Source organism: Hylobates moloch, unplaced genomic scaffold, assembly GCF_009828535.3.
Source record: "Hylobates moloch isolate HMO894 unplaced genomic scaffold, HMol_V3 SCAFFOLD_13, whole genome shotgun sequence".
Classification (NCBI taxonomy): Eukaryota; Metazoa; Chordata; class Mammalia; order Primates; family Hylobatidae; genus Hylobates; species Hylobates moloch.
In genome coordinates, this window is record NW_026652288.1 from 21816376 (window position 1) to 21960554 (window position 144179).

The 144179-nt window shown below is 36.4% G+C and overlaps 1 long non-coding RNA gene across 1 annotated transcript; it reads left to right on the top strand.

The window, feature by feature from the left end:
- The first annotated feature begins 12974 nt into the window (after positions 1-12974).
- On the top strand, positions 12975-102138 carry LOC131381062 (uncharacterized). Its single transcript, XR_009209496.1, has 4 exons — positions 12975-13107; positions 15128-15198; positions 42579-42665; positions 101865-102138. It is a non-coding gene; the product is annotated as an uncharacterized LOC131381062 (long non-coding RNA).
- The last annotated feature ends 42041 nt before the right edge of the window (positions 102139-144179 follow it).

A 144179-nucleotide genomic window follows, 5' to 3' on the forward strand; every position in this document is an offset into this window, starting at 1 on the left:
TACAGATAAAAACTAAAATAAATGTAATGTCCCAGAGATTTTCACATAGACCTCTGTGTAGTATCTATATTACTGCACGGATCAGTAGTTACTTTCCAGTGAGGACCTACTTTTTGTCATTGGCTTTTGTTTGGTGTTGTTTGGTTTTGTTTTGTTTTTCTGAGTTAGGGTCTTGCTTTGTTATGCAGCTGAAGTGCAGTGGCATGACTATAGCTCACTGCAGTCTCAAACTCCTGGGCTTAAGTGATTTTCCCCTGTCAGTCACCAAAGTCATGCATGTTACAGTCATGCTGGGAGGCTGAGGTGGGCGGATCACGAGGTCAGGAGATTGAGACCATCCTGACTAACATGGTGAAACCCTGTTGCTACTAAAAAAACATACAAATTTAGCTGGGCATGGTGGTGGGCACCGGTAGTCCCAGCTACTCGAGAGGCTGAGGCAGGAGAATGGCACCAACCCGGGAGGCGGAGCTTGCAGTGAGCCAAGATTGCACCACTGCACTCCAACCTGGGCCCAGAGCAAGACTCTGTCTCAAAAAAAACAAACAAAAAAAGATTACAGGCATGAACCACTGTGCCCTAGGACACACTGTGCATACACATATATGTGTGTGTATATATATTACATATGTGTGTATATAATATATATATATCATATATATATATATTATACACACACACACACAGGACACTGATGGGGATGCAATAAACCACCTTGGAAATAAATTTTAATATGGCAACATTCATCAAAATTTCCCCCAAATATATACACATTTGTATTCAAGAATTATTTGTCTTAAGAATGTTTATCTATCAGGATGTTTATATTGTATTGTTTATAATACAAAAAATCAGATAAATACCAACTTAATAACTATGTACTATTTAATTATCATATACTCATATTGTTTAATACAATTTAGTCCTGCCTGAAAATCAGAATAAAAAAGAATACTAAATCATTCAATAATGGAATTTTATGTGCAAAAAGAAGCATATAAAACTGTTATGCCCATAATCAAAATGATGATATCTTAGGTATTTTGTTTTTATTTTATCCTAGCTTTTTAAAATTTTTCTTTAGTAAAAGCATTTTGCTTTTATAACCAGAAAAATTAAGTTGTTTTTAAAGGAAGGCTCATTAGTAATTAAAATCAGAAACATCTAATAGAATAGAATAGGACCAGATGTAAATGTCTATGTTTAGGTGTAAGTACGTGAGGAGATGGAAAAATTTTAATAACTATGCATGATCTTAGTAAGTCAAGGTCATATTTATCTTAACCTGAATGTCAACTTGATCTTAATAAGTCAAATTTTTAGACAACAGTAGGCAATGTCTCCTGACAAGATAAATGCAGTCTGTGAATTATTTTAATATTTCTATTAAGAGAACAGAAAGTACTAGTCCTCTGTACTCTGACTTGGTCTGGCCATATTTGGAGGATAGTGTTTCATCCTGAGACCACGTGTTAAAGAAGATCAACGATTTATAAGTGAATGTGACCAAAATTACATATGACTGCCATGTGGAAAACAGAATTACAAAGGTCTCTAGGGCAGTAGAGCTGGTGCAGGTATTTGTATTGTTTAAATACAAAGTCATGTTTCTCAATATTAGAACTATAAAAAAATGGAACCAGTTTTTCTATCATTATCTTTTTTCAGAAAGTTAGCAGAACAGTATCTGCATGGCCCCCTCGACATGAGTCCTGATCCACAAATAAAGCATATTAGCTCCACCCACCATCCCTCCAAATCTGCAGACTCCTGAGGTCTGTATGGCAAAATCATCTGGGTGTTTTCAAGATTTAGACACTTTCTGTATTATAAGGATTCTTTTCCCATTAATAAAACCTGGAAAAATATCAAAGAAAAGGGGATGAGTATGAATCAGAGAACATAATTACTTTTGTAATATGGCATGTTATAAGACTATTCAAGCAGATGTACATGGAAACAGTTTGCCAAATTATTATACAATAATATTATAAAATATTTTTCTCAATGAAAAAAGTTATGGCTATTAACCTAAGAAAATCCTTTTGGAGTGTATGTGTTCAAACCTGTCTTCAGAAGCTACTTAATATGTAGATAATTACTTATGGGTCTATTTAATGTCTGGCTTTGAATTGCTTTTTCTGTAATTCACAAAAAAGTACAAGTATGCCAGATGGCAATGCATAAGATGAGAATAATTTAATGCTTTCATCCAACAAAGTACTGTAACTTGGCTTTGAGAAAAAAAATTATTTTTTAAGAATAAGTCAGTCTTCACATCTAAATGTATATATGTATGTGTGTGTGTGTATATATATATATATAAATGTATGTACAAATCTATATAGAAATTTTTACATCTGCATTTTGTTTACTCAGTATATTTTGCATATTCATCAATGCAACTTAATGGGCAAATACTTTACAGTGAATTTTGTTTATAACATATTTGTTTATTTTCTAGATACACATTACCAAATAGTGGTGAGAAGATGAGCCTGATAAAAAAATCTGTATTAGACTCATATTTGACAAATGCAATATGGCTATTAATCAAAACAAAGATATTACTATGCGTTAGGGAAAACATATTCAAACCTTTTCATAGAAACTTTGTGGACTGCAGAGTTTTGAAGCATATTTGCTAATAAAATGAACCTGAGATTACACAACATAGACATGTTAAGTAATTATGTCTGCTCCACAAAACATAATTTTGGTCAGTAATAAACTTCATATTTTTTAACATAATAAAAGAATATCATCATTGGGCAAAAATACAAATTCTGATTATCTGTTCTTTGTTATATATGGCTATAGAGTTTAGCCAACATTTTATATTTAGCTGTAGCATAAAGATATCTATTTAACTTTTAGCTAAAAGCAGGGAAAAGTCCTCAAAGTATTTATACTTCCAATGCATTGCTATATTCTACCTTCTAGTTTCTAATTTCACAATAATCAAAATAATCTCCTAAAGCTATCTTCTCTTTAGTGTTTCTCAACAAAACCTCAATCTTTTCTATGCAAAATCAGTGATCTCAGCTAAAATTACAAAAAAACAAATTTATCTTCCTTACATTTCATGTCAAGCAAATTAACCTACTCTCTCCTATTCTCCTCTCCTTTCATTTATCATAGCTCCTTGCTGCCAGTTGGTGAGTATCTGCCATTTCAATCCATTTCATATCATTTTTGCTTTCTTCTGGATCTTCCTTATATTCAGATCCAAGTATATATATTGAATATATATTTGAATACATATTCTACATATTTTAAATTACTAAAAATGTATTGAATGTTTGTATACTGTAGCTAAATTCAAAGGCATCAGTTATTTTCAGAGATTCTCTGTCTTCCACAGGACAGGCTTTGCTACTTTGCCTGAAGCTGGGCTGCCTTTCTCTAATGTTCCCTACTTTAAGGTCTTTTCCATTGAATTTCAAACAACTCTACTTTATCTTTCTTTTTAATTCTAGCTCACAGAGCTAACCTTCCTTGGATCTTCAGTCAGCATCCAGTAGCTGATAGACAAGTAAATTGCCCAATATTTGAGTCAAAGTTGGGTAAAGAATCAAAATAATCTTTAAGATTTTTTTCAGTGTACTGAATTAGTCACCGTTAACAACTGGGTATTAAATTGGGTTTAATCTATTCAAGTGAACCAAAGACAATAAAGACGACATCCCACATACTTAGAAGGCTCAGAGATTGTGTCTCTCTTGCAAAATGTAGGCATAGCAAAATGTAGGCCTACCTAGTTACTTTTGTATTCCTAGGATTCTGGAATCACAGTAGAAAAAAAATAGGCGTAGTGATGCCTACTTGGCATTTGAAGTCACAATGCCAATCTGTCACCATTCAGTAAGCAATATGTAAATCCTGCCTGCAGCTGCAAAAGGGCTCCTGTCTTCAATACCCACTTCATTTATTTGAAAACAAAGCAAAAAACCTCGCTCAACACCTTTTACAGGTATGGTGACTGCTGTTTCTGCAATTGATTAGGCTCTATTTGTTTATATAATATTAAGGAGTATTGCAGGCACCAATCTTTCAAGTTGCCAACCCCAAAACACATTGTTTTCAGTTTCTTTAATGTAATTAATCTGTAGACTTCTGTGCTAGGTTAACTGAATCGATTTTTTTCCTGCCCCCTCCCTCTTTTGTCACTTGACAGCTTGAAACTGGATCTGGAAAAGCTCATTTGCATTCCTGCAGCAAGGCCGGAGAATAAACCGAGCAAACGTGTCTATTTGTGTACTTCAATATATGACTGTGCTTGCTTCAATCAAGACTTATTTTCAGTATCATGGCCAACAAAAGCATTAAACGAGTTTTCTCTAGCATGAATGATAAGCTGTAGAATGCATTTCTTTAATTTTTTTCTGTGACACTTATGGAATGCAATGAAAAATAGAAGCAAGAGTGCAAATCTCACTAGAAATTCACAATGCTGCCTTGCCATTTGAACCCTTTCTCCTTGTTTCCTGACATGTTAAGTGCCTTCATTTTAGTTTAGGTTGTACCTGATTATAAATTTAAAAGGTTACAGTTATATCTCAAAAGTAATTATTTTTAAAAATCAGTATTCCCATTCAACTTCAAAGACTGCATTCTCAACCCAAGATTGTCATTTTATACACTGATATGTCTTGGAAATTGATGCTGGTCTTTACTTCTTAGAATGAAAAATACCTAAAGCATGTTTTTTTCAGGCATTAGTATTGTTTCAACATAATCCCTTCTGAATACTTTTTCTAATTCTTCCCCTATGAAAATACTTGGTACATTTTCATTTAAATTATTTTTTTAACTGTCTCTCATCCTGGGGTCAAATATTTAACTGAAGCCAATTTTTTTTTTTTTTTTTTTACTATAACTTATGTGGCTTCAACTATAAAGTCAACATCTGTATGTGTCCATGTTTCTCTCTCTCTCTGTGTGTATATGTGTGTGTGTGAGAGAAAGAGAGAGAGTCTTTGCGTTTCTGGAAAAGTATGAGTGAAAGAAGAAAATTCATTTTCTCTGTGTTTCATGTAACGCTGTCTTATAACGTTAATGACAGAGATGATGTTCTCAGTTATTTCAGTCAACACATTCTTCTTTTCATAACCTAATCTCCTTCATTTGAAAGAGAAATGTATTTTTAGCCAACTCTCTGGGACCAAGTCATTGATTTATGAATATAAGGTGAAGGACTTCATGAATTTTTTCCTGACCTCCATTTGTCATTTCCTTAGTCATATCTATTTTAAGAAATATAAAACAAATTGTCCTAATAGGGCACATTATCACCTTGATATATCATACAGGAAGGACTCCCTCTGCTTCTTATCACATCCTTACAGAAAATAAGCTTTACACTCTCCTAAGCTGATTTTCTGTATATTCTTTATTATTTTATATTGATGATGACATACATTACTCAAATGCTGATTCAATCTCAGTATTCTTGCAAAAGATTGGAGTAATTCTGTTCAAGTCTTCCGTAGATAAGAACAGACAACAAGAAGCATCTGAGAATTTCTGAGAAATTAATCCCCCAAAGTTGTCCAATATCTAATTCCACTCACTGCTGTTTCTTTACTATGTATGAGTTCATATTCTCCTAAAACTATCAGTTATGTCTTTGAGAGACATCACAACTGTGAGGCCTCAAGCCTCATCCAAAATAAGCATAAAAAATAATAACTTTGCTTTTTAAGGACCTACAACCAGATAGGAAACAAAATATAAAACTTTTCATGTGTATTTTGAAGAAGCTCCATGTAGTCTCATTTTACAGGTGTTTGTAACTACATATAGAAATTATATTTGTCTCTATAGGCTAACACATTATCTCTCTTACACACACACACACACACACACACACACACACACACACACATACACTGCATGAACTACAAAGAAATTCTGGTTGGAGAAAAGTACGAGGACATTAGTTATGACAATCTACTATCTTGGTTAGATACAGAATGAAGATAAGCCAATATGATATTCTAAAAGAACAAATTAGAAGTTGACACAAGATTAGGGTCCACTTCAAGACAAGATATAATGTGATTTATGCAAACAGATGTTAACATGATACATTTTCCTTGTAAGGTATTGCAAGATTTCTTGGGTGGACTTGGAAACTCCAATAATAGAATGGGAACTATCACCTTAATTTGCATGCAGAGACTTGGAGCTCTCCAAAGGGGTTGGTAATGTCAATTCTGTAGAAATAAATGACAGTTTCTTGATGGGACTTGATTGAAGGGAGGCTTGCTAAAAATAAGTTAGCAACTAGGGCTTTGTTAATGAAGTCAAGATGTACAAATAATGACTTTTCTTTGTTTTTGTTATAGCTGAGTATTTATTGTGTCTTATTTGGAGTCCTACATTTTAAGAATATTGACAACTGAAGTTGTGTTAGAGAAGGGTAATCTGGAGGGTGAAATATTTAAATCCCAACTAGAGATGAGGAAGAGCTATTGGTAAGATAATGAATTAATTTGGGTACATAGGAAAGCCATTGTGACAGTTGTTCTACATCTGAAGCACTACCATAAAGAAAATGAATATCCTCATGCACTATAACTTTAAAGAGCAAAACTAGGTTGAATAGCGTAAAGTTGCAATGTTAAAGTTTGTCTCATTTTAAGAAAAAGCGTTGTAACAATTAATAATATCTAACCACACAACATAAGCCTTTTGAAGAACTGTTTTTCTTGTCACTGGGAAAATGCAAGTACAACTGTCAGCTGTGAGGAGCAATGCCAAAAGGAATCCTGCACTGGTAGAAGTAGGAAAGTGAGATTCAAATCTATTTCTAGACCTGAGATGTTAAAATCCTAATAAATCAGACACCTTAGAAATTTGCAATTATCCCTTTGAAAAACTTTAATAGTTAGAAATATATGTGAATGGGCCAGACTCTTACAATTTTTAATATTAAAGAATAAAAAGGTGATTTTAAGAACATTCAAAAGTGGTAATGATCTTGAGTCAGTCCATATTACGTTATGACAAAACTAGGCATAGTTTTTAGCTAAGTTTAGAGAGATATAAAGAAAGCTTATGTGAAAGTCACCATGTCAAGTGCTGAAGTTAACACAAAAATAACCTGGTTCTTCTCAAGGAGATATTTATCTAAAATGGAGACTGGACAAAAAGCATAGAGAGATGAACCTGGAGGTAGAAAAGCTTAAGTTGCTCAAGTAGATACTCAAGATACTAGAGACAAGAATAAACTGGCTGAGGGAAGTATAATATTAGAATGGATATATTATGTAAAGCCAAAACACTCACCAGTGTTTCCAAAGAGGGCTAGAAGATACATCATTCACAAGGCCAAAAGGATGCTTTTGAGGATCACCAGAATTACTAAAAAGTTAAGATGTGGCTCTCTGCAGACCCAAAGGTGATGGTCAGAGAAGTGATTACATAGCTATGTTCATTAACATCTATGATGATTATGAAGCTCTGAAGTAATAGATGGTGTCCCTTGATCACCAGAATCCAGAAGGTTGCAATTCTCATGATGACTGGCAAGATCACATGAACAGCTATGGGGATTTTTCACAGGGAGTTAGAAATATGGTTAATACAACATGGTGCTTCCAAGGGCAAAATAAATGGACAGTCAACAGGGATGCTGCTTAATATATATAATACCTAATTGAAAAAAAAATAAAGCAAGAAGGAGAAATAAGTGACTGAGGATTGTTACCCCAGTGATTTTCAGATTTGGAACCCATTGGCTGAAAGGTAGCCGCATCCCTATGATGAAGGACTCCACAGTTCCATGACAAGTAATTGCTGTGTTGATTCCCTCAGACTTAAATATATAAACTGCTTAGTTAAAATTGCATTTCAAAAGAACAACATATAATTTATTTAGTATACCTATGTCCCCAAATTTGCATGGGACATACATATACTTAAAAGTTATTTATCTAAAATACACATTTAAATGTATCCCATAAATAATCTTGTATCCCTACTACTTTGAGATGTAAAGTGTCATCATGACTCTTCGGTCAAAGTGAGAGCTTTCAGATAACAACTGAGGTTCTGACTCAATTCTGTCTCACAGTGGGCTCACTTGTCTACCTTCAGGCCCATCCAACAATCATTTTCCCAGACTCCAATGCTGAACTGAGATTTAGAAACATGGTAGAGTGACTTATACATTGGGTCCCTGGTCTATGGATTAATAACTGTCATAGACGTAAGGGTCAAATGAAAAGCTATGAAAAAGCTCTTCTACACCTAAGATAGTGTAATTTGTTACAGCAATACTGTACTCACAGTTGACATCATTCTCAATGGTAAAAGATTAAAATATTTCCCTCTAATATCAGGAACAAGACAAGAATGTCTACTTTCACCATTGATATCGAACACTGTACCCCATTCTAGTTAAAAAAAATTAGACAAGAAAATTAAATAGATGCCTCTAAATTGGGGAGGAAGAAGTAAAATTTTTATGTGTATCCAGAGATGACATCATTCTATATAGAAAAAAAAGAGTCTAAAGAATCCATAGAATAGCTATTAGGGCTAGTAAATAAATTCAGCAATGTTGCAAGATATAAGGTCAACATACACACACAAAAAAACTCATCTGTGTTCTACACAATAGTAATAGACACTCTATAAAGGAAATTTAGAAAGTAATGCCGTTTACTATATCATCCAAAAGAATAAAATGCCCAGGAATAAATTAAAGCAAGGACGTGAAAGCCTTGTACACTGAAAACATTTTTGAAAGAAGTTAAAGAATAACTAAATAAATGATAAGACATCTCATTTTCATAGATTGGTGACTTAATATTCTTAAGATAACATTACTCAAAGTAATCTACAGCATCAATAAAATCCCTATCAAAATTCCAGCAGTCACTTTGCAGAAATAAAAAAGCCAAACATCAAACATGTAATTGTGAGAGCCCCTGAACAGCCAAATAATCTTAAAAAAATAAAAAAAAAAGAGGATTCACAGTAAATTCACCAAAACACCATGATACTAGCATAAGGATAGTCATATAGACCAATATAATAAGAAAGAACATCCAGACATAAGCCTATATGTTATGAGTTGTGTTGTGTCCTCCCATAATAAAGAAAAATACGTTAAAGTACTAGTCCCCAATTCCTCAGGATGTCATTTTTTTGGAAATAGGGTATATTAATCCATTCACTGCTATAAAAACATAGCTGAGATGGGGTAATTTATAAAGAAAAGAGATTTAATTGATTCACAGTTAGGCAGAGATTAGGAGTCCTCAGGAAACTTACAATCATGATGGAAGGGGAAGAGGCACATCTTACATGGTGGCAGGCAAGAGAGAGAAGAGTGTGGAGTGAAGAGGGAAGTGCCTTTTATAAAACCATCAGATCTTGTGAGAACTTACTATCATAAGAACATTATGGGGGAAACCACCACCATGATCCATTCACCTCCCACCAGGTCTCTCCCTAGACACCTGAGGATCATGGGGATTACAGTTCAAGATGAGATTTCTGTGGAGAAACAGCTAAATCATATCATAGTGTTACCGCAGATATAGTTAAGATGAGATCATACTGAAGTAGGGTAGGACTCTAATCCAATACAGCTAGTATTCCTATAAGACAACCATATGAAAACACAGACACACAGAGAACCATGTGTGTCTGTGCATCATGTCTGAACACCAAGTAGTGATGAAGACAGAGATTGGAGTTATGCAGCTGCAACCAAGGAATGACAATGATGGCCAGCAAACCACCAGAAGCTGGAGAAAGTCAAGGTAGGATTCCTATATAGCTTTTAGAGGAACTATGGCCCTGCCAACACCTTGATTTAAGATGTCTAGCTCCAGAACTATGAGACAGTAAATTTCTCATGTTATAAGCCACCAAGTTCATGGTATTTTGTTACTGCAGTCCTTGAAAACTAACACACCATGTATCTATGGCTAACTGATTTTTGACTAGGTATCAGAATTCAATTAGGAAAAATAGTTTCTTCAACAAACGGTGCTAGAAAAACTAGATATCCTATCTTATTGTATGCAAAAATTAACTTAAAATGGATCAGCAGCTTAATTATTAAAGCTAAAACTATAAAATTATTCAAAGCAAATGTAAAGGTGATTCTTCGTGACTTTGGATTAGGTAACGAACTCATTACACCAAAAACAAAAAAAAAAAAGAAAAAAAAACAAACAAGTTGGACCTCATTGAAATTAAAAACATTGTGCATCAAAAAATATCAAGAGTGAGAAGACGATTTACAGAATGCAAGAAAAAATTAGCAAATCTTATATCTAATAAGCACTAGTATCTAAAATATATCAAGAACTCTTTCAACTCAACAACAAATAAACAACCTAATTTAGAAATGAGCTAAAGGCTTGACTTGACATATCTCCAAAGAAGATATTCAAAGGTCCAATAAGCACATAAAAACATGCTCAACATTATTAGTCATTAAAGAAATGCAAATCAAAACTACAAAGAGATACCATTTCACATCCACTAGGGTAGTCATAAATAAAATGAAAAATATGTATTGGCAAGGGTGTAGAGGAATTGGATCTCTTGTACATTGACAGTGGGAATGCAAAATGATTAATCTGCTGTGGAAGAGGATTAGGTGGTTCCTCAAAAATTAAAAATGGTATTGCCATATGACTCTGAAATTCTACCCCTAGTTATATACCCCCAAAATGAAAATAAACACTCATACAAATACATATATATTCATGTTTATAGGAACACTATTCGCAATAGTCAAAGGGTAAAACCAACCCACATGTCCAACCATAGACACGTGGATAAATAAGTTGTGTTATATACAAACAATGGAATATTATTCAGCCATAATAAAGGAATGAAGCACATACTGCAACAGGAGTAAACCTCCAACACTTAAGGTCACATATCCTATGATTCTATTTATATGAAATATACATTATAGATAAATCCACAGAGACAGAACACAGATTGTTGCTTACCAAGAGTTGAGGAAGAAGGTAAAATGAAGAGAAACTGCTTAATATATTTTAACTTGGAGTCTTAGGAACGTATTAAACTAGATGTATTGCTTGCACATTACTGTGAATATACTGAATGCTATTTAATTATTTGTTTTTAAATGATTATCTTATGTTTTGTGAATTTTGCATCTATAAAATTTTTAAATAATATTGTATTAATATATTCTGGAGGAGATGGCAGAGGTTAGTTCAACCTTTAAAGACCCAAAATATACAGCTGTGCTGATTCCATTTATGTCTTCATTTAATTCAATAACCTGGCCTCTGTAGAAACTGGATGAATCACGGAGAATGACTGTGTTCTATGATAGACTTAATTAAGCAGTAGTGCCAGTTGCAGATGCAGCACTGGATGTGGTATGATTGCTGAAACAGATTAATAAGACCTCAGGTATGTGGTATATAGCCATTGATTTGGCAAATGTGTTCTTTTCCATTTAAATTAGTTAAGAGGATAAGAAACAGTTTGCATTTATGTGGTACAGAACAATATTTATTTACAATTATGCCTCAGGACTATGTTAAGTCTCTTGCCTTCTGTCACAATATAGTCCTAAGAGATCTAGACCACCTGGACATATCAAACAGTATCATCCTGCTGCATTACACAAATGACATCATGCTGAGTTGGCAAGATAAGAAAGAAATGGCTAGAACTCTGGAGGCCTTTGCAGGATATGTGCATTTCAAAGGAGAAATACAAATCCTACAAAGATTCAGGGACTTGACACTTTAGTAAAATTTAGAGAGATTTATTGCTCAGGAGATTGCCATGATATTCCTTTCAAAGTAAACAACAAATTGCTGCATCTTGCATCTTCCACCAAAAGCAAGGAAACAAAGCATCTGGTAGACCACTTTGGGTCCACAGGTAGTATACCCACATGTAAGAATAATTACTAGAGAAGATGAAAACCTCTCAGATTTCCTGGAGTAGAGAAGAACACTACAGTAAACTCAGGTTGCAGTGACATCAGTGCTGCCTCTTGGGCCATGTGATTCTGTTGACATTATGGTGTTGAGAAGTAATGTGGTATGGAGTTCATAGCAAGCTCAAGTGGGAGAATCACAATGCCATCTCCTGGGATACAGAGCCGTGGTATCCACCACAGAGAATTAAAGCACTTTAAGAAATAAATATAGTTTGACATGTCCCTGGGCCCTATTCAAGATAGAACACTTGAACATGGGACACAAAGTGGCAATGCCTTGAAATTTCCGATTATGAGTTGGAGTCTATCAGATCCACCAAGTCATAAAGTCAGATAGGCCTGGCAATAGCTTCCCATCATAAATGAAAATGGCACATCAAGGAATGAATCTGAGCAAGATCAAAGGGCCCAAGTTCTGCTCATGAGTACATACTTCCAGACCCTGTGTCATCTGCTGGAGTTGCACCAGTGTCTTTCCATCTTCTTGCAACCAGCTGAAGGAAGAGGAAGCAGCTGTACTTGGTTTATAGATAGTTCAGCTTTAATGGGAGAGCACAAACTGAAAATGGTCAGTGACTATAGATCCTCATTCAGTGGCGGTGCTTAAAAACAGCCAAGAGTGATAACTTTCCAAATGGGCTGAGCTATGAACAGTTAACCCAGTCATCCATTTTTGTGGAATGAGAAATGGTGTCATGTCAAGGTTATAGGAGGAAAAGAACTAGAAGTTTGGAGACATCTTCCAGACAGAAGCATGTGTATGGTCATATGGAAGTGGGAACAAAATGATATTTTCGTTACACATTAACCCCATCATGAAAGTATAGATCATGGAAAAGACACTGAACCATTAAATAGACATTGTGACTTACCCTTTGTCATCAGCCACCCCACAATGGGCATGATGAATACATGAATGGGGTGATCATGATGACAAAGTCACAGGTTATAAATGGGCCCAACAAGATGAACTCCCACTAACCAAGGCAGATCTATTGACACCTCTGAATTTCTCCTTTTCAGTAACAGAGACCAATGCTAAACACCCATTACGGCACTATTCCTCAAGGAGATTGACTGCCTGGTGAGAAATTAATTACACTGGGTACCTTCTATCCTGAAAACAGTGCTACTCATGCTCACAGGTATGATAAATGCTTGTTTTGGGTATGGGCTTACTTCTACCCACAAAGCCATAGCCAGCATCACTATCTGGAGGCTTAGAGAGTGCTTATGGATCAACACTCTGTAAGCCTCCTATACACATATCAGCAGATCAGGGGACTGACATGAAATGAAGGCAAGGAAGGAGATGCTGGAGCGGTCCATGAATGGGTGACATGCTTCAGAATACAGTGTACTTATTAAAACAAATATCTCTCTATATGGTGCCCTGTCACCTATAGGAAGAATACATGTGTTCAGAAACCAAAAGATGGAAGCATGAACAGCTCCACTTACCAATGCTCCTTATGATTCATGGGGGGAATTTATGATTTATGTCCCTATAACTCTAGGCTCTGCAGGGTTGAAGGTCGTGGTCTCCAAACAGGTACACTCTTGCAAGGGGACACGGCTAAGTATCTTACTGAATTAAAAGTTACATTTGCTACCTGGGTGCTTTGGACTTCTTCCACTCAGGGAACAGCAGGCAATAAAAGGAGTCACCATATTGGCAGGGGTAATTAACTGGAAGCAGCAGGAGATAATGCTCCTTATACACAAGATGGGAGCAAGGAGAAATACCTGAAGTGATACACTGGGAAACTCCCTGGTACTTCCTTGCTCCATTATAACTGTGCATGGATATGTCCAGCAATGCAGACCTGAAAGTAGAATGGCCATCAAAGCTTCAGAGCCCTCAGATAAAAGTGTGAGTTGCACCACCAGATGAGACATCTAGACCTGCTGAAGTGATAGCTGAGGGTGAGGGAAATATAGAGTGGAGAAGGGAGGGAATGAGTGTCAGTGATGACCAGTGATCATCTGCAGCAATGAAGCCTCTAGTTAATCAGATTCACTGTTTTTCTGAGTTTTTACTCAGATAAGAGGGCCACAAAAGACACACGGAGGAGCTCCTCCCTACGCCCATGTAAAAATGCAGATCTGAACAGTGCAAGAGGAGCGTGGCAGCCAAAAGAATGTGCACTGTCCTCTGACCACAGAGAGGAAAACTGACTGAGGACCTCTGCTGCTGAATGCTGAAATCCATTGCCAAGATGTCCTGAGATCACGCCTCTCTTGGGCTGATTCCAGCCAATGATGGACAGTGGCACAAGAGTACTGATAACTTCTACATATCAATATTTAAAAAAATCAATGGAACAATAGATTAGGGAGATAATCAGGCACTTATCAAAAATGGAAAATAAATAACATGTAAAACTGCTCAATCATTAATAATCAGGGTTCTCAAATAGATACAACACTATGTCATTTAACAATAATTGAATTGACAATAGTTGTAATAATTATAATGAGGATGAAGAGGAGGAGAAGTAATAGTAATATCACAATTTCAAATGTCGGTTAGGGTGTGAGGAAATAGAAACTCATATATGTGGTGGTATAAGGTGATCCAATTATTTGGAAGAGCAATATAACAAAACCTAGTGCAAAGGTATCTACTTCCTAAAACCTAGTGCTTCAGCCATGGTTCAGTTGAATACTGTGAAAACACATCTAGACATCTGGAAGAGAAAGCAATTCAAAACATGAATGTAGAGGCATATAACATTTTCAGAGAGTATGAAGGAAGAGACCCTAGGCAGGGCTTTTAAGAATCACTCCTAGGCAATGTCTGTTATCTGGTTTACCAGGGATGCTGCTGTCCTGCCACAATGAGTTCAGTGGGGAATCAGGATGTCGTCCAATGAAATATACTACTAGATAGCTGTTATCCCAGGGGCACGATGCTGTCACCACAATGTCAGCCCCAGGGCCGCAACACATCAGCTAGTTCATAGGCAAAATAATGTGCTCTGCACCCTGCCCGTGGGTGGGACAGTGGAAAGTGGGACATTGTCTGATGCTGGAATAAAACAAGGAAAACGTCTCTGTGCCTACTTGTTAGCAGAGCAGCCCAGCCTTCACCCTTTTTTTTTTTCTTCCAAATCTCCACGTGACCATCCAACTGGGAAATCTAAAACACATCTGCAACTACAGACAGAAGTGAGTATACAACTTTCCAGGTATTGTGAGATGGTCAAGTAAACAAGAGAAGTTTAAATTGGAAGGTAAGCACCAAGCTAACTAAATCCACCTCATTCAACAATTTCACTTCTAAGCACACAACCTAGAGAGCTGTTTATGCACAAGGAAAGTTGTGTTGTTTTGGATGGCTAATTCCTTCATGTTTTAGATATTTATTACAGGATGTTAAGGATCCCTTGCCTCCCAGTACCAACTTCCAGCAGCATCCCTCAGCCATCATGATGAACAAAATGAACATAAACATTTTCAAATGCCCCTGAGGAAGACAGTTACATACTCCAGGTGTGAACTTTTTCCATTAAGGATTTCCATATTTACCCATTCAGATTCATAGCAGCAGCATCAATTACAGTGAAAAATTAGAGACTAATTGTCCATCAATAATGGAATAAAATAGATACATTCAGCTGTATAAGTTTAAGCAATTAAAATGAATAAGCCATCTGTATGTATCCATAACAATAATCCTTGAACAGATAATATTTTGTGGGAAAAAAAACAAGGTTGTAAAACAGTTCCTATTAGATTGGCACAAAAGCAATTGTGTTTTTTGCCATTAAAAGTAATGCTTGTTTTTGGGTATGGACTTACTTTTACTCACAAAGCCATAGCCAGCATCACTATCTGGATGCTGAGAGAGTGCTTGTGGATCAACACTGAAGTAAATACAGCTCCAATATACTTTGACAAAATTAGCCTTTTAAGCCAGTATGGGTCCTGTCTGAAGAATAGAAAGGCCTGTCACTATATTTTTTTTGTTAACCAAAAAAATACAAACTGTTTATATTTTTTTATGTAATGTTTTGAAATATTGTGGAATGGCTAAATTGAGCTAATTAACATATGCATTACCTCAGGTACTTATTTTTGGTAGTAAGAACATTTATAATCTTCTCTCAACAATTAAAAAAAGTTTATTGTTATTAACCGCAGTTATCATGTAGTACAATAAATCTTTTGAACTTATTCCTCCTATCTAACTGAAATTTTTTATCATTTGATCAACATTTCCTCAATGACCCACCACCACACTGGGAAACCAATATTCTATCCTCTGCTTTTATGAGTTCACCTCTTCTAGATTCTACATATAAGTAGGGTCACGTGGTATTAATCCTCGTGCATGGCTTATTTCATATAACATAATGCCCTCTAGTTTCATCCATGTTGATAAAAATGACAATATTTTCTTCTTTTTTGAGGCTGAATAGTATTCCACTGCATATATGTCATATTTTATCCATTCATTTGTTGTGGGACAGAGGTTGATTCTGTATCTTAGCCATGCATATCGTGCAGCAACGACATGGAAATACAGCTATCTCTTCGTGATACTTATTTTATTTCCTTTTGGACATATACCCAAAAGTGAGATACTGGATTATATGGTAGTCCTATGTTTAATTTTTTGAGGAATCTCCATACTATTTTCCATAATGGCTGTTTTCAATAACTTACATTCTCCCCAACAGTGTACAAAGGTTTCCTTTTCTGCACATCATCCTCAAGACTTTTCAACCTGTTTATGTCAGCCATCCCAACAGGTGTGAGGTAACATCTCATTATAATTTTAATTTGCATTTTATTGATGATTAGTGGTGTTGACCATTTAAAAAAATATATCTGTTGGCTGCTTGTTGGTCTTCTTTTGAGAAATGTCTATTCAGGTCCTTTGCCTATTTTTAAAGTCAGGTTATTTGTTTTTTTGGTAATGAGTGGTGTGAATTTCTTATATATTCTAGGTATTAACCCCTTATCAAGTGTGTGGTTTGGGCCAGGTGTGGTAGCTCACGCCTGTAATCCCAGCACTTTAGGAGGTCAAGATGGGGGGATCACTTGAGCCTAAGGGTTCAAGGCTGCAGTGAGCCATGATTGTATCACTGTACTCTAGATTGGGTGACAGAGCAGATTGTGTCTCAAATTTTTTTAAAAAGGAAGAAAAATGGTTTTCAAACATTTTCATCCATTCTATAGGTTGTCGCTTCATTCTATTGGTTGTGTAACTTACCATGCAGAAGCTTTTTAGTGTGATTCAATCCCATTTGTCAATTTTTGCTCTTGTTGCTTATGCTTTGGGAATATTAAAAGAAAATTATTGTCCAGACCAAAATCATGGAGCTTTCTCCCTATGTTTTCTTCTAATTGTTTTACAGATTCAAGTCTTACATGTAAGTCTTCAATCCATTTTGTGTAGATTTTTGTATACGGTGTGGAATAAATGTTTCATATTCTTCTGCATGTGACTATACATTTTCCCAACACAATTTATTGAAGAGATTGTCCTTTCCCATTGTGTAATCTTTGCATCTTTGTGAAAAAGCTATTGACCATAAATGCACGAACTTGTTTCTGTGCTATCAGTTATGTTGTTGGTGTATATTTCTGTTTTTATGGCAGTGCCATGCTGTATTGATTACTATAGATTTGTATGATATTTTGAAATCAGAGACTGCGATGCCTCCAACTTTGTTTTTTTCGCTCAAGATTGTTTTTGTTACTTGGGGTCATTTGTGGTTTGATATTAATTTTATGATTTTTTTCTATTTCTGTGAAAAATGACTTTGGAATTCTGATAGGTTTGCATTAAATTTGTAGATTACTTTGGTCAATTTAATAATGCTCAAATGGGCATTTTAATAATATTAACCCTTCCAATCCATGGACATAGGATACTTTTTTTCACTTATTTTCTGTGTTAATGTCTTTCATCAGTGTTTTATAGTTTTTTGTGTACAAGTCTTTTATTTCCTTGGGTAAATGTATTCCTAAGTATTTTATTTTATTTTATTTTGTAGCCACTGTAAATGGAATTGCTTTCTTGATTTTTTTTTCAGACAGTCATTGTTAGTGTATAGAAATGATCCTGATTTTTCTTTGTTGATTTTATTTTTTGCAACTTTACTCAGGACATTTCTTACTTGTAACAGGTTTTTTTTTTTTTCAGTAGTCTTTAAGGTTTTCAATATATGAGATCATGTTGTCTGCATCAGAGACAATTGAACTCCTTTCTTCCCGATTTTGATGTCTTTATTTCTTCCTCTTGGCCAATTGCTCTAGCTAGAACTTTCAGTACTGGGTTGAATAGAAATGATGAGATTAAGTATTCTTATCTTGTCTTGCTCTTAGAGGGAAAGCTTTCAACTTTTCATCATTTAGTATAACGTTATCTGTGAGTATTATGTTAAGTGAAGTAAGTCAGGCACAGAAAGATAAATAGCATATGTTCTCACTCATATGTAGGAGCTAAAAAAAAAAAACTTGATCTCATATAGGTAATGAGAAGCATGGAGTAGAGATAAGAATGGTGGTCACCAGCAGCTGAGAAGTATAGGGGGCAGAGGGGACAAAGTTTGTTAATAAGTACAAAATACAGTTAAATTGAAGGAATAAATTCTACCATTTGATAACACAGTAGGGTGACTATAGTTAACTAACTTTATAGTATAGTTCAAAATAGATAGAAAAGAAGATTTAGAATATTCCCATCACAAAAAAATAATAAATATTTGAGGTGATGGTATCCCAATTACCCTGATTTAATTATTACACATTGCATGTATCAAAAATGCATGTACCTGATAAATATGTACAAATATTATCTATCAATTAAAAAGAAAGATTTCAAATAGAAAAGATAATGTTACATTTCAACAAACTAGAAAAAGAAGAACAAACTAAACCCAGAGGAAGCAGAGAAACAACATGGATCAGAGCAGAAATAAATGATATAGAGACTAGAAAAAGCAGAAAAGATCCAGGAAACTAATTATTTGGCTTTTTGCAAAGATAAATAAAATTGAAAAGCTTTATGCAGACTAACAGAGAAAAGGAAAAAAAAAGACTCAAATAAAATAATACATGAAAGAGGGAACAAGCCATACCACAGAAATACAAAAGATTATGAGACAAGTATCCACAATTATATGCAAAATGTGAAATATCCTGTAAAAAATGTTAATCCCTAGACACATATAAACTATGAAGACTTTTAGAAAATCTAAACAGACTAATAATTAGTAAGGAGGTTGAATCTGTAACAAAAAGTCTCCCACCAAAAAAAAAAAAAATTGCCAGGACCAGATGGCTCCACTGTTGAATTCTACAAAATACGTTTAAAAGGGCTAATACTTAAACTCCTTCAAAAAAATTGAAGATAATGGAATACTTCCAAACTCATTTTACAGGGCCAGAGTTGTACCCTGATTCCAGAGCCAGACAAGAACACTATACAAAAGAAAACCACAGGCACTGATGAACATAGATGCAAAAATCCTCAACAAGATACTAGCACACCGAATTCAGGAGTGCATTAAAAGGATCATTCACCATGGTCAATTAAGATTTATTCCACGGATGTAAAGATAGCTCAACATAAACAAATCTATAAATGGGAAACACTGTATTAACAGAATAAAGAACAAAAATCATATGATCATCTCAATAGGTGCAGAAAAAAGCAATTGACAAAATTCATCGTCCTTTATGATAAAAATTCATACAAATTAGGTATAGAAGAAATGTTCTCATCACCATTTGTTATTTTTTGGCAGGTCTATTGACTTCAAAATGACTAGTCTAGAATTTACAAGGTATCACAGAGCTTAACAGTATTGGTACATACCAAATATGATAATATTTGCACAGTACACTGTGGTAATTTGATGAGGCTGTTTGAGGTTAGAGGTGACTAGCTCATGGGCTTTGGCTGCCTCTAGGCCTGTTCTAGCCTCCACAGGGGATGAAAGAATCAATACCACAAGCAATGTTAACCCATTGGATGCACAATCTTTGTCGAGATCTATATTAACAAAGATCAATAATGAACAAAGATCACAGTGGTCTCACAGCTTATTCTGCCAAATCAGACTATTTCTTAAAGCAGTTGTGTTTTAGAGACTAATGTGACCAATATTTCCAAATCAAATAAATACATATAGAAGAAATATTCTACAAAGGTCATCACCGGCCAGGCATGGTGACCCCCAGCAATTTGGGAGGCCGAGGTGGGTGGATCACCTGCAGTCAGGAGTTCTAGAACAGCGTGGCCAACATGATGAAACCCCATCTCTACTAAAAAGATACAAAAAAGTTAGCCAGGTGTGGTGGCATATGCCTGTAATCCCAGGTACTTGGGAGGCTGAGGCAGGAGAATCGCTTGAACCCAGGAAGTGGAGAGCAAGACTCCATCTCAAAAACACACACACACACACACACACACACACACACACACACACACAAAGGTCATCCCATGTAAAATCCACTTTTGGATAGGCAGCTACTACCTGCAAGCTAAGTGAAGTGCTTGGTACACCTAAATTTCTGTTGATGTTAATAGAGATCTGTTTTCATTGTTATAGGTCCCCTACTGACTGCCTTTTAAATCCATAGGTTCAAGTCAGAGTCTTCATTATGAAATGATGGGAAGCACAGAGAATAAAAGATTTCTGACTACAGAGTATTCATATTAAAGAGTTTTGCCCTTAAAAAGAGGGCTAGGGCCCTATGGTGAGCAAATACAAACCATCAGGCTGTTCCTGAATCCAGAGCATTCTCCTCAAAACCATGAAGACAGTCCTAGTCTCATCAATCACTGTAAAACCAAATCATCTTGTTAGAGAGTAACATACAAATTAAAATTTACCTGCAGGATGTGTTTAAAAAACTGTTACAAATTCTGCCAAGCCTGTTATAAAGCAAAAAATAAAAAAAAAGAAGGGAGAAGAAGAGGAGCAAGAGAGGGGGAAAAGGGAGAACAAGAGGAACACAAGCAACAACTTATTTTTCTGCTCTGCAAGGAAATTAGAAAACCCTTGTGGATATAATGCCTTTTTGCCCTTTGAGCTAATCACAGTTTCCTGGAAATGTCTTCTTTTTTGGGGATGCAAGTATCCTTCCTTTTCTGCTTGGAAGGAGTAATGCCCCTCCCATCTTCAGGTCGTTTGGAGTTGGTGTGCTTATATTGTACCCTCTGCCTCACCTGATCTCTCTGCTATTCGCTGAACCTTAAGCCCTGGGAAAGAGATGGCCACTGAAGCAGTGCAAATGTTGGAACTCAGAGGCGATATTGCTCCCATCGTTGTATGATCCCTTCTTTCTTCCCAAAGCTCTATTTTAGTGCCTCCTGCTCACGAATCAAATGTTTTCTGCCTCTGAACCACATCATGCACCTGCCTGAAGCACTGCTTAGATTTTCTCTCTGGGGTACAGTTTGTGTGAAGCCCGTTGAGTTGAAAGTCCTTCAGCATTTGCTCTTTCCGACACCTGGGAGGCAGAGCCGCAGCAGACCGTTTTGTATTCTAGCCACTAAATGTTAGAAAGTCAGATGGAGACAGAAAGTTCAAGGCCTGGCTACATTCAGCTTTGGTATCACAGTGCTGCACACTTCGCCTATCATATGTCAGGCAGGAACACTGGCTTTAGAAACATTTTACGTTTAAGACATAAGAACAGCCAAATCTTCTTTCAATTTTATTCATTCACCAGACCAAAATCATAAACTCTGTCACAAAAAAAAAAAAAAAAATCACTTGTTCTGAAGCACTGTCAAAGTGAAAGGCCAGTTTTGTTATGTTTACAAGGAGACTGAACATGGATTCATTCTGCTACTAGAATACGAATGTGAGCAAAAGGGTGTGGGATAGTATGTCCAGTTCATTGTTTTGTGAAAAGGCTACAGGGATGATAACACAAGTGGGAATTCAGCTCTGATATGGTAAAACATTTATCCTGAAATCCAAAATGTAGAAACTCAAATAACAAGATTTTTCTCCAAGCCTCATAAAATGGTAATTCAGGGAGAAATACCCTGACCTGCTGGAAAGAGACTAGGCTTTAGATTACCATGGAGTGGAGAACTGGAGATCAATACAGGCTCAGCTACTTTCTAGCTATAGAAACTTGGGGACTTATTTCACTCTCTGAGCTTTAGCTTCCTTAGCAGCAACATGTGGCTAATTCCACCTGACCTTCAGGACTATTGAGAAATCCATTAAGTATATACTGTGTGTGCCTAACTATGACCTTAAGCAGCAAAAATTTCTTAATAATATGTCTTATGAAAATCAAACACAGTGTTTTCTCCTGATGATGTAGTGCTTGGTGTCCTGAATGCATTAACAAAATCCAAAGCCTTCCTTTGCAAATCTTGATGTACTAAATGTGTTCTTGCTTAATTCATTTATTTACTTAATATTAACTTGATTGCTCCCTAGGTTTTCAGCATCTAGCTGAGAACAGTTTAGCGGATGATCAGTCTACTCAATCTGTACATTACTTCAAGTATTTCAAAAATGTATGGCAAGATTTTTGAGAAGTTATAAAAACCAACATAAAGGTTCTCTTTTAGTAAAAATTAAAATCATGAATATAGCTTACAGAATTTTGAGCCTGATCATTTTTAAGCCAGATTCACATATTTTGAGATAATTTTAATACTTTAAAGAGAATATATTAAGAATTAAAACTTGCTGAAATTTTCTATGAGCATAAAGTAAATTTAGACAGGTTTTCTATAATGATTGGATGAAAAAATCACTCTGCCCTCCAGTGGGTGGAGCCCTGAGGAACAGCTCAGCTCCAGGCAATTAAGTACTTACGGACTGAAAAGGAAACTTTGGAAACTCATTAATTTTTATTAGTAAAACCAAAGGGATATTTCACAATAAAATGGTAGGCTGCTGCAGCCTCACAGCCAGGAAGTTTTAAGGCTTTTCTCTAAACTCCGTGACATCACAGGGACTTTGCCAGTCTTACTTTCAAGGTAAACATTTCAGAACCCTCAGCTCTAGTTACAATCTCCCATTAATAAAAGGCTATCTTCTCTGAGAGTCTTTTAAACTATGCATTTTTAACTACTCATTCTGCTCTGACATTATGTCTTTGCAATTCATATTTCCCATTCAGTCAATCTGTCTGAGGGGCACCTACTCCCAGATCAGCCAAAGTTTCTAAAATTATCCATCTCTCTCAGGAAAAGTTGGGTACAGAACCACTTATCTGCCAGTGCATGTTTGTGTGGAACCTGTATTAATTGCCCAAGGGAGCTCCATTGAACCCTTTAGAGTTGTAAATTTTATGCTTACAAGTATTTCCTTCTCCTCCCTAATTGTACATGCTAGCTCACCTCTTCATTCTTACTGCCAACACTGATGTCTTAGCTTTGACTCTATTTAGAGCTAGAAGAGAATGGCATGGAATAAATTCAATTCTTGTCTCAGTTTTCCTAACACATTAAGTCTGTCACCCCCTTTTAGTGTGTGTTCAATCAGAATCTCTTAGGTCTCCATTTCTAATTGTTTGGGCAATGTATCCTCTAGTGCCTTCTACCCTTAGGTTATTGAAGGAATGGAAAGTTTCTCTCCCCTGAGATCTGGGACAGCATTGTAATGATGGACAATGAAATTTATGAGGACAGCCCAGAGTTGAACAATTTATGTGAGATAAAAATAGAGAACTTTGTAGTATTTCTTTATCTGACAGAGAGGAGCAATCATTATTAATAAAGTTTACTTGTATGAATTATTCAAGGCTTTAATGAAACATTAGAAACTTAGAGAGACATAATACTGCGGATTATACAGCTGGCCTTGGAGCCAATTGAGTAAGCTTTATAGTAAATGTAAGCCCATAGGCTAGCTGAATAACCTCTATATAAACCTTTTTTTTCCTTCATTTATAATATGGGGATAATAATTCCTATTAAACCTTGTTTCAGTGTTGCTGTGGGAATCAAATTAAAATGTGAATTGAAATGTGAAAAGCATAACCAAATGGCAATTCAATAATACTATTAGATCCTGAAATTTGTCATGTTAAAAGGGGAATATGTATCACCAGAAAGAGCAGCTCTCCTTTAGAAAAATTAATTACTCTTCCATCAGATAGAGACTTACACATTGTGGATGAGCAAGAAAGATGCATTGAATTGAAATCCATGTCAGTGGTAAACAAATTCAAAACTCATTTAATAGTTATATGAACAGGAGAGAGTGGTTTGGCTTCTCAAAGTCTCAGAGTTTTTATTTTTCATAAAATTAAGATTACTTGAGTATGTACTTTATAAAATTGTGAGAACTAAGTGAATTTTATAGAATGAATATTTGTGCCCCATCCCCCCCCCCAAATTCATATATTGAAAGCTAATCCCCATGGTGATATTAGAAGGTGGGGTTTTTGGAAGGTGATTAGGTCATGATAGCGGAGTCTTCATCAGTTAGGTTAGTGCCCTTATAAGAGAGGTCCCAAGGAGCTTGTTCACCCCTTCTGCCATGTGAGGGCACATAGAAGTTGCCATCTGTGAGCAATGGGCCCTCATCAAACACTAAATCTGTTAGTGCCTTGATCTCGGACTTCCCAACATCCAGAACTAGCCTCCAGAGCAATACATTCCTATTGTTTATAAATTATCCACTCTGAGGTACTTTGTTGTAGCAGCCTGAACAGACCAAGGCAGTGAACTAACACATGCTTGACACAGTGCCTGACACATAGTACTCAAATAATAATTTGAAATAATGCCAATTTGGCCACAGGAAGGAGACCATATAATTTAAAATACTTCACTGAAAAGAAAACATATTAAACCTTCAAACATGATTAAATTGCTTGTTGGTTTAAAGCATGGTTAAAACAATTAGCTCCATGATTGTTGTGATTCAGTGTACTTCTTTTCCTTCCTGTAGCCAATAAAGTCATTAAATGGATAATTATTTCCCCAATGCACTAATTTTTTTGTGTGTTTGTGTCAGACATTGAAAGTATAAAATTTAATAAAATTTGCCTCCTAATGTGGGATAATTAAAGGTTTCAATGTAATTATAGTATCTGAACTAAGCACCTTATTTTTTTTGTTCTTAATATCAGTTTTTAAAATTGAGATATAATTCATGTAAGATAGTGGGTTGAATAGTGTATCTCCAAAATTCATGTCCATTTGAATCTCAGAATGTGACCTTATTTGGAAATAAGTATTTGCAGATTTAAATAAATATGTGAAGATAAAATTATCCTGTTTTTAGAGTGGGTCATAAGTCCAGTGACAAGTATCTTTTTAACAGAAAGGAGAAGGATGTTTGTTTGATGCACACAGTGATGATACCATACGAAAATGGAAGCAGAGACTGGTGTCATGCTGCCACAAGATATTAAAACCAGGAGTCACCGTAAGATGAAAGAGGCAAAGAAGGATTCTCCTATACTTTCAGAGCAAGTAAGGCCCTGACAACAGTATGATTTTGACCTTCTGGATTTCAGAACTGTAGGAAAATGAATTTCTGTTATCTTAAGCCACCAAGTTGTGGTAAAAAAAAATTATGGCAACCCTAAAAAAACTAATACATATTTTAGTACTGGGAAATGGGTTGCTGCTATAACAATACCCACAAATATGTAAGTGACTTTGGGATTGGGAAATAGATAGAAACTGGAAGCATTTTTGGATGCATGATGAAAATAGCCTAGATTGCACTGAAGACAATGTTGACAGAAATACAGATAATATAGGCAATAATGGTGAAGGCTCAGATGGGAATGAGGATTATGGTAGGGAAAGCTGTTGTCTTAGAGAAAACACATGTCATTGTAAACAAAATCATAGAAATATAAAGGTTAAAGGTATTTCTGGTGAGGTCAGATAGAAATGAGAAACATGTTATTGGACACTGGAGGAAAAGACATTCTTGTTATAAAGTGAGAGAAAACTTGCTTAATTACATTTTACAGTTGGGTGGAAAGCATAATTTGTAAGTGATAAAATTGTATATATAGCTGAGGAGATTTCCAAGCAAGGTGTGGTCTGATTTCTCCTTTCTGTTTAGAGTAAAATGTGAAAAGGAAGAGATAAATTGAGGAAGGAACTGTTAAGCAAAAAGGAACCATCAATTTGAGACTTGTGAGTTCCTTGGTCTATCCAGATTTCAAAGGATGCTAAATTGGGAAATGTACTGTTGAGAAAGCATACTCTGGGGAGAATGCCAAGAATGTGCTGGACAGCTGTCTTAGTCTGTTTTCTGCTGCTATAACAGAATACCACAGACTGGGTAAGTTATAAAGAACAGAACTGTATTTGGCTTATAATTCTGAAGGCTGGGAAGCTCAGGAGCACGGTACCAGCATCTGGTGAGGGTCATCCCATGGCAGAAGGAAAAAGGCAGAAGCTTGCATGCTAAACAGAGAAAAACAAAATGCGACCTGAAATATTCTTTTTGTAGAGCGTCTACTCCTGTAATAATTAACCCTCTTCTGAGACAAAGGCATCAATCCTTTCCTGAGAGTAGAACCCTCATGCCCTAATCACCTCTTAAAGGAACCATCTCTCTTAATACTACTATAAAGACAATTATCTTTTCAACACATGAACTTTTGGAAGACACACCCAAACCATAGCAACAGCTTTTTGTTGAAAGATTAGTTGTATCACTCATGGATCCAATCAACCATTTTAGCAGAAAGCAGAAATACAGATGGGATTATTCAGAAAGGATCACTGGAAAACCATTTTGTTGAATGGTGTTTATCCTCTTAACATATACAGGAGGATTAGTTATTGAGAACATTATCCTTGGGGAAGCAGGAACACAAGGTGCACCTGGACTGACAGAGACAGAGATGACATAACAAATGAAGGTAATTAGACTTTCAAAATTCTGTACGTAGAAAGCAGGCTGATAGAACTATTCAGCTGCCACATATCTTTGGAATCAGGTCTCCTTTGAAAAAGGAGACCTGATTCCAAAGATAAAGCCTTGGGCTCAGAGAATGAGGCTGCCAGCACCACAGATTCAGAGGAAAGAGCATTAAGCCACAGAGGATAATTTTCAGACTCTGAAACATAATAAAATTTGCTCTGTTAGGTTTCAGTCTTGCTTGGAACCAGTGACCCTTACTACTTCCAGTATCTCCCTTTTGGAGTGGAAATGTCTATCATATAACCATCCAACCATTGTATTTGGGAAGCAGAAAAGTTGTTTTCTAATTTCAAGAATTGGAGATAGAGAGGGATTTTGTCCCAAGATGGATCATACACAAAGTAGAACCCATACCCAATTTAGATGAATTAGACAATGAGATTTGGAAATTAGTTAGCAGATGATGTTATATCAGATTTAGAAGTTAGAGTTGATGCTAGAATTAGTTAAGACTATTCAGGATATTGAGACAGGGTGAATGTGGCTTGCATATAGAAAAGTAAGGAATTTGAGGATGACAGAGGGCAACTTAGAGTGAGTTGAGTAACATCTCCTCAAAATTCATGTTCATCCAGAATCTCAGGATGTAACTTTATTTGGAAATAGGATATCTATAGATTTAGGTAAGAATCTCATGATAAACTATTCTAGATTATGGTGCACTCTAACTTTTGGTTTTGAATTTCTGGATTTAAGAACTGCGAGAAAATAAATTTCTGTTGTTTTAAGCCACCAAGTTGTATTGTCATGATATGGTTTGGCTGTGTCCTCACCCAAAAATCATCTTGAATTCTAACTCCCACAATTCCCACATGTCAAGGGAGAAACCCAGTGGGAGGTGATTGAATTATGGGGGCAGATCTTTCCTATGCTGTTCTCATGATAATGAATGAGTCTCACAAGATCTGATGGTTTTAAAAATGGGAGTTTCCCTGCACAAGCTCTCTTTTTGCCTGTTGCCATTCATATAAGACGTGACTTGCTCCTCCTTGCCTTCCACCATGATTGTGAGGCTTCCCCAGCCACGTGAAACTCTAAATCCATGAAACCTTTTTCTCTTGCAAATTACCAGTCCCGGATACGTCTTTATCAGCAGTGTGAAAATGGACTAATACAAGAAATTGGTACTGAGAGTGGGGTGCTGTTGAAAACATACCCAAAAATGTGGAAGCAATTTTGGAACTGGGTAACAGGAAAAGGTTGGAATGGTTTGGAGGGCTCAGAAGACAGGAAAATGTAGGACAGTTTGGAACTTCCTAGAGACTTGTTGAATGGCTTTGACAAAAATGATAAGAGTGATATGAACTATAAAGCCCAGACTGAGGAGGTCTCAGATGGAGATCTGGAACTTGTTGGGAACTGGAACAAAGGTGACTCATGTTTTAGCAAAGAGACTGGTGGCATTTGCCCCTGCCTTAGAGATTTGTGGAACTTTGAACTTGTGAGAGAGAATTTAGGTTATCTGGTGAAGAAATTTATAAGTAGCAAAGCATTCAAGAGGTGACTTGGTCATTGTTAAAGATATCCAGCCTTATAAGGGAAGTAGAGCATAAAAATTTGAAAAATTTGTAGCCCAAAACTGTGATAAAAAACAAAATCTCATTTTCTAAGGAGAAATTCAAGCCAGCTGGAGAAATTTGCATAAGTAATGAGGAGCCAAATGTTAATCCCCAAGACAATGGGGAAAATGTCCCCAGGGCATGTCAGAGGTCTCACAGCAGCCCCTCCCTTCACAGGCTCAGGGGCACAGGAGGAAAAAGTAGTTTTGTAGGCCAGGCCCAGAGTCCCCATGCTGTGTGCAGCCTAGGGACTTGGTGCCCTATGTCCCAGCTGCTCCAGTTGTGGCTGAAAGGGGCCAACATAGAGCTCAGGCCATGGCTTCAGAGGGTGTAAGCCCCAAGCCTTGGCAGCTTCCATGTTGTGTTGAGCCTGTGAGTCCACAGAAGAATTGGTGTTTGAGAACCTCTGCCTAGATTTCAGAAGATGTATGGAAACACCTGTATGCCCAGGAAGAAGTTTGCTTCAAGGGTGGGGCCCTCATGGAGAACCTCTGCTAGAAGGAAATGTGGGGTTGGAGCCCCCACACAGAGTCCCTACTGGGGCACCACCTAGTGGAGCTGTGAGAAGAGGGCCACTGTCCTCCAGACCCCAGAATTGTAGATCCACTGATAGCTTGCACCATTTATCTGGAAAAGCTGCAGATACTCAACACCAGCCCATGAAAGCAGCTGGGTGGGAGGCTGCACCCTGCAAAGCCATAGGGGTAGAGCTGTCCAAGATCATGGGAACTCACCTCTTGCATAAGCATGACCTGGATGTGAGACAGAGTCAAAGGAGATCATTTTGGAGCTTTAAGATTTGACTGCCTGCTGGATTTTGGACACTTGTGGGGCCTATAGCCCCTTTGTTTCGGCCAATTTCTCCCATTTAGAATGGCTGTATTTACTCAATGCCCATACCCCCAGTGTATCTAGGAAGTAACTAACTTGCTTTTGATTTTACAGGCTCATAGGAGAAAGGGACATGCCTTGTCTCACATAAGACATTGCACTGTGGACTGTTGAGTTAATGCTGAAATGAGTTAAGACTTTGAGGGACTGTTGGGAAGGTGTGATTTGTTTTGAAATGCAAGGACATGAGATTTGGGAGGGGCTGAGGCAGAATGATATGGTTTGGTTGTGTCCCCCCCGCCCCCCAAACAAATCTCACCTTGAATTGTAACTCCCACAATTACCACATGTCATGGGAGGACCCTGCTGATTGAATTATGGGGGCGGGTCTTTCCTCTGTTGTTCTCGTGATAGTGAATGAGTCTCATGAGATCTGATGGTTTTAAAAATGGGAGTTTCCCACACAAGCTCTCTTTTTGCCTGCTGCCATCCATGTAAGATGTGACTTACTCCTTCCTGCCTTCTGCCATGATTGTGAGGCTTCCCTAGCTACATAGAACTGTAAGTGTACTCTTTCTCTTATAAATTGCCCAGTCTAAGGTATGTCTTTATCATCAGCGTGAAAACAGACTAATATAAGTGGTTATGGCACCTCTAGGAAACAAATACATATTCCAAAAAAATTTACCCTTTTGAAGTGTACAATTCAGATGGTTTTGGTATATTCATGTATAAACATGTGCACTAATTCCAAAACGTCTTCATCACATCTCCCATCAACACACACACACAAGTATTCTACCTTTGCTCTTCTTTCTTAAATTTATTTTCACAATTCTGTGTTCCTTGAATTTCCATGCGAATATTAGGAACAGTTTGTCAGTTTTTGCAAAAAAAAAAAAAAAAAAAAAAAAAAAAAAGGTTTCTGATATTTTGATGCAGTTTAAATTGAGTCTGTAGACTAATTTGGGGAGCATTGTTATCTGAACAATATTAAATCTTTTAATTCATGAAGATGTGCTTCCTTTTTTCATTTAGTTCTTAATTTCCTTTAATGATATTTTGTGCCTTTCAGTTTAACAGTTTTGGACTTCATTTAAAAATTAATTTCTAATTATTGTATTTATTTTGTAACTGAGTTTCACTCTTGTCATCCAGGCTGGAGTGCAGTAGCAAAATTTTGGCTCATTGCAACCTCTGCCTCCTGGGTTCAAGTGATTCTCCCTCCTCAGCCTCCCTAGTGGCTGGGATTACAGTCACAAGCCACCATGCCCAGCTAATTTTTGTATGTTTAGTAGAGATGGGGATTCACCATGTTGGCCAGGCTGGTCTCAAACTCCTGACCTTAAATGATCTCCCCACTTTGGTCTCCCGAAGTGCCGGGATTACAGGTGTGGGCCACCATGCCCGACCTATTGTATTTATTTTACTATTATAAAAGTTGCTATTTCAAATGGTATTGTTTTCTTAATTTCATTTTGGTGTGTTTTTTGCTAGTGTATAGAAATAAAATATATTTTTGTATCTTGCAACCTCTCTAAACTTTTTAACCTCTAATAGACTTTTGTTGTTTTCTTTGGATTTTCTTTAAAATAAGATCACAGTCTGCAAACAGAGTTTTGGTTCTTCTTTCCAAATATAGGTGCCATCCTCTTATTCTTTATTTCAAGGCAAAGCTTTCAATCTTTCACCATTAGCTACAAGGTTAGATATGAGATTTGTGTGGATGCCCTTGCTTAGCTTTAAACAGTTTCCTTTTATTTCTAGTTTTTTGAGTGCTTTTATCATAAAAGGGTAAGCTTTATCAATTTTTTTTCTGCATCTATTGGTCATTTTTTCCTTTATTATATAAGTATGGTGCATTTCATTGATAGTTTTTTATGTGTTAAACCTTGCATTCCTGGGATAAATTCTACTTGGCCAAAGTGCAAAATCACTTTTATATATTCCTAAATTCAGCTTATTACTTTCTTGAGAATTTTGTGTATATATCATAAGAGATATTGGCCTACAGTTTTTTTCTTCTATTCTTGAGATGTCTTTGTCCAGTTTCAGTGTTAGCATAATAATGGCTACATAAGATGAGTTGGAAAATATCCCATGATTTTCCATTTTTTGAAAAACTTTGTTAAGGATTGATATTAATTGCTTTTTTTAAATGTTGGATAGAATTCGCAGATGATATCATCTGATTCTTGGTTTCCTTTTGTGGAAAATGTTTGACTATTAATCCAATCTATTTTTATGTAGGTCTATTCAAATTGTTTACTTCTTGGGTTGGTTGAGCAGTTTGTATCTTTCTAGAAATTTGTCCATTTTACATGAGTTGTATATTTTGTTGACCCTTTTATCTGAATATTTGTCTTTGTTTCTATTAACAATTTTTGTCTTATGTAGTAACTATATTTTACTTACAGTTTGTATAGTGTATATTTTTCTATCCTTTTCCATTCAGTCTTTTGTGTCTTTGAGTCTAAAGTATGTTTTGTGTAGACTACATAATTGAATTATACTTTTAAAAATATCAATTCTACCTTCTTTGATTTTTGGAACATTTAATCCATTTTGACCTAATATGATTGCCAATAAGGTATGATTTACAGATGCTATTTTGCTATTTTTCTATATGTTTATCTTATAACTTGTTATCCTGTTTTTCTGTTATCACCTTCTTTCAAAGGTTTTTTTTTTTTTTTTTCCCAGTGTAGTATTTTAATTTCTTTGTTGCTTATCTTAGTATGTTATTTTCTTAGAAATAACCTAGGGATTAAAATAACATCTTTTGTTATAACAATCTAGTTGAAATTTATACCAAATTAACTCCAATAGTATACAAAAACTTTGCTCTTATATAATATCATTACTTAATTCCATTTTCCTTTTATCATCACACAATTTAAATTTTTGTGTTTTAATCTTAGAAACAAATTTTTTAAGTTATTGCTTTTTTCACTTGCCTTTTAAATAAGACACACACAGTGTTGCAAACAAAAATGCATTTATACTTTCTATACTTTCTTTAAATTTATAGATGTAGTTACCTGTATGGTGCTATTCATTCGTGTGCATGCAAGTTATTTTCTTGTGTCATTTTCTTTCAGCCTGAACATTTCCCTTTATCATTTCTTTTGGGGAAGGTATGCTAACAAATAGTTCTTTGAGTTTTGATTTTTTAGGAATGTCTTAATTTTTCCTTCATTGTTGAATAGATTTTCTGAACATTAAATTCTTGGCTGACAATATTCTTTATTTTAGCACCTTGAATATGCCATCCCAAAGCGTGTCTCCAGGGTTTCTGTTGAGAAATAAGCTAGTAATCTTACTGAAAATGACCCATATATAATAGATTGCCTAACTTTTGCCAATTGCAAGATTTGAATTTGTCATTGTCTTTTTATTGGGGGGGGGTGGGGGCAGAGTCTCGCTCTGTTGCCCAGGCTGGAGTGCAGTGGCACGATCTCAGCTCACTGCAAGCTCCGCCTCCCAGGTTCATGCCATTCTCCTGCCTCAGCCTCCCGAGTAGCTGGGACTACAGGTGCCTGCCACCACGCCTGACTAATTTTTTGTATTTTTAGTAAAGACGGGGTTTCACCGTGTTAGCCAGGATGGTCTTGATCTCCTGACCTCGTGATCCTCCTGCCTCAGCCTCCCAAAGTGCTGGGATTACAGGTGTGAGGCACCACGCCCCGCCTGTCCCTGTCTTTTGACATTACAGTATGATGTGTCTGCATGCTGATTACATTTCGTGTTCTGCTTAGGGCTTTTGTGCTTCTTGGATCTGTAGATTAATGTTTTTAAATTAATTCTATAGAGTTTTTAATCATTTCTTAAAATATCCTTTTGGATTTTTATTATCCTCTACTTCTGGATCTGCCATTCTAAGTATGTTGATATACTTGATGGTGACTCTTAGGATTCTGAGGCTGTGTTTATTTTTATTCACTTTTTTTTCTTTCTCAAATGAGATATGTCAATTAACATATATTCAAGATCATTCATTTTTTATTCTGCCATCTCAAATCTGCTATTGAGCCACTCTAGTGAAATTTTTGTTTAAGGTTATTAGATAATTCTGCTCCAGAAGTTTTATGTGGTTTTAAAGAAATCAATTTTATTGCTTAATATTCTCTATTTGGCGAGACCTTTTTCTCATACTTTAACGTATATTCCATTTGCTTATTTGGAAGTTGAAAAAAATAATTGATTTAAAATTTCTATTAACTCTATGACATGGGTTTTCTCAGGGACAGTTTCTATTCATGATTTTTCTTCCTGTGCATGGGCCATACTTTCTTATTTTTTTATTTTTGTTATTTTATGTTGAAAATTGGGCATTTTAGCCTCCCGAGTAACTGGGACTACAGGCAGGAGAATGGCATGAACCTGGGAGGCAGAGCTTGCAGTGAGCAGAGACCATGCCACTGCACTCCAGCCTGGGTGACACAGCAAGACTCCATCTCAAAAAAAAAAAAAAAAAAAAAAAAAAAAAGACAATTGGGTATTTTAAGTAATAACATTTTGCAACTTTACAAATTGGATCCCTCTCCTCACCAAGGCTTGTTATTGTTGCTGTTTATTGTTGTTGCTATTGTTAGTTTTGTTTAACCATAAAAAAGGAAATCTTACCATTTCAACAACACGGATGAAGCGGGAGGTCATGATGTCAGTGAAATAAATCAAAGACAAATACTGTCTCATTTATATGAAATCTAAAAAAGTTGAACAAAAACAGAGTAGACATAGCAAAACCTTGTCTCTACTAAAAATACAAAAATTAGCTGGGCATGGTGGCAAGTGCCTGTAATCCCAGCTCCCCATTAGGCTGAGGTAGCAGAATCACTGGAACCCAGGGAGCAGAGGCTGCAGTGAGCCAAGATTGTGCCACTGCACTCCAGCCTGTCAAAGACTCTGTCTTTAAAAAAAAAAAAAAAAAAAAAAAAAAAAAAAAAAAAAAAAAAAAAAAAAAAAAAAAAAAAAAAAAAAAAAAGATTTTTTTGTTTGTAGTGTTTGGTCTAATGAGTTTTCAAAACTGATTCTGTAAAATCACTAATCTTTATTATGTGTGACCAATTAAGTTTCTGCTCAGTTTAGTAGTCAAGAACAGACTGGACAAAGATTTTCATAAATACCTTGAACTTATAAGTCCTCTAGCTTTTGCTGATGGGTTCTATTTGTGTAGTGGAGTGTGTTTTTATTCATTCAGAGTGTCTACAGCTCTGTCTTAGCATTTATTTCTGGTTGGTACAGAATCTCAAGATCAGCCACAGCTGAGCAATTAGGGTCTTTTAAGTCTTTTTCTGGGTACACACACATGCCTGCAGATGCAGGTGGTCTTCTAGATTCCCAGGAGCAGATCAAAGATTTACAAAGCTTCCTATGGACATTTCATATTCCAAAATTTTCATTAATTTTTTGTTTGGTTTTTAATTGTCCCATTTGTTTCAACTGCTTCAGGAAGTTGGGATGTTAAACAGTTGTTGATTAACTGCCCACAATGAGCAAGTTTTGAGTCAGGACAATGAAAGAAAATCCCTGTCAGTGGCGGTTTCCAGGAAACCACAGGATGGGTTGGTTAAGTTCCACTGTTTGGGAATGGCACTGTTTGTTATCTCCAAACGTGTTCTCTTCCTTCAGTGGCTGCTTGTCTACTGATATTTATTTTTTATTATTATTTTTTTTTTCTTGAGACAGAGTCCTGCTCAGGCACCCAGGCTGGAGTGTGTTGGTGCAATCTCGGCTCACTGCAACCTCTGCCTCCCTGGTTCAAGCCATTCTCTTGCCTCAGCCTCTCGAATAGTTGGGATTACAGGCACCTGCCACCATGCCCAGCTAATTTTTTTATTTTTAGTAGAGACAGGGTTTCACCATGTTGGCCAGGCTGGTCTTGAACTCCTGACTTCAGGCAATCCACCCACCTCGGCCTCCCAAAGTGCTGGGATTACAGGTGTGAGCCACCGCGCCCACCGTCTACTGATTTTCAAGGCTACAGTGATTGTGCAGTTATTGACTTTCAAGGCTTCTACAGAATGGAAAGAGGGTGTGAGTATGTTAAAATGTTGGAAGCTCGCTGTTCTTACAGAGATTTGGCCCATTTTTAAAATAAACCCTCCTTGGATTATTGTGTGGCCTATTAATTCTGAGTAATGAAAAAGTTGATTTTGACTTTTTGCCATTGTTCTTATTGTTTTTATGGAGTTTTTGGAGGTCCTTTTCTCATTGAATTGCTGTCAGTGTTACATGGTTAGTTACTTTTGTATTTGAGGCTGCTGTGTATCTGTTAAAATTTTGTGGTTGCATTAACAGAAATTCAACCTGGCTTAAGAAGTAAGACAATGTTTAAGAGGGATTTGGGGGATTTTACAGAGTGAAAAGGATAGCTGAAGCACTATGTCTTGCAAAGACACAAACACTGATGGTTACACAATGTAACCAGAAGAAATTCTCACAAACACTAGTAAGGAGGCGACTGGCCTAGGGAAATTTTTCTGACAGCTGCATTTCAATTGCACTTTCAAAATATTGAAAGAAAATATATACATCATCTAAATCAATGAAAAACGAAAGGCTGATGGAGATTTGAAAGGATCCAAATACCCCAAACCATCCTCTGGAAGCCAACCAGTATCCACATAACAGGAACTAATTGAAATTTTTCCCAGCATTCTGTGTCTGGGTATACTGACTCCAACAATTTATAATCTTTTTTATCCTCAAAATAAGACTTAAAGTTCTAAAATAAAACATTCAATTGCCCTACTATGGAAATAAGAAATAAGAACACTGGGGACTACCAAAAGAAAAAATAATGGGTTCCGGGTGAGAAAGAACAGTACGTGTATCCACTATATGACATAAATATAGATTTACAAAGATTCTCAAGTCTAAGTAAAAACAACATCTCAATTTAAACATTTTCACAATGATCAAATTACACTTTCTTTTATTTTATTCATCATTCACACAGAAGCTAAATTGGTATTTAACAGAAACTTCCATCACTCTAATCACACATTTAAAATAATTCCACAACTTCCCATTTTATTAGGACAAAGTCCTACATCATCTAGCCTCTATCTTCTTCACCATCCTTGTTCTTTTCTCACCTATCTTTCTTTCTAATAGCATTGCTCTTTGGTTGAACCCATCTTGTTCCCACATCAAGCTTTCACATCTGCTATTTTCTCTTTCTGGAATGTTCACCTACACCCTCTTTTCAGGAGTCATTTTCTCCTTCTCTTACTAATTTTATTAAGCTTAAATATTAATCCATTAAAGGATAATATTTGATTACTTATATTTATTTCTCTTCTCTCTGGACCCCATGTTTTTCTTTCATATATTACATCTGTAATTTATTTGTTATGTGTTTATTTCATATCTTATCCACCATGGAAACAGATCCATTCTGTTTTGTTCACCATTACATATGCATGTTTGTGGCATGCCAAGCACATATGGACCAAATATTGCTTAATGAGATAAATTAATCTACTTCTATACCCAAATCTACACAAACATGAAACATGTCTTTCATAAAATGTTTAGAATCAATAAGACTGTATACCTAAATATATTGACAGAATTTTGTTGAAAATGAAACAGATGAAAATAGTATTAACTAAAAGTAAATTTTTGTACTTTTTCTGTCTTATGTGTTGTGACTACTCAGAAATTTAAAAAATAACATTGAGAGAGTTGCATTCTGCATTCGAATGAGATTTTGTTTCCTTGAAAGAAGCATCATTTCTGTATATTGTGCTTCCAGTGATGGTATAATTGTCTAATTGGTAATTCCTATTTTTGTTAATGCCAAAGCAAATTTGCAAGACAAAAAGAATAGTCATATTATATCATTTCATATTGGATTTGAGTCCAAAATTAGAAATTCCTCCGGCTCAGACTGAGGATAGGATCCCACCATGATTATATCTTCTCTTTGTAATCCCTTCTATGTTTCTTCATTCACAGATATTCACAAATAAGTAGAACTCATTAAGCATTTAAGAAGAGAAAAAAAGGTTTGAAAGAGAATGCCAACAATGAAGGAATTAAATGACCCCTGAGAAAAACAGACAAATAGTAAACAATAGCAAATGCTTAAAAACATATTCATGAGGTATTGCTTGAGCCTAGGCGTTCTAGACTAGCTGGGGCATCATAGTGAGACTCCATCGCTACAAAAGAAAAATTAGCCAGGCATGGTGGAGCACATCTGTAGTCCTAGCTCATCAGAAGCATGAGGTGTGAGGACCACTTGAGCCCAGTAGGTTAATGCTGCAATGAGCCATGACTGAGCCACTGCACTCCAGCCTGGTAAATAGGGCAAGACCTTGTCTCAAAAAAACAAATACAAAAACAAAACAAAAACCCACAAAAAACAAAACAAAAACAATGTACTCATTAACAGAACAAGAATGTTTTAAATGAAGCAATCTGAGAATAAAAAATGCTAAGTATGTGTACATATAAATGCATATAACGTAATTATACAATGTGTTATATGTTAACTCTAAAATATATACTTGACAAATTGCTTACACTTTTAAGTAGATAATCTGAATTACAAAAAGGACATGAACAAAAATAAAAATATTTGCAAAAATGGAATTGAAATAAATCTCCATAATATAGAAAAACGAAAGGACAAAACAACAGAAAAAGATCGAAAAGCAAGCTTACTGAGAAGGTATTATACACACAGGTCCTTAGCCTAATCCTAGTTAAGAGTTCCATGATGAAAAAGCAGAAACAGAAAGGAGGGCAGAATCAAAGAAACAACGGATATGAGGGAAAATATTGTCAGATTTGAAATGTCTATGTTATTTGAAACAACTCCCTCAAACCTAGGCATTCATTTATGATTTTTCACAACCACAAGGAAAAATAGAACATTATAACTGTATCTTTTAAAAGGAAAACACTATACTTTATCCAGACTATCAGACTTTTTATCAGGAATGCTGGATCTACAGAATAATTACATTATCAAACACATTTTCATAGATTTCTATATCCAGTCAAACTTCCAATAGGCATATCATCTGGGAACAAATGTAAAATGAGTCTGGTCACATGAGTAGAAGAAAGCTTGGCAACTAAACCTGGTCCAGAAACAAGACAATCTATCAGTTACTGGCACTCAGTAGTCTTCTTTCAGCAGTAACTTTTAACAATATTAGGTTACATTTTCTTCATTCTATTTAGTTCTGTAATGAATTGGCATTGAAGTTTTAAATTGATATTAGTTTTAGAATATGTGGTTTTAGAATCAAACTATAGACACAATCAAAAACCCAATTATAGATATAGAGGAAAATGTAATGTCATAACTCTTGATGCAAAATAAAATGGCTAAGAAAACGGGGAAAAATTAATAAGAATATTAGTAAAAGAACATTAGGTGCCCCAATTTCACATCTTTCATACAGGAAGTGCAACGGATTCTGTCTAAAGTTGACAGAAGTTCTTATGTGTGCAGAAATAATGATTTAAACTTATTTTAATTAATGATGTCAACTAAACAACAAATGAAATACTTATTGACACAAGTACTAACAATTGGGCAGTAAAATTGGGAAGGATACGTGTTTAATAGTACAGTATAATGCCTCCTAATTTTCATTGTTATTTTTAAACTTCTCTGTACTGCTAATATATTATGAAACAGATCTGAGTTCACTTTTTAAAGACAAACAATATCCACATAAAATAAAAAGAAAAAGCTGTTAACACTATTTGTCTATAGGGAGGTACATTAGTGTTAGGTAGGGGAAGAGGCTTTTAGTTTTCATTTCTATTTTTGTTGGGCAGGTTATATTTTTACCCAGGTGAATATATTAGTTCTCTAATATAATTCCAGGTTAAAAAGATGATCTTTTATAATTATGTATCCTGGGCTAATCTCTTAATATATTTATCATTATTGAACCTGAATGAATTGGCAGTGGTTCTAATAAACAAAATTGCTCTCATAGAATAAAAATTCAGCATTATAGAATATTAAAATATTGTGAAAATCAGGCTTAGGATCTTAACCTTTCAAGATCCTAAGGGTAAGGTAGAATGAGACTACAAAATCTTAGGCTATGTGCTCGTAGTGTTAGTGGCACCTAAAGGGAGTGCACATTTTCAACCAACTCTAATGAGACCTTAGTGGAGAATGTTGGTTTTCATGCTGCAGTGTCTTCTTCCATTTCCATTCTTCTTCCAAATATGCCTTCAACTAATCCCAAGAAAACTAAAGCAACCATGGATTCATAAGTGAGGTTTTGATAATTATCTTCACCAAATCCTCCATCGCTTCCTTTTATATGTCATAAAGTTGCCCACATTCTGTATTTCCCTTTGCTATATCATCTTATGCAGCAAATAGAAGGCTACGCTAAATAAACCAACAGAGCAAAAACACAATCTGTATAAAAATTGAAAGGCATTTAGCCTTGTAGAAGAAATAATCCAACTCTGGTACCTATATTGAGAAAATAGAAGGAAGAACAATGTAAATCAAGACACTTCTATTTTTCATGGTTCCAAAATTTTCTACTTAAAACAGTAGACTTCAGTATAATTAATGTTAAGTCACTGTAGCATTTATACATGCAATGCTCATCCTTTTATACTAACAAAAAGTCGTTCAAATATTTCTTGCAGATATAGTTTTTATATCTCAGCACCTTTAAATTGTGTATGCTGGGTTGATTTGAACAAATTTCAGACACCAAAGGAAGTTCTCAGACTGAATCTGCTGCAAGGCCCCAGTCTTTCAAAAGGACTACTTTGTAGGAGATACTGTCATTAGATGGATAAGTGTAGAACTGTTGACTATCAGATACACTGATATTTACACATGGGGATTCCAGTGTCATTTGACCTGTTTCATTGATGCTGACTGAACAAAAATAAAAGTGCATCTCATTGTCACCAAATTAGTGTGCATTGTTTCTTAAAATCATCTCCAGCCTGGCACCAGAGAAAAGGAGATTATAATCACTGAGTACTCCTTGCTTAATTGCAAATTTGGAATACAGTTAAATGTATTACATTTTAGATTTTAAAATGTGACGTGTAAAAATAAAGGTTTTATAGACTTCAAGAAATGGGTATCTTGAGCAAGTGTTCAATACTATAACCAAGTTTATTCAACTTTGCCCACTTATGCAGTGTACGTGGTTTAAAACACAATGCAGAAATACTACTGAGTCTAGTAAATGGAATTATCAATGTGATTTTGCTCCTTCTCAGTCAAGACTAACTCAAATCCCTTCTCATTTTTCATTTATTAATCATTCCTGCTCCATCAGATGCTCAGGATCTGAAATAACCTACAGTCCATCCTATTAGTAAATCAAACCATCTAGCTAATATATCCAAAAGCATATTAATTTTATTCATTATATACTTATAAATACAAAAAAGATGAGATGCCAAATCTTTGTTTTAGAAATTGAGAAGATGAGACACAGAAATTAAAGAGGTGTGGAAAGGACTACATGGAACAGAAACAATTGGCCCAGAGGTCTGAATAGGTTTCAAAATCAGCCTGGTCTAAAAGGGAAGTCTTGGGCTGAGGGACAACATATCTCTAGTCCAGTGGTCCAGAGTATACAGCAGGATGCCCTTTTGTCCATCACTCTTAGTTGGGATGACAGCCACCTCCAAATCTAGTTTGGAGTCTAGTGACATTGGGACATGGAATATGATATTAGTATCCAGAATATTCTGGTCTCAAAGCCATGTTTCATAATGCTCATAAACATCTAAGGCCCCTAGAGCCTGGAATTATGATTATTACTTTCCAACTCTTTGTCCTCATATTACTTGATCCCTTTTGTAGTGATTTTTCGAATGCTATGTTGTAATCAAGATCCTTTCCGAATTTTGAGAATACCACCCTGGGAAAGAATAAGAGCAGTGGACACAGTCTGTTTTGGGAACAATACCAAGCATTGCGAGCCTAAGGACATAGTGAATACCTCTCAGTCTAGGGAGAAGCCTCAACTCATTACCCAACACCAACAGTACCCTACTTTTTAAACTGTCAATCCTGAGAAAGTATACCATGTCTGGGGTATCTTCTATGAGATAAATATGAACTCTACTCTTTAATGCTTCACAAATAATTGAGCTAATCCCCAAATAAAGTTAAACCATTTTGTCTCAGTATATGCTTCTGAACCGGTCAGAACTTGACCTGTAGACATTCTTGACACTCCATATGAAAGTAAATCACAACAAAGCAAAATGATCATGCATGCTTAAGACCCTGAGTTTCCATCTGTTTTCTCTAAAATGACCCACACTGAGAAAATTGCTTAACATGCACAAGGTAAGCCCCATTTTATAAGCCAGTAATGGAGAAACTGCAGTAACTAATTAGCTCCTACCAGTACAAGTCAAACTGTTATTAACAAAATCTGAAAGTTAAATAGAGGTTCATTACTTCCCTAGTCATTGGCGCCCCCTCCCTGGGGAGTGTTTAACTTGTAGCAATGGTTTTGGCTTTGCTTGATTAAATCTCATTATGAGAGAGGAATAAGCACTTGTGCCCAAGTCTGAAGGAACCCAGAGGTGTGCCAAGCCAACCATTAAGCTATGCAGAAAAGTAGATGGTTAGAAATTGGCATGCAGAGACTTCTCTTCCAAATCAGTCTGAAGTATGGTGAGAAACATTGTTCCAAGGCTTTTGTTTTTCCCCCTGATGGGTTCCTTTGAGACCACACTGAAAAATGGCCCATCTCCACCTCTCTATTCAAGAAAAACATTGTTAAATAGGTTTGTGTTACTTCCCACTCTTCTAAGGACCTTTCAAGGGAGTATAGGGTTTGCAATGTTGGGCAGTTGGCAGTATGTAAAGAAGAAAGCAACAGAGTGTGTATAGTCAGTTTTCCAAAGAGAGCAAAGGCCAAGGCAGGTATGTAGCTTAATAATTATGGATTAGCCTTGTAAGCAGGAACAACTCTGCAGAAGTTAACCCATCACTTGCCATTATCTCCCCTCCTGCTTATGGACTCTGTCATATTCAGCAGTGAAAGGTAAGGTATTAAAGGATAGAACTTCCACGTAGCTCCATTTCTATCCCCTCTCCACCTTGAACCAGAAGGAGCGTCAGTGCCCTTATAAAACATGAGATACCTATGAAGTTTGATCTCTGCCAATTGACTGAAAATAGGATTGTTAAACTGTGGTTCATAACCGCTTATTTGCTCTTTTTTGATTTCAATATTCAACTTTGTAAATTAAAATCAATATATTCTTTTCTGGAAAAACATCTTACAACTTTTAGAGTTGGTGTCAAGAAAATTGCCTTTTTATTGTGGTTTTTTATTCCAGTAACTTGGGTGAGTCACATATGACTGCCGTGACCATTTCCATCTGTGAGCCTAACTATGAATATCCCTAACTATGGCATAAACAAAGGTAAGCAGGTGTCTTTGTTGTAGGACTTTTCAGAATTTTAAATTATATGTTAAAATAAGGTTTTAAATACAATATTCATAGAGAGCACTCAAAAAGAATAAAACATATCACTTCCCAAGGTGTATTTTTTAATCACAAGTCTGTTCTTCACAGTACATAGAAATTCTATGGGACAGTTTGAGAAACGTTTGACTAACCCAGAGTTTCCTAAACTTGGCGCTATTGACATTTGAACCAGATAATTCTATGTTGTGAGCTATGTTCTGTGCACTGTAGAATGCAGAGCCCCTGCCCACTGGATGTCCCCTGCATCCCCAGTCATAATAAAAAAATGTCTCCAGACACTTCCAAATGTCCCTCAAGGGTAAAATCATCTGGAAAAACTGGTTTTTCAGGGGTCCTTCTGGCTGGCATGTTCAGAAAAAATGTTCTCCAAACCAGTAAGAGGTAGTATGGGGTAGTCATCGACACCACACTTTCCAAAATTAAAGCTTTGTGGTTCAAGTACAAAGTTTACTTGTGTTAAATACTACGGAACTTAACACCTAGAATCTTTAGTTTCTGCATCTGTGAAATGGTAATAATAATAATACCACCTACCTAGTATAGATGTATATGGTATACTTTGCAAACATTATTTATATATATTTATATATATACATATATATGTATATGTATATATGTCTTTGGATACATACATATATATTTATATATATACATATATATGTATATATGTCTTTGTATACATACATATATATGTATATGTATACTAAATACTCTAAATGCTAGACAATGTCTAGTACACAATAGAGAACTTGGCAAATACCAGCTCTCATTCTCTCTGGAATTCACTATCTATTAACCTTGATTTACTTAGTTGCTAATTATTTCTAAAAGTCACTTGCTTTTTCAGAAGCAGGTTACAACCCAAATAATTTCCTTTTTCTTATTACTTCTCTCATTTATTTCCCTATCATATTTCATACATCCATTCATCAAATAACTATTTTTGAACCTTTTTTGTTGCACTTCTGTGCTAGGCTTCTAATAAGGGGTTTCTGATTCACTTGGAGGAACAGAAAACACCTCTGTCTAAAGTTGTTGGTCCTAAAACTTACACTGTAGTCCTTTCAAAGTCATTCCCAGACAACAAGAGATTAAATGCAGGAAAACAAACTACTCTAGGTTTTTCAAGCACAGTGGAATTAATATAGAAATCTTTGAAAAGGCTAGAGAGCTGACGTCAGGGGCTACTACTAAATTTGCTTTTCAAGGTGACACCTTCATGACACAGACTCGCTGGCAGGAACTATCTGCTTTTATACTACCACTGCTGTCATTGCCACAGCTGTCTCAAACCCATGAAGCTGGTGACAAGCAAATGAATCCACTTCAGACACTCGCGTTTGCTAGAGCTTGCTTGTCAGCTAGCACAGACAGAGAGATGGGTTTGTTCTTCTAATCTCATATGAGTACATTTAATTGGCAGAAACTAATTAATATACAGAATACTAGCTACGAAGCTGTCTAGAAAATATATAGTTGATGCAGAAGTAATCGCGGTTTTTGTTCTTGCTTTTAACAACAAAAACCGCAATTACTTTTGCATTAATGTAATATTTACCTTTCAGAACCTTCCCCCCAAACAAGAAAAGTGAAATTGTGCATGTGAGTGCATTTAATTGGCAGAAACTAATTAATATCCAGAATACTGGCTACAAAATTTTCTAGAAAAAAATATGTATTTTTTACCTTTCCAAACCTTCCAAAAAATGAAATTGAAATAGAGGCCGATCCCAACATCCAGTTATCCCACATAGACAACCCTGTAGAGACATACATCCATAATATTCAACAGTGATAACAGAAAGATCCACTTGGTCCTCTCTACTGTAATGTAACAGTCCCTTGTATAAAGAAAAGTCACTTGTTCCCTCCCTTCAAGAGGAGGCTCATCAATCACTCTTCTCTTCCTTTGTGTGGTTCATTCTTCATCTACTCAAAATTCCACCCTGAGATACTATAATGTAAAAATTAAATCATGAAGTTCAAAACCAACAGCATACTTTATATAAAAGAGAAGGAATTTGTTTACTATAATAATATGGCCATAACAAAGAAGGAAATAAATACGCATTGCTATTTTTCTTGTTTTTGCAACTGATCATGAGACCATGGCTGGTATTTATAATTTCCACCTTTCACAATATATTCCATGATTCCTTTACCTTGAGGCAGCACATCAGACTGTTAAGGGTTCTTTGCATCTTGGACAACTGAAGCTTCATTCCTGAGGAGTGTGAGCACTGGTATTGAAGTTTGCGATGTCCTCTAAGATACCTCATAGACACTCTTGCCCAGATGTATTCGCCTGTCTACTACTGTATAGCAGCAAACCTATTTTTCCTTAATAATCAGCGTCATTCAGTCCAGTTAATTCAGTAACTGCCTTCCTGTTTACTGACCTAGATGAACTGGTTCTAATGAGACATCACAGCTACCATCTTCCTCTTCACTGGCATAAAATTCACCCAAGTGTAGTCATTGAAATTCTTGTTATTTGAACCTGATCATAACTTGCTTCTCCATGGCACACAGCTGTGTGAGTTCCCAACACTGGGGTATTGAGGGCTCAGAGGGTTGAGGATAAAGTGGGTTTGCAGCAGTAGGATGTTCCAAGCCCCACAAAATCATTTCCTGTACCCTACTGTCCCTACTCCTGGTCAAGAGCCAGGACTTTTCAGCAATATAATGCCAGTTGACTTCTGAGTTATCACTGACAAAATTATATCCTAAAGTCATAATTTTAACTACTAACATCTTCAAACAACATTTTCCATGTGGAATTGTTCAGACACATTTATGTTTTTCTCTACTTTCCTGTTTACCTTTTTTCTACAGTTATTCACTCATATACACATAGTAAATGATATTATTTTTATTAGCATTATTATAACTATTTTAATTGCCATTTTAAAATACTTTACATTACCTCGTTTAATCATTTCAATAATTCTGAAGATAATTGGTATATCTTACACATAAGGAAACTGATATAAAGGTCTAAGTATCTTCTACAACCTCAAGCAGGAATAATAACAGAACCCACAACTCAAGACTTTTTAACCCCTTAGACAGACGCAAGAGCAGGAATGGAGCCTCTTAAGTTTTTCTCAAATCTTTCATAGCTTTTGATAAAAATTCTCTATTTCTGTGCAACAATATGTTTTCTTATCTTCATATGCATCACTGAAAAATGGAATTTATTCTTGTATTTCTCCCTTTTTTCATTGTAAGGAGGTGATACCCTAATAGTTCTGTAGTGACCCAAAATCAGGATAGTTAAAATTCTATTTCCTAGAAAATATGGAAAGAAATTCTTGATTTTTATCTCAATTTATTTTATCAGTAACTAACAGAACTAATTTTAAATTCCATTTTTTCCTCTCAGAAATTCTACAAGTACTTTAAATGGAGCTGTCACTGTGTATCCAAGCAATGAAGCAATGATTGATTTCTGATTCACCTCTGATAAGGCTACTTTTGATCAATTATTGAACATCCCAGGAGTGCACAGGACTCTTGTATTGAATGTCCTGACAGCACTGTGTGATTTGGCCAATCCATTACTCTTAACGCCTTTGATGTGTTCCTTGTCTGATTAACAGCTCAATATTTCTAGAGCTTATATTCCTAACAAATCTCACTCTGTGGCATATTGCTTGGCTTTCTGTGTTTCATGACCAATTTGCATACAGCTAAAGAAATCTTCCCCTAAATATCACTGATCAGCTGGAAAACAGATATATCAAACAACTATAGCTATCCTAGAGGAAAAACAGGGGTAAATCAGTTAAAATGTTAGTCTGGAAGCCAATAATTTATCACCTAAATGATGATTTCTTTGTATTTTTACTTTGCACTGAGACACATAAAACAATTTCACATGACACAATGACAAAATTGCATGCTCCCACACTGGATCCTTAACCTCTCTGAGACTGTGAGTTAGATATATTTTGCATTTGAGATTAACACTGAGAAACCTCCAAATTTAGGACTAAGGTATTCATAAAACTACGATTTTATTCAAGGGAGAAAATTCGTATTACTTAACAGAGACTATCCTATTTAACAAAATCAGAGATGACTAACTCTCTTCATTAATTCTGACAGTTCATCATAGGGTTGCTTCTGTTGATAAGATCTCCTCTTCATAAGTTTCATCTGCCATGAACCTACTGTAGGCTTTTATGAAAAAGCACACTGTAAATTTGTTTTGGTTTGAAAACCAGTCAAGTTAAATAATTGTTTATATAGTGTTTATTTTTTCATTCATCCCTTCATTTGATCATTCAAGAAATTGATTGAATGCTCACTCTGATTAATACAGATGTACGCTGCTAGACACTTGAATGTTGACTTTGAATCATATTCTAATGCAAGATTAATCCTGATGTCAGCAGAGTGATTCTGCCCCCTTCCAATCCATTTGTCACACAGTAGCCAGAGTGATTTATTTTGTTTTTAAAAACACATAAGTGGATCAAGTCAACTTCATCTTGTGATACTTTTCCTTGTCAATTTTTCCCTTTAAGCTGGCCCTGCCATTCCTAAAACACAAGATCTCTCTGATCTGCCTTAGAGCCTTTGGGCTTGCTATTTTCTTGTTGCTTATCTTCATTCCCTTGGTTTTTTGTAGGCCCCTTTTTTTATTCTCAGGTAGGCCTACCCTAAGAAAAGTACCCTCTGATATTATCTATTGAAACTCCATAAGTAAATCTTCATAGCACTTATTGCAATAAGCAACTATTTTCTCTCTCCCTCCCTTTCTCTCTCCTATCTACCTAACCATCCATCCATCTACTAGTCATTTCCTGTCTATCCCAACCATCCCCTCATGCTCTTGCTCATATGCAAACACGTATTAGATTTTAATTCCATGGTATAGAAATTTGTTTACCTCAGGAAGGACAGAACAGGCTCGTATTTCACCAGTCCAAAACACTTCCACATGACACAATGACCATTTCTCCTATACACATTAGCAGTTTTGCATGGCCAAGTGACTTTCCTAGTGTCCCCTTCCCTCTTTTCCCTCCTTTCCCCATTGACTCTCCCTTTTCCATCACCCTCCCTAGAAAGAGACAACAAAGGAAAGACCACAACAAAAATATTTTTGATTTCTTAAGCAAAACTATTCGGTTCAGTTCTCCACAGAAGCTCCAACAAACATCATTCGAGACCTGCTTTTTTATTGGAAAAGATTTAAACTTTGAAATTACAGTTTATGACTTCACAGAATGCAGTTGTCTTCCCAGTTTCTGCTTGTGGGTGCGAGAGATTCACACTTCTAGTTTTACTAGCAAGACTGACATATTTCTATTACAGGATTAGCCCCATATTTCTAATTGTTTTTGCTCATTGGATATGCAGCCTGTACTGAGTCTAGATAATTTTAAAAATTACTTCCTAGTTGGCAAAGCAGCACTATGGTTCTTATTGCAAGTATGATAGCATTACATAAAATCAGCTTAAAAAAAAAATGTATCCACAGACCAACTCAGACCACGAAGTGTTTTAGGGCATCAGCTTATTTAATAATCACAACAATTCCTTACAATTCCTTTAAAAATAAAAGAAAGATTGTTGTTCCTATTGACAGATGGACTGGGGAGATTAAAGGCTTTCCCAAGTAGCAAATTCACAGCCAACATGAAATGTCATTACACAAGAAGGATGGAGGCAATGAGGCTGAGTGAGAGCAGCCATCCTGTGTCCAGCACAGCACCTCTCACATGTGCTTTTCCCCATTCCTCTTCCTTGAGATTACTGGTGATAACTATGAATGTCCACATCTATAAAACCCAATCATCTGGGTAGAACTTGACATTCAATATTACCACCATATTTCCATCTCAGAAGGTGATGTACCTACAATCCTATTTAGATATACTGATAACTGGATACTTAATCCACTTAAAAAGATGAAGGCTTTCAAACTGTTAGGTCTTCCTACAAGTTAGAATGTGGGGAATTTTCAAGTGCCGTGAAGATAGGGAGCAGAGAGGCAGGACTTGCCATGTTTGAACTTTCAGGCATCATTGGTAGAATCACCCTCTACCTCTAAAAGGTTTGAACATGAGCTCTATGATTACATGTCTTCACTGAGCAACCAGCAATCATGGCCACATTCAGCTGGTCTCTGCCTCACCTTATTTGCCTAAGGTAGCAATAATACAACATGCACAAAGTCTGTATCTCTGACCCTGATTACTTATCTTTACTCTCATGGCCACAGAAATCCTCACATTTCTGACTAATCAGAAATCATCAGATTAACTAGAAGTTAAAATGGTTCCAGAATGAGTACTCAGGGAGAATCTTTGTTCCAACTGGTCTTAAATGTCTCCAACCAATGGGGCATCACAGCCGTCCGATCAGTGGCCTTTGTTAACAAGCATGCCTTGAGCGTGTCCACGTCTCCCTGTACAGACCAACTTGTTTCTAATCAGCGAGTATTGATCTTCTCTACAGATTTGTTTGTTAAACCGACATCTACAACAAACATCAGACATCAAAAATGATATCCACCATTTTGCTATATCATCTTAATTAAATGTCAAATTCAAAGAATGCCATTTTCGTCAGTAAATAAAAGGCCCCACAATAATTTATCGTGGAAATTTTCTCCCTGTTACTCTCTCCTGTTTCCTGAAAATTGTTTATACCATTTTCTCTGACCTCTTTATTTTATTGTTTAGTTGCAAACCCTGCTCAAGCTAACATAGTTACTAGTTCATGTAAAGCACAGAGAAGCCCTTGACTCCATTAAAATAAAATTTTAAAAAAACCTTATATTAGTGTATGTGGAACCATAGTATGTATCTCAATCACTGGAAAACATCTGCCTAAGAACAACTTAAAGTTCTGGAGAAATATCATAAGCTCTATTTATGACTTCGAGCTCTATAATCAGTAATCATCTAAAGAGATCTCTCTAGACTAATATAATCTGAATCAATAGAGTGGAGAAATACTTTATTTCTTACATACTTCTCTGTGAAAGCTATGAAGCAAATGCTGCTTTCTTAATCCTCTGCAATGCAGTGCCTTTTTTTAATGTGTTATAGTGTAAATATATGAAATTACAATATAATTTGTATGTGGCTATTGAACCTATAGAATCTTCCAAGAAAATCTCTGCTCAAGAGTGAGCCAGAAAAATAGAAATTATACTTTCTCCTTTAAAATGGGATTGTGATATATTATATAGATGAAAATTTTAAAGATACAAAAATAATAACTGATGAAATGGTCAGATTCCTTATATTACATTGTAGGGTCTCTCATACTCTATCCTGGCTAGTGCTTAAATGTATGTCTCTGAGGGAAATCACTCCTCAGGATCTTTGCACGACTGGCCAGATGTAGAAGTTACTCTTATTACTATCTTTTCCTCCTATATTGTTTCACTTTTTTTTTTTCCAGACAAAGAGTACTTTGAGGATTATATCTACATATGTAGTACTCATTCTTAGTGCTTTCAAATACAATTAGGAAAGGAATAACTTCATTCTTTAAATTTTTCTTACATTTTTTTCCTTATTTGAATTGAATAGTCTACTCAATTTTTTGTGTTTTTCAGGTAATTCAGACCAAACATCTTGAATTGTTATTTTTAATAAAAATGATTTAAGTAGTTAATCATTAGTAATATTTTTATAATAGAATAAATTACAAATTGAGTTTTGTGTTGCTATGACTGACAAGTACAACTGTTGATATTTAAGCAGTTGGTAAGAAATGAGTTTACCAGAGTACCAGGCAAGGAAACTTCCAGAAAGCCATCTAGTTCTCATTAGAAAGCTTCAATCATTGCAGAGACCATTATGGTATATTCCTTTGTTCTCATTCAGTGAAGAACACACACACAAACAAAGAACACAGAGCAAGGCCTTTAAACGTTGCTCTTTAAAGAAAGAAAGAATTAAAACAGTTTAGTCCTTCTTGAATTTGTAACTGCCAAATCGCTAATGTAGGCAGGAAATACTGTAGCACACAAACTGCTTCGCCTGATGTAGCATAAACTCACTATTGGGGGAAATGATGTCAGAAACTTAATAAAATAGACACATGATCACGACTTTAATCTTACCAAGTAAGAATATAAGAGTAATTTACTTTGAAAGTTTCTACAGAGAAACCAAAGATGCTGTAATTCCTTCCTGTTCCTCATCACAGGGCAACCCCTACTTCCACCCTCAGGCCATGGGGCTTGATGTGGGAACATGGAATCACTGGTGAAAGGCATCCAGAGGAGCTGAGTCACATGTCAGTTGCGGCCCTGGTACAACTGTACTCAGCATGCCCTGCTCAAGCTTAGAGTCTCAGATTTATTAAAATTTAATTGATTCATTTAAAAATCAACTGTTATTTTAAGTCAAAGCAGTTTTATCTTTCCAGAGATTTAAATTACCTTTAAATAATATTTTGTTTTTCCATTTTCCTGCCTTAACCTATTGGCTATGATGTAGGTCCCTTTTAAGTAAGTTAGTGTAATGAAAAGACTATTGAGTACTATTCAGCCATAAAAATAAATGTGGTCCAGTCATTTGCAACAGCATGGATGGAACTGGAGATCATTATGTTAAGTGAAATAAGCCACAGAAAGACAAACATTGCATGTTCTCACTTATTTATGGGTCCTAAAAATCAAATCAGTTAAACTCATGGATGTAGAGAATAGAAGGATAATGACCAGAGGCTGGGAAGGGTAGTAAGGGGTTGGGGGAGGTGGGATGGTTAATGAGTTTAAAAAAAAAGTTAGGAAGAATGAATAAGACCTACTGTTTGATCACACAGTAAGATGACTATAGTCAATGATAATATAATTGTATATTTTCAGATAAAGAATGTAACTAGATTGTTTGTAACTCAAAGGATAAATGCTTGAGGGGATGGATACCCCATTATCTGTGATGTGCCTATTTCACATTACATACCTGTATCCAAACATCTCATGTGCTCCATAAATATATACACCTACTATGTACCCACAAACAATTTTTAAAAATAAAAAAGTGAACAACAAAAAAGCAGAAAGCAGGTTTTTTTTTTTTTTTTAAGAGTATTGAGGATATTTTGTTTGTTTTCCAGCAATGGGAGCCAATATCTGGAAAACTGAGAGACTGGATGTAAATTGTTTAGTTCAGAAGCTACTATAGTAGCATAGGTGTGACACCTTGATACCCTAGACCATGATAATAGGAAGGAAATAGAAGGGGAAAGGTGTATCTATCCCATATTCTAGATTTTAAAATCTGTGATGGTAGGAGGTAGCAGAATAAAAACAACAAAGCCTCTAGTTTCAAAACCTGTGACCAAGCAATTGACAATATTTGTAATAGAAGTTCAAATGTGTTGCAGATGTTAAATTAATGGAGTTGAAAGAAAGGAAAGCAATTATATACTTCAGTTTAAATGCAGCTCTAAGATAGTGCCTTCGAAAGAAATTGGCAGATATTATAATCATCTACTGTGTTCTACTATTTAATCCAGGTGGTACATATAAAATGTCCTATAACATTTCTATGATTTCTAGCTTTTCCAGTTAATAAAGTAACTTTATACTTATTGTCTTATTGATGTTATGATAGGTAATAATAGAAACATCTCTTGCATTTGGGAAGTACTTTTATTATTTCAACCAATAATAGATCGATGATTTATTAATCATACCTTACTAACTTTAGTCCAGCCCAACACAGGCCAACGACTAAGAAGAATACAACAGCTCATAGCCTAGAGACACACACAATGTGGGAATGCCAGCAGATCTCTGGCCACCTTCTGAGCAACTCAACTACTTTGGCTGAGGGTCCTTGAATAAAAAATAGAGTTTAAACAAGACAAATACCAAACCCATTCACTTGGTTCCACTCTCCTACAGCAAATACTGGCCATCTCATTAATAACTAAAAACAACAGCTGCTAATGCCTTGGAACAAGATGGCTAATTTACATATCCTGAGTGCTGGCCAGGGTTCTCCAGCACGTTCTGCCAAACCCGGGGAGAATTCTGTTTTCTCCAAGGCAGGTAAAGGGCAGAAAGGAAACTACAGCTCAAACATGAATATTAATAAAGTTGTAAAGGAGCATATAATTAAACCATATCAATTATTTATCTAATTATGAGGTTATTAGTCATCTAAAATTACTCAGCAAGCAACTCCAGAGTCTACGGGGTAGTAACATACAAAGTGTTGTCCAAAATCATCAGGCCTGAAAAACTCCATCTGACAATGCTGCTTCAACATTAATTAGCTGTAAGATCTGAAGGATGAGTAGAAAAAGGGGGATATGGTGAAATATTCTATTAGAAAAAGCCATGTCTTCGATGGCTGGAGGTAAGAGAAAGCACAGTGTTTTCTACTAAATGATTACTTGTCTTCTGAAGTTATTTCATTTGGGGAAATCATATCTTTATTCCATGAGTCCAGTTGGCTCCCTGAGTCGGGAGCTGTTCCCTGGAGAATGTTTTGAGTTCAATCATTTAACACTGAGGTAAGATTCTCCATTTACTGCAAGCCTCAATGGATGTCCTAATATCTGCATGCATGTAGTGAAGTGTTTATTCACTGTGTAGATGGAATAATGATCCCCCAAAGACACTGACATCCTAATCTCTGGGACCTGTGAATTTGTTACCCTATGTGGCAAAATGTACATCGCACACATGATGGGTTAAGAATGTTGAGATGGAGAAGTTAGTCTGTCTTATCCAAGTGAGCATATTGTGATTATGAGGGTCTTTATAAGCCGGAGGGAGGAAGGTCAGCCAGCGGAGATGTGATAAGCAGAGATCACAGAGAGATTCGGAGATGGATTTGAAGATACTGTGGTACTGTCTTTAAAAATGAAAGGAGAGACGACAAGCCAAGGAATACAAGGGGCCTCTAGAAGCTGGAAAAGGCACAACAGCAGATTTTCACTTAAGCCCCCAAAAGGAATGCAGTCCTGACCCATTTTAGCCTTCTGACTTCCGGGACTCTAAGTTAATACATTTGTGTCACATTTACATTTTAAGCCATTACATTTATGGTAATTGTTAACAGCAGCAAGAGGAAGCAAATCCATTCATCACATCTCCCCAGAATAAATTCACCAATACCTGACCATTTCACATTTCTATTCTGAGGCATAGGGATCATGAGCTAATTAAATAGCACAACAGTTGTGATATTTCCTATTCACAGTTAAGAGAAAGTAGTTTGTTTAAACAAATTAACAAATAAAAAGAGTTTTGAAATTACCCTTACGAAAACATGAAGTAATCTAAATGTGCAAGAGACAAATTGGGCTATCCAGCTGGCCTCCCAGATTCACAGGAATATAAATCAAAGCCCAAAATAAAACAAAACTATTGGTACGGAAGGGTTCCATCCATAGAAATGATGAGAAATTCCTATAAGACATATTACAGTTTACAACAGAGAGAAGTTTATCATAAACATTGTAGAACATAAGACATCTGAATAAAAAAATCTACTGGGGGAGAGTGAATGGAGTCCCTACAGGAATCTACTTATACAGCCTAAATCAGGATGGGAGAGGAGGGCGGCAACTGTGGAATCTGGGAATTGTCCCTTCAAGAACAGTCTTGAGTCCTGGGTCCTAGACCTTAGTGGCCGAGGACTTTTCCTTGGCTTACCCCCGGCCCTAACAGCATTCCAGGCAAAATAGAAGCATCATAGAAGTTCCTCAGTGAGGGAACTTAGAACTTAGAGTTGAGTCATTTACACTTGTAAAAGCAAGTATAATCTTCTGTTTCCAATTCCTCTAGAGCTTTCCCTTCAAAGAAAATGAAAATGTCTCCTGTCTCTTTATATTGTACTGTGGAAATTCCAGTAGCCTTCCCAGCATTTCTGAAGCTACCGGGAGGTGGGGTACATTTTGTTTCCTTGGTCAGCCTTTATTATCTCAGGTCTTCTGAAGGCCACTCCCACTTCAGGTACTGTCCTTCCTCCTTCATTTTCTAATATGCCATTAATAAAATTCTAGTGTTTGTAATGTACTACTTCTGAAGATTTGAGTATAACTCAAAAGGTCTAAAGCACAGCAAAGAATATTGAACAATTTAAAATTAAATGTTAGGCATAATGATACTGAATTTCCTAGGTCATCCAGAGAAATTTTCTCACTGGCCAAACTTCTTTGATTACATAAAAAAACCAAGAGCTCCTTCATCCTCCAAAGCCCATTCCCTCCCACCTGCCTTAACCTCGTTACCCAGAATTTTTTTTTTTTTTTTTGCATGTCTGTTTTGTTTTTTTGTATCCTCCCAGGAACAGGTCTAATTCTTGTTACTCTACTATTCAGAGTTACTCACCATCTTTTTTTATAGTCTCTCCCACCAGGAAAGATTGAACCACCTAGAAAAATACCCGCTATGGTGTTTTCCAAAGAACATCATGTCCCCTATGAATCCCAACTTCTTCTTAAACCTCAGGTGTAAACTGCAGGCAGCTTCTAAAACAGCAACTTAGTCACCCTGGTACACAACGCAACAATCTCTTTGGCCCAGCAGTGATTCTCTGGTCAGGTTGCCTCCAGCTGTATTTTATTTATTTCTCTCAATGAGCACCTGAAACCCATATTTATAACTAAAGGCTGTAATTGGCTTCAACACCTGCCCCTTGTTTGGGGCTTAAAAGATTTGATAGGAACTCACACCACTCTGACAGAACCAATCCTAAATCTCAATATTGGACACACAGTGCCCTCTGAGAAAAATTGCAAGATACATTAAAACACCCTGTACTTCAAAGGAAGGCAGCCAAAGTGAAAAAAGAATTCAAATTCTGCTCTCTGAAAACAAAACCAAATAAAAGCAGTTATTCTATCAAAGTTGAGAAATTATCTAATTCTTACCTGCAAAGACATTTAAGAGGATATATTTATGAAGGTAGGGGAAATACTAAAGAAAGTGTAGTGACCAATAAATCATATTTTTTCTCAGTATCAGTAAATGCCAAAGAACTGAAATTGTCATAAGTTGCTTCTTTAGTGTGTTTTCATACAGCTATAAAGTACTGCCCAAGACCGGGTAATTTATAAAGGAAAGAGGTTTCATTGACTCACAGTTCAGCATGGCTGGGGAGGCCACAGGAATCGTGGTGGAAGGCGAAGGGGACGCGAGATACCTTCTTCACAAGGCAGCAAGAGGAAGTGCTCAGTGAAGGGGGAAGAGCCCCTTATAAAACCATCAGATATGAGAACTCACTCACTCTCACGAGAACAGATGGGAAAACTGCCCCTCATGATTCAATTACTTCCACCTGGTCTCTCCCTTGACCTGTGAGGATTATGGGGATTACAATTCAAGATAAGATTTGGGTGGAGACAGGAAGCCTAACCATATCAGTTGCTGAGAGGAAAATGTTCATTCCCAATTATTATATATCTAGCCAAATTTTCATTTGTACTTAATGGCAACCCCCCAAATTTTTTGAAGATGAAAAAAAATTTAAAGTATATCATGTACAATTTAAAACAGTAGACATTATTCAAATTCATGGAGAAAAAAACAAAATAACAAAATGAATCAAAATGGTACATACAAAATACTTGGCAATGAGCAAAGAAATCGGTAAAACAGAGTAGACAAACTCAGTGATTCTTTATCTTGGCTTTACGTTTTGATTACCTGGAAGAATTAACAGTAAAAATAAATACAAATAAATATACATTCATAAAATAATATATACAAGAAGTGTTTCATGGTTCAGATTCACAGAGAAGTGATTGAATTCCTCTTGGGTAGGGCCCAGACATAGGGGCTTTGTAGAGAGTCCTCTGTGACTCCAATGTACATACAGAGTTGTGAACCCTAGTTTAAGTAATTTTGGGGAATATGGGCTTATTGACATGGGAGATAAAGGAGAGAGCTGGAGAGAATAATTTTTAAAATGCTATATTTCTCCTCTGATAAAAAAAAAGAGATAATAGTTAATGTCTCATTTATTTGTTTGAGCTAAGAATATCATCGAAAACATACCCTCTGCCAGCCTTTTTGATAGGTGATGGGAATATATAGTCATCAAGATATGCTGAGTCCTGAAATTCAAGGAACATATAGTCCATCAATAGAAATCAACAAGAAATAGACGGTCACAGGGTGATATGATTTGGGGGAACCAAGTAGGGAGTACTAGGGAAGCTCTAGAGAATCAGAGCTGCCTGCCTGGAGGAGCTAATACCTGATCTAAACTAATACCGGGTCTGCTCTTGACTTATAAGCAATCTGTTCAGGCTCAACTTACAAAATCATTTTCTATTATTCTAGTTTACTGTTACTTGTTTTCTCATTCATCACTAACTAGAGTCAATAGATTAGATAAAAAGGAAGCAATATCTAGAGGCAGGTCTACTCTTTGAAAAGAAGTGAATATAAGAGCTGGTACCAAATAATAAAGCCAATAAGAGAAATTAAAATGGATCCCCAAATTACCACAATCTTGGGACATTTTAAAAAAGAAAAACCATCTTGCATACCTCAATATTTTTCCAAGGTAGTAATGAGAGTTCAACATGCCTACAAAAGACATTTAACGAAAGGCTGAACATTGCTGTCACTTCTTGTTAAGTATATAGTAAGTATAATCTTGTTGGTAGTTTCACTCCCTGTAAGGATAAATTTCCTATAAGGTTTTGAGAAAAGGGAGTTGTCTCCCTTTAGCCTTTGAGCTGTGTCCCTGGGCTGTTATTTCTCTATCTTATGAACATCTGAATTCAGCTTTTGAGGTGTTACTAATACTGGCAAACACCTAGAACTTCTATTCCACAGTTCTCCTCAACAAGATATCACTTCTTCCTCACAGACTTTTCAAAACAGGAAAGGAGAATATGGGGTAGACTGTATTTCCATTAAAGGTCCATTGCTTAATTTTCTACAAGATGTTTACACATTTTAATGGAAATGTTGATTTTACTGAGGAGTTTTGGTAACAAAAGGAAATTTAAATGTATTGAGGAATGTTCAAAAATAAAAGCTGCATGCTGCATATGACTAACCTTCTAGGCCCAAGTGTGATGGGTGGGGCACAAAAATGGACATCTCTTATGTGATTTTGTCTTGCGATATACCACAATTCCCAACTTGCTCCTCTCTCCTGAGACCCATTGCCTTCCTGGAGAGTGCCTTCTTGTTCATACTTTAACAAGGCAAATCCTGTCTCCTTTTAGAGTGACCCCAGTTGCTTATCTGAGTGAGTTTATCTGACTTTAGAATACATCCATCTCTCCCTTCACCAAGAAAATCGACATGCAAATTTGCTTCTGTACATGTTCTAAAGCATAAGTAATTCAGTCTAGAATAATATCACAACATACATAGGAAGGGGGAGAATGGCTAGAGAACAAGCTAAGATATATGTGTCACCCAGTGCCAGTTCAGATCTTGTGATACCTCCTTATCAGCATCAGGTACAGATATGCTTTTTCACTCTGCTTGATTATCCAAAAGGTAACTATTGAGTCAAACAAAGACAACACTTGTAAAGGAACACCATGCATCTTCTGAGACAATCAAGACAAAATCCACATAGAAGAGGATGAACACTTCTTTAACTGCTAGTTCATCTGTTCAGCTGCTGAGCCTCCTGCAGGAGTAACATTTTACACATATGTCAGTCCATGCTGAGCAGGGTGGCTCTCCTTTGTTTTACACTGCTTGCACATGGCACTTCTGTGCCTTTGACACCTGAGATGTGACTCGTTACAAAGAAATGCATGTTTCCTGCTCTGTTCTCTTCCTCTAATAAATATTCAGTAAAGGCTTTAAAATCAAACACTTTTTTTTTTTTTTTACCCCATATAACTTTTAAAACTTCAACATTTTGGTCATGGCTTTCTGAAAGGTTCTCTTGCCATTGTGTTGGCATCCAAGGTGCTTTGGATTTAATTTAAGAGGGTAAAAATATGCGAACTGTCATATTCTTCTGGCTGAAAAGTATGTACATATTGCCCATTCCAGGAGATATTTGAAATTATAAAGAGAAAATAAGTTTTCAAGGGAAGGGGGAACATTTAGAATCTTGGGACAGGCCAAGGGCCATGAGATTCCTAAGAGCTGAATATGTGCTCTCCAGCGGAAATGATGTGCCTTTTATTGATTAAAAGGTATTGCTAATCTCAACCTCAAAATCAAGAGTTACTAAGTAATGGCCTTGTAAACATCATTAACTAATGATGTACAGTAGAGCCTTCTTGCGAAGCAAGAGATGGTTTGAGAAGAGAGAGAGAGAGACAGAAAGAGAGAGAGAATGAATATTGGAAGCTCAACCTCAGCAGGTCTAACTCTTTTTGTCCATGCATCAAAGACTTCAATTATATTAGGCCATAAAGGAGAAGCTAAGTCTTCCCTTTGGTGAATTCTTCTCAGAGGGAATCCCGGTAGTAAGGAAAAAAAAAAAAAAAAAAACAGAATACCCACCAATTTAACATTCTATTAAATTAGATTTACTTAATATTACACTCTTAAAGGGTTAATTGCACTGTAACTTTACTGGAAAGCTCTTGGTTATAATCCTAATTATTATTATAGAATTCTGTTTTCATTAACCATTTAGCACTGCCTTATTAAGATAATTTGACACATATTTTATCTTTTGGAAAAAGGAAATACAAAATAATCATAAGAGCCTTACAGCAGTAAATGCCCAAAATACAAGGTCCAGAATTGAAGAAGAATATCATGTGAAATCTGTATGAAAGGGTGATCTGGGATTTGGCAGAGGAACCATTCAGCTACAGCCTGAACATAAAGAGATACAGAGGAAAATCAAAAGCTAACTGGTAGGGGAGCGGTATGCAAATAGGGCTGTGAGTTGGAGACAGCCTTATTAATTTTCAGGAGAACCTTGTATACAATATCATGAACAAAGAACACTCACATTACAGATTCTGTAGAGATTCGCTGAGGAATACAAAAGAAAGAGTAAAACAAAACACAAAAACACAAGCAAGCACAAATCCAGTGCCGTTAAAGGAGTGTGTGTGTGTGTGCGTGTTTGTGTGTGTGCGTGTGTGTGTGTGTCACATTTACACTCACACACATATTAAAGCTTGATGCTGTCTGGAGCATATACAATACCTATCACTAGAAATCTGTTTACAGTTTTCTTTTTCTAACACGACATCTTTTTGCAGAGAGCAGGCTCCTGCATTATTTATATTCAGACGACTTGTATAATAAGGTGCAGGTATATTTCCATTACATTGCATGCATTTCTATAAAGGTACTCAGTAGCAAAACTGATGTGGAGACCAATGAATCTTGGCCAAGGAGGGTGGTTTGGTGACTAAGATAGGCTGCATGTCATTTTTACATATCACTACATTATTTTTATTGCCCACTGTTATTTCGTAACATTCATTTTAAAGAATAAGTATCCATGCCCTTATTTAAGATTTTCCATCTTCTGAATGATTCTCAGGATTATTCAGCTTCAAGACACTTCACAGACTTTCAGAAAAACAATTTATAGACCTTAATTCATACTCTTACTATTGCCCTAAGGTTTGTCCTACAAAGCATTTGTTTGATAAAATGAAACAAATCTGTACGTGGGGAGAGAGAACATAGGACAGGATGGGGCATCTATATTTGATTTTAGACATCATTTTCTTGTCCTAAATGTCTTAGATGTTCTTCGTCCTCCTCAAACTCCATCTGTTTATTCTAGAAGCTTAAGAGATATATCTAGCCGCCAAAGTAACAAAAATAACCTTTGGAGAATTAAGTTAGTTTTACTTAAACTCTTTTAAAATTTGTTTGTGGATGCATAGTAGGTGCATATATTTATGTGATACATGAGATATTTTGACACAGGCATGCATTGGCCTAATAATCACATCAGAGTGAATGGAGCATGTTATCCTTTCTTTGTGTTACAAACACCCCAATTATACTCTTCTTTTTTTTAAGTCATCATTAGGAGAGAATTTATTTTTAAAGTGTCATCTTAAACTGCAAGGATGTCTGTCAAATATCACAATTAAACATGCCAAAGGAGAAGCCATGTTGTCAAAATGCCCACTTAACTCACCCAAACATCTCAAACCCACCCTTTGCTGACCTTCTATAACCCCATTTTTTTAAGTTTTTTTTTTCTTTTTTTAAACAAGAGAAAGTAGACAGATACATGTTGGTAAATGCTAACTGTCCATGTTCACATAGAGACACAGTGTACTCTCTGAGCCCAATATACAGAGAAAGGAGGAAAAAAGCTATAATTCTATGCAGTACTACACAGGGGCCTAGCACCTTCCAGCTTCTGTGGAGGGGTAGAGAATACTAACATCTGCTTATTATGAAAGTGTTTTTAAAAAGTTAGCCAAAGCTGTAGCAGAAGAACACACAGGAAAGCTTTTCCAGTGAGTCTTTCTCCACCACAACAATGATCCTGCTCACCTCTCAAAAGTGGTGAGAGAAAAACCTCTGTTCTTAATTTTTCATGGAAGACAATCTGTCTTTACCATTAAGTATTATATTAGCTGTAGGTTATTCACCAATTCCCTTCCTTGGATCAAGGAAGTTTTCTGTTGTTCCCAGTTTGCTGAGAGCTTTTATCAGGAATGGATGTTGAATTTTATCAAATGCTTTTCTGCATTTATTTGGGACCATCTATGTTTTCTTTTTAATTTTGTCAATATGTTGAATTATTGGTGGATCTTTGAGTGTTCAACCAATTTTGCATTTTGGGGTAGACCTCAGAAATGGGCATGATCTAGCTGGTCATGATATAATCTAAGTTATTTTCCTTCTCAGAGAATCAGCCTTTTATTTAATGGATTTTTCTCAATTTTTTCTCTTTTTTCAGTTAATTAAATTCTGGTCTTTATTATTTCTTTTTCATACTTACTTTGGGTTGAATTTGCTTTTCTTTAGCAGGGTTATTGATAAAAGCTGAGATCATTGATTAAGACGATTTTGTTTTTTAATGTAGATCTTCTGTGCTAGAAGGTTTTCCACTAAGTTATTGCTTTAGGAACATTCCGCAAATTTTAACATGTTGTGTTTTTATTATTCATTCAACTTAAAATATGTTTTTTTATGTAGCCCTACTTTAGACATTTTAAAGTTCTATACAAATAAAAGACATTATAATTAAAATGTGAAATAAACTCATTTATCATTATAGTTTGTTATTTTAATTTAATTTTTATTTATTTCCATAAAAAATAAAAGGAACAAGTGATGTTTGATTATTGAGGAACAAGTGGTGTTTGGTTATATGAGTAAGTTCTTTAGTGGTGAATTGAGATTTTGGTGCACCCATCACCCGAGAAGTATACACTGCACCCTGTTTGTCATTTTTTATCCCTCACCCCCTTCTGACCCTTTCCCCCTGAGTCCCCAGAGTTCATTGTGTCATTATTATGCCTTTGCTTCCTCATAGCTTAGCTCCCACTTATGAGTGAACACATACGATGTTTGGCTTTCCACCCCTGAGTTACTTCACTTAGAATAACAGTCTCCAATCTCATCCAAGTTGCTGTGAATGTCATTAATTCATTCCCTCTCATGGCTGAGTAGTATTCCTTTATATATATATATAAAGTTTTATCCATTGATTGATCGATGGGCATTTGTCTTGGTTCCACATTTTTGCAGTTGTGAATTGTGCTGCTATAAACATGTGTGTTCATGTATCTTTTTCATAATGACTTCTTCTTTTCCTCTGGGTAGATACCTGGTAGTTGGATTGCAGGATCAAACGGTAGTTCTACCTTTAGTTCTTTGAGGAATCTCCATACTGTCTTTCGTAGTGGTTGTACTAGTTTACATTCCCTCCTGCAGTGTAAAAGTGTTCCCTGTTCACTGCATACATGCCAACTCTACTTTTTAAAATTTTTTTTTGATTATGGCCATTCTTGCAGGAGTAAAGTGGTATTTCACTGTGGTTGTGATTTGCATTTCCCTGATCATTAGTGATGTTGAACCTTTTTTCATATGTTTGTCGGCCATTTGTGTATGTTTTTTTGAGAATTGTCTATTTATGTCCCTAGCCCAATTTTGATAGGATTTTTTTCTTGTTGATTTGAGTTTGTTGTAGATTCTGGATATTAGCCCTCTGTCGGATGGATAGACTGTGAAGATATTTTTCCCACTCTATGGGTTGTCTGTTTACTCTGCTACTACTTTTGCTGTGCAAAAGCTCTTTAGTTTAATTAAGTCCCAACTATTTATATTTGTTTTTATTGCATTTGCTCTTGGGTTCTTGGTCATAAAATCCTTGCCTAAACCAGTGTCTAGATGGGTTATTCCAATGTTAATTGATAGAATTTCTATATTTTCAGGTCTTAGATTTAAGTCCTTAATCCATCTTGAGTTGATTTTTGTATAAGGTGAGAGATAAGGATCCAGTTTCATTCTTCTACATGTGGCTAGCCAATTATCCCAGCACCATTTGTTGAATAGGGTATCCTTTCCCCACTTTAGGTTTTTGTTTGCTTTGTCTAAGATCAGTTGGCTGTAAGTGTTTGGGTTTATTTCTGGGTTCTCTATTCTGTTCCATTGGACTTTGTGCCTATTTTCATACCAGTGCCATGCTGTTTTGGTGTTTTGGTGACTATGGCCCTGTAGTATAGTTTGAAATTAAGTAATGTGATGCCTCCACATTTGTTCTTTTTGCTTAGTCTTGCTTTGGCTATGAGGGCTCTTTTTGGTTCCATATGAATTTTAGAATTGTTTTTGTCTAATTCTGTGAGGGATGATCATGGTATTTTGATGATAATTGCATTGAATTTGTAGATTACTTTTGTCAGGATGGTCATTTTCACAATATGGCTTCTATCCATCCATGAGCATGGAATGTATTTCCATTTGTTTGTGTTATCTATGATTTCTTTCAGTGGTGTCTCTTAGTTTTCCTTCTAAAGGTCTTTCACCTCCTGGTTTAGTTATATTCCTAAGTATTTTATTTTATTTTTTTGCAGCTGTTGTAAAACGGGTTGAGTTCTTGATTTGATTCTCATCTTGGTCACTGTTGGTGTGTAGAAGAGCTACTGATTTGTGTACATTAATTTTGTATCCAGAAACTTTGCTGGATTCTTTTATCAGTTCTAGGAGCTTTTTGGAGGAGTATTTAGGGTTTTCTAGGTAGACGATCATATTATCAGCAAACAGAAACAGTTTGGCTTCCTCTTTACTAATTTGGATGCTTTTTATTTCTTTCTCTTGTTTGATTGCTCTGGCTAGGACTTCCAGTACTATGTTAAAGAGGAGTGGTGAGAGTGGACAACCTTGTCTTGTTACAGTTCTCAGAGGGAATAGTTTCAACTTTTCCCCATTCAGTATTATGTTGACTATGGTTTTGTCATAGATTGAGGTATGTCCCTTTTATGCCAATTTTGCTGCAAGTTTTAATCATAAATGGATGATGGATTTTGCTGAATGCTTTTTCTGCATCTATTGAGATGATCACCTGATTTTTGTTTTTAATTCTGTTCATGTGGTGTATCACATTTATTGACTTGCATATGTTAAACCATCCCTGAATCTCTGGTATGAAACCCACTTCATCATGGTGGATTATCTTTTTGACATGCTGTTGGATTCGGTTAGCTAGTATTTTGTTAAGGATTTCAGCATCTATGTTCATCAGGGATATTGGTATGTAGTTTTCTGTTTTGGTTATGTCCTTTCCTGATTCTGGTATTAGTGTGATACTAGCTTCATAGAATGATTTAGGGAGGGTTTTCTCTTCCTCTATGTTGTGGAATAGTGTCAATAGTATTGGTACCAAGTCTTCTTTGAATGTCTGGTAGAACTCTGCTGTGAATACATCTAGTCCTGGACTTTTTTTGTTGGTAATCTTTTAATTACCATTTCAATCTCATTGCTTGTTATTGGCCTGTTCAAGGTAGCTAATTCTTCCTGATTTAAGCTAGGAGGCTTGTATCTTTCCAGGAATTTATCCATCTCTTCTAGGTTTCCTGGTTTATGTGCATAAAGGTGATCATAGTAGCCTTGAATGATCTTTTGCATCTCTGTGGTGTCAGTTGTAATATCTCCTGTTTCATTTCTTATTGAAGTCATTTGGATTTTCTCTATTCTTATCTTGGTTAATCTTGCTAATGGCCTATCACTTTTATTTGTCTTCTCAAACAACCGGCTTTTTGTTTCATTTATCTTTTGTATTGGTTTTTTTGTTTGTTTGTTTCAATTTCATTTAGTTCTGCTCTGATCTTGGTTATTTCCTTTCTTCTGCTGGGTTTGGGTTTGGTTTCTTCTTGTTTCTCTAGTTTCTTGAAGTGTGACCTTAGATTATCTGCTTGTGCTCTTTCAGACTTTTTGATGTAGCCATTTAGGGCTATGAACTTTGCTTGTAGCACCGCCTTTGCTGTATCTCAGAGGTTTTGATAGGTCGTGTCACTATTGTTGTTCAGTTCAAAGAATTTTTTAATTTCCATCTTGATTTGATTTTTGACCCAATGATCATTTAGGAGCAGGTTATTTAATTTCAGTGTGTTGGCATGGTTTTGAAGGTTCCTTTTAGAGTTGATTTCCAGTTTTATTACACTGTGGTCTGAGAGGGTACTTGAAAAATTTCAATTTTCTTAAATTTATTGAGGCTCATTTTGTGGTCTATCATATGGTCTATCTTGGAGAAAGTTCCGTGCACCATTGAATAGAATGTATATTCTGCAGTCGTTAGATGGAATGCTCTGTATATGTCTGTTAAGTCCATTTGTTCCAGGGTATAGTTTAAATCCATTGTTTCTTTGTTGACTTTCTGTCTTGAGTTGACTTTCTGACTTTCTGCTGTTAGTGGAGTACTGAAGTCCCCCACTATTATTGTGTTGTTGTTTATCTCATTTCTTAGGTCTATTAGTAATTGTTTTATAAATTTGGGACCTCTGGTGTTAGGAGCATACATGCTGAGGATTGTGATATTTTCCTGTTGGCCTTTTATCATTATACAATGTCCCTCTTTGTCTTTTTAACGCTGTTGCTTTAAAGTTTGTTTTGTCTGATATAACAATAGCTATTCCTGCTCACTTTTGGTGTCCATTTGCATGAAATGTATTTTTCCACCCTTTTACCTTAAGTTTATGTGAGTCCTTATGTGTTAGTTAAGTCTCTTAAAGGCAGCAGATAGTTGATCGGTGAATTCTTATCCATTCTGCAGTTCTGTATATTTTAAGTGGTACATTTAGACCATTTACATTCAATGTTAGTATTGAGATGTGAGGTACTATTCTGTATATACTGCTATTTGTTGCTTGTATACCTTGATTTCTTGCTTTTTGTTTTTGTCTTTTAAATTGTATTTTTGTTTTATAGGTCCTGTGTGATTTATGCTCTATAGAGGTTCTCTTTTGATGTGTCTCCAGGCTTTGTTTCAAGATTTAGAGCTCCTTTTAGCAGTTCTTGTAGTGGTGGCCTGGTAGTGGTGAATTCTCTCAGCATTTGTTTGTCTGAAAAAGATTGTATTTTTCTTTCATATATGAAGCTTAGTTTCGCTGGATACAAAATTTTTGGCTGGTAATTGTTTTGTTTGAGGAGACCAAAGATAGCATCCCAATCCTTTCTAGCTTGAAGGATTTCTAATGAGAAATCTGCTGTTAATCTGTTAGGTTTTCTTTATAGGTTACCTGGTGCTTTTGTCTCACAGCTCTTAAGATTGTTTCCTTTGTCTTAACTTTAGATAACCTGATGACAATGTCCCTAGATGATGATCTTTCTGTGATGAATTTCCCAGGTATTCTTTGTGCTTCTTGTATTTGGATGTCTAAGTCTCTGGCAAGCTTGGGGAAGTTTTCCTCAATTATTCCCCCAAATATATTTTCCAAACTTTTAGATTCCTCTTCTTCCTTGAGAACACTGATTATTCTTAGGTTTGGTCATTTAACATAATCCCAGATTTCTTGGAGGCTTTGTTCATATTTTCTTCTTTTCTTTTCTTTGTCTTTGTTGGATAGAGTTAATTTGAAGACCTTGTCTTCAAGCTCTGAATTTCATTCTTCTACTTGTTCAATTGTATTCCTAAGCCTTCCAGAGGATTTTGCATTTCTATAAGTGTGTCCATTGTTTCCTGAAGTTTTAATTGTTTTTTATTTATGCTATTTCGTGGAATATTTCTCCCTTTACTTCTTGTATCCTTTTTTTGATTTCCTTACATTGAGCTTCACCTTTCTCTGCTGCCTACCCGATCAGCTTAATAACTAACCTCCTGAATTCTTTTTCAGGTAAATCGGGGATTTCTTCTTGGTTTGGATCCATTGCTGGTGAGCTAGTGTGATTTTGGGGGGTGTTAAAGAACCTTGTTTTGTCATATTACCAGAGTTGGTTTTCTGGTTCCTTCTCATTTGGGTAAGCTCTGTCAAAGGGAAGATCTAGAGCTGAAGGCTGTTGTTCAGATTCTTTTGTCCCACAGGGTGTTCCCTTGACATAGAACTCTCCCACTTTTCCCAGGGATGTGGCTTCCTGAGACCAGAGCTGTAGTGATTGTTATCTCCCTTCTGTATCTAGCCACCCAGCAAGTCTACCAGGCTCTGGGCTGGTACTGGGGGTTGTCTGCACAGAGTCCTGTTATTTGAACCATCTGTGGGTTTCTCAGCTGTGGATACCAGCACCTGTTCCAGTGGAGGTGGCAGGGGGGTAAAATGGACTCTGTCATTCAGTTTAAAATATGTTCCAATTTCCCTCTTCTTCTTTGATCCTTGGATTATTTAGAAGTGTGTTATATAGTTCTAAAATGCCTGAGGATCTTCCAGAGAAACTTCTATTATTAATTTTAATTTAATGTGATTGTGGTGTGAGAACATACTTTGTGTGACTTGGATTCTCCTAAATTTATTGAGCCATTTTTTTTTGTATCCTAGAATACAGTCTATTTCAGTAAATATTCATGTGCTCTTGAAAAGAATGCATGTTCTGTTGTTGATATAAGTGTTCTGATGTAAGTTGGTTGATATTGTTAAGTCTTGTATATCCTTGATGATTTTGTATTTACTTGTTCTACCAATTATGAAGATAGGGTTATTGAGCTCTTGAGTCATAATTTAGTTTTGTTTCTTTCTCCTTGCACTTACATCAGTTTTTGCTTCATGAATTTTGAAGATCTGTTATTAGGTACATAAACATTTATGAACATTATGTCCTTTGGATGAATTGACTCCTTTATCAGTATAAAATGACCTTCTTTATCCTAAGAAATATTCTTTGCCCTGAATTCTACTTTGTCTGATATTAACATAGCCACTCTAGTATCTTTTTAAAACTAATGTCAATATATATTTCCTATCGTTTCACTTTTTGGCCTATTTGTGACTCTGTGTTTAAAATACTTTATTTGCATACAACGTGTAAGCTATACAGTTAAATTTAATGTTTCCAGTTAAAATGACTATTTTTGCCTTTAATAAGGAAGTTTAGACCACCTACCTGTAACACAATAGTTAGGATGTAGTGAGGTTTGAGTCACTCATCTTGCCACTTGTTTTCAACTTTTCCCATTTTTTTATTCATTTTTCTCCATTTTCTGCTTTCTTTTGTATTAACAGATGTTTAATAATTCAATTTAATATATTGTGCTGCTTCTCAGCTACAACCCTTTGTTTTGTTGTTTCAGTAGTTGATTTAGAATTTATGTTACATACCATTAATTTATGACAATTTACTTTTAATTGATGTTATGCCACTTTTTAAAAGAGTATTAAAATGCTATACTTCTATTTTTGTCCCTTCTGAATTTTGTGCAGTGTTGTCACCTTTAACAAATCCCCATGACTTTGCTATTATTTTTGTTTAAACAATGATCTTTCAAAGAAGTTTAAAAACACAGATATAAATATTCTAAAGAACTATAGATGACACACATATATATGTATGCACATACACACATATATACATAATTGCCTATATGTTTACCATATTCAATGTTTCTTGTCTGTTGGTGAAGATCCACATTTTCATCTGGTGTTATTTTCCTTTGCCTTAGGAGCTACCTTTAATATTTCTTGTTGTGCACATCTTCTGATGATATGTTTTTTACCATTTCTATTTATGAAAAAGTATTTCATGTTTACTTTTGAAAAATATTTTCACTGGATGCATAGGGTGAACATATCTTATTTTACCACTTTAAAGTTTTTTTCTCCACTTTCTTGTCACTTGCATTGTTTCTGATGAGAAATATACTGTAATCCCCATCTTTACTGGTCTGTAAGTAACATGCTGCCTTCCTCCACTTCCTGGCTATCTTTATAATGTAGTCTGTATCACTGTTTAGTCATTTTGTTATGTTGTGTTTGTACAGCTGTCTTTATTACACTTGTATTATAAACAATTCATTGAACTTCTTTGGCCTGTGGATTTATAATTTCCTTCAACTTTATAAAATTTCAGCCAATATTTCTAGAAATAGTGTTTCTGCCCTGGCTCTTTTAAGAGATTACAATTATTTAGTCATATACATATGTGTGTGTGTATATATATATATATACAATGTTATTATATTATATATTATATAATAATATTACATATTATCTGTTATAATATAGATTATATAATTATTTGTGTATAGAATATATTAAAATTATGTACATTTGTATAGCCACTTAAAGCTATTACACAGCGTATTAATGTCCTGTACATTTAAAGATTATTTTTCTTCTCTTTATTTCACTTTGGATAGTTTACACTACTATGTGTTCAAGTTTATTACTCTTTCATTTGTAACACCTAATGTGTCATTAATCCCATCTGTACTTTTAATCTCAAATATTGTACTTTCCACTTTAGAAGTTTGATTTTGTATAACTTTCCTGTCTCTATGTAACTTTCTGAACCTCTAAAATATACTTCTAATGACTTTTCTAACATCTGTATTCACTTCTTATAACATCCGTTTCACTTCTGCTCAAGTTTCAGTTGATTTTCTCCTCATTAGGAGTTGTGTTTTTCTCCTCTGCATATTTGGTAATGTTTGATTGAGCATCAGACCTTGTGCTTTTACATTATTTGGTACTTGATTTTTTTTATTTCTATAAATATCACTGATTTTTTTTGGATGTAGTTACTTCGAAACAATTTAGTTCTTGTGACAGTTTGCTGAGAATGATGGTTTCCAGCTTCATCCACGTCCCTACAAAGGACATGGACTCATCATTTTTTATGGCTGCATAGTATTCCATGGTGTATATGTGCCACATTTTCTTAATCCAGTCTATCGTTGTTGGACATTTAGGTTGGTTCCAAGTCTTTGCTATTGTGAGTAGTGCTGCAATAAACATACGTGTGCATGTGTGACACAGGAAGGGGAACATCACGCACCGGGGCCTGTCATGGGGTGTGGGGAGGGGGGAGGGATAGCATTAGGATATATACCTAATGTAAATGAACGAGTTAATGGGTGCAGCACACAAACATGGCACATGTATACATATGTAACAAACCTGCACATTGTGCACATGTACCCTAGAACTTAAAGTATAATAAAAAAATACATATATGTATATAAACTAGTTCTTTTGGGTCTTGCTTTTCAGATTTGCTAATTAGTCTAGGTCTATTTTCTCTACACTACCTAGGCAAGATCTTCCTGAGTATTCTACCCAATCCCATGCATTTTTCTGGTATGGCTGATGAAAACAGGCACTATTCTCATCCCTGTGTGAATGCTAGGCACCTGTTTGTTCTCATTCTCTCATATGATCTTTTCCATAGCATTGGACAAAGCCGTTCTGCTCAGATACCAGAATCAAGATCTAATCTTCTAAAAACCCCCATACCTATTATAGAGGTCTTTTTTTCAATGCACATAGAGATTTTAGTAACTACTATGTGTTATGCATTCTTCACTTGAAATGAACAAGTTGAAGATAGTGGAGCCACAAGATGAAAAAAAACAAACTGGTTTACTGAGTCATGATTTTCCGGATGTTACTAACAGAAGTGCTTGTATTTAACCAAGTAAGTGAGAAGTGTGTGTGTGTGTGTGTGTGTGTGTGTATAGCCAAAATTTGAAACTATTTCTATTTAAGGAACTAATATTCCTGAAATTAATATATACTTACTGTTATCACTATTTTATAACCTTATAAATTGAAGTTTTTTAACCAAGAAAATAAATCACATATACAGCCAATAAGGAAATGAAGATTCAAATCCAGGCAGTCTGACTCCGGGGCCCATTTTTATTGTTGTTGTTTGCTGTTTTTTAATTCACTTTTATTTTACAAGCTGTAATTTAACAGAAAAGTTGTAATATAGTACAGAGAACTGCTTTATGACATGCCTAGTTTCCCTTCTTATTAACATCTTATATTATTATGGGACTTTTATCACAATTAATGAACCTACATCAATGGATTACAAGTAACAGCCATATTTTATTCAGAATCCCTTAGTTTTTCTGTATTTTTTATGTTTCAGAATCGCTGGATACCATAAGAAATCATATTATATTTACCTGCTGTATCTCTTTTGATATTTCTTGAATGAGACAGTCTCTTAGAATCTCAATTTTCCTTGACTTTGAGGACTTTCACAGTTTTTAGGAGTACTGGCCACATATTTTATGCAATGTCTTTCAATTTAGTTTTATCTGGTATTTTTCTCATGATTAGATTGGGGTGATGTGTGTTTTTGGAGAAAGAGCATAGATGTAAATTGTTCTCATCATATCATGAATGCCTACTGTAGACATGACATTGTTATTTACATTAATCTCATTATACGGCTGAGGTAGTATTTGTCTTTTTTCCCCATGGTAAAGTTACTCTCCCCACCCCCACTTTTCGTATTGTACTCTTTGTAAGGAAGTTACTGTGTGCCATCTACATGTAAGGAGTGGGGTGCTATGCTCCACCTCCTTACTGGGAGAATAGCTACATTGATTACACGGAATTCTTCTGCGTGAGGGACTTGTCAATTAATCACATTTACTTATTTATTCAATAATTTATTTTTATCAGCAACAGACTCGGAAAATTCTTTTATACGTTGTGTTATAATTTAATACTACTCTATTTTGTTGTTTACAGTTTTCAAGCCTTGGCCATTTTGAAGCTGTTTCCATTAATGCCTGTTCTCCTTCAACATACCTTCATTATTATTATTTTTTTTTTTCGAGCACTTTTTTTACTTTCTGGCATTATAAGATGCTTCAAGTTCATTTTGAATATTTTCTATTTCAGTCATAAAACCAATGATTTATCCAAAAAAAAGACCTAGTTTCCTTTATTAGAGAATGGTACTAGAGACCAAGATCTAAGTTGTATAGTTTTCACAGCTACTCTTTGTTGCCTAAATCCTTCTAAATGGGAAAGGCATAATAATGAAGTTTACCATGGAGAACACTGGAAAATACCAAAGGGGGCCCTTAGCATAGGGAAGGACTTAAATACTACATAAAACAGAAATAATAAGAATGGATAATAGATAAATTGTAATATTTAATTGGCCATCTAGTATATAACTTGATGCATAACTTCACTAGAAAACAGAGGACTACAAATTAACAAGGAGAAAGCTGTCTTTTCCAGCTAAGAAGTATAAAGGTAGTTTGTGGCTGAATAATGCTGTCATCAAGATCAACTACGAAAAATAGATACGATAGAAAAGACAATCTGATTTAAGATATTAAAACATTTCTAGGCAGGAATTGAGGAAGGTAGGATCTAACTGAAGAGAACACTTCAGAAAGGTAAACAACATTCAGTAACCGCATATTTTAAATTTGGGGCCTTTGTGAATTCTGGATACTAGGCAAGAAGCTAAGAATCTGCAAAGGGCCCAGAAAGAGCGTCTGTTACTAAAGGCAGAGAAACCAGTATATAACTGGAACTTTAAAGAAATCAGTGAGAAAAGACAAAGTTAACAAACAAACTAATAAAAATTAAAAACCCATATATCTGAGGAGCTAAAATTTTGTTGAGAAAGTAGGAGAATATCACTATGACTTACAAATATATATTTGCCAAATTCTTAAGTTGCGCGTTACAAGGCATCAGGAAAAAACTTCTGAGAAACAAAGCTGATGATTGGCAGCCTTTGGTGTTGAGGAAACAAAGGACCCGTAGAGGAAATGGCCGGTCCACACCACAGGATATGCCCTGAGAGAGACAATAAATCACAAGTAGAAGAGACTTACCTAAAATTCAAGTTAGCCTCAACTAAACTTATTTCCTAAGAATTTATATGAATAGGATCTCAGTATATCTGCCTAACAGAAAAAGGGTAACCTTTCTCTTGAAAAAGATAATGTCATCCACACCAACTATAATGCTTTCATTACAATATTGATTATTCAATTACAATTACTGGGCATACTGCAAGACAGAACTAAATTACCAAAACCCGGTATGATAAAGAAAATACTAGAAACAGACCCACAGTTTACCCAGACATTGGGGTTAATAGATAACGAAATTTAAAGTAACTAAGATTAATATGTTCTATATATGGTAAAATAAAATAGTTGGAAAATAGAGAGTTTTATCACAGACTAAATCTGCAAAAATAATCTAATGAGTGTTATAAAACTGAAAAAAAACCACAATAAACAAAATCAAGAACTATTAAATGGGTTTAGCCCCATTAGACACAGCAGGAGAAAGGATTTGTGACATGGAAATTAAGTCACTAGAAATAATTGGGGACAAAAAGGGAAAATACATAAGAACTTGTGACAAAAATATAAAATACGGTACATTTAAAAATTTCATGTAATTGGAATCACAAGATTAGAGTCACGGAAAGAGAATATGAAATGGGAAGAAGCAATCTTTGAGGAAATACTGGATGGACAATTAAAAAAGAAATCAATCTACAATTTCATGAAGTTTCATGAAGCTCTGCAAATCCTCAGCAAAATAAATGCAAAGAAAATCACACTAATACACAAATAAAGTAAAGCTCTTGCAATCTACACACAAAAAAATGAGCAATCTCAAAACAGTGCCATTTGGAGAGGGGATTGCCTTCAAAAGTATAACAGCAGTAAGGTTTGTATATATCTCAAGAAAAATTTTGGAAGACAGAAAACTACATAGGTAAATATAAATGAAATTTATCCAAAAACCATATTTTATGTTTTTAAACACATGTGGAATTAAATTTGTAATAATAGTAACATAAAACACCGGAGTAGATAAACGAAGTTAACATATTTGAAGTTTTAGCATTGTTGAGAACGTGGCAAAAGTAATAATGTATATTAGACTGTAATAAATCAAAAATGCATGTTTGATCTTTAGGGTAACTAAGAAAATAATGATAAAAACTAACCCAATTTATTAAAGGAGAAAAGTACAATAATAATATTAAAATATGTGATTAAGATATAAAAAGGCAAGAAAAATTAAAACATAGAAGAAAATATCAAATTTACTTCCATTATATTTTTTAAGTTGAACAATTCCAAGTGTTCATAAGGATCAGGAGAAATGAAAACATTCATTTACATTTATAAGAAAAAACATAGATAATGCTTCAAGACAGTGTTGAATATTACATTATGAATTCTATAAAACACACATATACACAGAACACTATATATTCATCTAGGATAAAACCAAGGACACATATTAAAAATTAGAAAGGATACTAATGTGGGGGTAGGATTAGAGTAGGGGTAAAATATTTCGTGGTATGAATTGAAAAGATAATTAACTTTCTGTACCTGAAACTTCAATTTAAAATAAATAAATAAGTAAAAGCTACAATTGAGTGTAATAACTACTTTAATAGAAATCTCCTTCTTTGGGCTGCTCCATAAGTTCTGGTACAAATAGATGTACATTCCATCTAAATATATATGTATATTCCATCTAAATATATATGTATACATGAATGTAAGTAGGTATTCATTTATTTATGAACTCAGTTATTCAATTATTTGTTATAACCCAATGCCTTGTTTGAAAATGCCTAGTGTCTCCCTTTGAGTGTTTTATTCTTTCCAAATTACTGCCACTCCTTTAGTGAAGAACAACAATAACTATCTTGATCAATCTATTATGAACATTGCAAGTTGTTGATGATCAAGCCAACAAAGCTCATAGGAAGTCTATACCATGTTTCTGGGAGCTTCTCAGTCTAGGATGCAGTTGTCTTTTAATGAAGGGACGTGAACTCACATATTCTATCTTTTACTGTCAAAGGTGCTACAAATATAAATTCCCAAGATTAAAGCTATTTAGCTTATATTCACTATTCCAGGAGTTCTAAGAATGAAAAGCCCTTTCATTATTTCCATGCCATAGCACCATGCTTTAATACCAAACTGGCCTTTATGTCGAGCTTGGGAAACCAACCTTAACTCTCCCTTCACTCAAGGTAATTTTATTCCCATTAGTCTCATTTCTCACACCTGGAATTTGTTCAAAGCCAGCCATGTCCCCATGATTCAGGTCATCTCACCCTGAATCTTAGGAAACAGGAGTAGGTTATCAGGCCTTGTTGTTTCTGGAATTTGTTGGAATACCTGTATATTTCAATCCACCTCTTTTAAATCCAGAGATTAAAGTGAAATTCCATTTCTCTTTTTAATCCAGAAAGATATCACCTCTGCATATTGGATATTTCAAACAAGACAAGGTAATTTTGGCTTTCTCTGTCCAACAGAATGGCTATCTACATGCCTTGTGTTGTTGTCACCAAAAGTGTCTAACATGAAATTTTGAATGGAAAGATCTCTTCTAACTGACCCCATTCCTATATTCAGTAGAAGCTGCCATTCTATTTACTCTCCTCAATGAAAGAGTAAATATCTTTCTTCAGGGATCACATAAGAAGACCAACTTATCCAGGATTAGAGAGCCAGAGAAGATTTCCTGAAACAAGTGATTTCAGAACCTGGCCTCTGAAAGATAAGAATGAGTCAGCTTTGGCTAAGGATGGAGTCAAACAGTACAGGTGGATACACTAATGTTAGAAAGGGCCAGTTACATTCAGTAACACATCAGTGGTTCCACACAATTGAAAGTTAGAATAGTAGAGCGTTCAGAGTATTACTAAGACATTGAACTTCAAGGAAAAAAAGGAGGAGAGCCAGATCATCATTGGTAGAATTCTTACTTTTTTTTTTTTTCTTTTTTGAGACACAGTCTCGTTCTGTCACCCAGGCTGGAGTGTGGTGGTGTGATCTCGGCTCACTGAAAACTCTGCCTCTTGGGTTCAAGCGATTCTCCTGCCTCAGCCTCTCGAGTAGCTGGGATTATAGGCACCTGCCATCATGCCCAGCTAATTCTTGTATTTTTTTTTTTTAGTAAAGATGGGGTTTCACCATGTTGGCCAGGTTGGTCTTGAACTCCTGATCTTAGGTGATCTGCCTGCCTCAGCCTCCCAAAGTGCTGGGATTACAGGGGTGAGCCATTGCACCCGGTCGAATTCTTTTGTGTGTGCTTGTGAGTGCAAAGGAGAAGGACTGCATTACAGATACTGGGTTAATGTTACACAAAGAAAGGTAAACAATCCGTTAGGAATCTTGAGATAGAGTTGTTTTTTAACAGAATCCTAGGATTATTGTGGGAAGCAAGCTCAAGCCACTCCATGCTTTTCCCACTCTACAACCGAAGAATGTAGAATATCTGTCTAAATTGGTCATGTTCACAGGCATTAATTAGATAATAATGCACTAGAAAATCATCTATCCTTCTTTTGGTATTAAGTCTTTCAGGGATCTCTGTCTTCTTCCCAGGACTTAAGGAGATGAAGACATGGCTGATTGTCTGCTTCCTTTTATCAATAGTCAGGCAGTATCATTCTCTTTCTACAAATCAGCTATACCTCATTGTCAATCTTAATCTCTTTCTCAGTGCATTTTCTTCTACATTGCTGACCCAAATAATCTATGCTAGCTGCTACAGTGTTTCACTCCTGAAATCTCTCATTAGCTGAACACAATAAAAGTTTATTCCTGGCTCACAGAGAGTCTGATAGGACAGGATGTATGCCTCATGGAAGAGAAATGAAAGAATGGAAGAATTGCCCTGGTTCTAACTGCCCCAAAAGAATGGAAGATTTACCCTGGTTTTAACTGCCTCTGGCTGGTACAGACATATATCACTTCCACTCACAGCCACTGGCCAGTCACCATGCCTCAGCCTCACTGCAAAGGCGGCTAGGAAATAGGAAGGAACAAAGAATATTCCTTTTCTCAGCCAAACAGACTTGTGTGGCTACTATAGGCTACTATAGAGTCAGTTTCTCTTTCTCTCTCCCTACACCCATTTCTTACAAACAGATGTTTGCTTAGAAAGTTTTTTGCACTTTCTATTCTTCCAGCATTTTCACACTCATTACCTCATTTAATCTTCTCAACAGCCAGGAGCAATGGGCTTTGAAGAGTATGAGTAATCTACGCAAAATCACAGCACCGCTAAAGGGGTGATACAAAACATTAACTGACAGCCCCCTCCTCTACACTCTCCTTACAGTAGTTCTCAATCTTCGGCCTGCATCAGAATCACCTGGAGGGTACTTTTAAGCACAGATAGGGCACTCTCCTCCCAGTTTTTCTAATTCTGTGGATTTGCATTTCAAACAGGTTCACAGGCGATGCTGATGCTTCTGGTCTTGAGACCAAACTTTAGATACAGGGCTGTCCTATATCACAGCAACTTCCATTAGTGAAAAACTACAAGGCACTACCTATAATAAAGCATTGAAACAAAGAACTCTTTCCAGATCAGAAATAATTCCTAGGGGATGGGACATGCTGTGAGTAATGTTTTCAGATACTTAATAGCTGCTTTCCTGGGAAGCTTTCATTTCTGATCGCCAAGATGCAGAGCAGAGGCTAGCTCCAGTTTCAGAGGAAATAAGGTCCATGGGACTGCCTCCTCTTCTTCTGGAGAAGGCACTGCCCACCTTTTTCTCTAAGCATCCCATCTGCCCCAACCCACATTGAGCGCTGTTGTACGTGTTCCCTGTTTAGAGGGGAAAGAGAGCAGGAACAGTTTTTCATTTCTTTCTGTCCATGCCTCTGGCAGGCATAACCATGGCCCATCTGTTCTCTTCTCAGATTCAGCCCACCCTTGATCTTTCTTTCTCTTCTAGACTTCACACTTCCCAGAAGGACAGAATTATTAGCAGGTACTCCTCCTCAGCTATCAACTTCTCAGACTGTCTGAAATGCTTCCTCCCTCGACATTGCAAACAGTTTCCAAAAGTACAAGTCCCCAGGGGTTGGCAACAAAATCACTGATTTATACATACGTACAACGAACCCTTCTTACTGATACACCTTGTTTTAAAGTAGTAAATGAATAATAATAAATAAATATGTAAGTAATTCAATTGTTTCTGTATTCAAACCAGTCTAACATGTACCATGAGAGAAATTAATACTTTTGTGCCTCACGTCATGTTTTAAAGTCACTTGGCATCAAGATATACCAAGATTTCCAAGAAGAAATATTACCTGATGAATCTGATGAACCATTTCCTAAAATGTGTTTCTTCACCATCCTATTTTGCCATTCTGGATTTAGATAAACTCCCAGAAAGCTGAAGTACAGACACTTTGTGGGAAGCGAGCAGGCCTAGATGCAGTTCCCAGGGTCTGTAGTGTAAGAGAGAGTCAATAGAAGTTCCCTATACTTGTGCACAGGTGCTAGTGCTCAGGTAGCTTGGGGGTTCAAGAAAGAAGAACCACAGTCCCAAAAGGGCTGTATAAGCTCCACCTCCCAATAAAAGGTGATTGCTGTGTTTATTAGTGATGTCTGTGGCAGCATTGCCATACCGAGTCCCTGTCCAGCCATTTGTGGTGTGAGAGAGGGTAAGTCCAATAAGAAGGATGAATCACAGACTAGGATGAATCAGTAATTTTATTCTCTTTAGTCTCATTTCTTACACCTGGAATTTGTTCACAGCCAGCCATGTCCCCATGATTCAGGTCATCTCACCCTGAATCTTAGGAAACAGGAGTAGGTTATCAGGACCTGTTCTTTCTGGAATTTGTTGGAATACCTGTATATTTCAATCCACCTCTTTTAAAAAGGTTAAAAATCACCTAGGCATATCCTGGAAATGGATAATGCTGCATAGAGAAAAGTCTCAAAAAGTCATTTTTTAAAAAGCTCAACTGGTTGCATTTCCTGTACCAGGAATGGAGTCAGGTAACTGTGAGGCAGAAGCAGAGGTGGGGACATATTCATATGAGATTGGGCTGGCTTTTGCTCACACAAACACATGCAGAGAACTCCCCCAAATCTTCTAATCTTCCTAAAGGGTAACAGGGCAGAGTCTCTGGTGGATTCAAAGGAGGATGCTGTGGAGCTGTCACTCATGCAAGGGGACTAATTCATTCAGACCACAGGACATTTTTAGTAGGAAGTGAAGCCGATTTGCCTGGGTGTTGAGTTGTTAGAGGGTGAGTAGAAAAGGAAAGAGAGAATTTTTTTTTTTTTTTTTTTTGAGACGGAGTCTCGCTCTGTCACCCAGGCTGGAGAATTTTTTAAATATGAAATTCAATGCCTTTCTTTTCAAATTTGAAACTTTTCTATTTCTTTATTTAGGTAAAATACACTGAGTGATCAGCACTAAAGAAGATGCAGGCTAAGGCAAGGATGCTGGGGTTACCTTACTCACAGGCAGATACGGGGCATAGTATGCACACACTCAACAGTAACAAATAGGGAAGTGATACATTCTTCAAGAAGGAAACAGACAAATTATGGAAGACCCTGAGGAGGAAACTTCATTTGTAAGTTTCAGGGAAGATTTGAGGAGAAAGTGATTCTGAGCTGAGGCTGGAGGCTTGGCTGACACCTTCAGCCACAGAGGTAAACAAAATGAGAGCTGGTGGAGGAAATCACCCAAGAAGAGGTTAAAAATCATAGGAAAACATTGGGTTGATTTGGAGAAAATGTTAAAAGTGCTATTAAGCTAGAGAATCTAAGCGAGAAATGGGGTATATAAGTTGAAGAGAAAATTGGGACCGACCTTGACTATTAAAATATGGCCTAGAGTTGATGGAATATCTACTAAGGGACATCAAAAATAGGTAAGGAAAGAGCCTACCAAACTCTTCCTTGGAAGATAATATAAAAGTTGAGGGATGAAAGGGAGAAGGTTTTAGAACTGAACTAACAAATGGAAGGCTTTCTCAATGGTACATGTGCATATCCATGCAATCAATAAATACTGAACCTTTGCAGGGCACGTGGAACAAGTGTTCAAGTTTTGTTCACTGATTAATCCATTCAAAAGTATTTCTTGAGAGTCAGTTTCTATTCTAGGTGCTGTGTATAGAGCTGTGAACCAGCAAACAAATACCTTGCCCTCACAGAGTCTCTCCTTAGAGCAGGTACTGATTCTGCTCGGCCTTGGGGATCAAGCCTTCCTTTCCTCATCAATGTTACTGTCTGAATCACGGAGATGTAAATGCTGCTAATAGACTGTCCTTTGTCTCCTGGCACAAGCACATAAGTTCATGGATGAGGCACTTATGAATCTTGTTAATGATAGAAACCCACTCATGACAAACAGGCTGGAAAATAAGCACACATGACCATGCAGACCAGAAAGTATAGACTTCTGTGATTCAGAGTAGGAACTAGGACACCAACCATCATGTGCATCCCCTTTTACTATTAATAATACTTCTAATAACAGTGTAACCATCATTTTAGTGATAATTCATTCTATTAATCATAATATTCCATTAATAATGAAATTAACTAATATTTGTTGAGTGTATACTGATTCCTGCTGTTTTATTTAATCCTAATAATTCTGACTGACTCAGGAAGGTTAAGTGACTTACCTAAGGTCATAAAACAGGCAATGGATTAAGCCTCGATCCTGATATAATTCTATATAACACCAGAGCCTGTCTTTTTGCATATTTACAAGGCTGGTTGGTTTCTATCACAGATCACACCATTCCATGTTGAATTTCTCTGACTTATCTGGCAATACTTACCACGGTGCCTGTCAACTGTCCTTAGTCCTGTACTCTGGCCTCCACAGCAGTTATATAGTTCATACCATAATTTGTATAGTGCACATCTCTTTATTTTTGCTTTTTAATTTTATCTGGATCCATCTTCTTCCCACAGGTACATAATAGGACATAATAATAGCATATCTGCATAATTTGTTATAAATGATAAAACATTTTTGTGCATGTAATGTCAGTGGTGTTTTGCAATTATCCTGGAAGTGATTCAGTTCAGGTCTGTCTTCACATTTTAGTCTGAGACATAAAGGCGCACATACACACACATACACACACACACACGTATTAGTTATACATGTAAAATCTTCTTCCATGTATTTCCAGTTCCATCAGTTCTATGTTAGACATTAGGAATAACAAAGAGCCTTTTAAGAGATTTAAATCTATCCTGAAGATCTCATGATCTGTGAGGATTGGGGGACATCTGAGCAGACAACTCTGATTTGATAAGTGGTAGGGGTTCTTGGGGAGGTAAAAGTTGACACTTTATTATTATTATTATTATTATTTTAGATTCAGGGAATACATTTGCAGGTTTGTTACATGACTATGTTGAATAATGATGGGGTTTGGGCTTCTAGTGAACCTGTCACCCAAAGCGCGAACATTGTACCCAATAGGTAATTTTTCAACCCTCAACTCCCCTTCAATCCTCCCCTTTTGAAGCCTCAGTGACTATTATTTCCATCTTTGTCCATGTGTACCCATTGCTTAGCTCTCACTTATAAATGAGAACATGCAGTAATTGATTTCTGTTTCTGAGTTATTTCACTTAGGATAATGGCCTCCAGCTGCATCCAAGTTGCTGCAAAGGACATGGTTCTTGCATGGCTGCATAGTATTCCATGGTAAATATGTACTAGATTTTCTTCATCCAATCAGCCACTGATGGACACTTAGATTGATTCCATGACTTCACTATTGTGAACAGTGCTGTGATAAACATACAAGTGTGGGTGTCTTATTTATATAAAGGTTTCTTTTCCTTTGGGTAGATACCTGATAGTGGGATTGCTGGGTCTAATAGGCCTTGCAGTGGACCTCCCACATAAAATGTTCCACTTAGAAACATTCTGAAGAGTGTAGCCAGAATAAAAGAGGTTGTGATATTTGAGTTGAATCTCCAAGGAAAAATCAAAGACCCTTAGCTAATACTTAAAATTCCCAGCTGCCTTAGGAAAGAAAGTCTACATGTGCAGAGATTCTAGTTTGGGGTTTTCTCTCTGCCACTTGATTGTGGTGTACTTCCCTTCAAAATATTTTAATCTTTAAAATGGTAGGACTTATTTTCATTGACAGTAATTCCAAAAGGTGAGAAAAGAAAAGCATCACATGTGTTTAAAATGCACAGCAGCAGTTTTAATCTATTCTAAACATCCTTTTTTGAAAACACAAAACACAAATATTTAGGACATGGGGAAATATAGCTCAGACCACCTAAGGCTAAAGTAGGGGTCAGCAAAATCACACTCCATAGATCAAATCTGACCCACAGCCTGCTTTTGTAAATAAAAGTAAAAAAAAAAAAAAGTGTTCTCTTGGAACACAGCCATGCTCATGTATTTACATATTGTCTATGGATGCTTTCATGCTACAGTTGTAACAGACCATATGGCCTGCAAAGCCAGAAATATTTGCTCTCTAGACCCTGTCAGAAAAAGCATGCCAATCACTGATCTAAAAAGTGGAAAAAGAGGTGGATATTAAACTTAACATTGTTAGTTAAGGGGCAGTGCTCCTCAAAGTGTGGTCTGTGGAAAGGTGTCCTCATGTGATGCAATAAACACAGAAATTAAGAGTAAAAGTTTAAAAACATCTGTAGCACAATAAGCAAAGACTTGGAACCAACCCAAATGTCCAACAACAATAGACTGGATTAAGAAAATGTGGCACATATACACCACGGAATACTATGCAGCCATAAAAAATGATGAGTTCGTGTCCTTTGTAGGGACATGGATGAAACTGGAAAACATCATTCTCAGTAAACTATCGCAAGGACAAAAAACCAAACACCGCATGTTCTCACTCATAGGTGGGAATTGAACAATGAGAACTCATGGACACAGGAAGGGGAACATCACACTCCGGGGACTGTTGTGGGGTTGGGGGGGGGGGGGGGAACAGCATTAGGAGATATACCTAATGCTAAATGACGAGCTAATGGGTGCAGGAAATCAACATGGCACAGGGATACATATGTAACAAACCTGCACATTGTGCACATGTACCCTAAAACCTAAAGTATAATAAAAAAAAATAAATAAATAAAAAATAAAAAAATAAAAACATCTGTAGCAATGTGACAAAGTATTTTAATGTCTGTTGAATTTATAGTAATTAAGATATTTGGCTTGTATTTTGCATTTCATTGTACTATTTTTCATGTTTTAGTAGTCCTTCCTTTGCCATTTGTTTTTTTTTTTTTTTTTTCACCAATGCATTAAGAAATGAAAATTTTAAAAAAACAGTTTTCACAACAGTTTAAGAAACACCACCCTAGAGCATAGGCAGTCAACGCTCTCCATCAAGTGGGCCAGAATTTACCAGTACAAAAGGCCCATGGTGTGGCATTTTTCCTGAAAAAAAAAAAATGTAATCTGGAATACGTCAATACTTCTGTCTTTTAGTAGCTGAGAAAGCATTTATCTCAGCATTCAGTCATCTTAACCCTTCATCATAACATCAGTAAACCTCAGTGACCATATATGCTGTTTTCTTTAGGCAAGTTCCAAAGGGGAAATTAAAAAAATACACAACAACAAAATGACAACTAAACTTAAAAAACATATGGAATCTACTCTAATTCATCTTGCACTTGCACCTGAGTTGTCTAGTTTAGTGTGTGTGTGTGTGTGTGTGTGTGTGTGACTTAACCTTAGAGGGTATCAATGGAGAAATAAGAGCCTATGACTCATAGAATTTCCAGTCATTGGCCTATTTATTAATATGCATTGATTTCATGCTGGAACTTGATTTTAGACCAGTGGATATTAAACAGAAAAAGGTGATACTCTTCTCTTTAAGTTTAAAAAACAATCTTAAAATTTGCAAGATAAGAAATGTTGATTCTGTGAGCCTAAAAATTACTTAGCAGTCACTCAAAGTCCCTCCAAAAGCCCAGTAGTCATAAACTTTTGTTGCCTATTGCTATCAATGTTAGTGGTTTAATACATAGTGCAGAATGAATTAATAACATCCAGTTAGACAATAACCCCAAAAGTGACAGCAGAGTACAAGAGGGATTTGTCTTCCAGGACTCTTGCTCCCATTGCAATATGCACATCTTGCATCCTAATCTAGTATATGCAGTTGCCTGGATTCATTTCTGCACACCAAAGCCTTCTGTAGGGAGAAGGTCCTCGCTGAGCACTGCTAGTAAACAAATTAGAGAAACTTCATTATGTTGTATGAAAGGCCTAGCATTTTTCTCTTGCTGATTGTAGCTCAGTTCATCTAAAGGTCAGCTGCAAAGGGCTCTCTGTAATCACGGCTGCTGTATATGGAGGAGCTTAGTCATATTTAACACGGCAGCCTTGCTGTGGATAGTTCCTAAGAACTGGAACTCAGCCAGTCCTAGGACTAGATTGCTCTGTGTCTGTGTGCGTTTACTGGGCATATGTTCCTCAACTCACATCACTTGGAGCAGAGGAGAACAGAGCGGGGAGCGGGGTTCTGTAGCTGCAAACACAGCTGCTTTTGAGGAAGCAATTTCTAATTAATTCACTATTAGAAGTAACTACTTCCCCATACTCTCATGAAATAAACCCCTTTTAAGTTTTACATAATTGATATTTTAAAAATTGTTTATAAGTGCCAAGTTAAGGTAGCATTTGGCAAGTACTTCCAATTCAGATACTTTTAAGATGACATCAATTGTATTAAGAGCACCTCTAGGCTTGATTGAGGAGCCCTTTGAATTTCTTGGTTGAGTGTCCTTCAAGCCAAGATGAGCAGCTCATGCTTGCATCTTCGCAAAGTGCTCACCTAAAAGCTGATGTCTATCATTTCTCCTCATCCACTATTAAGAGTGCTTCCTAACCCTCTACAGAGATGATTCTAGGACCTGACTTGAACATTAAGATATCTGGGTAGCCTCAGGTAAATCTTTTAATCCTATTGGATCACTTTTTCCTTTGTGTAAAATAAAGAATTATCATTACTGAGTCCTTAATTAGGTGCTAGTATCGTTAATTATCCTAAGAGAAACAGTTTTGAGGGGGTAAGTGGACACTGGTATAGCAGGGCTATATCAGGATTATTTCAGGCAAACTGAAATATATGGCCCTCTTTCTAATGCCAAGTATTTAAGGAAACTACGATGTTTAGATACGGTTTTAAAGTCCTATTCAACACAGACTAACTTCACTCTCATTACCAACCTTATCTTCTTTTAGAACCCTTTAACTAGTTCCTTCCTAAAAGCATAGTGCCAGGCTAAAAATAATAACTAACTGCAACAGAGGAAAAAGTCGACTATCTAAAAAATAATAATCAGAAGAATTGCAGGAAACGTACAAAGCTATGAATAGCCATCTTATTCAAGAGAGTTTCAGAATACTTTTAAATAGAAAGTGTGTGTGTGTCTGTGTATGTGTGTATGTGTGTGTATGAATATATATTGGCACATGCCTGAGAATTAAGGTCATTAGTACAATGCCAAAGTCCTAGGTAGATTAGAGAAGCTGTTGCATCAGTGCATTGATCTGGACGCTCTGTGCTTTGCTACCACAACAGCTTCCTGTTGCATAAGATTCTACATTAGGAAGTAAGTTGAATTTTGTGGTAACTTCCTGATTAAGTAGCGCATCGAGTCTAGACCTTAGTTCATTAGGTATAAAGAGCACTTTTCTAAACCTGAGTTCTAAGATTCTGAAATCCATAGTAGGGCTACTTCATGAAAGGTGTACTTCAAAGGTATACTCCAAATGGTCTGTTATTTTTTGTAAATGTAAACATCTTACATAGCCACGGCACATTTGCCAAAACTATGAAGTAAACATTGGTATACTATTGCTCACTAAATTACAGACTTTGTATTAATTATAATTTTTAAAATTCTCTTTTGTGTACTTTAGCTCTCCATTAAGCATTTGCTTTTAGAAAAACCTTGATCTCTCCAAAAGTTATTTAAGCATATCTCAAATACAGGGAGAAGCAGACAGCAGTAACAAAAGAGTTAATTTCAATATCGGGAGAATCGCTTTTTCCTGCTGAGATTGCTGCCGTTGAGTACGCACGTGTGTATGGGATGAGGGGTGGTATTTGTTTTCTCCCCTTTAACCAATTTCACAATTGAATGAGCCTCAAGCTTATCTCTTGCCTCAGCAACTCAGAGAGATGCCCACCACAGAGCTGTACCCAGCACTTACTGATAATCTAAGTACTGTATGTAATGGTCCCCTGTGTGTTCCCAGGGGACTCTCTACAGAGAGTCAGGAGGCAGTGATGCACAGCCTCCATTTCCAGATACAGCCATGCTTGTCTTTAGTCAAATTGTGCTTTCTTTCCTTTTTTTTTTCTTTCCCGAAATCCTGCCCATTTCATCTTCCAAATCACTGTCTTTATGCTTCCTTTACAAAAAGAGTAGAGCAGACTCTCATCTCGCAAGTGGCAAGGAACTAGACACCAGAACTTGTGGCTAGAATCCTATTTTAGCTGCATAACTATTGTTATGAGACTATATTTACAGCTACTGAGAACAGTAGCACTTGGCTCCCTGGCAGGCAGTGGCAGTGGAAAGAGCACTGAGTTCAAAGGCCCTCAAACCTGAGCTTGAATTCAGGCTTGAACACGTATCCACTGTGTGGCCTTGAGGAAATGGCCTACCTTCTCTGCACCCCAGCAGCATTTGGTGTTTCGTGGCAATCGCAATGCTCGCTTGTGGAGTTGTGAGGAGTCAGTCAAATGGTGCGTACTCTTGTTTGGCAGATAGTAGAAGCTTTCCGTACACAACTTTTCTTCCTTAACCAGACCCATAGCCAGGAAAAATAAAAAAAGATGCTGAATTCACATTCAGTCAGGGACTGCACTTTCTTGAATCTCTGTTTTTTTGGACACCTTCTTTTATTGAAGAATCGTAGCTCACCTGACTCCGGTGGCTGTCAGTTGCAATTCTTAAACTTATTCTTGAGCCACAGATTGGCAGTTCTATCTGGGACACACCCATAGAAAATGATCAGTCTCCAGTCACTGAAAGTTATGAATATGACCCCTCCAACCAAGGTGCAACTGTCCTCACTCCCACACTCAGAGGTCTGTGGCTCCTGATCTCAAGTTTTAGCCTGGTTTCAAGACCTGTATGACCTGTGTCAACCCTACATAGACAAATTTGACTTCCACTGCTCTTAATCACACACCTGTCTCCCTCATCTGCTCGGTTTCTCCTGGGAGCGTCTTCAAAATAATTGATAATCATTTCTTTGGCAAGTCTGTCTGTCTGCCTCACCAGGTCAATTATCGAATCCTTTCTGAGCTTTCCTCTAACTCTCCTCTCTCCTGACTGTGAATGCTCCCCAGAGTTCAGCACTCAGTGCTCCCTTTGTGCTCTCTTTATTTCTTCAGTCTCTGTGTAGTCTTGATAACCTTGGTAATGTCTTTACATAAGCCTCAGTCTCAAGTACTAATTTAAGGAATATAAACAATTATTTCCCTCAACCCTTTGAAGTTATTGTGCCCTTAGCTTCTAACAGATGGTATTGATGGTGAGAAATCGCCTGTCATTCTGAGTGTCTTTTCCTTATAGAAATGACAATCTGGTTAGGGTAATGCCCTAGATGGATGGTACTCTTTTAGTCACCATATACCAAAAAGATGCATGGTTTAGTTCTTATTTACACATGAAGAACAGGGTTTTTATTCTCTACCAAGCGTAATAAGCATTTGGCATCTGTTTCTTGGTTGGCATTAAAAATTGGACCAGATCATCTATATATGGTCCTGACTTCCCATAGATACTTTGGCTCCAGACTCTCTCTCTACTGCTCATAAATTTTCACTCATGATTTTGGACATAAATTATATCTATAGACACAGATACTTTAAATTTTTAAAATGTATTTTGTCATGTCTATGTGTTATAGATGGATGATTATATTTTACATGTACTTACAATTCCGTTTTGTAATTTTCATTTTTTTAATTTTAAAAAGCAACATTCCTGAACCATTATTAATGTTTATTATTTCCTACTTATAAATGTGCTGAATGCTATTTATAAAAATTAAAACATTACTGAATTAGATTTTCTTAAAATTTTTCCTAGAAAATAAAGGATTTTTAATGACATTAAAATGGGATGCTATGATGCCAGCAATGATCATCCAACCAAATAATGCAAAGACATTTAAAGAGCAATTGTATATTAATAATTTTCTCCTATTTTTTTTCTCCAGTTTCTTTAATCAATCTGGGCACGTTTTGAGTTTGTTCTGATGGTCACTGATGCCTCATATTCCATTATTCAGGCCAATTTTGTAGCAATATTGACTGACAAATCACACATTTTGATATGTTATTAATATTTACAGAGCACCCAACTCGGGTTTATCACTAATGTCACCTTGAGTAGAAAAATGGTGCTCAAACATTATTTAAATTTATGGCAACAAGCAAAAGCAATTATTATTATTTTTATTTTAGAAACTGATGCAAAGAGTTCATCTCAAATGGCTATCACATAGAATATTCATAACCCAGGATTGCTGTCAACTTTTCTTTGAAGAAATGGAATTCAGGAAAGCTAATATCTATAACCACAGACAAAGCAGGGGCCCTAACAGAGAAAACTTTACTTATTCTCATCTTGCTCTTCTGGAAATAAATTTTTATTCCCAATATTCTTGAAAGACTAAAGGAGAAAAACCTTGCTTTCTAAGTTGCACCAAACCTCAGGACACAGTGAGAGGAAGCTGGCCCTCTGTAGGAAGACAATCCCCAGGAAGAGAGAATCACTTCCCAGTGGGCTGGGGCAGATATGGTTCAGCTGCTGCTATTTCCTTCACAATGACACAGACAGAAAGAAGGAAATAAAGCACAGCCCCTCTTTCTTCTTTCTTTCAAATAGAGCAGCATATATGTCCAGAGTTTTTCAACTGAACATTATAACACTTGAGTTTACAAATGTATATGTACTTTACGATATTTAGTGAGCTCAGAAACTCTGAACTCTTTTCTGGGGAGTAGCTGAGTATTAGAAAAGAATTGAGGTCAGTATCTGATTTAAGTCAGTGTTCATTAAATTTTTAAGAAAAGCCTGATCCTGAGGAACATGTTTGATTAAACAAATGACAGTGGGACATAAGTTGTAAAACAGGAACTATTTTGAACAATCTGGGGAAAGTGGCCATCACAACTAGCAGCCTGAACTTTCCTCTTGATGTCCTGAAGCTCTGTGCCCATTTAATCCCATGTGCATGCTTGGCTCTGAAGATGTTGCCTCCTCAACTGGAATATGAGTAGGCAACACTAAAAAGGCTGCTGATCAGTAGTAACATGATGCCAACCTAGCTTGCGGAAATCTGTTCTAAAGCCTCTAATAACCCTCCTTGGAAACTCAAGCAACCAGTAATAACTACTCTCTCTCTCCCACCACTTTGGTACCATTTGTAGAAGTTCTTCTTTCATAAACCAACACTTAAAACTCCATGCTTTAGTAGGACACTGTCAATTCGATGTTTGAACAAAGCCTTCTGGCCCCTTATCCCATTCCCTAGACACACAACTACCTTGTTTGCAGAAGGGCTTAGCAGATTCTTTATACCACATTCCTAGGTAGGCATCATATGTAACATAAGAACATGGCTTTAAAACCCCCCTTTATTTCTGCCAACTAGTAAGTTCACTCTTTCATGTGAATGATTCTATTAATTTTTAAAGGACATTTTTGTTATATACTGTCCAGCATTTGTTATGTGTTCATATTGGGACTCTGCTGGGTGGGGGTCAGGTTTGCAATGTTTTCTGCCCTGCTATCAGATCTACTTTTACTCTGATAATTAATGGGCATTTATGTAAATTAATAACTATATGTTTTCTATTTCTTGCATTTCTAATTGGTTATTGCCTTTCGGTGTTTTTCTTATATTTATTACATTTAATACATATAATATATATGTATATTTATTATATATTTATTTAACCATTCATAATACAATAGTATTCATAACTATTTTTAAAGTTTATTTCGGATCATTTGTAATTTATAATCCTTGGTGTTCCTATTAATCACCTTGGGCTTCCATAACAAGATACCATAAACTGGGTGATTTAATCAAGATACATTTATTTTCTCACAGGCTGCAAGCTAGAATCACAGAGTTCAAGGTGCTAGCAGAATGGTCTCTGGTGAAGCCTTTCTTCCTGGCTTACAGATAGCTGCCTTCTTGCTGTGTCTTCACATAGCATTTCTACTGTGCCTATGGAGACACAGGGAGAGGGAGAGAGAATGGGAAAAAGAAGGGAGGGAGGAAGGAAAAGGGGGGTAGAGAGGGACAGAGAGAGGGAGGAAGGGAGAGAAAACCAATCCATGTTTCTTCCTCTTCTTATAAGGACACCAGTCCTATTGGAGTAGGGCCCACCCTTATGAAAAGTGTTAATTTTAATTATCTCCTTAAAGGTCCTGTCTCCAAATACAGTCACATTGGGGGTTAGGCCTTCAGTATATGAATTTGGGGGAGACACAATTAAGTCCATAACCATGTCCAAAACTTTTGCTTTGTTCAGGTTGCTGACTCTTCACTATGGTGACTTATTTCCTCCAGACAGAATATAAATTAAAAATTAGAAATCTGAAACAAACTTTAAAATGGGTATGATTATAATGTTCAAAGAGATAAAAGAGAAAGGATCAAAAGGTAATAACTAAAGTTTCTAGAATTGAAAGATATACTTAATTAATTTATACTTAATTTATTTAAGTATAAATTAAGATATACTTAATTTATTTAACTAAGTTAAATAAATGCACGTTTGTCATTTTTGGCTGAGAGCTCATTTTTAGTGTTGGCCCCCATCCAGCACTCCTCGTGTACTCTGGACAGTGGAGGAATCACTGCAAGGCAGAGTTGCACTTTGCCTCCCAAGGCTCCATAGGTTTCAGCCATTCTCTGTGGCTTTTTGTCTGGATAATTTCTTGTCCAAGTTTCCTACAAGACATAGGTATTGTGTCTGGGGAACACAAGACCTAAAATTTGAATCTCAATAGAATATCTGATAAAAATTAAGAATAGATGCCTGAGTATATAATTTATATTATCTATATAATATTGTTAAATAGTATATATTTCTCCAATCACTTTCTCAAACATTCTCAAGCAACAAAGTCTCTTTAAAATGTGTATATACATTTAAAGCACATGTATGTTTCTTGAGGAAATCCAGCTGAACTCTGTAATTCTAATGAAGATGTTCCTTCCACACCCTTCAGTTTTGCTGCTGCAGTGAAAACAAACAAACAAAACCTTAGCAATTGTACGTGGAGGAAATTTGCAGCGTATTTATGATGATAATGCACTGTATGAAATGCATCTTTTGTGTGACTGGTTGCTGAGCTGCTCTATTTAACTGATTATACACACATATTAAAGCTTTAAATAGCAGGAGGTCTGTTTGTATTTGACCCAATGTTGAGTTTGTGGTCTTTTCTCAGTGCAAGTGCCAGTAAGTTTCTCAGCCTAAGCTGTGTGGGGATGCAAACTAACACATCGAGGGTTGATAATGTGTGACAGATACCAGAATATATGCTTAAAACTCTTCACTCGTTTTATATTTATAGCAACCCTTTGAGGTATATATTTTATTTTGCAAATATTACAAATCAGGAAATTGAGTCTCAGAGCAATATTTGTGATCAAGTCATCCAGCTACCTATGCAAATTAATATTTGACCCTAAGCTTTTACTCCAAAATACATACTTTGTACAGAAGATCATTTTTGTTTCAGAATTGAATGCTCTGTTAGAATGTGCTTTTAATAATAATATGCATCTCCCAACATACATCTTCTTAATTTAATCACCTTTTTTGCAAGTAAAATCTTTTATCCAAATCTGTTAATTTTTGTTTTTCAATGGCTGCTTGCAAGAATTACTCATTTTGATAACAGAAAACAAAATCATGGAGGAGAAACTCCTTTGTTGTCAAAGCGAGAAAGAAATGTGTAGGTGAAATTTTGAGAGAAGCTGCATCTTTGAATTATTATCTTAGTTCAAGTGATATAAGAAAAGACCAATTGTATTCTGAATACAAAAGAAATTATTGCAAAGTAGACTACATTTGATTTATTAAAATGTAACATCTGCCTTGAGCCCCCTAGAAAAAGTAGAAATAGTATAATCATCTATTAAATATAAAATCTGATTCAAAATGTAGCATTGTTTTCATAGCAAGAAGGTTTCCCTCAAAAAAGTTTTTCATAAGTCACGTTGGCATTATGTTTTTACTAATCAGCAGCATTTTTAGTGTTGCCTAAGCATGTCCTAGTTGATAGGGCAATATCTTTAGATCCAAGAATGCACACGGGATTAAATATGCACATAGCTTCAGAACATCAAGCAGAAAGTTCAGGCTGTTAGTTGTGATGGCAACTTTCCCCAGATTGTTCAAAACAGTTCCAATTTCACAACTTATGCCCCATTGTCATATTATATGTGTAATACAACATGTTCCTCAGGATCAGGACTTCCTTAAAAATTCAATGAACCCAAGTGTATCCCCTTAAAGAATATTAATTAAAGAACTGAGTAGGTATTATTTAGAATGTCTATCCAAATTTTGAGTTTCTTGGTCAACATGAAAACCACTCCCCAAGAAGCATCCATATCTCACTGAACTTATCCAAATCTCCTATTTATATACCTAAAGCAGGCAGCTAAGTGTGGGTCACATAAGTAGGTACAAACAAATGGCTATCTTAAGAATATGATGTTCATTCTGAGGAATCATCTGCTTTTTCAGGAAATGTATAATATACATTGTAAAATACTAAGAACATAGAGCGTGTAAAATTTTAATGTGCACACAAAAGTCTTTTACAACCTTCTCACTCACTAAGTGGTCCCACATTAAAATAAAATAAATCTTCACCCAAAGAGAAAACACTTAAAATGTGCAGCCTTTTCAGATTCTAGTTCCCCAAAGAATTCATTTTTCTTAATTGTGTCAGGTATAATAAAATTATCAGTTCCCAGGAAAAAATAATTAAAGCACTTAGCATGATGTTTTACTTTCGGTATTTAAAAATCACTATTTCTTATGATCAGTAATTTGGGATTCTATTAGATTTTATGATATAAATATAGACTTACACTATAGATACTAATGACTCTGGACTCGCCAGACACCGGTTACTTAAGTCAGAAAGCAAGATATCTTCCATGAACTTCTTTAAAATTATGCAGAGAATGCAAAATGATCACAAAGTAGGGCATAGACAAAGGAAGTACACAAATCCCACCAAATGATATTTTGCATGTGTTTCAAATTCCTTCCAAGCCAGAGCCATGTTTATACAGAAACAGCCTTGGTTGATGTATTATTTCCATCAATTTATTTGAATATATTCATTTATTTAAGTATGTATTGAGTGGTTCCTGTATATGAGGCACTACCCCTTGTACTAGGAATTTAAAAATAAAAACACACAGTAAAATGAAAAAAGACCCCCAGTCCCTGCCCTCAAAGGGCTGAGAAGCTAGTCGGGGAAAATGTAAAATGAAATAAGTATAGTTCAATGTACTAAAGCAATGTTGCTGTGTGGGATGGGTTGTGAGCACTGGGAAGGACCATTTATTCCGCTGAGGGTGTTCTGCGAAGATTTCACAATGAGTCAAAATGAACCAGTGGGAAAAAGCAAAGCATTCAGTAGAGATGGGGAAGTGCATATGGAGGCAGTTTCCAGGCCTTTGTTGGTGGAAGGGTGTTTAGATCTGTGTTTCTCAATTTGTTTTCCTTCAAGAACCAAAATCAAAAACTACTCAAGTATTTGTATAGATTTCTGGATTCCACCTAGAACTACTGAATCAGAATCCTTAAGGATGGGACCAAACCACATGCTTAACCTGTACCTAGGTCGAACTTGTGAGCAGTATCAGATGCACAGGAGGTCAGTGACATATCACTAAGAGCTAACAATGGTTTCCTAGAAGATACCACCATCTCCTCTCTATAGGCCACCACTTATAATATCTTTTAAAATTGCATTGATTAAATTGTTTTCTACACACTAAAAAAAACAAAAAAATCTTAGTTAAAGCATTGTTTAAAATGGCAAATATTTATTATGCTTTCTTGAATAACATGAGCTTCCTAAAACCTATGTCATTTTTCTGAACTGTGGAAATTGCTCCACTCACTGCCAGTGGGTGAAGAGAGACACAAAGTGTTAGTGCTGGTTGAGAGCAGTTAGGTTTCCAATGAGCAAAAATATCTGTGAGGTCACTGAATAGCATGCATCACAGTTACACAAATTAGTCCACACCAATATCTCTGTTATGATCATAGTAGTAATAACAAATCCCTACTGATATTTGCATACCACATTTAAGATAAAATCTAAAATAACTTTTAAAGTAGAAACACCTGGCTATAATTTGCAATGGTGCACAGTCAATTTCAGCTGTTATCTATTACTCAATAATGTAAATCAGATTATATCTCCCTGATTTAAATAACAAATTTCCCCCAACTCTTTTCGAGTTTAGAAGCCTTCTAATCTTCCTTCATTTCAATGATAAGCATGGACAGAGAAAATATTGTTCTATTATAGAAAAATTAAAAAGCAAAATAACAAAAAATACTATAAGTGGACCAGATGCTGTCTTTAAATGGCAGCTTAACTTTTCAATGAGGATTTGCATTCTTACAATCGCCTTATTGTTCTTTTGCTTCCAGAGGTTAATCTTTTTAAAAAATAGCTTTCTTAGGCTATGCATGGTGGCTCATGCCTGTCATCACAGCACTTTGGGAGGCCAAGGGGGGCAGATCACCTGAGGTCAGGAGTTTGAGACCAGCCTGGTCCAACATGGTGAAAACCCGTCTCTACTAAAAATACAAAAATTACCCAGGCATGGTGGTGGGTACCTGTAATCCCTGCTACTCAGGAGGCTGAGGCAGGAGAATTGCTTGAACCTGGGAGGCGGAGGTGGCAGTGAGCTGAGATCATGTCACTTCACTCCAGCCTGGGCAACAGAGCAAGACTCTGTCTCAAAAAAAAGAATAGCTTTCTTGTGGCTGTTGTTTATTTCTTCTTCCCATCTAATTTATGTACACTCATAGGAAGTAAATCACAATTTGAGATACTATTGTTCTATCTTCTTATTCTCATCTCCAAGATTATCTGAGAAGTTAATAAGAGTGAAAAACTTCTAAATTTGGCTAATTAGTTAAGAGTTTAAAAGCTGCTTAAAAGCTTTTTCATTTGAAATTTCTTGAGATATGTACTTTTTCTTTGTCTGAAAGTTATAAAAATACTTACCAAAACAAAACTATGTTTAAATATGCATACAGTGTACCTTTAGCACTTTATCGATTCCATAAAAACAAATAGAGATAAAGACCAGCATATCTGCCATATAAATAAAAGTATATTTAGGTCGAGAAAGGTGGCTGTCAAATAAGTCCTCAGTTTTTTTTACAGTATTATACACACCTTCTTTCTAAAAGGACAAAAATTCAAAACCAAATAAAGAGTCCAAATAACAACCCTTCTTATTCAAGCCCAAAGAGGTGACAATAACATTCTATTATTTAACAAAAAATAAAGGTTGGACAAATAATGTTGTTTCGTTAATTTCAGAAATGGCAATTAGGTGCCAAAAAATCTTTGTCGTATAACGGTGATATAAATATAAATATAGCATATTCTTTATGGTGTATTTATATTTTTTATGTTTATATTCTTTATGCAGCTCAAAATCTAGTGGGGCTTAAAGAACCAGAGGAAATAACTTAAATCATGAACTTGGAACTTCCTGGTACAATAAATAACTTTGAATATTTATCTTTCTTAGGTATTGTATTTACCTAATTTGCCCCAATCCTTATTTTACATCAATATAATTGTTGCCTATGATGTCCTTAGTTTGTTTACTTATAATGCAATCCCATGATTCCTGTATGGGGCTTCTCCAAGTTTGTGTTGACTCATAAAGATGAATTCTCGGTCCATTCAACACTTCGTTCAGGTGAGAGGCACTGTGATTTATAAAATGCTAATTCAAGTTTGGTGATCCATGGATCATTTTTTACTACTTTCCAACATTCTCCAAATTAGCTTTTAACTATACACATTTCCAGACTTACACCAGATGTAGACCCAAAATAACCTCAACAGCTCATAAACACTTCCATTTACTCTTATCAGAGCATAATGTTATATAATTTTGAAGTTCACTTTCTTGTTTGAGGAATGGGAGTAAATTAAAAGAAAAAAATATACACAAATGTAAAAGGCTTAAATAACAGCCAGATGTCAGGAAAATTGCAGCCATAGTAATCAGATTCTAAGGTATATTAGCAAAATTTTCTGGAGGCAAAATTTGAAGAAATAAGAAAAATTTCAGAAGACACACCTTAACCTCTGTAAATACTAGTTACCCTCTTGACTGAAGAGTAACAACTGGCTACCCTAGCTTGTAAACACTGGCATACCAGTACCAGTTAGTTTCCAGAGAGCCAAATGAGAATTCAAAGGTTCATAGCAGGTACAGAAATATTGACAAATAAAACTTTATTTGCTTATTTTTTTTTGTTGTTGGTTTGTTGAGCAACATGATTTGTCATTTAAACTTTTCTGTTAGCATTCTAATTATGCACCTTAGTTCATCCAAACTTTAACCTTATTGGCAAACTAGTCCAACCTTCTAGAAAATAGAGGAGAGAACTTCACAGCACCCCTGCCATGTTATTATGTATTGACTAAGTAAACAGGTAAACAGTTTCAGGGAAGAGAAGTCACAGTTTCGTGAAACAATTCATGTTAATGTGAGACTGATAACTACCATAGATTTTTTTTTCAGTCCTTAGAAATCATTACCATTTATTCATTCAACAAATATTTATTGTGTGTCTACAATGCGTTAGGAAATAGAAAACAAATAGGGAAGTGTATGAATAATTCCAGACTTGTGGAAAGTGCTACAAGTAACATGAGAAAGTAAGGTGATAGAAGAAGTCACACGTTGGAGTGAACTAAGATAAGGTGATGGTGGGTTCAAGTGAGACCTGAAGAATGAGAAGGAGTAGCCCTATAAGAATCTAGAAGGACAGGGTAGTGCACCACAGTTCAGACAAAACAGCTAGAAAATGCAAAGCTTCTGAAGTGAGAGAGGATATGGCAAAAGAACATTCCTAAGATGAGATTGGAGAGAAAAGAGAGCAAGTTACGCCAGGTCAAGTAGGCGGCCAAAGAAGAGAGTTTAAGATTTCTCCTAAGATGAGTGGAAAGCCACTTATAGGTTTTAAGCTGGGGAAATGACATGATTTTACTTATGTCGGAAAAAACATCAGTCTGGTTGTTATGAAAAATCTAGATGATGGTGGAGTAAATGTGAAAGACCCATTAGGAAGCCATAGGAATAGTCTCAGTGAGATATGATTATTTCTGAGAATATGGTCGTGGAAGTCATTATCAAAGGGAAAGCATGGGTTCAAGGCATATTCTGTAGGAACAGTAACGAGTTGTCAATAAATGTTAGATTTTGTGATTGAGATAAAGAGAATAATTAAGGATACATTTAAGGTTTCTGATTTGAACAAGTGAGTAATAATTGTACTCTTAAAGAGATGAAGAAGAATAAGGTAGAAAGAGCTTTTGGAAATATTAAAATAAGTTTTGTCCATGTTTAATCTGAAACGGCTTTGAGGCACCCAAATACACCAATATAGTCAACAAGTTTGAAGTATATGATTTTAGCTTAGTGGAGAAGCCTCATCTGGACAAATTTTGCAGTTGTTATCATACAGATGCTGAGCAAAGCTACGGTGAGGAATGGACCACCTTAGGGCTAAAAGTAGAGACAAGAGGGTCCTCTATTGTACTGTGGAGCCATCCCTGATTCACGCAAATAAGACAAGAAGAAATTAGTCAAGGAGAGAAATGAAAAGAGCCAATTGAAAGTGAGGAGGAAGGTATGGTGTCAAATAGGCCAAGAGAGGTACATCGTCCATAAAGGAGAAACAGCAGAGATTGGGTAAGGCAAGGACAAAAACGTGTCCACAGACAAGAGCACTTTCAGTGGAGCAATGAGAACTGAAACTGCCCTGGAGACAAGACTAGCAGGTGAGGAGCTGGAAACTCTGTGTAGAGGAAACTCTTTTGAAACGTGTGGCTCTAAAGGGGAGCAGAGAGATGAGCATGCAGGCCGGGCATGGTGGCTCACGCCTGTAATCCCAACACTTAGGGAGGCTGAGGCGGGCGGATCACCTGAGGTCAAGAGTTGGAGACCAGCCTGGCCAACAGGATGAAACCCAGTCTCTACTGAAAATACAAAAATTAGCTGGGCGTGGTGGTGGGCACCTGTAATCCCAGCTACTCAGGAGGCTGAGGCAGGAGAATTGCTTGAACCCAGGAGGCGGAGCTTGCAGTGATGTGAGCCGAGATCACTCCACTGCACTCCAGTCTGGGTGGCAGAGCGAGACTCCAACTCCAAAAAAAAAAGAATGCAGCCAGAGAGACGTTAGGGGAAAAGGGACATTGTTTTGTTCATTTCTATTAATAAGAGGCACTAAAGGATGTTTGTTTATAGAAATAAAATAACAGAGCATAGAGTGCTGGAACAGGAGAAAAGAATAACTGAAATAATAAATTCTTTCACAAGGCAAGAGGGGTTGAGATCCATGGTATAAGGAGAGAGACTGGCCTACTGGAGGGATCTTTAGGAAGGCAATTTTTTTTTTCACAGGAATTGAAGCCCTTTTATTCTAAATTAGGCCTAAAAAGTGAGTCATCTAATAATATTTGCCAGTTACCAATTCATCTTCAGTAAAATGTCCTTCAGTGTGCAAAAGGGAAATGCATTTGCTTTTTGCTCCCCAATATCCCTAAGGGAGAAGTTGAGTCTAGCTCACCAAGATCTACAGTCAAGATTTCCCTATATGCAAAACAAATAAGAAGCATGTTTGGAAAAATAATAAACAATCCTGAGGGACCGAGCAGAGAATAATCACCGGGTTTTTGAAATGAGACAAATGAAAGTTAGTTAGGTTTTTATTTAACAACTGTATAGTAATTCTAACTTGGTGACATTCAATAGTATAAATAAAATCCTAGAGGACAACGTGGTATCACTGCCTATTACAATAACATAAGTTGCAATTGAGAGAAAACCTAACCCGAATAGTTCTAACAATGAATTCTGCTAGGATCTGGATATTCTAGGGGCATTTAGGCATTCCTTGGCTCAGGCTCCAAAGTAAGTAATCAAACCCTGCTCCTTCTCTCCCTTCATAAGCCCAGTTTGCTTTCTGAGTGTTGCTTCAGTTCTCATGCAGGCTTTCCTCTCTCGCATAAGATGACTGCATACAAATTTTTTAATGCTCATCCAAAACACTATAAATAATGGAAAAAGACAAGCAGTAAACTGGAAGAAGGCATTTGAAACATACAACAAACCAGTAATATCTAACATGCATGCTTATAAAACTCCAATAAATCAATAAGAGAAAAATCAACAACCTAATACAAAAAAAATGGCAAAATGCATTACTGTCACTAGGAAAATAAACATAATGGTCCCAAAACATTGCAGATATTCAACATCATTTACAAATAAGAAAATTCCTTTGGGAGGCCGAGGCGGGTGGATCACTTGAGGTCAGGAGTTCAAGACCAGCCTGGCCAACATGGTGAAATCCCCATCTCTACCAAAAATATAAAAAATTAGCTAGGTGTGGTGGCAGGTGCCTGTAATCCCAGCTACTCAGGGGGCTGAGGCAGGAGAATCACTTGAACCTGGGAGGCAGAAGTTGCAGTGAGCTGAGATTGTGCTACTGCACTCCAGCCTGGGCAACAGAGTGAGACTCCATCTCGGAAAAAAAAAAAAAAAGGAAAATCCAAAATAAAATTATAATGACTCTATTCCATATGCACTGGGGTAGCCAAATTTTTAAAAAGTGGTGGCAAGGACCTGAGGTAATGGGACAATGGACTTTCATATTTGCTAGTGGGAGTGTAAATTGTCACAGTCACATTGAAAAGCATTCAGTATTACCTAGGAAGGCTGAAAATGCACATATCTACACCCTGCCCTTTTATGTTCAATGTACATATTCCACAGGAATTTGCCACTAAGAGTCATGTACAAAAATGTTCATAACGGCAATGATGAAAAAGTTCATCCACAGTGGGCAAGATGAGTCGATAAATAAACTGTGCTACATAATCCATTCATACAATACAGCACTAAAGCAGTGAAAATAACTGAACCTACCAAATCAGTCACAACTTGGATCTCAAGAATAAAATGTTAACTAAAAATAGTTGGTCAAAAGAATACATAATGTATGATTCTGTTTATGTAAAGTTCAAAGTGGGCAAAATTTTACCAGTATTATTAGGGGATATATACATATTAAATTTCTACAGAAAAATAAAGAACAATACAACATTTAACGGAGCGGCTATCCCTGTGATGGTGTGGATAAAGAGGGTAAGATAGGTTAGGAGGGCTTCTAAGTCACCGGAAATCAGTTCTTTATTAAGCCCAAAGTAGGACACATGTTATATAAACATCATTTTACTTTACTGAGTACATTGTATACTTTTTAGCATTTTTAATATATTTCACAATAAAAAATTTAACCAAATAATTAAACAGCTAAGTTGTTAATTATATTTATATAGCCAGTAATGAGCTGGTGAATCTGGTGTGCTGATACATTGCTGTTAGGATTGTAAATTGGCACATACCCTTTTGCAAACTTCTTAGCAATACATATCCAGAGCTATAAGAATATTCTTTCCTTTTGACCCTATAATATTACTACTTGCATTTTATTATAAAGAAAAAATAAAGAAGATTAAGTTATTGCCTCTCTTTCCAAATTCATTTTCCACCACTCTAACTTAAACACTTTAAGCTATTTAACACCAAACAACCTGCTCCTTCTGATTTGATCTCTGTGCCTTTTCATAAGCTTTGAGGCTCTGCAAAAGCCTTAACTTCATTTCTTCAGAATAGGCTCCTTCCCTACTTTGCCTTCCTACTAAATCCTTCTGCATCCTTCAGACTCAATGCAGGCATTCTTTCTTTGTCTCAACTGTCCTTGATCCACATATAATGGTTGTGTCCCTCTGTTGTAATTCCACATCTGTATAGTCATCAATTATGGCACTATTATATAGTCATACAATTTATTATGAGATTGTCAGCTTCATGCAACCAGGTAAAGGCTTATTCACATCTGGATCTCTCACCCACAGCAAGTATTGTAAATCACTGTTTAATGTATATTTCCTAAGTGAAAGCCCAACAGATTCCATGTTAACAACAACATTCCTTATCTTAACAAAAATTCCAAAATAGTAATGTCCACTAATGGGGGAATAATCTGTTAATTACAGTGTATCTAATGAAGCATTACATCCTCATTAAAATACTATTTTGAAGTCATATATACTGAAATATTGAAGCATCTTAGGATAATGGTAATTAATCTAATTCATAAGAAAGAAGAAAACTTCCAAATATCTACCTTAGAACTACGCAAAAATATACAACATGAACAGGAACTGTCAGGCAAAATGCAATACCCCACATATCCCGGGGATATGAAAATGGTTGAATGTGAATCCTTTGTTGAAAGTTTTCTTTGGAATGAATTATTTGGTTTTTTTAAACTGTATTTTAAAATGCAATATTTTCAGATAAAACTGACTGAGATTGATTCCCATAGTGTGACAGCCTTATTCAGGGCAATCTCTGTTCCCCTTCTTAAATCACTGCTTACTATTACTGGAAGTGAAACAAGTGGCTTCAGATGGACACTGAGAAGCAACCTCTAATCCCAATCAAGTGATTATGACCTTTTTAAAAATCAACTTTCAATAATGAATTTTCAAGAATAATCCTTGATCCCAACTAGTAAAGAAAAAAAAAAAAACCTCTCAAAATACAAAACTATAAGCCGTTGTAAGGATCTCATAAAATTCAAAAATGTCCTATGAATCACCCAACTTAAGTAGCTACGATTGCACTAATTATCCTCTCATTTTTTTTAGTCATAGGCCACATACAGGACTGCTTTCCATCTGGGATTGTACAATTACAAAGTGGGCACTATTTATCGACCTTGCTACGTTACACATCTGAACCGGCTCTGGAATATTATAAATACAAATTGCTGGACCCCAGCCCAAGGGAGTTTGGAATGGTACTCAAGGCTTTCCTAGTTTTAAGAACTCATCAGAAGATTTGCATGCATAGCCCAAGAGGAAAAACGTTTAGAGCATAAAAATCATCTTTAAGGTCAACATAAAGCTGAGTGAAATAGAAGACACACTTTTTTACATAATGTCATTATATATACACTATCTTTGGCATAACTATGGGCAAACAAAGGCTCTGAAAATCAGGTTATTTCCTCCATTTGACTACATGTTTGTGGCGCTTGAGTTCAACATGTCTGAAATCAATTGCTGTCTCATCTTTCACCTCCACTACTGAGTTGGTGCCTCTCACCCAGTATACTTCACTTCTGGCACACTGTAATACTCATTTGAACTCCCAAAGTCTACTCTCCCATTTAAATATATCCTGAATTCCATTTCCAAATTTATCTACTCAGGGCAAAACTATGTTGATCAGCTTTCAGTAGGTCCTCACTGATCACTGGCCAAATCCCCAGATCCTCCAACTGTCACTTAAAGACCTTGAATATGTGATACTAGATAATCTCTACCAGTTTCTTTTTAAATTTTCCTTCGTACATTCAATATTTCAGCCAAGCCTCTTGGTGCTCTGTGTACTTATCCCTATGTTTCCCCACATATGTGCTTTTTAAAAGCTTCTTAACAGAGTGCATTATCCAACTTATACATATTCAAATCCCACCCACCCTCCAATTTCAACTCAAATTTTGTTTATTTTCCCGAGCTTTCCCTGACCCCTCTCCTATTTAAAAGTCTCTACTTAATCAATCCAATTATTATAATTATTTGTACTTTTACACCCCATAACTTTTTATTATGTTATTATCTTATTAGTTATAGAATATATAAACCCTTTAAAGATAGAATTTCTGTTTCACTGGTTGTCTTATTTCCTTCAGCATCTTGCCATTATTTATTTCCCAGAAACCTTTATCGAATTAATATATGAGTTAACATACCTTTGACAGGAAATTCAACATATAAAACCACACAAAATTACCTATACTACTTATCCCCTCAACCAACGCCAACAAAATATGTCCTGTGTCTTCTGCCTGCTCCTGCAAATTTCTGAAGTATTCATTAAGCTTGCACAAAGTTCTCTAAAAGTTACATCTGATTGTAACAAAACAAGAAGAAACAGTTTACCTTAGAATACATATGATCAGAATATCAGGAAATATGTGTTAGGGATTGAGATAAACAAGTAAACATGTATTTTATAATATATATAATTTTCATTCATTATATTTAATTCATTCATTATATTTAATTCATTCATTTTATTCATTCATTTAATTTATTACTTAATACAAGATGCTAATATATACATTTTTTACATTTTTCCATTTCCACAGGAGCATAGACGTGGTGATTTCGATTTAACTGGGATTTCAGTAGTGCTTAGTTGTACCCTACTTGGTCTTGAGTAAGTGCTGCTGGAGTATCTTCTCCATTGTCCTATTTTGTCTCACCCTGAGCTGACCTATCCAGCCTGGGCTGTCACATCGGCTTCTTTCCAGATTCCATTTCTTCCATTTTGGTCTCTGCACTCATTTACCAAATAGTATCTATTTCACTAGAGTCAATCCAATTCCATGCATGCTGGTCAGTTCATAAATCACTGATTTTGATTTGAGAAGGTAGATGGATGTATACACTCTTCTGTGCTCTCCAGAAGAGAGACCACTTGTTATCCCCTGTAATTCTGACACTGAGTGACTCCATCATTAAATGAGATTCAACAGGGGAAACCACATCCCATTCTTCTTTTGAAACCAAGACCCTCCAAAATGCCTGTTTCTCATTCTCATTCTTTTTTTCCAATTATCTAAAGATCTCAAAGAACCTGAAAAGCCCTGCACCAAGTTTTCTTCACTAGGAAACGACCAATTTTAAATCACTTAATTACCAATCAATCTTAAGTAAGCCAGGCAAAAGCAACATCTGACCCAGTTTGTTTAGAAACTCACTCATTCAGCCTTGTGGCTTCTCTTCCATGCGGGAGACCTGTCAGATTGAAATCAAGAAAAAGGCTTATCGAATTTTAATGTTGAACTAATGTTGCTTCTGCAGTCACCTGCATCACAGGGGTGATGGGGAGTCTGGGAAAGAAGTGAAAAACGGTCTTTCTCTCTCACACTTAATTTTTCTTTTGCAGAGTTCAAACGTTCAGTCTGTCCTTTCTATGAACCTACTATTTACGGCAACCTTTTTTAACCTATATATAATGCATGAAGAAATCTAAGCAGAATAATATTGTACTTAGTCATTCATATGACTGATTGCATTGAACCTTGAAAGCTTTTGAATGTCCGGATCACGATATTGCCAGGTCCCCAGCTAATTTCACCTGCTAAGGCAACTCTTATCAACCCTCAGAACAATTATGCATACATTTATAGCATGAGACTTCAAGTGTAGAATCTGTCTCTATGTAGGGAACTTGTATGTCTTCCTCACTTCTCTGCATTATTTTTCATAATATAATGCCTTCAACAGGGTTTCATTAATGCTTTTCACAGAATGACAGACACTATAAATTTGTACAGTGATTTAAAGAACATCTATGACATCTGAACAGGAGGAAATACCCTAAATGAATACTGATTTTCTCATCTCCTTTTCCCAATTATTATAATAGCTAGTTCTTCTTTTGTACCCCATATCTCACAGTCTACTTAAGGCAAAGAAAAGTAAGACAAGGAGTAAGTAAGGACGGTAGATGCTAGTTCTAAATTAGTAACTGTTCCAGTTCTGCCTCAGTGCTCAAGGCACCTGAACCCTCATTTCTCACAACATACTCATAAAAATGACTGGAATTAGTGAAAGTGACTCACAGTAGCCTGTTATACATCTTGGCTATTTAATTTCATTATTATATTTCCAATGTGTCCCACACAAGATTTGGGATAGCTAAACTATCCTATCCCTTTCCTATCCATTGCATCTTGGAGTAGCTACTTGTTTTTTAAGAAAGATCCATTGCCCAAGTTTGGGTTCATCTAAAATAAAACCTGAAACAGGGACTTGAGCACAGTAGTTTATTTGAAAGTGGGAATGATAGAGCAAGAAGAACAAGACAGAAAAGGAGAAAACTATAACAAAGTGTCCAGGTTACCACTGCAGACAACTGGGGCTTAGTCCCACAGAAAACCCTCTGAATAGCCATGCAGAAAATATGTGAAAAATTGTTTCCTGAAATATTAGGAGGCTCAGCTCTCTATCAACCAACTTCTATCCCACATTGTTTAAGGTTGTCGTCCTCCAAGACCACTGATTTCCTCCCACTTTCAGTTTGCCTGGAATATATGATTTTGGACTAACAAAGTTCCTAAGCCTTCGGAAAATAAATTCATGAGGCAAGAAAACAAAAATATTATATGGGCTAAAAGGGAGGTGCTAGCATGAACCTGATATTAGGGGTATATTAAGAGATGTGGTGAGGATCGTGAACTATGTGCTATATCCATTTACCCTTTTAGGGCTTTTCAACCTCAACACTATTGACATTTGGGCTATATAATTTCTTGTTGTTGGAAGCTACTCTGTGCATTGTAGGAAGTTAAGCAGCATGCCTGGCTTATTCCCACTAGATTCTGGTAACACGCCCCTACTTGTAACAAACATGTCTCCAGACTTTGCCAACTGTCCCCTGGAGGCCAAAATTGCCCCTGATTGATACCACCAACCTGAGACAATTTTCTAAAAGTGATTTGAGATATCCTCCTGATTGTCTACAATGCCAGAGAAAACAAGGAGAACTCAGATAACAGATAATCCTCTAGGTACCTGTCTCCAATGCAAAAAATGATGGGATCAACTCATTCATTTATTTCATCTTTCATACATTCAAAGACATTTGATTACCATCTGCTCTCTCCAGGCCCAGTAATTGAAGACCCTGACAATGTAAATGTGAGTAAGAAGCAAAATTTTCCCTGCCTTTAGGAAGCCTGATTCCCAAGATCAGTTAGAATCCTACAACCCTTTATGCCAATTTTATAACAAATGAAATGACACTTTTTTAAAAAGGTAAAGTGGCAAATTAGTCGTCCTGGGCAGATCTCAAGGTAGTGAGTTTTGTTCTAGAAATATTGATGACAACATAACCAGTCCAGGCTGGCATCTCAATGATTGATAGAAGAAGAGATCAGAAAAAACTCTTAAGAGGGTTCTTTCTAGAAGGCATTTTACAATGGATTCTGCAGGAAAATGAATTCCAATAGTAAAAACAAAAAACAAAAAACAATTCCAGGAAATGTTGTATATGATATTCCTTTTGAAGAAACTCATATATATCATTATACACAAAAAGAGGACATATACATATACGCATATACATTAGGAGGACACTAAACTCTTAGCATAATAAGGACTTTGCCAATTCTCTTTTTTAAACAGCCTTGCAGACTCTGCAGACATTAAGAAGTTAATAAGGAAATACTATGAGCAGGTCTATACAAATAAATTCAACTAAGATTAAACGAAACAATTATTCAAAAAACACCAACTGCCACAACTTGCTCAATATGAAATAGATAAGTTGAATATTCTTATAAATATTAGGGAACTAGAATTTTCAATTCAAATAAAATTCCAAAAAAGAAATCTCCACAACCAGATGGTTTCACAGGAGAATTCTATCAAATGTTTGAGGAATTACAACCAATGTGATACAATTTCTTCCACAAAAATAAAAGAGAAGGGAGCACTTCCCAATGCATTTTATGAAGCTATTATTACCCTGATTCTAAAACCAGAAACATATGGTGCAATGAAAGAAAACTACAAGACCAAGATATATCATGAATATAGATGCAAAAATCCTTAACAAAATATTGGCAAGTAGAATATTCAGGAATACATGAAAAATAAAAATGACCCTTGACCATCTGGGATTTATTATAGATATTCAAGACTCTTTCAATATTCAAAAGTCAATCAATGTATTTCACTATAAAAACAAAGAAAAAAGATCACATTTTTATCAATATACACAGAAAAAACATTTCACAAAATTCAACACTCATTAATGGAAAACTTCTCCTAAAAATAGGAGTATACAGTCATTTTCTCAAGTTGATGGGACATCTACAGTGGTAATGACAGCTCCGCACTCGAGTCTATCCCATACCCACAAGGCTCGCCTCGTGTTCCCACCCCGCATGGCAGGAAATGGAGGAAAATAATGTAACTAAAATGAACACCTATTTTGCTTCCACTTTTTTTGAAACATTGACTGAAAGTTACCATTGTCTTGGAATCCCCAAGTAATACTTTCTCAGTGTTATTTCCTTCTCTCCCTCCTCAGCAGTAATCAGTATTCGGAATTTTGTTGTATTTTTAAAATTTTATATTTTTAATTTTATAGGCTTATAGTAGGTATATGTATTTATGGGATATGTTCTGAATTTTGTGTTTATCATCCTTTGTTTCTCTCTAATAATCTTTCCAAATGTATTTGAATTATTAAATATATATTGTGTTTGACATGTGCTATGGTCTGAATATGTCTTCCCACATTAATATGTTGAAACTTAATCACTAACGTGATAATATTAACAAGTGGGACCTTTAGGAGGTAATTGGGTCATGAAGGCAGAGCTCTCATGAATGGAATTAGTGGCCTTACAAATGATGTGCTAGGCTATTCACAATAGCCAAGATATGGAATCAACTTAGGTGTCCAACAACAGAAGAATGAAAAAAGAAAATGTGGTACCTCCACATGCACAATAGAATAATACTGAGCCACGAAAAAGAATAAAATCTTCTCATTCATGGCAACATGAACAGAACTGGAGGACATTATGTCAAGTGAAATAAGCCAGGAAAGGAAGTTAAACACTGAATGTTCTCACTCATATGTGGAAGATAAAAATTTATCACATAGAAGTAAAAATTAGAACAAAGGATACTAGAGGATAGGAAGGGTAGAAGTAAGAGGAGAATAAGGGAGAGATTTGTTAAAGAAAACAAAATTACAGCTAGATAGGAGGAATAAGTTCTAGTGTTCTATAGCTCTATAAGATACTTAATAATATATTATGTACTTTCAAATTGCTAGAAGGAGGATGTTGAATGTTTCTACCACAAAGAAATGATGAATGTCTGATATGGATACGGTAATTATCCTGATTTATCACTATAATACATAATATGTAACATCACTAGGTACCTTATAAATATGTACAAATGTTTTGTGTTAATTTTGAAAATTAAAAGTAGAAAGAATAGAAAGAAGTGTGAGAAAGCTGCCTCCTTCCCCTTTTTCCCCTTCCATGTCTTCTGCCATGTGCAGACACAGCACTCATCTCCTCTAGAGAGCGCAGCAACAAGGCACCAACTTCTTTTTTTTATTATTATTTTTTTATTATTATACTTTAGGTTTTAGGGTACATGTGCACAATGTGCAGGTTTCTTACATATGTATCCATGTGCCATGTTGTTTTGCTGCATCCATTAACTCATCATTTAGCATTAGGTATATCTCCTAATGCTGTCCCTGGCCCCTTCCCCCACCCCACAACTGTCCCCAGAGTGTGATGTTCCCCTTCCTGTGTCCATGAGTTCTCATTGTTCAATTCCCACCTATGAGTGAGAATATGCGGTGTTTGGTTTTTTGTCCTTGCGATAGTTTACTGAGAATGATGTTTTCCAGTTTCATCCATGTCCCTACAAAGGACATGAACTCATCGTTTTTTATGGCTGTATAGTATTCCATGGTGTATATGTGCCACATTTTCTTAATTCAGTCTATCGTTGTTGGACATTTGGGTTCGTTCCAAGTCTTTGCTACTGTGAATAATGCCTCAGTAAACATACGTGTTCACGTGTCTTTATAGCAGCATGATTCATAGTCCTTTGGGTATATACCCAGTAATGGGATGGCTGGGTCAAATGGTATTTCTAGTTCTAGATCCCTGAGGAATTGCCACACTGACTTCCACAATGGTTGAACTAGTTTACAATGAACTCAAACAAATTTACAAGAAAAAACAAACAACCCCATCAAAAAGTGGGCAAAGGACATGAACAGAGACTTCTCAAAAGAAGACATTTATGCAGCCAAAAAACACATGAAAAAATGCTGATCATCACTGGCCATCAGAGAAATGCAAATCAAAACCACAGTGAGATGCCATCTCACACCAGTTAGAACAAGGCACCAACTTCAAAGCAGAAAGCAGCCTTTACCAGACACCGAAACTGCCAGCACCTTGATCTTTGACTTCCCAGCCTTCAGAATGGTGAGGAATAAATATCTGTTCTTTTAAAATTACCTAGTATCAGATTTATAGTTATGGTAGCACAAGTGTACTAAGACAAGTTGTTTTTACCTACACAAATATAATCACATTATATGTATTCGGCAACTTCCATGTTTAGCGTTATGTTCCTGATAGTAATTTATGTTTGGTATAGCAGCAGTTTATTCATTTTTACTAATGCAAAAACTTTTGGTGGTGAAGCAGGTGCCCCATTATATAAACATGCCATGTATTTATTCTTTTTAAAATCAGTAGTTAATCTATTTGTTGCAATAGCACATAAGGCTCCAATATGTACTTCTATGTTTATCCTCAGAGCCACTGTGCAAGAATCCCACTAGGCTTAATCTAGATTCTTTAAATGTATTAGATGAAGCCAAACTAATTTCCATATAGTTATACCCATTTAAATCTCCAGTAGCTATGTTTAAGACCTTCTCCAACAATTTATAGTTTCAGATTATTTTTCTATTGTTAGTTTTATGGGTATGACACAGTATCTTAAAGCAATATTGTGTGTTTTTCTGACAACTGATTAGATTGAGCACCTTGTTATATTGGACATTCATGTTTCCTGTTCTGTGAACTGCTATTGACTTATTCTTCTATTGCTTCTATTTTATTTGAAACATAACGTATTTTGCATATTCCAAATATTCATCATGGCTTTACACAATAAAAATATATTCTTTTAACATATAAATTTACTGTTAATACTCTTAATGGTGTTTAGTAATGGACAAAAAGTGTTAATCTAAAAATATTAATAGTTAAAACTTACAGTTAGTGCTTTTGTCTTGTTAAAAACAAAACCAAAATCAAAATACTTTTTCATATTCTGAGGTCAAAAACATCTTTTATTTTATCTTATAATTTAATATAGGTTTTTCATACACAGATTTTACTCAAAATAACTGAAATACAGTTTCGTTTTTAATATGGTCAAATAACTGCCGACACAAATAATTTAAGATTCTTTCCTTATTCTAGTCATCTGTATTGCTAGCTTTCTCATAAATCAAATTTTTTTATTTCACATTTTCTATTTCACATAGAGCAGTATATTTACCCTTCCACTTATACAAAAATCTTTGAATTACAATAGCATATTAATAATTCTTGGTATCTAATAAGGTGAGTATCCTAATCTCATTCTTATTTTAGCTACACCTGCCAATTTCGGTCCTCTGTTCTTCCATAAATTTTAGATTTATTTTACCAAAATCTACAAAGTAATTACTTGACATTTGATTATAATTGCACTAGATTATAGATTACTTCAGGGGAAAATTTATATGTTTTGAATATTGAGTCTTTGTATCCATTAACATGGATAATCTATTTAGTTAGCTTTTCTTGAATATGATTTGATAAAAATTTATATTTTAATCAAAAAAATCAAAAATATCAAAAAATATCAAAAAGTATATTTTATAAAATATATTTTATATTTAATAAAATATTATATTTTTTATTAGATGACTTATAACCCTTGGACTATATTTGTTTCCAGGTATTTGTATTTTTTGGTGGTTTATTAAGTTATACCACTTAAATTATTTTAGCTAATTATTTCTTTCATTCTATAAAAAGCCAATTAATTTCTTTTAAAATATATTGACCCTTTATAGCAATCACACTAAAATATTTTATTAATTCTATTAAATAAGTATATCTTTCCTATTTTTATAGCTAACTGAATCATCTGCAAATATAGATAATTTTCTTATTTCATTTAAATCATTATCGATTAATTGACTTATTTATTAATTCATTTATTTCTACACTTATCATGCTTTACAGGCCTGGCTAGGATTGCCAGTATAATGTTAACTAGAAGTAGGGATAGTTTACACTTCTTTTTGGTCTTGATCTTCAATAAATTGCTTCAAATATTTCTTCGTTAAGAATATCTACTTAGGGATTTAATATATACTTTATTATATTAAAGAAGATTGTTGTATTTCTTTTATTTTTATTTTGCTATTTTTCTCATTATGAATAGATGTTGAATTTTATCTAATGCTGTTCCTAAAACTGTTAATTTTATGGGCTTTGCACTGTTTGTTATATTGTGAATTATTTAAATAGATTTTCTAAATCTAAATATTAATCCAAGTATAAAATCTAAATACTAATTTTTTAAATATAAAATTCTAATCTTGTATTTATGAGAAGATCCAATTTGGTCACGATATATTATGTTCTTTTATTCATTACAGGTACTATTTTTTAGTATTTCATTTAGGGTGTTTGCATATATATATTCATGAGTGAAATTGCCTAATAAATTTCTAGACTTGTTAACTTTGTTAGGTTTTGGAATCAGGATTATGTGAACTCCAAAAAATGTGTGGCAGAGTATTCCCATTTTTTCTCCTTCTTTATTCATTTTGTAACATTTGATTTACTCGTTCCCTCAGTGTTTGAAAGAATTTGCCATAAAGGATTCTATCTGATGGTTTTTTATGGGAATAATTTTAACTAACCACAGATCATTTTTAGTGGTTATAGAACTGTTCAGTTTTCTACTTCTGACTGAGACGTATTTGATAAGTTACATTTTTCTTAGATATTTGTTCGTTTCACTTAAGTTTTAAAATTTATTAGTGTAAAGTTGTTCATTATATGCATTCATTTTCTTAATTTCTGAATTAACTATAGTTATGTCTTCTTATTCATTCTTAATATTGATTTTTTGAGCATTCTCTTTTATTCTTGATAAATCTTACTGGTGGCTTACAGTATACTCCCTCCTTACTTGTCTTTATTATTTTTCTATTTGTTTTATTCGATGCTAGCCCATTTTTTCGCTCACATTCACCATCCCCTAACTCCTCAGATCCCCCCTCAAAAAAAATCTTACGTTGGAAGCTTAGGTCATTAATTTTCAGAACCTTTTTTCTAATTCGTATAACATTTAGTACTATACATTTCCATCCAAGTACTACTGTAACTCATTTCACAATTTTTGTATTCACTTTTTAGTTCTAAATATATTCTAACTTCTATTATGACTTCTTCAAGTGTATGCTATTTAAAAAGGAAGACTTTAGTTTCTTAAAATAATGTTTGTAACAATGTTGTTATTTCAGCTTTCTAACTTACATTCATAGAGATCACAGAATATGACCGGTGTAAAACCACTATTAATGTAGTTAATTTTGTTAACTTTGGATCAATATAGTAAATTTTGTTGTTAAATTCTTCTGTAAAATCACTCATTTATTTTGCCTATGCAATGAAATACTAAAATAAGCATCTCTTACCTTCTCAGTATGATTGTTTATATAATTTTAGCTAGTAATGAGATTATACAAGTTCAGTACTAGTTTATATTCCTTGTGAAGTAAATACTTTAGTAGCATGTAGCAACGTTTTGCATATATTAATCATTTTACCTGAATATATTTTAGATATATTTCTTGTAAATGGCATATAGTTGCATTTTAGTTTTTGTTTAAGTCCAGTCTAACAGTCTTTATCTTTTACTTGAAATATTTAATCAGTTTATGTTATTATAATATCTAATATACTTATATTCATCTTTAACACTATTTCAACATTTTCTATTTGCTCAAAATTTTCTATCTCTTTTCCTCTCTTTTTGCCTAAATTTAATTGCATTTCTTATTTTGTTTTTCCCCAGTTTGGAAGTTACATAGTCTATTTATTTTCTTGAAATGGTACTCATATAACAAAATTGCCCTTCTGCCCCTTAAATTTATAAAAATTAAAAAAAAAAAGAGTAAGAGTGAAACTAATTTGAAGTGTGTGTGTGTGTGTGTGTGTGCGTGTATGCGTGTATTTAAAATTCCTTTGTTTTTGAAAATATTATTTTGCTGGATATATAAGTTATTTTCTCTCATCTCTCTGACAATATTATTCCACTATACTGTAGTGCCCACAACTGTTGTTTTCTTGTTGTTATTGTTGTTGTTTTCCCTTTGTTGTTCTTTGATTTCATTATTTTTATGTCTAGATGTGGAGACCTTGTTTTAGACTGCTTAGGTTTCCTATGGATTACTGAATCTGAAGTTTTCTGATTAATGGAAAATGTTTCAGGCATTATTTTTCCTCTTATCCAGAACTCCAATTAGACAAATGTTGGGTGTCCATATCCCAGCATCACTTTCTCCCACATTTCCCATGTCTTTGTTTCTATGAGCTGTATTCTGGATATATTTTATAAATCTATCATTTAGGCCATAATTCTTTCTTCTGTTTTTCCAAATATTTTACATTTTATTTCCAGAAGTTCCGTTTGATTCTTTTGCACATATATATATATATATATAGTTTGTTTGTTTGTTTGTTTTTTGGAGATGGAGTCTCACTCTGTCACCCAGACTGGACTGCAGTGGCATGATCTCAGCTCACTGCAACCTCCGCCTCCCAGGTTCAAGCAATTCTCCTGCCTCAGCCTCCCGAGTAGCTAGGAGTACAGGCATGCCCTGCCACGCCCAGCTAATTTTTTTTGTATTTTAGTAGAGATGGGGTTTCATACTGTTGCCCAGGCTGGTCTTGAACTCCTGAGCTCAGGCAATCTGCCGGCCTCAGCCTCCCAAAGTGCTGGGATTACAGGCATGAGCCACCATGCCTGGCCTGCACTTAGTTTTTATATCCCTAACATACTATCTTTTGCTTTTTTTATTTTTTGAAATACATATAGCGCTTGTTTTATACTTGATGTCTGATTTTTAAAAACCTAAAAAATTGATTTTCTTTGTTGTCTGATATTTCGGCTGACCCTTCTTTACCATATTTTGTCCTTGTTTGTGTCTCTTTCGACAGTAAATTAATACTCCCCACAAGTTTATCTGTGGGGATTAGTTTGGACCTGGTTTGATGGTGTGATGCTTTTCTCCAGAGAGTATTTGTGTGGGTTTTTGTTATTGTTTTTATTTGTGTATTTGTTTATTTTTTAGAGCATGTAGGAACACTACCAATTCAGGATTTTTTTTAAAGGGAATTTTTTTTTGCTGTCAGTCCATATTAGCAGTAAGTTACAAACACATGTATAGATTGGATTTAATTATTACTTCCAGATTTTTAAATCTCTAATACCAGGATTGGTAATGAGACGGTATCCTGGCTGGGCACAGTGGCTCACATCTGTAATCCCAGCACTTTGGGAGGCCATGGCAGGTGGTCACTTGAGGCCAGGAGTTTAAGATCACCCTGGCCAACATGATGAAACCCTGTCTCTGCTAAAAATACAAAAATTAGCTGGGTGTGGTGGCGGGCACCTGTAATACCAGCTACTCAGGAGGCTGAGGCAGGAGAATAGCATGAACTTGGGAGGTGGAGGTTATAGTGAGCCGAGATCACACCACTGCACTCCAACCCAGGCAACAGACAGAGACTCTGTCAAAAAAAAAAAAAAGTAAAGAGAAAGTATCCTTGATTTTTGATTTTCCCAAGGTTTTTTATTTTAATTTTCTGTTACACTAAATAAAACATGGGTGTAAAACATGGGTGACTTATAGACAAACCCACCCTCACATGATTCTTCAATTTCCACTTTATCTTACCTTTTATTATTACAGCCCTAGTAGCCCTACACCTACTATTTCTACATGAAACAGGATCGAATAACCCCTCGGGAATCCCCTCCTACTCTGATAAAATTACCTTTCATCCCTACTACACAACTAAAGATATCCTAGGCCTGTTTCTCCTCCAAAGTTTGAATGTCATAAGTTCCCTATAGTTGTTCCCTGTAATGACTTTAATGCTCCCACACTGATGTGTGTGTGTGTGTACGTGTGTGTATGTGGCGGATCAGTCACATGGTGGGAAAAACTATAGGGAAAGGATGCAAACTTTCTGAAAGGTCAGAAGGTTCTGCAGAGCCCCGGGGGAGAATAGCTGAAGGCAGCTGTTCTATAACCCTGAAGCAGAGGGCAAGGAGTAGGTACAAGGGAATGTGGGGGAATTTGTCTTAAACAGGCTTGTTTACTTATGTTGACCAGAAACTGACCTTTGATCATCAGTGTGCATGACATTCCCTGAAAGGGGAACAATAAATGTTAATTCCCTATAGGTTGTGTTGGCTCCAGGTTTTTGGCATTGTGCCTGCACTGAATAAAAACAAGCAGCTCCAGCTTCTCTGGGCTGCTCTCTGGTCACTAGAGTCAGGCAGTCACCTAGCTGCTCTTACACCGCATACCTGTGTCTGAGTACTCATTTCATCCATTGGCCAGGGTCTGCAGGACAGACCTGGCATGTGTATGCCTGTACTCCCTTTTATACGGAAGAAGTTGTCTTTGACTTGTTACTTTTTGTACGACTGAGTTAGAGATAGGTTAGGAGATGGAGTTTGAGTATGGGCAGCTCTTTAGGTCAGTTTTCATAGAAGCTTATCCTCAGATTGAATTTTTATGTAAGTGCTTTCTTAAGGGAATATCCCCAAGAAAAATGTGCAAGTGAACAGGTGAGGCAGGGCAGGAAAGGGGAAGATGCCAAACAAGGGTGTAACTTCAGGCAAAGTCCCCTGATTTTGTTTCAATATTATCCTGCAGGGGAACATTATATTAGGGGTAGGCATTTTGCCATCACGTTTGTTTCAGAGGTAGTAGTCATCATTGGCTACTAACATCTTGCTTTATTTTTTTTTTCTGCAACCAAACAACTTCTGTAGTCCAAAGTCAATCCCTTAAGAAAGACATCTAGATGTAGAGCTGAATACAGAAGTCCACCTGAGGAACGAGACATAGAAAGTGTCAGACATTTTGGAAAGGGTCTGCATGTAGCTTCCCACTCTGGCTTTCTGGGGGCTGCTTCAGGTACAGCTGTTCCCAAACCAGTAGAAAGGGAAAACCAGAGGAAATATAAAGAGGAGGAGTTACATTAAAAAGAAAAGACATAAATGTTGTATTAATTCCCTGTGTTTATATTTCTCATAAAAACCTAGTCAAATGCCCCTACCTAACTGTGTGGGAAGCTAAGAAATGTAGCTCAGCTTAAATTCTATCCCTGGGCAGGATAGAGCAAACAGATTTGGGAAGAGACAACTAGCAATCTTCCACAGAGGTTGTCAGTATATGGATTTTAGGTATACTTCTGGGATAGGATAGGGTTACCCAAGGGGTAAGAATAGTTTGAAAAGAGACTTTAGAATACTAGCAGGGCCCAGGCCCAGTGGCTTATACCTTTAATCCCAGCACTTTAGGAGGCTGAGGTGGGTGGATTACTTGAGCTCATGAGTTCGAGACCAGCCTGGGAAACATGGTAAGACCCCATCTCTCCAAAAAAATAACAATTAGTCAAGTGTGGTGCACGTACCTGTAGTCCCAGCTACTCTGAAGGCTGAGGTGGGAGGATCACCTGAGCCTGGGAAGTCAAGGCTGCAGTGAGCTGTGATCACACCACTGCACTCCAGCCTGGGTGACAGAGTGAGACCCTGTCTCAAAAAAAAAAAATATATGTGTGTGTGTGTGTGTGTGTGTGTATAATACTAGTAGGGCTAGCACAGCATTCTAAAGCCTAGCAAAGCAGAGAATTAAGCCCAGGTAGGTAGCAGTTGCCAGCAATCTGGTAGGAAAAAGTAAACTAGGAGAATGTGGCATTACCAAAGCCTGGAAAAGAAAACATTTCAAGAAGGATGAAGGGATGACATGCATATTCTAGAGACATTCTAGACAGCAAGAAGACAAGGATAAGACATGAAGCCTGTTCCCATGGGACTGACATTGGCAGGTGTTTGGGTGACAGTGAGCAAAATAGTGGGTTAAAAGTAGGAAAAGGAGGCCAGGAGCGGTGGCACACGCCTGTAATCCCAGCACTTTGGGAGGCAGAGGTGGGCAGATCACGAGGTCAGGAGATCGTGATGGCTAACATGGTGAAACCCCGTCTCTATTAAAAATACAAAAAATTAGCCGGGCATGGTGGCGGGTGCCTGTAGTCCCAGCTACTCGGGCGGTTGAGGCAGGAGAATGGTGTGAACTCAGGAGGTAGAGCTTGCAGTGAGCCGAGATTGCGCCACTGCACTCCAGCCTGGGCGACAGAGTAAGACTCTGTCTAAAAAAACAAACAAACAAACAAAAAAACAAGTAGGAAAAGGAGGCACGGGTTCAGGATGGGTGAGGACACAAGAAGGGATAAAAGATCAGGTAGGAAGAATTTTGTGTTTTTTTCAGAAAAGAAGCAGAAGGTTGACAGGTAGAAAATAATGAGAAAGGACTTTTTTGGTTAAATTTCTCAGGAGGTTCTCTTGGCCCTTCTTTTTCTCTAACCCTGTGATCTATTCAGCATCTACCCATGCTGGTGTAGCATGCCAATATCAACTCTTTGTGCTTGGAATTTTTTGAAGCAATCAATCTCACCATCCTGAAAGAAGTGAGAGGAAATTCAAGATGAAATTTGGGAAAACATCCTGTTAAGACTGAAATCACTTAGAGGAAAGACACAGTTTGGAGAATTGGTAATTAGAATTTAAATTTGATCAATTAATTTTTGTCAAGCATCAAATGGGATGGGCGCAGTGGTTCACACTTGTAATCTCAGCACTTTGGGAGGCCATGGCAGATCACTTAAGGTCAGGAGTTCGAGACCAGCCTAGCCAACATAGTGAAACCCTGTCTCTACTAAAAATACCAAAAAAATTAGCTGGGCATGGTGGCACATACCTGTAATAGCAGCTACTTGTGAGGCTGAGGCAAGGGAATTTCTTGACCCTGGGAGGCAAAGGTTGCAGTGAGCTGATAGCACACCATGGCACTCCAGCCTGGGCAACAGGCTTCATCTCAAAAAACAAAAAGAAAAACAATAAAGCCATCAAATTATCTTGGAAGTCAAGTAGTTTGGAAGTTTATTTTTCTATTTGAAATATAAATAAACATACTTTTAAAATTTATTTGTAAATTTACATACATTAAATATCACTACTTTGGGGTACAATTTTATGATATTGGAAAAATAAACAGAGTTGCATAAGCACTGCTACAAGACACAGAACAGTTCTATTACCCCCAAATCCACTTAGCAGCCCTTTCATATTAAACAAATCTGAACTCCCAACTCCTGGCAACCATTGATTGTTTCATCCCAATAGTTTGTTTTTTAGAGAACGTTATAAAAGTATAATCATATGACATAAATAGCCTTGTTGGTAAATCTCTCTTATAGCAATCTATGTGAGATTTACCCATATTGTTTCATATATAAATAGCTCATTCTTCTACAATGCTTTGGAGTATTCAATTGTCTGGATATACTAAAATATATTTATCCATTTGCCTGTTGAAGGACATTTGGGTAGAAATGTTAGAAATAAAGCTAAAAATAAATGTTCATATGTAGGTTTTGTGTGCACGTAGGTTTTATTTCTCTTGGTAAATATGTAGGCGTGGTATTGGTAGATCACATGCTAAGTATCCATCAACTATATTCCCAAGTGGTTTTACCAGCTTGCATTCTTATCAGCAATGAATAAGGGTTATTCTTGTTCTGTGTCCTCCACAGAACTTGGTGTTGTTAATTGGCTTTGTTTTTCACTTTAGCCATACTAATAGATGTGTAAAAGTATCTCTTTGTGTTTTTAATTTGCATTTTTCTAAAGACTAATGATGTTGAACTTCATTACTTTTGGTTATTTGTGATCTATTCATCTCCTTTGGTGAAGTATCTGTTCATAACATTTTTATTGGGTTTTTTGTTTTCCTATTACTGAGTTTTGAGAGTGCTTAGTATTTCCTGAGTGCAAGTCTTTGTCAAACATGTCGTTGGCAAATATTATCTTCAAATCTCTGCTTTGTCTTTTCAGCCTCTTAAAAGTGTCTTTCACAGAGCAAAATGTTTTCATTTGATGAAGTCCAACTTCTCAGGTTTTTTTTGATGAATTATACTTTTCGTGCCATATCTAAGAATACTTTACCTAATTCAAGGTCATAAAGCTTTTCGCCTATGTTTTCTTATAAAAGATTTTTAATTCAAGATATCACATTCAGATATATTGTATTTCTTTGTTGTTATTTGTTTATATACTGTGAGGGATGGTTTGAGTTCCATTTTATTTTGTAAGTTTGGCTTTGAACTGATAACTCAAAGGGAGGAACAGACAAGCTGAGCCCTAAGATTGCTGCACCTTACTACTGAAGAGAGTTTGCAGACTGCAGCTCAAGAAAGGGAACGCATCCAGAGGGTGGCAGTTTCCCTGAGTTGAGGAGACTAAGATGCAACTTCAAGAAGTAGGCCAGGAGGGTAAGTTTTCAGGACACAGTACTGAAGAGGAGAGACCTACACAGTGTATGCACAGACACACAAACTCACACAGAGCACTGAAAAACTGCAGAGGTTCTCTGTTAAATATTAAGCAGAGCACTGATCAGCACATGCCTGCAAGGAAACTACCTGAAGCTGCGAAAAAAATATGCAACCCCCAAAATGATTAAAGGGAAAAATGTGCAGAGGTTGCACACAGGATCAGGAAAAGGCTGCCTTCTCACTGTTACAGGATTATAGAGTAGAAAACTACGTAATTCTCCAGATATTGAAGAGAATACTCAAAGGGATATTTACCTAAATCATAAACTAATATTAGCCCTATACCAAAGGCTGCTCTGATTAGCTCATCACAAAACTTAAGCAAGGCTCAAAAGGTTCTAACAGTGTGTAAGTAGTTGAAATGCACCCTAGGGCAAAGCTCAATAATATGTATATGGATGCAAAAATATCCACACCCCAAGATCCACAATACCTACCATTCACTCAACCATTATGGTTGATCAATTAACCATCATGCAAAAAGCAGGAAAATACTATAAATAAATAAAAATAGACTGATAGGAATATAAATTGATACACCTATTATAAGAACCTGTGTGGAAGTTCCTCAAAAAAACAAACAAACAAAAAATAGAATGGTAATTTAATCTAGAAATCCCGTTTCTGTGTATTTACATGAAATATTTGAAATTAGTAGTGTCAAAGAAATGGCTGCACCCCTGTGTTTATTGCAGCATTATTCACAATAGCCAAGATGCGGAAGCAATTTAAGTGTTCATCAACAAATGAATGAATAAAGAAAGTGAACATACATACATAACTGGAACACAACTCAGTCTTGAAAAAACAGAAATTTTGTCATTTGCAACAACTTGGATGGAATTAGAAAACATTATGCTAAGTGAAACAAGCCAGAAACAGAAAGACAAATACCACGTGTTCTCACTCATATGTGGAATGCAAAACAATGCAACTCAAAGAAACGGAGAGTAGAATAGTGGTCAGTCATCAGAGGAGAGGGGCTTAGGGTATATGGGGAGATGATAGTTGAAAGGTACGAAGCTGCAATTAGGCAAGAGGAGTAAGAATTTTTTTCTTTCAGATATATTCCACACCATGGATATAGCCAATAATAATGTATTATACACTTCAAAATTGCTAAGAGAGTAAATTTGAAATGTTCTCACCAAAAATAAGTATTTGAGGTGATAGATATGTTAATTAATTTAATTATTCCACGTTGTATTCATAAATCATAACATCCTGTTGTATCCCATAAATATATACAACTATCACCAGTGAATTTACAATTTAAAATGTTTTAAAAGACTCAGAAATGACACAAATGATAGAATTAGTAAACAAAGACATACAAATAATTATTATAACTGTATTCCTTACATTTATGGCAGTTGAGGAAATTTTGAACATGTTAGAGACAAATATTAAAATCAAACTTTTGGAGTTTAAAGTAAAGTAAAACCCATACTGGATGAAATTAACAGCAGATTTAGCACTGCAGAATAAGAAAATTCATTAACTTAAAGACATGGGAAAACTATCCAAGATGAAATCCAGAGGAAGAAAAACAGTTGAGAAAAAAATAAACAGCATCAATGAGATATGGAACAATGTCCAGTAGCCTACTGTATGTATAACTGGAGTCCTTAGAAAGTTGCTTTTTATATTTTGTCCAGTGTTTTTCATTGTGATCAGTGAAATAGACAGATTGCATTGGACTTATCCCACCTGTTTGAGCACCATGCAAATAATAGCCTTTTACAATCACTCATAGAATTCAATCACTTTTGTTACCGACAACTCATAAATATTTATTCAGTTGACTAGTTATGAAGATGGTCAACCTCAGCCATTAATTATCTATTAAAAGAAACTACCATTATATATATATATATATATATATATAATATATTTAATAATGGCTGCCATATACATATGGGCTTTGCCAATTTGTTTCACTTTTCCCTTTTGTGTTTTTGCTCTGTGAAGAGTATGAATTTCCCATTGTAGATTCTCTCACCTTCAGTAGAAAAATTATGACTTGTCTTATTAAATAAGTACAACGAAGAAAAGCCATCGAATGACCAAATTTAATGCTAGTCTCAAAGGAAGAGTGTAGCTAATTTATTTGATGTATTGACTGTAATAAAAAATCCTTTGAGATGATTCAAATTCATTAATACTCTGAGTTTCAGTCTGACTAATCACCTTTCATAGTAAACACTTGGCAATCTGTACTAAATTTTTAAAATCTTGCTATCCAAAAATAAGTTCCTATGTGAGCTAATATGTTTAGTCGTCACTTAAACTAACCAAATAGAATGGACTAAAAAGAATCAGAAAAGTAGTTTCATTAATTCTCACACAGGGAATGCAGGATTCTCCTGCAGGCATCTGTGCTCCAGAGAGAAATTTTAAATTCCTGGCAGGAAAGTGAGCGCTAATTCCATGGTGATTTTTTGGTATAAGGAGCTAAACTACCATACTTCTTGCATCCTGATTGGATGTGCATTTGGCCATTTTTGAGATGTGTTACATCCTGGGGACCTATACAGGCGAGTCACCTGTGTATGATCACAGGACATAGATGGGTTCGAGTCTTACAATCTCTTACTTAGGTTACTCCAACAGCCTCTTAACTGTACACCCAACCTCAAAGCACCACTGTATTTAAACCCTTATGGAAATGGATACAGAGTGTTGTGTGTTTATTCTCTCTTTAAAGCCACCTAATTTTCTGGTTTCCCCAGGATTGTATCCACTGTCCTTAGCACGACATTTCTTTACCTAGTTTTCAGCACTAATGTTGTGTTCACTTTCCCCATTACACACACCAGTGTTTATAAGACACTGTTGTGCAAAAGGTTCACCTTGAATGCCTTTTTAAATTCAGGCTTTATAGTGTGAAAGGGACTCAGGAGACTGCTTTTTTTTTTTTTTCTTGCTCTTTTGCTCAGGCTGTAGTGCAGTGGCACGATCTCAGCTCAGTGCAAGCTCTGCCTCCCGGGTTCACGCCATTCTCCTGCCTCGCCTCCTGAGTAGCTGGGACTACAGGCGCACGCCACCACACCCAGCTAAGTTTTTGTATTTTTTATTAGAGACAGGGTTTCACCATGTTAGCCAGGATGGTCTAGGTCTCCTGACCTCATGATCCACCCACCTCGGCCTCCCAAAGTGCTGGGATTACAGGCGTGAGCCACCACGCCCGGCCAGGAGACTGCATTTTTAACAAATTTTCTGGGAATTAGTAATGTAGGTGGTCCAGGGGCTACACTCCAAGAAACACTGCCTAATGTCCTATCCTCATATGTCTCAATTACAGCTACACATTAGCATTAACTGAAGCACTTTAAAATGTTCCATTGCTTGAGCCCGGCTTATTCTGGTTTAAATGGTTTGAGGTGGAAGCTAAAGAAAAAATGCTGTTGCTGTTGGTATTGTTTATTTGTTTTAAACAATTCTTTAAGAGGTCTCTCATGTGCATCCAGGGCTGAGAATCTGTACTAACCACAGCCTTCTAAATGTGACTCTGTGTGAAGTTATTCTTCTTCCTGACATCCTGATCTTTCTCAGACTTACAAAATCTTACTCAAGCATACAGGCCTAGATGAAGTGCCCTTGAAACACATTTCCAGATCTTCCCAACATAACTAAAGCAGAGTTAATTGCTACTCTAGAATTTAGCCCCATATATTAAGCATATCTATTTTTTACACACTTTCCCTTATCTCAGAATATGGGCACCTTGAGAGCAGAGACAATGGTTTAATTCACCTTGGCATCAACCAATGTTTAGAATGGTGCAAGATGTTCCCTGGGAGCTCAGGACTGGCTGCAGAACAAATGAATCACTGCCTGACTCTGCCAGTCCCCAGGTGAGCTCACTCAGCCTCAGGGCTTTTAACACCATCTGTATGATGGCAATGCTCATATTTCTGACTTCAGTCCAGACTTTGCCTCTAGACTCCACACTCTTCCATCCAGCTGTCGACACAGAATCCTAATTCAGATGCCAGAAAGCATAGCAACACTGAAGAGGCTTTTGCCCCTAACCTGACTGACAACCCATCCACCACTCTGTCCCATCTAAGTTTCATGGTGGCTTTATCTTTGCTGTTGTTCAGGCTGAGAACACGGCAATGTTGCTTTTCCCCACTCTTTCACTTACACTTCATGTATGACCTGTCTATAAATCCTATTAAGTCTACCTATGAAATACATTAGATTCAGATGAGTTTCCAACCCTTCTACCTCTCCATTCTGTTCTAAGCCATCTTCATGTTTCACAGATTTATTGGGCAACACTCCTAATAAATATTCACATTCCATTCTGATCCCTGTACTCTATCCTCCTAAAAACAACCAAAGAGATGCTTTCAAAAATTAAATCTAATTTTGTCAGTCTTGGTCCTCATATGACTTCCCATTTCATTCAGAATAAAGGTTCTTACAGTGACTAGTGAGGCCTTGCACAATATGCCCCCCACTTGACCACATCCTTTACCACTATAGCTCCTGTTCACTCTATTGCAGTCACACAGGGTCCTCAGGACTTTGCGGATACCGTCCCCACTGCCTAATACCCTCTTCCTACACATGGCTTCACTTCCTTCACGTCTCTGCTTAAAGTTCACCATGAGAACAATGCCTTTCACATCTGCCTTGTAGAGAACAAGAGTCCCTAACACCATGCTGGAATTCGGTATCTTTCATAGTTTGGTTAATTTCCTTTGCATAATACATATTACCAGCTGAATAATATTTCCCCAAACACCAGAATTTGTAAATATTACTTTATTTAGATTAAAAGGATCTTTGCAGGTATAATTAATTTAAAAGCTTTGAGATGAGGAGATTATCCTGGAATAGTAAGTAGTCCCCAATTATAATCACAAGCGTCCTTAAAGATAGAGGTGGAGGAAGATTAGATGTGCACACACAGAGAGGAGAAGGTGGGGACAGATGTGGCCACAACTCAAGGAATGCTGGCAGCCATTGGAGGCTGGAATAGGCAAAGAACTGGACCTCCCTTAGAGAATCAGGATGGAGTGTGGCCTTGCTGAGACCTTAAATTCAGCTCAGTAATACTGATTCCAACTTCTTACCTCCTGAGAACTGTGAGAAAATTAATTTCTGCTGTTTTCAGCCATCCAGTGTGTGGTAATTAATTGTAGCAGCCACAGAAAATGAACACATTATCTATTAGTATTTCCATCTTCTGTATTTATTTTGTCTGCTCCCATCACATACACACAAGAATCCACAACTCACAAATGCAAAGACCTTGTCTGTTTTGTTCACTGCTCTATTTTCAATACCCCAAAAGATGTCTGACACACAACAGAATTCTAATAAATATTTAGGTTGAGTGTGGTGGCTCACACCTGTAATCTCACCACTTTGAGAGGCCAAGGTGGGAGGATCACTTGAGGCCAGGAGTTTAAGACCAGTCTGGACAATATAGTGAGACCCTGTCTCTTTTTTAAAAACTTATTCAGGCATGATGGTGTGCACCTGTAGTCCCAGCTATTGGGAGGCTGAGGTGGGAGGATCATTTGAGCCCAGGATGTTGAGGCTGCAGTGAACCATGATCACCCCATTGCATTCAGCCTGGGCGACAGAGAAAGAACTTCTATGAAAAAAAAAAGCAAACACATATGTTTTTTTTAAAAAATAAATGAATGTTTGTGTCAGAGACATGAAATGCTAATGGAGTTTAGAATGAGAATAAGCTGACACCAATGGGCCAGGTGTTTGAGGAAAGGCTTCCTGAAAAGGTGAATGAAAAATGTCCTCCAGGAAGCAGCGATCACCACTGCTAAATGTTGGTTGTGGAAATGACTCCTTTGTTCTCTTAATTTATGTTGAGCTTCATTTCCAGAAATTGCTTTTATCTCCTGAACAGAGGGCAATGGCCAATATGAATAATTTTCCGTGGATTTATTGTCACATGGTCACTGGCCACAGTTGTGCCTAAAAAAGCATGAATGGCAAAATGTTCCTTGTTCCTTCATGATCATCCTATGTGAGGATAATAGTATAACAGGTGACAGCACATAAAACATGCAGGCCTGGGAGACCTGCATTTAAATCCTGGTTCTGTCACTTCTAATAATAATGAACATTTATTCAACACTTAACCATGTGTTGAGAATTGTGCTGTGTACTTTTGGGCTGACTCCGTGCCAGTTGTGTAAACTTGGACAAGTCATTTAATCTTGTGTCCTTATGACAACTCTGAAAAGAGAATATTTTTATCCCTATAGTATAGTTTCAGCACAGAAACTGAAGCATGGGAAGCTGAGGATACTTGCTCAAGGTCATATAATTAATAACTTTTGAAACTGAAATTCACATCTCAGGTCATTTTGACTCCAAATTCCATTTATTTTCCAGTATAATCCATGCATCTCTCTCAGCTAACTTTGATCTGATCTTTTTTGAGCCTCAGTTGCTTTGTCTATAAAATGGAAATAATTTCACAGGATGGTTGATGAATTAAGAAGTCAGTGGATAAAATGTAAAGTGTTCAACAAAGGAACCGATAACATTCTTAATAGAAATGCAGTTGACCTTGGGATTTAACGATATAGCCAGCAAACTTCAGCTTTGGGGTCCTTACTTTTGTCTTTTCTGAGGTTGCTCTCTCCAATCTTTGCCTCTTCTCTCTTCACCCAGCTTTTCTGCTACTCCGTTTTCTCATCCTGCTCTCTAGAACAATTTATCAGATATTTCTACTTTAATGTACGGTTGTCATCACTTTGCCCATGCTGAGGGATTTGACTTTTAAGCCCATCTCTTACTATATATATATATTTTACATAATATATATTTTATATATAATATATATTTATGTAAATTATATAATTTATATGATATATAAAATATATATTTATATTATATATAAATATATGTAAATAATATGTAAATAATAAATATAAAAAATATATATATATATATATATATATATAAATTTTCCCGAAGGGATGTGAAGGGGTAGGTTCTGAGGTATCAGCAGGTGAACCAGTAGTTTACGAAGCATCAGATTTTTAGGATCCCCTACAAACACGTTGGCTTTGAATAAGGATCTTCTCAGTGAGCAAAGCAGCCTCCTAAAACCCTGGCTATGATCTTTCCAAGGAAGCTTTCTGGGGCCTCTGAAGCTGAGCATCAGCTTCTCCCCGGTCAAATGCAAAGCATTTCAGATGATTTCAGACCAATTGTTTCTCTGCAGATAGGACCAGTCCACACTCTTGCCACTTTGCAAGCTGTGCAAACATGTGTGGGCTTGAGGCAGCTCAGTTTTGAGACAGCTCTTCATCTGCTCTCCTCCTCCTGTGCATACACAAGGCCAAGTTCTGAACTGGTAAATCCATATGACAAGGAGGCCTGTTGGGGAGATGTCGTGTCCCCCAAGCCGATCTTCCTGCACACATGACCCAGAAACACAGTTCTTTCTTTCCTCAGAGAAGCAGCTCCATGCCAGTTTCTCTAACAAAACCCTCAAGGGTGGGGCCTACATCGCACATCTTTTGCTTCCAGCAGATGTTCCACAGGAGTGGCTGCCAGGGCATTTCTGTAGCAGGGAAGGTGTTAAAGCTTCAGGGCCGTCGGAATATGTCTATGCCGACAGATTGGGGGAAACATGCTAAAGCGCTTATGGTGATGAGCATGTAAAAATAGGGCACAGATGTCTAATTTAAAAGACAAGAAAATTTCTTGGCATTTACATCTTATTAGTCATTACTATGTTGTTCTTGTATTTTATTCACACATTTAACTTTGGGTGTTCCTCTGATTCACATTGCCAACTGCAAGCTACCATCCCATAAACCAAAAAAAAAAAAAAAAAAAAAAAAGTACTATACAGCTATACATTCCAAAAGATCATTAAAAGCAATGGAAATTTCCAGTGATCTTTGCTTGGCACCTCATTTAGGTTTCCATGTAACTGTGTTCAAACTAAAGTGTCCACACATTGGGCCATCTTGACCCGATTTGGTAACAAGGGAGGAGTTTGGGTGCATGCAAAATACGTCTATGAGGAGAAAAAAAAAAAGACTGACTTTGAAAATTACCTCCAGAAGGCTTGAGAAATAACCTCTCTTTGTTTTAATGCTTTGGCTTTATGTTAATGTGTATGATGACTTTAATAGTTTTACCCAATTCACATCCATAGTGTGTTGAACAAAATCTGAGTGGAATTAAAAAGAAATAATAGTTCTACAGTTACATACACAGTTCCTATATTCATTAGCTTTTTATAAGCCTTACAATTAGAAAAAGACACTGGCTCATAGGCTAAATGGAGGGGAAAGATTTAACTCAATAGATAGGAGGGCTTTGGAATTTTCAAAATTCTGGAGCAGCTGGCTGTGCTCACATACAATCAGAAAACAAAAGCAGAGAAACCAAATATCAGATGAATAGTTTTCCCTTTCCAACACATCTTAGGGCCAGTTTTTCTGTAGCACAAAAGGAAGGATCCTGGTCCATGCTGATAAATATCTTACAGCAAAAGAGAGAAAAATACTGAATGTTATCAACATCATCAAAGCATGTGCTAATTAAATGAGTCACACCACCTGGTGCTGTGAGGGGGGCTGCCCTTTTTTTCTTTTGGGCTCACAATACAAAGGCACACACACACACACACACACAAACGCAGTGGAGATGAACAACTGATTAGAGTTGGGAGTGACCAGTAGGGACATTACAACAAACTACCAAATTAAACAATTAATAGTTTAAGAGACTTTATAAATACTTAGACAGCTAAATCTCAGCTACACTACACATTGTCTCTGTGACACTGTGGAAATCAGAACATTCTTTAAGCTTCAGTTTCCTTACAGATAAAGTGGGGGATCATTTCGCCAACTCACTCAAGCGCTATAACGTGTAAAATGCTTGTCAGGTTGCTAGCAAATTCTAAACACTCAACAAATAGTAGCTGTTGTTTGTTGATCTTTTTTGATGCAATATCTTTAGAGACAAGTTCAAGGATAATCAATAAGTAAAGCAGAATCCTGTTTTTTAGCAGGTGTATTTATCACAAGTGTTTATATTAACTGCACATACCTGTCTACCTTTGCACAAGCACTTGACCGTTTCAGAAGCCAATAATAGAACCAAATATGCCAGATTCAGGACAAAGCAGAAATAACCATTGCTGTCATTTTAATGGGTAGTTTTGAGCACGTGCTGCTCTCGAGTTTGTGTGTTATATGAGCCTCCTTTTCTTGTTTGTGGAAATGACGTTTCTGTACAGCAGTCCATGAAGAATGCTCAGAGTCTGTCATCTCAAATGTTCTCCACTTGTCTTTAGGAGGATGGACTGCAAAAGTTTTGTCTTCATATTGGAAAGTCCTCATACCTAGAATCGTACCTAGAATTCTTTTTTTTTGTTTTTGAGACAGAGTCTCGCTATGTCGCCTAGGCTGGAGTGCAATGGCACAATCTCAGCTCATTGCAGCCTCTGCCTCCTGGGTTCAAGTGATTCTCCTGCCTCACCTTCCCAAGCAGCTGGGATTACAGGTGCCCACCACCATGCCCAGCTAATTTTTGTATTTTTGGTAGAGGCGGGATTTCGCTGTGTTGGCCAGGCTTGTCTCAAACTCCTAATCTCAGGTGATCCACCGACCTCGGCCTCTCAAAGTGTTGGGATTACAGGTGTGAGCCTCCACACCAGGCCCATACCTAGAATTCTAATAAAATATTTCTTCAGCTAATTCTCTCCTCTGGTAACTTTCTTGGCATACCCCCTCAAAACTCAGAGAGGGTCCTTTTTCTCATTAATCCACATTGTCAAAATATTTTTAATGAGTTAAGATAATGCATATGAAGAACACAGCACAGTTCCTGATGCATGGGAAGCACTCAATAAGTGGTAGCTGTAATTATTACCATTATTATTATTAACCCATTTATAGAAAATCAATTTCTAGCACACTTTTTAAAGCAATCATTAAAATTAAAATCATGAATGCAATCACTATTTGTAGTACCTAATTTTATTATAATTATCTTTATCTTAATAATCCAAATATTACTAATAACTCACAGTTATTTCAATTATCATTAATTACTTCTAACTTTATGGCAATCTATAAAGTAAAGGTAGGGCCAGCCTTCAGCTAAACACTGAAGTAGACATATTTATGTTTTCTTCCTGTCCTCTACTCCTGCAGTATTCTTCTCCTCTTTATCTTGTGAAGACTTCTTCCTAAAAAGGTCTGGATAGGCGGGGCACAGTGGCTGACGCCTGTAATCGTAGCACTTTGGGAGGCCAAGGCAGGTGGATCACGTGAGGTCGAGAGTTCAAGACAAGCCTGACCAACATGGAGAAACCCCCGTCTCTACTAAAAACACAAAATTAGCCAGGCGTGGTGGCACATGCCTGTAATCCCAGCTACTCGGGAGGCTGAGGCAGGAGAATCACTTGACCCCGGGAGGCAAAGGTTGCAGTGAGCCAAGATCACACCATTGCACTCCAGCCTGGGCAACAAGAGCGAAACTCCATCTCAAAAGAGAGAGAGAAAAAAAAAAAAAAAAAGAAGTCTGGATAAATTAGTCCTCAGTAAGGAGAACTGGCTGATACAGGCTAAGGTGTGGTCCTTCTGGTGTTCTCAGTCCTTCTCCTGTGTCATCCTCTCTCTGGCCTGGGTTTCAGTGGCTACCCACAAACCCCTGGTGGGTGACATGGGAACACTTTGTCCCTGTTTGTGAACGTTCCCAGAGTCACTGGCTCTGGAAGAGTCCTCTGAAAGGCCAGAACTAAGTTCAACAAAGTGGATTTCAAATGACAGACTCAATGCCAGGCATCCTAACTGAGGACATCTGGGGAGGGCAGGCATTTTGAAGAGGGAGTCCCAGTGTGAGAGAGATTTTTGTTTTGTTTTAGATTCAGAAACCCTGTAAGAGGGCATAATGCTGAGTGGCACCAATTCACCTAAAAGAAGGAATAATGAATCCCAAGTCATACTGAGAGTGGCTGCCTGCTTCTCTAACAGGAATATCCTATTAGTAGTGGTGGCTTCTTATAGAGTGGCCTCGTCATTGTCATCAACACTTACAGAAAACGTGTTCTGTGAATTAGAGAAGAAAATGGGCCAAGTTGTCCCCAGTGACAGGATTTCAATTACAGAAGCTTAACACAGGGTTACTTATCCTTCAGGGGTCAGTAAGTTGTTTTTTTGTTTGTTTGTTTGTTTCTGCAAACGTCTTGAAATTTCCCTTTCCTCCTCCCCCTTTTCTTTTTTGTTTTTCCTTTAAAAAAATGTAAAACACATCCTTAGCTCAAAAACCACAGTTTTCCACCTCTTGCCAAGTAACTAGTAGAGTCATGGGAAGGAAGAACATTGTGGGCTATGGCATAATCTGAAAAGGCTTCTGGAGAGAAAAGGACAGAGATATGGCCTCATTCATCCACCTCCCCATCTCCAAACCCTATAGATGTGACAGTTATTAAGTTAGTGGGTTGTAGATGACATCAGTGTAGACAAACTCTACAACTAGAAAGTTAAAACAATATGAAATTTGAACTATGCCCAGAGGTCTAACAAAGCTAGTTATCTACTGAGCAGGAAAGGAGAAGGGGCACCTTTCTTTCTGATTGAGCCCATTCTTTTTCACCATCCAGTTGAAAGGATAACACAGGCAAAATGACCTCTCTAAGAATGTTAGCAGACAACAGATAGCAATATGGAAACTAACAACCTGGAGGAGCTGTCAGAAAGGCAATGTGCCACTAGAGTTATGAACTCATTAATTAAATATCAGTGTATCAAATGGGCTATGAGCTATTAATTCAAAAGCTATTACTGGCTTTGAAGTTGAAATTATAAGCAAAGCAATTAAAAAGTAACTTCTCAATAAGAGTGCAAAGAGAGCATCATATCTGTTTACATACCTCAGCTCTTTAATTGGGGATTGAATTGCTCCCTTAAAAGTAATGATTATATAAACGATCAAACTACTATTTTATTGCAAAGCCTGGATGCTATAGTTAGAAAGAAAATCTGTAATCTTCCCTTTGCTGCAGTTGTACTATGCCATGAGTGATACTCTCTTTTTTCCACATGAGTAAATATGGATCACTGTGAAAGATACAAATCAGGGAGAGAGTTGAAAGATTTAAGATCCCGATACTTGCTTTGGCTTACTTCCTTTTATTCAGTATAACTGCAAGAGGTCGACTATGATCCAATGATAGATAGTAGTTTGCAGTTCAGATATAGATTAGTGTAAAAATTTTTTAAAAAGGTATTCTAACTCATGAATCTACAACATTGTTTTTACTTTGTACTTTTTTTTTTTTTTTCAAAACAGAGTCTTCTTGCTTTGTCACCCAGGCTGGAATGTAGTGGCGTGATCTAGGCACACTGCAGCCTCCACCTTGTGGGCTGAGGGAATCCTCCCGCCTCAACCTCTGGAGTAGCTGAGACCACAGGTGCACACCACCCGCCCGGCTACTTTTTTGTATTTTTAACAGAAATGAGGTCTCTGACATGTTGCCCAAGCTGGTCTCAAACTCTTGAGTTCAAGCAGTTCACCCATATCTGCCTCTCAAAGTGCTGGGATTGTAGGCATGAGCCACCATGCCAGGCCTAACATTGTTTTTCTCAACAAAGTATTTTTTAATCATATCCTAATAGTCAACTTGCAGCCCTCATCTCCTTTAAAGTATAATGAAATTCCCATTCACATCCTTCAGTTTAGATCCTCTCGATCTTCTGTAGCTTTTCTTTTTTGTTATACTTGCGTAGCCCTTGTTCCTCTCCCCTTATGCTTTTTCTTTATCATTTTTTCATTTGTTCTCTTTATTTTAAATACATATATACAAGCCAAGCAGTTACTGGAATCATGTGGAAGTCAGCTATCTCTCTACATTTCCTCCTTACTAGAGAAAGATTAATTAGGAACAAACAAATAAACAATCTCTATGAAACAAGTTGTGTTTGGGGCAGAGTTACCATTCTGGTTGTTTATACCAAGACATCATTTTCCTCCTGCCATGAGTGCAACAACCACTACTGATAGGGGTTTTATTAATGGACTAAAACTTAGTGGATTGGAAGCAGAAATGCCTATAGTTTATAAGGAGTGAGGAACTACTCTGAAAGAGTAGCTAGAGACTTTGTATCTATTTAGTTGTGGTCTGCAGAAACTTCTATATTTTTTTTTTCTCAGTGAATTCTAAAAGGTTCATTTATTTCTCCAAAGTGTGATCTTTCTCTTCTGCAACAAAACAAAAATAATGGTGGGCAGTCCAAAGCTGGCACTGAGGTGACTTCAACCCGGAAGATCTATTCATTCAACAGCTATTTGTTGAGCACCTTGTTTTGTCAGGCACTCTTCCAGGAACTTGAGATACAATGTGGAACTAAACAGACAAATAACCCTGCCTCCAGGGAGCTTACATTCTAGTATTAATAATATTTTAATTACATGTCCACATTGCCATGTAACAACAGCATTCTCAGCACACAGTGGGCTAGAAAAACTTTCTTTTCATCACTTAGAAACCTTAAATTGCTCACCTTTAATTTCAGGCATTGTTAGGGACTGAACGTTTGTGTTCTGCCAAAATTTCTGAGACAGCCTAATCTCCAGTGCCATGGTATTATGAGGCAGGGCTTCCCAAAGGAAGTGATTAGGACATAAGGGTGGAGCCCTCACGAATGGAATTAATGACCTTTTAAGAAGAGACACAAAGGATTCCTTTCTCTACTCTCCACCACGTGAGGAAGGACATGGCAAGAAAATGGCCATCCCATACAGAAGAGGGCCCTCACCAAAGACGGACCATGCTGGCACACTGATCTTGGACTACCCAGCCACCAGAACAATGAGAAATAAATTTCTGTTGCTTAAACCACCCAGTTGATAGTATTTTGTTTTGGCAGCCTGAACTGACTAAGACAGGCATCAGAAGAAAGTAATGGAATCAGGAGGGTTTCAGAACTAATGTCCCCCACAGAGCAGCTCTGGGAAGCAGGATATCGCAGTGCCCACTTTGGTACTGAGAAACAGGGGCTCCAATCCCAACCTTTTCATTTAAAAGATATACGTTATTAAAAATCAAACCCTCCCTGAGATTCACTTTTATCATTTGCTTAATGAAGCCCCTAGTCAAAGGCTCTGTAAGGATGTATGAGGATAACATATGTAAAATGCTTAACACAGTGTGTTCGCCTCAGCAAGCAAGGATGAGTATCCCCAGGAGGCTTGCATTTGTTTTGACAGCCAGAAGCCTGCTGAAGAAATGCTGGCAGTCTCCCTTTCATCCAGGTGCAAAGAGAACTAAGCGTGAGGACATGGTGAGGGAGAGAGCCTGTCTGATGTCTTCCCCTGGGCTCATGAAGACACATGGGTAGTTACTGTCTCCTGGGCCACATGCAGAAGTTTTGTAAGTTTTATGAGAGTGTTGGGTTCTACAATAATATCTCGCATTTTTCTCCACAGCTCTTCTGGAAATAATTTATACTGTTTATCAAAAACAGAGCCAAGACCATCAGATTAGCAAAATCCAGGATTCATATTTATCCTGTTGTTAATGAATGATGGAACAGAAGATACAGCCACAATTATCCCTGTCATAGCAGATTTGCCTCATTTCTGCCATGTGCTAGATTTTTGATCATTGAAACAAAAGGAGAAAATAAGTAGCTGCATTCTTCATAAGTTTTCCTGGTGCATCAATATTCTTTCCCGACTATACTCCTGATTCTTTTAATTAGGGGCAAACAAATCACAATCACAAAGGTATTAATGCTCATAAAGCTTAAAATCTCTTGAATCTCAAAAGAAATACTTGCTGTAATTAAAAAATGAAAATCTATCATTTAAAAAACAGTTTGACATGGCATATTTGTATTTTGAATTATAATAGTTAAGACTCTGATATTTATTTGTGGTTTACCAGCTGAAAAGACACAAGGGAAGGCACATCTCCATTCTCACTCCAAATTTGTTATTTTGCAGCAAGAAGTGATTGTAAGAGAGAAAGTATCTGAGAGAACAAATGTGAATATATGGGTTTCGGGGAGGGAGGTGGCAAAATCACATGAAATATGAGAACGTTCATATCCTCATCCATAAAATGAATATGTTCTAACTCTATAGTTTATCTCTTCCCCTGAAAAATTGTATTGTTCAATGAATCTACAAGTGTAAGATGTAATTCAACCATGGCAGCAAGTAGAGGTCATCTCCTCTAGGTCTAACGTAATTAATGAAGGCAAATGGGCAGTCCAGAAGGGATTTAAGAAATTAATTTAATAAGTCTTTGTGACGATATTTTACATGGTTGGCTCTGTGCTAAGTGCTGTGGGAAATGCGGGAGCTCGATAATACAAGGTCACTCGCTCAAATAAGGCACACATCCAGGGGCAAACACAAAGAAAGATGATAGGCTTATTAAAATACTAATAAACTTTAAAAATCTTTATTAAAATGTTCTACAATTGAGGCAAGATAGAATACTTATAATCTATGGATTCCATCATCTTCCTTTTTTTTTGGCTCAAGTTCTGTGTCACATTTACACTCCAATAAGCTTAATATTTTTTAAAGATTTGTACCATTGCTTTAGTATATCATGATATTGTCTTGCATTTTGCAGCTACTATACACCTTTAGGTAATCTGATTATGGGACAGTATGAAGACCAAAGATAATGACTAGGCAAATATCACCAGAACCACTTCCGGACCCAAATGTGCTTTTCAATACATATATCTTTGTTAGAATAATCCAATCATATATAAAATTATATAACACTTTGAAAAAAAATCTACTTCTATTGATGACAGGCTGGGGCACTGCCTTCTGCTGGGCCCTGTGCTTAGCATTTATAACTGTTGGGAAAACAGAATTAATTCTATATTCCAAGGAAGAAAGAGTTTTGTGTTGTTTATATGAAAATATATTTTAACTTATCTTGTTGCTTTTTAACACATGTAGAAGTAGACAGAATAGCAAAATAAACCCCCATATATGCAGCCTTAACAGTGGTCAACCCATGATCAATTTTTTTTCCCACATGTATATCATGGGGATACACCATCCACATGTATATCAGTATTAATGGATGGAAATAATTTTAATACATCGTTCTAGGAGTTACAGAAATGTTGGAAGAGATGAATGAGTGAAGGTCAGAGAAGCTACTATAAGACTTCACAACATCTGAAAGCCCAGGCAGCCACAGGTCAATTCCTAGAAGATGCTCTCAGTTGCCTGTAGTAGGGGGCACGGAATTCAAAGGAGCTTGTCCAAGGAGGCTGTGGTTATTGATCTCTATTGGATGCAGGACTAAAGTGAATGGTTTGATGGAGCTGACCAGAATGGGACCCTGTATCTTGCATCTGTCTTTTGTTTACAACTTTGCCTGCAGCTGCCTTTACATCTGCATTGAAATCTCAGATCATTGTTTCTCATTGGCAGACTCTCACTTATTTATTTACCTTTTTTTTTTTTTTAATTTTTGCCTACAGCACCTGGTATTCCCAGGTACTCTCCCATCCAAACACTAACCAGACCCAACCTGCTTAGCTTCCAAGATCAGAGGAGATCAGGTGTGTTCAGGGTGGCGTAACTGTGGACGAGAATCTCATATAAAAGCATACTGGAAAAAGATTTGGGGAAATGTAGCCCAAGCTTCTCCACTGTGATGCAATGGAAAATAAAGATGAGGGCAGATATGAGGCTGAGCTGCTGACAGTCTGCCACAGCATCATATATATATTACTCTATTTAAAATATTCAACAACCTTAATAAACATTTAATCAATCTTCATTTTAAAATAAATGACTAATCTCATTTTTACAGAAGAATAAACTTGTGCTAAAAGGTTAAGTAATTCATCCAAGGTCACACAGTTGGCAGAACCATGATGTAACCCTATGTAATGTATAAAATCCAAAGTCCTTAATCCTATTCACCACAAATACTATTTCCCAACATTATGTCAATAAGAATATCTTCAAATACCCATTCTATGATTTTTTTTACTCTACCTAATGCATTTCATTGATCTGCCAGGTTAGTTAACTTATTAACATAGGAAATTAGGATAAATTTGAGGCAGAGTCTCGCTCTGTCGCCCAGGCTGGAGTGCAGTGCAGTGGCGCGATCTCGGCTCACTGCAAGCTCCACCTCCCAGGTTCATGCTATTCTCCTGCCTCAGCCTCCTGAGTAGCTGGGACTACAGGTGCCTGCCACCATGCCTGGCTAATTTTTTTTTTTTAATTTTTTAGTAGAGACAGGGTTTCATCATGTTAGCCGGGATGGTCTCAATCTCCTCACCTCATGATCCACCTGCCTCAGTCTCCCAAAGTGCTGGGATTACAGGAGTGAGCTACCACGCCTGGCCTTTTTTGTTTTTCTTGAGACAGAGTTTTGCTCCTCTTACCCAGGCTGGAGTGCAATGGCATGATCTCCACTCACTGCAACTTCTGTCTCCCAGGTTCAAGTGATTCTCCTGCCTCAGCCTCCCGAGTAGCTGGGATTACAGGCAACTGCCACCACACTTGGCTAATTTTTTTTCTTTTTTTTAATTTTTAGTAGAGATGGGGTTTCACCATGTTGGCCAGGCTGGTCACAAACTCCTGACCTCAGGTGATCCACCCACCACAGCCTCCCAAAGTGCTGGGATTATAGGTGTGAGCCACCATGCTCAGCCAATATGGCTTATTCTTAATAAAACCATATGGTACTTCCCTTTCTAATCACTGAAACATTTTCTTTTTAATATCTGATTCTAGATTCTAGCTCAGTATCCATGCCATGGTCATCTTTCAAAATTTAATTTATCCTTATGTCTGAAGTATGAACTGAGACTTCCAGTTAAATGTGAAGATTTGAACTCATTCGATTACTTTTAGTGACTCCTAAATCCTCAGTGACAAAGCAAAAGGAAAATTAGGGAACAGCAACAACAACAAAATGACATGGTAGAGAACAGATGAGCAAGTGTTGACTCACTTAACAGACTCAGAGGATAAATACATAAGCTAGTAATGAGACTAACAAGAATCATGAAAATGTGAATATATGGCAGGAAACCCCGAGAGAAAAACACATACTAGAGGTTCAATAATTTCTAAAAATGAGTTCCAAGTGAGGCTACACAAAATGGACTGAAAGTCTTTAGGAAAAGTTAGAGTCTAAGATACAATCCTATCTCACTGACCAAGTCAAACTGGGAGTTGCCCCTCTCCTTTAATGACATGTAACTCTGAATTTTGAACATCAGGCCAGCTCAGGGCAGGGGTGCTATGTTGAAAAGGTGGAATAACCAAAACCTTAAATAATGAGTTTGAAACCTCAAACTTCCTTACCCAACTTTCTTCTCCTTTATCCATGGCAGCAAGGTTTATATTCTTAGATAGGATGTCCAGTTTCTGAAAAAATAAAAACTAACTTAGCAAGTGAATAGAATTACACATAGTAATGGCTGTGTGTTCTCCAAAGAAGTAATCCAACCACCTCACCCTACAGTGACCTCACGAACATGAAAAAAGAAAAACACTCATGCACACAGACTTCCTCGGGGTTTTGCTATAAATATGAAAGGAGAGTCAAGAATCATTGGAAGGGGGAGAATAGATTAACAGAGAAAAGGATATATAAGAATATATGAGAAAAGACAACGCAGAGAGATAAAAACCTAAGATAAAACAAAAACAAATAAAAACAAGCCACAAACATCTTTACTTTGCCCTATCTTCACAGCAATAAAATAAGGTATTCGATGCATGAACAATAACAGAATGCCATGAAGAGAAAGGTCTGGAGAACCACAAAAAAACTCTTGAAGATTAAATTTACTGGAAAAGATGCAAGTTAAATTTAGGAAATCTCCCAGGAAGAAAACAGAAAAAGACAAAGATGGAAAATAGAGAAGATAATATGAAACTAAGCAAAAAGATCATCAAAGGGTTAGCCACTTTGTTCAACAAGTGAATCATATAAATTCCATAAAAGGTGAGCCAAGAAACTAAAGGTAAGGAAAAGAAAGGCAGTGCCCGACAGTGAGAGCCGGCCGGGCATTCTCAGCTGGGCTTCAGTGTTGCTGGGAACTGACCTAACGCTCAGGGCTGTGCGGGCCTCTTGTTCTCCTGTCCAACACACACAGTTTCACAGAAAATTAATATCAGACAAGGGCACTCTGTGTCCATGATGGAACAAGGCAAAATAAGGTACTCCATAATCCTGATGAGCACAGACAGAAACAAGAACATGGTCTAAATCACAAAAGTACCCAAATAGCCCTTTCCTAACCAATAGGAGTAAGTGCTGCTTTTGTAACCAATCAGAACGTTAGCAAGGCTTCATTTCTCCCGCCTTCTAGAAAGGAATGATTAAGATGCCCCGTGTAATCACCCCTACTTCCTGACAGCATCCAACTGAGAACAGAACCCAATTCCTTCAAACTTTCCCAAACTCTCTTACCAAAAGACCAAACCCTATAATTAATCCTTCTGTGAACCTAATTTCTGAAATGGGCCATGGTTTATCACAGACACTGTCAAAAATGTTATTAAATCTCTTTCTCAGGAAAATACTACAAAGCAAAACAAAATGATGGGTAATTAAGACAGATGGACATATGGAAAAGGAAATTCATCCCAAAAGATAGGGTCATAAAATCTAAAGATGATGGTGAAGGCAGATCTCAGGACAAGAACTGGACAGCAAATCTAAAGAACAACTTGTCAGACTGGAGCAGGAAGATGGAAAACTTCTCTGAGATAAACTAATTCATTAAATTTAACAAATCTAAATTCAGAAATTCCTTGGTGTGTTTAAATATGCCAAGAGGAAATATATATTGTTGCCTGAAATCTTGAGGATAAATTAATGGTAGGTATAACAAAAAAGGTAAATTAAAAGATAAAGGAATTACTGACTCTAGGAAAGACAAAAAAGTCATAAAAATGTATAATCTTACTATACTACATGGCTCAGCCACAAATACTATTTCATAGGCAAATAATAAAAATGCTAAAATTAATTTAACTCAAACCTGTGATAAAATCATATTTTAGGATGGAAAAATGAGAAGCCTGTGTGTAGAGTAATGTATGAGGGATACTTATTTATTTTCAACCATATAAATGCAATGAAAGTTTCTTTAAAAATAAATAGTAACAATATATGCATGTCACTTAGAATTATGGAGTTGACTGACTGATAAAACCACAGGTTTAGAAAACCATGTATATGAATAACTATTATGAAAATAAAAATTAAACTAAAACAGAATAACAATGACAAAATTGCTGATGGAACATTATTGTGAGGGAGGCTCGAGGAGCAAAGCAGAAAATCGTGGCAGATGAGGCAAGAGAGATAGGGAGGGCCTGCACCCTGCCAGGCCTTCCAGTTCTGCTAAGAAGCTCAGCCACCAGGTTGTTTGCAACGGGAAGCCACTGCAGGTTTTTAGCTGAGAAGCAATTATCTCCAAATTCTATTTTACATAGATCCTTGGCCTGCAGCATGAAAATCATTTCCAGGAGAGCCAAGACAAGGAGGAGAATGAAGGTCGGAGGCTCTTGCGCTAGTTCAGGTGGTTAATGATGGTTTTGGGAATAGGGTGGCTGGTGACACGGGAGAGTTAATAATATTTAAGACACATTTAGGAGGCAAAGCCAGCAGTATGTAGTGATAATCACTATGAACGGGCAAGCGTAACTGAGATGTTTCTAGTTTGCATAACTGAGAAAATGTTTGTGAACACAGAAAAATACACGCTTCCACCGTAAAAAAAAAAGATCATTGGAAGTTGTTTTTTGTGTTGTTTTTGTTTTTGTTTTGAGACAGAGTCTCACTCTGTCACCCAGGCTGGAGTGCAATGGTGCAATCTTGTCTCACTGCAACCTCCACCTCTCGGGTTAAAGAGATTCTCCTGTGTCAGCCTTCTGAGTAGCTGGGATTATAGGCACCTGCCACCATGCACAGCTAGTTTTTTTTATTTTTAGTAGAGATGGAGTTTCATCATGTTGGCCAGGCTGGCCTTGAACTCCTGACCTCAGGTGACCCGCCCGCATGGGCCTCACAAAGTGCTGGGATTACAGGTGCAAGCCACCGTGCCCGGCCAGAAGTTTAGTTTTGTACCTATTGAATTTGAGATGAATTTGAATGCAGCTGCCAAACAAGCAGCTTCAAGGAGAAATCTGAGCTGCAAACCTCACTTTAAGAGGCAGATCAATATTGATATTGGGATATATAAAAGTTGACATGTCAAGCTTGATGTGAAATGTTGGTTATGACAGAAAATATAAAATAGAAAGAAGGCTAGGACAGGGCAATGCTTGAAAAATACAAACTTTTTAATTAATTTATTTATTTATTAATTTTTTTGAGACAGAGTCTTGCTCTGTTGCCCAGGCTGGAGTGCAGTGGCGTGATCTCAGCTCACTACAACCTCCGCCTCCCAGGTTCAAGTGATTCTCCTGCCTCAGCCTCCCAAGTAGCTGGGACTACAGGTGCCCACCACCACGCCTGGCTAATTTTTGTATTTTTAGAAGAGATGGGGTTTCACCATATTGGCCAGGCTGGTCTCGAACTCCTGACCTTGTGATCTGCGCCCCCAGGCCTCCCAAAGTGCCGGGATTACAGGCGTGAGCAACGGCGCCCGGCCCTAGGAATACAAACATTTTCAGATTTGTTAGAGAGGCAAGAATTAGCATAGAAGAGTGTGGAGAAACCAGGGGACAATTTAAAATACTGCAGCAAGAGGAAGTAAGGTGAGAACAGGAAGATGTCCTTAAGATTCATGTCTGTAAGTGCGACAGTGCCAATGCAGTGATAGAAGTAGAAGCCAGACCAGAGAATACTAAGAAGTAAATCAAGGATAACTATAATCAATAATAATATAATTGTATATTTTAAAATAATTAAAAGAGTATAACTAAATTCAGGAATGGATACCCCATTTTACATGATGTGATTAGTATGCATTGCATGCTTGTATCAAAAATCTCATGTACTCCATAGTATACACATCAACTATGTACCCACAAAAATTAATATAAAACATTAAAATTAAAAAAAAAAAAAAACAAGTAAGTCCAATGTCAGGAAATACAGACAACTCTTAAAAGTTAGGCTACTAGATGGGAGATAAAAGAGAATTCACACGTCATTCCCAAGTAGCAGCTTCCCTTTCTAGGCCATCTTCCCTTCCTAGACAAAGCAACTACATCCTTTGCTTAGGTTAAGTGGAGCTTACCACTGTTCGTAGCTCTCAAACTTCATTGCTGTGATCTCAAACTTCATTGCTGATATCTCCCCTGCAAGATGGAATCACCTCTTCATTTAAAAACTCATTCTTAGCCAAGAGCAGCGGCTCACCTCTAATCCCAGCACTTTGGGAGGTAGGGGTAGGTGGATCACTTGAGACCAGCCTGGGCAACATGGGGAAACCCCGTCTCTACTAAAAATACAAAAACAATTATCTGGGTGCAGTGGCACAAGCCTGTGGTCCAGTTACTCAGGAGGCTAAGGTGAGATTACTTGAGCCTGAAAGGCAGAGGTTGCAAGGTTGCAGTGAGCCGAGATCACAATACTGCATTCCAGTCTGGGTGACGGAGTGAGACCCAGTTAAAAAACAAAACAAAACAAAACAAAAAAACTCATATTCTGAAATCTGGTATACTTTTTCTCTGAATTTTCAACATCTAAATACCTCAGGTCCATGTCCTGTTTATTCACCTATCATAAATTTTGGGCATCATGGTCTCTAAGATACCTTGGCTTCCAATATATAAACCACTTCTTTTTTGTCAGACAGAGACAGAACCTTGTTTAAGGCTCTCCTTTTGGGATATTAATTTTTCAGTAAAGCAAATTTATAGTTTATTCGATGTTTTGCATTTAGCTGTGTAAAACTTCTAACGCATATACAGTAACTTGAAACCTCTATCACTACATTCTCCCTCTGTACCACACTTGAGGCCTCGTATTGAAATACATAATTTCCTCCACTGAGTTGAGTGGCTTGGAGTATACACATATGTTCATCCACTCAACAAGTATTTATTTAGTGCCTACTGTGTGCCAAAATAATATGGCTTGTTTTCCTTTCTCCTATCATCTGTTTTTATATTTCAAACAAATTCTCTAAATTGAAGGCTGGAATATTTGAAAGGATAAACAAATCAATAAGATATATTAAAATGCTCTGCTCTAGCTCAATTCAAACCCACAAATGCTTTTAAAATGCTGATCCTGTGGCCAACCCAATTTTAATGCCATGGAGGTTCATAAGAAATATATTTAAAAATAGCTACCATATCTTCATGTTTACCATGCTCTAAGTAGTGTTGCAGGCATTTGTACATATGCACATATGTAATCCCCACAACAACCTTAGGATATGTTTTTCTTTTTTTAACACATGGGAAAACTAAGATTAAAAAAATCAAATAAGTTTGCTGATATCACACAGTAATTGGTGAACCTGGCTTACAATTCAGATCTGTCAGACTGCAAAGTGCCCTTGAGGAATTTACAGTGTAGTTTTGGGGTATAGAGACCCCTGTGGAGAAGTCATTGAGAAAATAACAGAACAAAAACCACAACAAAAACAACCAAACAGCTTCCTGTAGGAATGACACTAGCTTCTCCATCCATCCAGTTCATTTGAGGCTCACATTTTGGGGTTCACACTCTGGTCCTGGCCCTCCACTGACACTCTCACTGAATTGCATCATCAGAATGTAGTGGTGCAATCTCAGCTCACTGCATCCTCCACCTCCCAGGTTCCAGCGATTCTCCTGCCTCAGCCTCCTGAGTAGCTGGGACTACGGGCACCCACCATCACACCTGGCTAATTTTTGTATTTTTAGTAGAGACGGGGTTTCACCATGTTGGCCAGGCTGGTCTCGAACTCCTGACCTCAGGCAATCCGCCTGCCTCGGCCTCCCAAAGTGCTGGGATTAAAGGTGTGAGCCACTGTGCCCAGGCTATATGATGATATTTAAGGTCACTTGGTACCCACCCATACTTGGGAACATACAAAATGAACCTCCTTGACCAGAAAGGAACCCTGATAGCTTTCAGAAGCTGAATTCCTTCCACTACCATCTTCAAGTCAAATTTCAAGTATAAGTTGGACTTTACTGGCTCTTCTAAATGATTTTTTTGTGGGTAGGAATTAGCTGACACAGAGAACAGATAATGGTACTAGGCAGCTGTAGGGTGAAATGTGAAGCTCTGTAAGAAGAGTAAACCAGGGATTGACTGTTGTCCTTGAGTTTTTTGGCCTTCCTCTGTCTGGGGGTGTCAGAGGTTTGAAGCACTTGAGTTAAATGACTGAGATTGACATTCTGTCAAATAGGCAAACCAGAGGGTTTTCTAAAAAATACTATATTTGGGTGAAATCTTGATGAAAAAGGTAGAAAATATGCTGTTAGGGAAGTACAGAGTCAGACCACTGAAACCCCTAACTCCGGTGAATTAGTGGTTATTATATGTGGAGGGAAACACAAACTTTGTTAATACTTTCCCCATCCACTGTGAAATATTGAAACTCAGCTGTGATGTAGCATTTAACTGCACATCGAATCAAGAGTCCAGTAATAGAAATTGCCTTTTTGCAGTAGAAAACAGGGTTAGAAGCAAACCAAAATA